The 137297-nt window shown below is 38.9% G+C and overlaps 19 protein-coding genes and 3 long non-coding RNA genes across 46 annotated transcripts in view; 10 read left to right on the plus strand and 12 right to left on the minus strand.

Moving 5' to 3' along the window:
- The window catches only part of LOC135584316 (phosphatidate phosphatase PAH2-like), an 11247-nt gene extending 10226 nt beyond the window's left edge, over positions 1-1021 (plus strand). For both annotated transcript variants that reach the window (XM_065170375.1, XM_065170376.1), the window contains 3 exons: positions 1-57; positions 237-281; positions 832-1021. The exon at positions 1-57 is cut by the window's left edge and continues 42 nt beyond it. In XM_065170375.1, the coding sequence (XP_065026447.1) occupies positions 1-57; positions 237-281; positions 832-855 (126 nt within the window). In that variant the 3' untranslated portion in view covers positions 856-1021. The remainder of the gene's footprint in view (positions 58-236; positions 282-831) is intronic.
- Positions 1022-3309: 2288 nt separating this feature from the next.
- On the minus strand, positions 3310-8070 carry LOC135651648 (protein WEAK CHLOROPLAST MOVEMENT UNDER BLUE LIGHT 1-like). The gene is made up of 3 exons (XM_065171905.1): positions 7813-8070; positions 5797-6636; positions 3310-5347 (listed from the first exon to the last, which is right to left on the minus strand). The coding sequence occupies exons 2-3, from the start codon at positions 6601-6603 to the stop codon at positions 3497-3499; spliced, it is 2658 nt and encodes an 885-aa protein (XP_065027977.1). The 5' UTR covers positions 6604-6636; positions 7813-8070; the 3' UTR covers positions 3310-3496.
- Positions 8071-8761: 691 nt separating this feature from the next.
- LOC103968679 (uncharacterized) lies at positions 8762-12149 on the minus strand. 4 transcript variants are annotated; one of them, XR_010501616.1, is made up of 6 exons: positions 11890-12146; positions 11614-11719; positions 11479-11540; positions 11372-11409; positions 9640-9784; positions 8762-9456 (listed from the first exon to the last, which is right to left on the minus strand). It is a non-coding gene; the product is annotated as an uncharacterized LOC103968679 (long non-coding RNA). The 4 variants fall into 4 exon arrangements; XR_010501615.1 differs by having other exon boundaries at positions 8765-8899; positions 8987-9784; positions 11890-12149; XR_670492.3 differs by having other exon boundaries at positions 8765-8899.
- Positions 12150-12512: 363 nt separating this feature from the next.
- LOC103968680 (glycoprotein 3-alpha-L-fucosyltransferase A) lies at positions 12513-20386 on the minus strand. Of its 2 annotated transcripts, XM_009381974.3 has the most exons (8): positions 19928-20386; positions 17634-17794; positions 16232-16280; positions 16039-16114; positions 15164-15268; positions 14791-14947; positions 13152-13379; positions 12513-12987 (listed from the first exon to the last, which is right to left on the minus strand). In XM_009381974.3, the coding sequence occupies exons 1-8, from the start codon at positions 20267-20269 to the stop codon at positions 12735-12737; spliced, it is 1371 nt and encodes a 456-aa protein (XP_009380249.2). In that variant the 5' UTR covers positions 20270-20386; the 3' UTR covers positions 12513-12734. The 2 variants fall into 2 exon arrangements, with proteins under 2 accessions (XP_009380249.2, XP_009380248.2); XM_009381973.3 differs by having other exon boundaries at positions 16039-16280; positions 19928-20385.
- A 1032-nt stretch (positions 20387-21418) lies between these two features.
- LOC135584326 (uncharacterized) lies at positions 21419-27165 on the minus strand. 3 transcript variants are annotated; one of them, XM_065169822.1, is made up of 6 exons: positions 27016-27156; positions 26325-26385; positions 23937-24140; positions 23578-23857; positions 22173-22288; positions 21419-22064 (listed from the first exon to the last, which is right to left on the minus strand). In XM_065169822.1, the coding sequence occupies exons 2-6, from the start codon at positions 26328-26330 to the stop codon at positions 21897-21899; spliced, it is 774 nt and encodes a 257-aa protein (XP_065025894.1). In that variant the 5' UTR covers positions 26331-26385; positions 27016-27156; the 3' UTR covers positions 21419-21896. The 3 variants fall into 3 exon arrangements, with proteins under 3 accessions (XP_065025894.1, XP_065025893.1, XP_065025892.1); XM_065169821.1 differs by lacking the exon at positions 26325-26385 and having other exon boundaries at positions 23578-23851; positions 27016-27165; XM_065169820.1 differs by lacking the exon at positions 26325-26385 and having other exon boundaries at positions 27016-27165.
- Positions 27166-28065: 900 nt separating this feature from the next.
- Positions 28066-34267, plus strand: LOC135651825 (uncharacterized). 2 transcript variants are annotated; one of them, XM_065172305.1, is made up of 10 exons: positions 28066-28384; positions 29495-29533; positions 29607-29755; positions 29919-29994; positions 31112-31406; positions 31485-31591; positions 31712-31759; positions 31836-32556; positions 33786-33866; positions 33947-34230. In XM_065172305.1, exons 1-8 carry the CDS (start codon positions 28188-28190, stop codon positions 32107-32109), a joined length of 1185 nt encoding a protein of 394 aa, XP_065028377.1. In that variant the 5' UTR covers positions 28066-28187; the 3' UTR covers positions 32110-32556; positions 33786-33866; positions 33947-34230. The 2 variants fall into 2 exon arrangements, with proteins under 2 accessions (XP_065028377.1, XP_065028378.1); XM_065172306.1 differs by lacking the exon at positions 31712-31759 and having other exon boundaries at positions 32399-32556; positions 33947-34267.
- Positions 34268-34386: 119 nt separating this feature from the next.
- LOC135651824 (pentatricopeptide repeat-containing protein At4g33990-like) lies at positions 34387-37144 on the minus strand. The gene has a single exon (XM_065172304.1). The coding sequence runs from the start codon at positions 36831-36833 to the stop codon at positions 34509-34511; it is 2325 nt and encodes a 774-aa protein (XP_065028376.1). The 5' UTR covers positions 36834-37144; the 3' UTR covers positions 34387-34508.
- Positions 37145-38907: 1763 nt separating this feature from the next.
- LOC135651649 (uncharacterized TPR repeat-containing protein At1g05150-like) lies at positions 38908-41761 on the plus strand. Its single transcript, XM_065171906.1, has one exon. The coding sequence runs from the start codon at positions 39017-39019 to the stop codon at positions 41543-41545; it is 2529 nt and encodes an 842-aa protein (XP_065027978.1). The 5' UTR covers positions 38908-39016; the 3' UTR covers positions 41546-41761.
- Positions 41762-45128: 3367 nt separating this feature from the next.
- LOC135651593 (probable BOI-related E3 ubiquitin-protein ligase 3) lies at positions 45129-49566 on the minus strand. Of its 2 annotated transcripts, none has more exons than XM_065171790.1 (4): positions 48940-49566; positions 48784-48866; positions 48392-48693; positions 45129-45879 (listed from the first exon to the last, which is right to left on the minus strand). In XM_065171790.1, exons 1-4 carry the CDS (start codon positions 49008-49010, stop codon positions 45355-45357), a joined length of 981 nt encoding a protein of 326 aa, XP_065027862.1. In that variant the 5' UTR covers positions 49011-49566; the 3' UTR covers positions 45129-45354. The 2 variants fall into 2 exon arrangements, with proteins under 2 accessions (XP_065027862.1, XP_065027863.1); XM_065171791.1 differs by having other exon boundaries at positions 48784-48860; positions 48940-49555.
- Positions 49567-49969: 403 nt separating this feature from the next.
- LOC135651594 (uncharacterized) lies at positions 49970-53075 on the minus strand. Of its 2 annotated transcripts, XM_065171794.1 has the most exons (5): positions 52921-52992; positions 51264-51329; positions 50543-50646; positions 50281-50449; positions 49970-50196 (listed from the first exon to the last, which is right to left on the minus strand). In XM_065171794.1, exons 3-5 carry the CDS (start codon positions 50549-50551, stop codon positions 50156-50158), a joined length of 219 nt encoding a protein of 72 aa, XP_065027866.1. In that variant the 5' UTR covers positions 50552-50646; positions 51264-51329; positions 52921-52992; the 3' UTR covers positions 49970-50155. The 2 variants fall into 2 exon arrangements, with proteins under 2 accessions (XP_065027866.1, XP_065027865.1); XM_065171793.1 differs by lacking the exon at positions 51264-51329 and having other exon boundaries at positions 52921-53075.
- Positions 53076-54333: 1258 nt separating this feature from the next.
- Positions 54334-57006, minus strand: LOC108951425 (ethylene-responsive transcription factor ERF014-like). Of its 4 annotated transcripts, XM_065170695.1 has the most exons (3): positions 56678-57006; positions 56487-56583; positions 54334-56298 (listed from the first exon to the last, which is right to left on the minus strand). In XM_065170695.1, exon 3 carries the CDS (start codon positions 55328-55330, stop codon positions 54695-54697), a length of 636 nt encoding a protein of 211 aa, XP_065026767.1. In that variant the 5' UTR covers positions 55331-56298; positions 56487-56583; positions 56678-57006; the 3' UTR covers positions 54334-54694. The 4 variants fall into 4 exon arrangements, 3 of the variants coding, with proteins under 3 accessions (XP_065026767.1, XP_065026769.1, XP_065026768.1); XR_010501684.1 differs by lacking the exons at positions 56487-56583; positions 56678-57006 and having other exon boundaries at positions 54334-54478; positions 54561-56364; XM_065170697.1 differs by lacking the exons at positions 56487-56583; positions 56678-57006 and having other exon boundaries at positions 54334-55565; positions 55801-56364.
- Positions 57007-61805: 4799 nt separating this feature from the next.
- LOC135650533 (transmembrane emp24 domain-containing protein p24delta4-like) lies at positions 61806-64783 on the minus strand. The gene is made up of 4 exons (XM_065169971.1): positions 63955-64783; positions 62372-62581; positions 62215-62291; positions 61806-62114 (listed from the first exon to the last, which is right to left on the minus strand). Exons 1-4 carry the CDS (start codon positions 64252-64254, stop codon positions 61970-61972), a joined length of 732 nt encoding a protein of 243 aa, XP_065026043.1. The 5' UTR covers positions 64255-64783; the 3' UTR covers positions 61806-61969.
- A 529-nt stretch (positions 64784-65312) lies between these two features.
- Positions 65313-67219, minus strand: LOC135650522 (WAT1-related protein At2g37460-like). Its single transcript, XM_065169936.1, has 5 exons — positions 66403-67219; positions 66237-66299; positions 66022-66138; positions 65734-65850; positions 65313-65659 (listed from the first exon to the last, which is right to left on the minus strand). The coding sequence occupies exons 1-5, from the start codon at positions 66573-66575 to the stop codon at positions 65581-65583; spliced, it is 549 nt and encodes a 182-aa protein (XP_065026008.1). The 5' UTR covers positions 66576-67219; the 3' UTR covers positions 65313-65580.
- Positions 67220-67274: 55 nt separating this feature from the next.
- On the minus strand, positions 67275-68315 carry LOC135586256 (uncharacterized). Its single transcript, XM_065169935.1, has one exon. It carries the CDS (start codon positions 68194-68196, stop codon positions 67444-67446), a length of 753 nt encoding a protein of 250 aa, XP_065026007.1. The 5' UTR covers positions 68197-68315; the 3' UTR covers positions 67275-67443.
- A 989-nt stretch (positions 68316-69304) lies between these two features.
- LOC135650446 (uncharacterized) lies at positions 69305-79938 on the minus strand. Of its 2 annotated transcripts, XM_065169783.1 has the most exons (10): positions 79674-79826; positions 79159-79301; positions 77125-77230; positions 74054-74340; positions 73747-73852; positions 73258-73635; positions 73090-73169; positions 72879-73003; positions 70385-70615; positions 69305-69614 (listed from the first exon to the last, which is right to left on the minus strand). In XM_065169783.1, exons 3-10 carry the CDS (start codon positions 77179-77181, stop codon positions 69592-69594), a joined length of 1287 nt encoding a protein of 428 aa, XP_065025855.1. In that variant the 5' UTR covers positions 77182-77230; positions 79159-79301; positions 79674-79826; the 3' UTR covers positions 69305-69591. The 2 variants fall into 2 exon arrangements, with proteins under 2 accessions (XP_065025855.1, XP_065025854.1); XM_065169782.1 differs by lacking the exon at positions 79159-79301 and having other exon boundaries at positions 79674-79938.
- Positions 79939-83433: 3495 nt separating this feature from the next.
- LOC135651909 (uncharacterized protein At1g10890-like) lies at positions 83434-90358 on the plus strand. Its single transcript, XM_065172537.1, has 6 exons — positions 83434-83536; positions 83644-83696; positions 83799-84016; positions 85983-86198; positions 89309-89528; positions 89901-90358. Exons 3-6 carry the CDS (start codon positions 83904-83906, stop codon positions 90165-90167), a joined length of 816 nt encoding a protein of 271 aa, XP_065028609.1. The 5' UTR covers positions 83434-83536; positions 83644-83696; positions 83799-83903; the 3' UTR covers positions 90168-90358.
- Positions 90359-99933: 9575 nt separating this feature from the next.
- LOC103968692 (eukaryotic peptide chain release factor subunit 1-3) lies at positions 99934-104481 on the plus strand. 3 transcript variants are annotated; one of them, XM_009381989.3, is made up of 2 exons: positions 99934-100041; positions 102743-104481. In XM_009381989.3, the coding sequence occupies exon 2, from the start codon at positions 102785-102787 to the stop codon at positions 104093-104095; it is 1311 nt and encodes a 436-aa protein (XP_009380264.2). In that variant the 5' UTR covers positions 99934-100041; positions 102743-102784; the 3' UTR covers positions 104096-104481. The 3 variants fall into 3 exon arrangements, with proteins under 3 accessions (XP_009380264.2, XP_009380263.2, XP_018675565.2); XM_009381988.3 differs by having other exon boundaries at positions 99963-100058; XM_018820020.2 differs by lacking the exon at positions 99934-100041 and adding an exon at positions 100067-100649.
- Positions 104482-106040: 1559 nt separating this feature from the next.
- On the plus strand, positions 106041-113973 carry LOC135651902 (uncharacterized). Of its 2 annotated transcripts, XM_065172524.1 has the most exons (6): positions 106041-106992; positions 107102-107811; positions 107893-107982; positions 112606-112758; positions 112837-113376; positions 113468-113973. In XM_065172524.1, exons 1-6 carry the CDS (start codon positions 106884-106886, stop codon positions 113516-113518), a joined length of 1653 nt encoding a protein of 550 aa, XP_065028596.1. In that variant the 5' UTR covers positions 106041-106883; the 3' UTR covers positions 113519-113973. The 2 variants fall into 2 exon arrangements, with proteins under 2 accessions (XP_065028596.1, XP_065028595.1); XM_065172523.1 differs by having other exon boundaries at positions 106043-106992; positions 112606-113376.
- Positions 113974-114685: 712 nt separating this feature from the next.
- LOC108951424 (uncharacterized) lies at positions 114686-119010 on the plus strand. Of its 3 annotated transcripts, none has more exons than XR_010501581.1 (3): positions 114686-115059; positions 116187-118439; positions 118532-119010. It is a non-coding gene; the product is annotated as an uncharacterized LOC108951424 (long non-coding RNA). The 3 variants fall into 3 exon arrangements; XR_010501580.1 differs by having other exon boundaries at positions 116241-118439; XR_010501582.1 differs by having other exon boundaries at positions 116276-118439.
- Positions 119011-119763: 753 nt separating this feature from the next.
- On the plus strand, positions 119764-124235 carry LOC135584353 (uncharacterized). 2 transcript variants are annotated; one of them, XM_065171658.1, is made up of 2 exons: positions 119764-119910; positions 123014-124235. In XM_065171658.1, the coding sequence occupies exon 2, from the start codon at positions 123026-123028 to the stop codon at positions 124061-124063; it is 1038 nt and encodes a 345-aa protein (XP_065027730.1). In that variant the 5' UTR covers positions 119764-119910; positions 123014-123025; the 3' UTR covers positions 124064-124235. The 2 variants fall into 2 exon arrangements, with proteins under 2 accessions (XP_065027730.1, XP_065027731.1); XM_065171659.1 differs by having other exon boundaries at positions 119809-120811.
- A 1118-nt stretch (positions 124236-125353) lies between these two features.
- LOC135651294 (uncharacterized) lies at positions 125354-126253 on the plus strand. The gene is made up of 3 exons (XR_010501830.1): positions 125354-125622; positions 125742-125876; positions 126004-126253. It is a non-coding gene; the product is annotated as an uncharacterized LOC135651294 (long non-coding RNA).
- Positions 126254-131363: 5110 nt separating this feature from the next.
- The window catches only part of LOC103968695 (oxysterol-binding protein-related protein 1C), a 12534-nt gene continuing 6600 nt past the window's right edge, over positions 131364-137297 (plus strand). For 3 of the 5 annotated variants that reach the window (XR_010501867.1, XR_001976048.2, XR_001976049.2), the window contains exons 1-6: positions 131366-131507; positions 132909-132973; positions 133070-133824; positions 133918-134274; positions 135767-135875; positions 136691-137139. Coding sequence is in view for 2 of the 5 variants with exons in the window: in XM_018819821.2 (XP_018675366.2) it covers positions 132913-132973; positions 133070-133824; positions 133918-134274; positions 135767-135875; positions 136691-137139 (1731 nt within the window). In the remaining 3 variants the exon portion in view is untranslated. Of the gene's footprint in view, positions 131508-132908; positions 132974-133069; positions 133825-133917; positions 134275-135766; positions 135876-136690; positions 137140-137297 lie in introns of all 5 variants that reach the window. The other 2 variants (XM_018819821.2, XM_065171734.1) reach the window with 2 other exon arrangements.

Consider the following 137297-nt stretch of genomic DNA (forward strand, 5'->3'; position numbering starts at 1 on the left):
ACTTCACTCCATGAGCTAGTAAATGGAATCTTTCCACCTATGTCTTCATTTGAACAGGTTAGACCATATAACTATTTGGACTTCCTCGGAACTCATTGCAACTCTGAAATACGATTCCTTATTTTGGTTACTATCTCTCTATTCAGATGATGTTCTTTATCTATGTCATCAATTTACCTAGGTTGTTTATATTAATTCTGTATCTGATAATATTTTTTTCTGCAATAATTGATCAGGAGGACTACAATTCATGGAACTACTGGAAATTGCCTCTTCCAGAAGTACACATTTGAACCTAAAATTGTTTCGTTTCTTTATTGGCATTAGAAATTTAATTAGCACGAATTCTCACATACCTGATTGAGAAAATCCAGTAGGATTTCTTTTGTTTTTGGATTCATGATTTTATCATGACACTGATAACCAACCAGTTAGATGTAGATCAAGTAGGTTGCTACTAATATTCCACGGAAGGGGAAAAAATCATGGTGCATTTGTTTGTTGGAATTTGAGCTTATTTCTAGTGATCCTCTGTTCAGTACTTATGGAGATATGACTAAGATGAAATTTCTAAATCTGTCTTCGATGCTCCAATATTTATTAATATAGAACAACTTTTTTCTCCGATGACCTTTTCAACTCCCTATCTGCTTAGAATATTTGTGTAATTTTCTTGTTTACATAAATGACGAATTTTTGCTGCCACTCACCACCTGGTTGTGGCAAATGGTGAAGCATGTTATCTGTACTAGAGCATCTCTTACTTTTGACTCATTTGTTCATCTGTTTAATCTTCATTCTCTTTGATTCTGAAACCCCTAACTCTTGCAGGCCAATTACCGGTTGGTCATGTGAAATGCATAGTGTATCCGGTGGTAGGACAATGTACATAAACATGAACTAGTGGAGGACCAGGAACTTTCCTACACTTTGAATTTGTATACTTTTACTTTGAGGTGTCTTCACCAATGTAATAATTTCTTTGAATCTATCACTTTATGAAAAAGGAATTTTTAATTCATGTGACAGATCATGTGATAAAATACCCCCAATTTGTTTTAGGTTCTTCATGACTCCAAGGTTTAGGGACCGTCGTATCGCCACAACATTCATGTGGTTCATTATATCATGTACTTCAATTTTCTGGACTACATCTTACACTAAATCCTTATTTGCCGATGGAGATGGTGGAATATTGCTGTGATAAGACCTATGAAACTGAGCAGCAGAGATTGTTAACCTGATATGCCTGTGTTATGATGATCTACAAATCCAAATTCTCTCTGCATTCAACTAAAATATAAATTCTGGGACGAGATGGATTGGAGAATCCAAAACTAAAACATGCAGATGGTGATGCTATTTAATTTCTTGTTTGCTTGAAATGCTGTACCGATAGCAACGGAGGGTTTACATTCACCATATTGCTCCTTATCAAGGTTTGTTCCTTTCTCTCTGTCGGTGCCTTGTGAACCCATTTGCTCAACGTTTAGAGTTGTTAATGGAGTTTGTAGTTGTATGATTGGGATATCGATTTGGAGTCAATTGAGGCCTTGTTTCATGCTTGGCTTAGACTGGTCAAAAAATTATGAACTTGCCTAATTCGAGAAACTTTGCAAAAGTTGTATCATGGTGTATCCTAACAGACCGCTCTGATACTTAAATTGATTTTGGTTATTGTATGTCGGCTCAATGTCGAACCCTTAGTCCCGAATGAATCAAAACTTAAAGAGTCCTGAAGAACACACTCGACGAGCTTTTTATAGTGAGGTTTTCATTACTCTTATGCTTGAAAATATTTGTTAGATGGTTATTTGCCTCATCTAATTTCAAGTGATCGAGTCGTACTAAATCCGAAGAATGTGCAACTATAATAGATGTAACTGTTTGTATCGGAAAAAAAGATACAATGTCAGTCACATGACATCGAGGTGTTGACTATATATATGATGCCAAGGGGTCCATCATGTGATGTCAAGGTATTAGACCTAGGGTGTCGATCACACGACTTATGTCAACATATCGACTACATCAGTATTCTCGTATCGAGTGGACTATAGTTGCCTATGGGAAGATGTAGTGTCATTGGTTATTGTTCATGCTTCACCAATAACTTATTGATCGAGAGCTATTCCATTATTAATTATACATGTCAGTTGCAGGTTGCCATCTGATGCAGCCATTAATCACTGGTTAGCCTCTTTGGAGAGATTTAACAAGCTTGACATAATAATCTAAGACTGAATCCACCATTAATCCACTTCTTTTTTTTTTTCATCAATGGGCTTATGAATATAAGAATGATGATAAAAAATTCATGTAATTGATCCAAAATAGTTGAGACTTATAAATCCAACACTTACTGTCCAAATAGCAAATGAAATATCATATTACTTAGTGTCACAAGAAGATGGCCAACAAAATTATAGAGTTTGTGGCTTCCTCAACTTGTTCTCGTCTTCTTCCTGGTCAACTGATGGTGGACTTAAAAAGGATGCTTAGTACTTACTATCATAAGTTGACATCATCTTCCTCACACGATAGATAGCCTCCACTTTGTGCTTAGTACTTACTACTGGTGTAGGTAGCAGAATAAGATTGAGATTGTGCATATGAATCTTCAAGCTTGTCTCACCATGATCTCTACAGCAATTCGGTATCATTGATGTTTGTACCATATCGATCACGAATGCCACTATATGTTTCCATGTTAATCTCACAAGGGAAGAAAACTACATTCTAAACACCATGAAATCAAGAAACAGACATCAGAGAAATGATCAAAATCCCACTATGCATGTAATGCAAGTTACACGTAACATTGCAAGGTCTCAAGGTTTTGTTTGGCAAAGGAATGCAGAAAAATGGCATCAATATTAGGGCAACACACAGCTCAGTAAGATCCAGCTCATCAAGCTACTGAAGAGATGGCAAGCAATCATGCAATGTGAACTTGGCCACTGACCAACTGTAAGTGAACATTTCAGCTGGTCCATTGATTCATACCATCAATCAACATGTTGGACAACCATGATTCATCCAAATGGAGTTCTTCAAACTTCTTTACATGATCACAAAATAGAAATCAGTGTCAAGATGCACGAAAAATTTCTGAAGGAAATCATCAGCATGTCTCTGGACTATAGTAAAATGATGTGAGCAACTAAGCCGTCGTTGCAAAATCTGAAGATTAACACTTCTACCAGTGGAAAAGCACAGATAGCTAGGGACAGTACTAACCTCAATTAGCTTCATGTTGGTGGCATTCTGTTTGTGGAGTGATTATGGTGATCAGTGGCTTATAGAAGCTCTTGTAACACCTTCAGATCATATTCTTATATCTTGTTTAGAATTTTCTCACATCGTACAGCATACAAAGGCATTCGTGTAATCAATAGCCTCAACCAATAGATTACAGCAAGTTTGAAGGAATTGGCTTAAGATACATACACAACAATAGCATTCTGATCAACAGCAGTTATATACTGAACATGTCCTACTTAACTGGTTGTGACTTTTTCCGTGCTAAGGACAAAACAATCTTTGGGACAAGTGATGTCTTCTTTTTCATTGTTTTAACCTTGGGCACATCATTTTCTGAGTTGTCTTCAGGCACGTATGACTTTGGATTGGTCATGGAATGGACAGCATCACTTTTTTCCTTAGTATAGCTTCCTGGTCCGCTAGGCTGCTCAAAAGTCTCTTGTGGGCGATCTATTAAATCCTTAGCTGTCTCACCAGCCCTTCTTCGCTGTTCATGCTCAGCTCTCCATTTCCTCAACCCCTGTTCCGCACCCAATTTCCCTTCCATGGCCTTCTCAGCTTTCTCTGTAGCAACTTTCAATGCTTCCTTTCGTGCCCTCATCTCTCCATATGCGTCATCAAGTCTCTCTAAGCTCTTCACCTCAGACTGCTTAGCCACATCAATCTGTGCAATTGCAGCTGCTATTCTTTCATGGGCAAGCTCCTCAGCTTCATGAGCTCTCTTATTGAGATTGTGGTATTCATCCAACGGAAGAGTCACACAGTGAGGAGAATCTGTACCACAGATGCTTGCAGCCTGCTCACTCTCTTGCAGTGCTTTAATTGCCACAAGCGCCATCCTCTCTGATGATCTAGCTGCTTCGATTTCCTTCAGAGCCGCATGTAATCTGATTTCTATTGTGCTTGTACTTGCCTTTGCTTCATCTGCTTCTTCCTTGGACTTTCTTAGTTCCTCTCGGGCTATCTGAGCAACAGACTTTGATTGATCTGCTTCCTGAGCTGCATGTTGCAACAACTTGGGCAGCTCCACCATCTTCTCTCTGGCTGTTTTTTCCTTTGCACGAACCACTTCTAAATCTTGTTTAGTCCTATCAAGCTCAGCTTCAAGAGAAGAAACTGCTATGGATGCCATCCCTTCCCTTTGTTGCAAGTTGGTAAGAGATGCCTTTTCTCTGTCCAGCTCAGACTTGAGTGAAGAAGATGCAACCTTCAAACAACCAACCTCATCCTGGGCTTTCTCAATACTGGCTTTTACTTCCTCCAGCTCCTTTCTGGTTAAAGCTAATGCATGAGTTATACTCTGCGTTTTCTCTGTTTCTTTGACATCATCTGATAATTTGTTCTCAATACTTTCAGATTCTTGATTCAATTTTGACTCCATATATGCAGTTAATTCAGCCTTGAGTTTGAGTAATAAAGCAGATGCTGTCTCCAGTTTTGATTTGAGATCTTTTGTCAACAAAAGCTGTTGATTAAGTTGTTCCAACTCCTCTTCAGCATGCTTCAGTTCCTTTTCCCATGCAAGACAATCTTGCTCTCTTGCCAATGCTGCACCAATTCGATGTTCTTCTGCTTCGAGATGTGCAGCATGGGCTGACTCCAGTGATTCCTTTCTTGTGATGAGTTCCAGAGTAAGTTCCTCAGCTGTCATCTCAATCTCCTTTAGTGCAGAAATAGCATCTTCAGCTTGTCTTGTTGCAAAATCTCTTTCGCTAACTAAGGACATGTACTCTCCTTGTAAAGTTTTTAACTCAGATTTAACCTTCTTCAGTTCTGCAACTGCTGCTTCATGCCTAGCTTTAGCAAGCTCAACTCGTGTTTTAGCAGCAACACTTGATTCAGTGGAAATTCCTTGCTCCATTTCTTTGACTCTCATTTGGGCCAGCTCTGAGTCCTGTTTTGCCTGAGCCTCTTCAGTTTGGACTTTCTCAAGGTTTAGCTTTAGCTCTTCTATGATTACATTAGTTCTATCCAGCTCCTTAAGTACCTGTGCTTTAATCTCTTGTGCTGCTTCAGATTGTTTTTTGCATTCAGGGATTTCTGCTTGCACTCTCTCAAGTTCCAATTGGAGTAGCTTACGTTTCTGCATATAGCGAAATCCAAAGTTCAATTTATTTACAGGTTCAAAATTTTAATCGTTTATTTGGAAATGTTACAGTAATGTATAATTGGGCTGACCAATTTTTCAGTACTATGAGATAAGAAGATTCCTTTTGAATTAGGAAGTTCAAAGAAAGTGTGTGTTAGCTAACTCCATGTATGGAACACAACTTTGTATTCAACAAAAGATAAGAGCACTGATATTCTATCCACTGCCTATTAAGTGTGCACAATGCAAATGATTTATTGTTTTCATCATCAAATATTAATAAACAAAAATACCATTGCTAGTAGAAAAATTAGTCCCTGAACCCTGAGATCAGAATGAAGGCACTGTTAATACAAAGAACATGCACAAGATGATTCCATCATGTTTGCCTAAGAAAGGAGTACAAGTAGTATGCTGAAAATCACCAAAGGAATCATCATTACCTCCAAAGAATTTTGCCTGTGAGCTTTCCAATCAACGATACCTCCAAACTTGGTAACTGCCTCCTTAACAGATTCAAAAGGTGCAGAAGTGTCAACAATGCCTCTATTTATATACACAGTCTTTATAGGTTCAGCAGTTGTTGCCAGTTCAGGCAAAGAAGGTGTGCTCTCCATAATCTTTCTATTTTCACATGAGGTAGTTGAATCAGTAACTCTCGGAGTCTCAACAAGGTTGATAGATGTGCCATTTTGAAGTTGGCTTGGAGTACTTTCCAACTCCATTTTCTGTAGCTCAAATGAATGAGAAATAGGATAAGTAATATCTCCATATGACAGAACTGCAACACCTGAAATAGAATCCCCCAATACATTTGAGATCTGAGGATCAGGTATATTATGGTCTTGTGATGAGATAGCAGAAAGACCTTGTTGAACCGGGCACACAGAATCCTCTAAAATCATTCCCTGCTGGTGATTAGTAACGACAATGTGATCAAGTGTATTTTGGCCCAATGACGGGACATCGGATACGATATGCTTAAGTGATAGCTCCGGCTCCTTAATGATAGCTTCCTTCTGGTTTTTGGTGTCCAGTCTGTCAACATATTCAGCATTATCAGCAATATACTGCTCAACTTTTTTCTCGGCATTTTTTGTAGCTCCTTCTTGATGGTGAATTGTGTCAATGTTTTCATCATGGCATGAAAATTTTGGAGGTCCTATGGTTGGCAGACATTCTGCTGAACAAGAAATAGTTAGCAGATGTTCTCCAGAGAATCGATCTTCGATGACCTTTGTATCTTCCATAAACCACAAAGAAGGGTATACTCGATTTCAATTCTGTGTTTCAAGTGAAATAATAAAACAGAAAAGTCAGAAAAGTAAGAGAACAAAAAATATAGCTAACTCTATTAACAAGTGTTTCACAATAGACCAAGCATCTTAACTTGGACGACCTTCACTATTTTCTTAACACTAACATAGTAAATAACCAGTTGGACAACCTCCATGTTCTGCACTTTTAGTTATGCAGCATAAAAACCATCATAAAGGGAATGATCCTAAGTAATTTTGTTATACATCTGCTGTAAGGCAAAACTAGGTAACGAGATGAAGTGTAGCAGATAATTAATAAGCCCTGATCTATCTGAGATTCAGAAGATGAATTGGCAAATCATAACATCCATGATACAAGTGTTGAGAATTGTTTCTGTGATTTTTAGTTTCATACTGAACCAATCAAGAAAGACTTTTCAAATAAACAAAATTAATTATGTTAATTACAATTTCCAACACATCATTATGATCAACACAACGAACTGAAAATTGGCTTAAAACCAGGACCATATTTGTATCACTTTGCTTTGTGGATCAGCTCAGTGAGACCTAACTGGCAGAGCTTATGAACAATATATCCAAAAGACGCACAAGGGTAACAGCCGAGGCACGATCTCTCCATTCAAGTTTCTATCTAAAATCATATCTGAAATCCTGCTCTCTTGGCTGCAAATAACGTTAGTATAGTGCAGCAAACGTTCTCCGATCACGAAAATGGAAAATAAGATGCAAGATTCCTGAGCTGTGAGCCCACTGCTGTCGAGAATTAAGCTGCAAGACACGCGTAAATCACATACCCAAGTACCCTTCGATGAAGTGTCTTCAAAACCAAATCTTGATCGAAACAAAGGGTTGCACGAATTTCCGACATCGCCCAACCTCAAAAGCATCCTTAAAGATCAATATCTAAATCCATGAACAGAAAACCAACCAAGATCCAGCTATTTGTCGCAAAAAATTCACAGATTCCAGAAAACAGAAGAATCGGCCTTCAATCCAGAGAGAAATCAAGAAACTCCGCACGAACAGTCTACTGCATATTTCACGATTTCTTGAGCAAAACTATCACTTGATCATGAATTTATGAGCTTCTAAACTACTAACTTGAATTCAAGAACCGTCACAAAATCTTGCATTTTCATATCAAGAAGCAAGAGGTACCGGGGAAAAAGAACTTACTCTGTTCGCTTGCGGCGACGAATGATTCAAGAGCAGCTTTTTCCGACACCAGAAGGAAAAGGAATCGAAAAGCGATGAAGAAAGGGAGGGGATCCAACAAAGAGAAGATGCAGGTCACGAGCGGGGGGAGGCGATCCGGTCGCACACCCACTCCATATCTCCTCACCACAACACACTCCACTCTCTTCTCCGCCGCTTCCTCTTCCTCTTCTTCTTCCGCTCGTCCTCTCCATCCGATCTCGTCTCCTTCCGGTCGGCAATAATTCACCATCCAAAGTAATATTTTCCTTTCGATCTTTATCAAAAACTAATTTGGTCACTCGATTCTCTTAGCTTGCCAGCCCACCTTGACAATTATTGGTGAAAAGTGGGACCGACGAAGACTCTGCTTCTGTCCATCCGCCGCTATCAGTAACTACGAGGCAACTAATTCACCGGGTAAAAAAGAGGGGTAGAGACCCTAGTGCCCTTTGTGTTTTTTATGGGCACCAGGTTGACACCGTGGAGGCGAGTGGTTGACGACAACGGCGCCACATCATCATCCGGGCCGCACAGAGTATGACAGAAAACAAAGGGAAACTGACACTTTATCCATTTAAAGAATTATGATGTTTATCATCGTTATGATTATAATTGCAACCATTATATAGACGAGTATTACACAAAAGGATTTTATTTATCTAATAAAATTTTGGTTTTTTTTAATATAAATAAATTAGTTTTAAAAATAATTAGTAATTATAACAGGTTGTGTCGGTGTCCGGGCCACACATGCTCCATGTCGGGAAACGTGGTGAGCCGGTTTGAGTGGACCACGAGATTCTGAACCGGATTCCCTCATTTTTTTGTTGTAATTACAAAAATGACCAACCCAAACCGTTCACCATTTATTCTTTACAAATATATATATATATATAATGAAAACTTTGTATCCAATATGATGGTGGCATTTTGGAAAGCTTCAATAAGGACTGAATCATTCAGATGATCATAAGGGGGGATTCAAAAACTATACAACAGGATAAATTCTAATGCCCACAGCTCCTCATAATCCTCATGAATTCCTCAGCATCAACATCTTCATCACCTGCATACCACAAGAACCAAAATCTCAAACTACTACATTATTTTGGACATATCTCATACTAAGAGCTGATACTAGTATACAGGATACCGGTATTCTAAAATTTTCGCCGATAGAAAGATAAGTTGATCTGTTTTTATGGGAGTTACTCTGTTGTAAGTTCCCCTTTCAAAAGGACCGCCTTTGACTTCTTAAACACTCTTTTTCTTGGTTCAACCTTTTACAATTATCCCTATATACTTCAACAAGACAAGGCTTATTAGTAAATAGCAATAAAGTTCCATTTTACACTGTCAGCAAGAATAGAAAGTTGAGCCTTAAAAGATAAGATAACATTCAAATAAAGGAAAGTGATTGATATCATCAGATAGAGAAAGATAAGAACAATAATTGTGATGAAATTTCATAACATTACTGCTATATTTCATAAAGGAGCATGTGCTCTCATTAATTTTTCCCTTTTTTGCAGCAAGCCCCTATGCATATGATGTACCGGCATAGAGAATGCACGATGGGTATGGTAGCATGCTGCAGTCCCAGACCTCGACTATATCTCCATCCTGGTTACAGAGGGTTGGTCAAAATCATCCTTTAATCAATCATTAGCAAAACTTCAATGAGAAGTGATTATATTATATCTTCCCCTCGACAGGTCCCAACAAGTTTTAGAATTATCTGAACAAAAGTTTATTACACACAAATAAGATTGCATATTGATAAAGCAGGTAGAATTTTTACATTACCATCCTGGTCAATAATGCGAAAAGCCCTCGTAAGTTTTTTGCTGTCCCTTTCTCCAATCTTGGCCTTCATCATGTAAAGAAATTCATCAAAATCAATTGCCCCACTCTTATCATTGTCTATTTCAGCCATCAAACAATTAATATCCTGCAATAATAGAGTAGTCTCTTAAGATTATGCATTTACAAGTCATATAAAGTAAAACTGAACCTTCAGGGAACATCCAGATGGGCATCCACCATAAGGTAAAGTATTTAGACAGTCCAAAATTTGACCCATCTTTTAATAAACATGGTGTCTAATCCAACAAGATGAAAGCAATGCTGGTATTCTTCACCAATCAATATAGTTAACCATTAACCAATACTATAAAATGCATGCTAAAAGATTCGCATGATCTTGAGGCCATTAGCACTGTCAATAATGACAAGAAATTTGAAAAAACTATGGGGCAATAATAATCAGATATTTAGATGCATGATAAAAATTTAAGAAAAGAACCCAGAATCAGTTCATTTACTCACCTACCATTATTCATATTGATTAATCATCCCATCACTAATAAAACAACCAACTAATATTCATAATCTTTGAATTTGAATTATAAAAGAGTTTCACCTTTCCGAAACCACTAACCAAATTCACTTAAGCATGTAATAGCCTGTCAGATGTTGTAAATATAATGATCTATACTCGTGCAATTATCATGGAACCTAGCATTGCACATCGGTTTAAAGTTGACATGTTATACCTGGTCAGATTCAATTTGGCTAGAAGGATAGATAGTCTAGTGAATTAAATATTGAGACTTCTTATTTGATTGGAATACTTGTTAGATGGGACTAGTATGGTTTTATTTGGGGTTAAGATAGATTGGATATCATCTTTCCAACCAAATGAATAGTATTTCCCCAAAGAAGCAAAACAATATGAGACAAGTCAAGCAAGAAATTGTGGAATGAGCACATAAGACAGAGAGATAAGAGAGATCACTGTTCTAGTTAGTAAGAATAGTGTGATCAAAGAGGCAGACACATGGTCATTGACTTGAGTTTTTCCAACCCACTCATAATCATATGAGCCTTCAAAACTTACAAACAGACTTGAGCGAAACTGAACCTTCATCAACCAAGGATATGGATATCCTGGTTAAAGGGGCAATTTGGTTAAGACACCTGCTATCAACCCATGGCATAGCTATAGCAGCCAACAGCTATAGTTGAAACTATGAACCCAAACCTCTTGACTGATGGCAACATCAGTAGTAAAGGGTGAACCTAGTACCTGAGCTCCCGCTGCCAATGGGGGATCTAGGATCGATATATGCATCCTTAAACTTTTTACATCAAGGCCGTTTCCAAGATGGCTACATGTATAGTGCAGAGCCTAAATAGAGGCTTCTACAATCATTATTTACATAATGGCGCTAAACAAAGAAACTTTAGGCAAATGCAAAGCCTCCTTGTTAGTCGTTCTTTTACTCGGTATCCAAAACTCTACTTCTCTCCAAGACTTTGTGATAATTTCAACAACATGTTCAGTTTTAGCTGAGGAAACGATGTCCATTATCATTTGGCACGTTCTTTGCATAATGAAACTAGTTAGTTATCTTAATTCTATTTGATAAAGATCCTATATGACGTACATGGTTGCCGGCAAAAGGAACAAACAAAAGTAAGCTATTAGCATTCTTGGATAAACAAGGAAAGCGCAGGGATGAAGAGGAAAACCAACCGTAGTCAACGTCTTCTGTCACTTCAAACCCCAGGGCCCTGCAGACACAGAACTAGGGTCACAATTTAGGGAAAGGAAGAAGCAGATAATAGAAAATCCATACATACCAGTTAAGCCACGTGATATTAGTACCTCATGGCGACATTCAGCTCCTTGGCGTCAAGGCTGCCTGCCAGACAGATTAAGAGGGTCAATGCGACAACGAAGAAAAAAGAAACCCAAAAGATTATCAGCGTCCATACCAGATTGATCGGTATCGATATCTCTTGCCGCTTCTGTTGGCTCAATCCATGATGGCGGCGCTCCGGGCCTTTCCTTCCTAGACCTCATCCTAGGGTTGACACTTGCCTACACGACCAAGAACATACGATTCTTTCAGTTACGATCCAACACAACATCACAATGCAAAGAGAAAGATCCGATTCCCATTGCCTTCTCAGGTTTTTCCTATCGGAAGAAGAGATCAGAGAAACGAGGAATTCGAGATCACGGAAGAGGAGGACGAGAAGGTGGAGTACCATTGGAGATGAGAAGATTTCGTGCTTGCTTCGTCCCGCGACGATGCCAAAGAACGGGATCTGGGAATTTGAAGGCGAGGAAGGTTTCGATTTGGATTAACGGGTCGGATTCAAAAACCTAATGCATTTCGATCCGCCACCACTGACTCGAGCCATGTAGATCGGGGCGGAGCCGTAACCAGTCCGGTCCAATGATTAGACCATGCTGACAGAACCAATTAGCCCGGCCCATGAACTGGCCTACTCTTATCTCCAAGACTCCATCAGCAAAAATTATTAATTGAAGGGATTATTTCCAAATAATTATAAGACATGCAAATTGGAGACAACAGGCTGCAATAAAAAATTAGTGAATTCTATTTAGCCTATTTTTATTTAATACACAACCAAGAAGAAATGGGTGAGATAAAAAATGTTATATAAATTTTTTTGACCAACAACATGATGTGAAAAAAATACATTTTGTAAAACCCTAGTTTAATTTCATACAGAGAATTAAATTGATTTATAAGTCTGTTATCAATAACTTTGTGCAAGCAAAGTATGCAACACTGTGAAAGCAAAGCGTGTAAGATTTAGCAAAACAGCATTGCACTTGGCAAAAGAGATCTACCACTACTAGATTGCTATCAACAAGGAAGAATGCTTCATCAACTTGTTCCTCTGGAACACACAAGAATGACTGTTTTAATTTTCAATTATTTTTTCGAAGGAAATATATACCATGGTCCCTCAAAATGTGGTACAAGAACATCTAACTGGATTTGCTTTGGCATGGACGATATTTTTTTCTTCTTCCAAATAAGAAATTGGAAACCATAGCGGTAGGGATGGAAGAGCATCCGTCACACAAAAATAACCTCAAATTTTGCGCAAGGATTGCTCTCAACATGTTTCCCTAAATCAGCATCAGTGTCAAATCTAAAGCTGTACAATGCTTGTCTTTGAGTGAGACCAACTGGATAAATCCTGTATATTTTTAAGTTATCTCCTCTTAAGCTTTCTGGTCTTTCCTTCTTCCATACAGGAGTATGATTTACGGACTGGAACTTGGAGAGAACTGCAGATTCCAATTCCCTGAGGGTTAACCTTCCAGATCTGTCACAATGTAAAAAGAAACAGCTTCAGCTGATCAAAGAGACTCTGGCAAGCTAAGAGAAATGAAATATACTGAGTTTGGTATCTTGACTGAAAGTGCTAAAGTTATTATACAGGGAAACCATCCTTAATACGTAAAATAATTTCAGAGGAGTTAAAAAGACCTGAGGAAGATGGATTCCATGTGAAATCTTCCTCTTTCTCTCACATATAGGTGGTACACAGTTCCTGATCCGGTGGTGCATTTGCAGGGGCGCTTCTGAAACTGCAAAGCCATCTCTTCCTTCTCTCTAATCTTTGTTGCAAGAAATATGCAGAGACGGCAAGATGAATGAACTGCAGCCATGTCCACAAGTGCCTTGAAAGCATCAGATGGACCATCATATTTCCAACTGAAAAACCATTAGCTATCAGTTGGATTCACTGACAAGTCAACCAAGAAATTGTACATAGCACCAAGTTCCATCAAGATCCAGTCTAATCAGCATCAAAATGGATGTGATCACTGAATCACTTAGGACAACTACTAGCAGAAAATCCTTTAGAGAAACTGTGCAAAGTAATTGAATGACCGAATTATAAAAGTCCTCTTTGAATAGTATTTGAACAATTAGGACAACATAAAAGCATTTCATCAAATGAAACTCTACATTGTAATTTTGATTACAAGATTATTCGAAAAACCTGATTTGACAGAAAAGACTTCAAACATATCAAATGGTCAATAAGTCTTCTTCCATCTGAGGCTCACTGGCTCACACTGGATAAAAGAATTGCTGCACGATAAAAGAGTTTGTAATGGGAAAAGAAACTCAAGCAACTGCACCAATATAGAAGGCCTGATTCGAATAGTAGAAGCTTTCAAAAGCTTGTGGTCAAAAGAAGTCCATGACTTGTAATCTGTTAAATCACATCTCATGTTTGGTTTTTCAAATTTTTTTGGTATTTTACAAGGTCAAATAGGTGAATTTGGTTCAGTTTGTTTGAATTAAATTTAAGTCATGAAAAAGGAAGCTTAACAAATTGGCACTATTACCAGTTTGGTCTCACAATATAACCTCTATTTCCTTTAAAGAGTTGTTTACTCCAGCAAGGAAAGAGGAAAGTTCATCAATAGTAAGTCATAGTGATCCAAGTCGCCCAACTATTTGAGGTCAGCTACATAAAGCTTTTGTCCTCTTTGAGCATTGGACAAAGTGATATCCTTCGTTTTTTTAAGCAATACACTTAGTTAATTTGCAAAAAAATTAAAACAATTTGTCAATTGTCATAGTAAAGGGAAAAAGTTCTTTAAAAAAAATCTTCAAAGCTCCTTATAATTATCCAACAATATTTGTGAGAGGATAAGTTGTCTCTTATCAGTCATCATTCACAAGATTAACTTTCATATACTACCAGTTGGAGTCCACTGCTAAAATACTGTTTCTATCTTCAATAAATATGATGAGTCTCAGCTGACTCTACACAAATTTCATAAAGATTTGATCAGTGACCATTTCTCCTAAACCAACGCTCTCCTTCTGTCCCATCTTCTCCCTCTTATACCCTTGATACTGTTTCTGTTTATTAACACCACAGAATTTGATTATGCAAAATTCTGTAAAGACCAAAATAAACTGATACCCACCATCTGATATTTTGATGCTAGCTTCACATGTCAACACCCAAAATGAAAGATTTTCCTTTTTGCCAATGGTAACTAGTGATGTGCTCCGAGATATAACTCAAACAGAATGGAAGGAACAGCAAAAGTCAACAATGAAGTGATAATTCCAACTGTGAGTAATTGAGAAGAGGTAGTACCTTACTGACTTGTTATAAGCATCCGGATTCGTTGCAAGGAACTTCATGGTTTTAGCTACTGATTCAACATCATCAAGCTCTTTAATATGCAAAACTGAACCAGGAGAAGGTGCAAAATCTTGGATATTTGGGGCACCAACCACAACAGGGATGGCTCCTGCAGAAGTTGGTGTCAACAACTATGTACAAGAATAGCAACAGAACGACAATCATGCTCCAATCAAGGACTCTTCGGTCTTCACATATGATGCCTAAAGAATTGTTCTGATGGCACATGTTGTCATGGGTCCAAATATACCATGCTAAGAAGATAATGGTGTGTCATGCCAATCAACATAAAAACTCCAACAACTAAACAAGGAAATAGCCATACCTGCAACAAGGGACTGAAAGAATTTTTCTGTAACATAGTCCTCCTCATTGGAATTCTCAAATGCAAAACTGAATTTGTAGCGCTTCAAAGCTTCTACTTTGTCCACTATAAGGAAAAAAAAAAAATGTATACAGACAATGCTTCTTAGAGGAAAAAAAATTGTGACAGAAACACTTCAAGAATGAACAGACTCTATAATTCACAACATTATTTATACTCACATTGTAATCTGTACCAAGATAAACTTCAAAAACAAGTACCACAAACAATAGAAACGCTTCAAGAATGAACAGGCTCTATAAGTCACAACATTATTTATACCAAAAAGAGGAAAACAACACAAGCTTTACAGGTTGGTTTCACGTTGAAAGCAAATGGTAAAATTTTGACAGTATAGATTGAGCCTTGCTCTCAGGATTTCAATATTATTCATAGCTGACAGCATATAGATGGGAGAAGGTTTGCAGTAGGAAGACAGAACATCGATTATATTCCAATTCAATTGTTTTTATTTTATGATAAATGTAATCTGGAAGAGTCTAAGCTTTGTTTGTAGAGTGTAAAGGAAGCAGGAGGAGGAGGTGGAGAAACGAACAAGGAGATGCAGAAGAAGGAAAAGAAGCATAAGAAAACACAGAAGTAGAAGAAACAGTGGGAGGAGAAGAGCATAAGGAGAAGCAGGAACATGAAAAGGTAATGCAGAATGAGAAGGTAGAAGAGAAGAAAAAGGAGAAGGAAAAGAAGAAGAAGGAGAATAATAGCAGAAGAATAAGGAGCAAAAGATGTTAGGACTCAAAACTTCTAAAAGTAGTCTAGCCTCGAAAAATAATATCCTAACATTAGCATTTCAATAAGGAGAAAAAATTTTAACATACCTTTACCATCTCGATTTTGGTGGCATACACCATAAGAATCAATTTTAATACCTAGCTTCTCAAGCATTTCAAGAGCCTGTAGACGGAAATTATGGGCAACACAGTTAGAAATAAAGGCAGCTGCAAGGGCAGTTTCATTCTTTGGTTGGATAGGAGCCATGATATCATATTCTGCCCACGAGAAGTACCCAACTGGAACATCTGACGAAAGACTAGTAGTCATTAGGATGTTGTACCCTCTCCTGTAGCAAAAGAAACAAGAAAATCAGTTTCACATTAAGAACTATAATCTAAAAAGTTCAAAATTCAAGGAAAGTCTAACTTTCAGTCTTATTATATCCAAACAATGTCAAATTATCAATTAACATAAAGATGTATCTGCATATGAAGCAAGAATTGGGACCTACCTCAAGCTCAAGCATATTGCAGAGCAACACTATTAACCAAAAAGATTTATGATGATAGGAAAAAGACAAAGATCAAATCAGAACTAAACCTTATTCTACATTTCCTAAATGCCTAAACGAGTACAATTAGCAATCAAGTCAGATGGGCTTTGACATTCACATATTCTCATAGGACCAAGATGCTAGGTTCAAGAAAAATTAGTAAGTTCCCAGCAAGAAATATCTGAACTTTGGCATATGATAAATATTTGATGAATTGTTCCTTTGTGATTCTAATGTTTACTTCCTCTACAATAGAGGATTTTTTGTAAGTAAAAAACTAGATCTATTCTATACAAAACAAAAGTAGCCCAAATTTTTGGTATAAAATTGAGACCAATAATTAAGCTCAATGTGGTGCTTGAGAAATCTTGTCCCCATTATCAAATTCTCTAACATTTAAATTTAGCTAAATCTAAACCAAATGGCTAAAACCTCATAAAATAACTCAGGCCCTAGAAATCAAAAACTGACAATGGATAAACCAAGTAAACAAATAGAAGCATATATGTCACAGAAGGAAGTTGGTGACCGGCTAAGATACACGCGAACAGATACATATTGCAGCATTCAATTCTCCACAGAAAGTACATAACATTTTAACCAAATTATGGATCTTGATTCAATAAAAATTTCATAACACTATGAATGAAAAACACTCTTGACTTCCATGGGCAAATGGCTACTGAAGATACACTAACAGCAACTTAAAGCTACAAGGGTAAGCCTTGGTGTCACAGTAAGATTGCTCCTCTTTGATTTAGGTGACCAGAATCAAGCTATGGAAATTGCCTTGCTACTTGTACAGGTAAGGATGTGCATGATGACATGCAGTGCAAACAATGGACCTCCAAAATGCTGTTGACATGGTAAAACCACTAAATGTTAAAGCATAATAACACTCGGTGTTCTGGTGACCATAATGTTTGTACGTTAAGCCTCACCAACAAAAAAGAAGCAAAATGAGAAACTTTGAGATTGATAGACACTAATTTACAACAATTTTAACCAAATAAACTGAATATATTTTGATAGATAAAGTTGAGTAATTCTTTTTCAAAGATCAACCAAGAAAAAGAATATATTAATTATTAAGCAACCCAAAACAGAAAAAGGAAGCTTATAGAAAAATGAATTATGCTTACCCACCGTCGTGCCACATTAATACTGTTTTCTATATAATATTTTGATGATTCCATCGACCGATGGACAACGGCAGTTGATGGTTGTTGAGGTAGGTTAAATGTAGCATCAGGTACCCTTTTCGCTACAGATCCAAATTTACAACCAACCGAGCACGTACTCCAATCCTGAGAAAAATTGAAAAGGAAAATGGAAATTATATACAGAAGAAAACTGAAAACACAGAAAGCATGTTTGTTCTTTTTCACCTTAGATGGACTGGTTAATCCTTCAACATAACCAAAAGTATATATATTGGATAAAAGGGTATTTTTCTAGAAATGTCAATTTAAACTTTACTTGCAAAGTAAAATATATAAAGAATGCTAATAGAGTATTAAAAACAAAAGTTGGCTATGATGTCCTTTATACATTTAAAAAGGATTATTCCACTTTCTCCCAAAGAAAAGAAAAATGAACTGCAATGACAATTAGAAATTGTGCCTATCCAAACAGGTTTTGTTTTCCATTTTTAGAAAACAGTTTTTCAGCATGATTATGGAAACAAGTCTGAGAACTGCTGAAAAAATTTAAAACATTATTTATTTACATTCTTGAGAACAGTTTTAAAGAACTGAATTTTTGTTCTCAAACTTAGAACTCATACCACAAGGGACTCAAGAGATCAGAGAAAAAAACAAGCAATATGTTTCTCGTAAAGGACATGAATAAGGGTACAATTCAGTTCAGAACTTGAAATTAAAAGAAGGAAAGCACTCAAGAAAGTGTATTTCAATGATTTCTTATTTATAAAAAGGTTAATAGGTAAGATGAACATTAATGAAATATTACTAAATAAATCCGACCTCGTGTCCTCCAGTACTTAGTATGTTTTCTATTCTAAGAAAATGATATTTAGAGCTATTACCCCAACATGTCAATTCTGAAACCTTTTTTTTTTTTTTGTTCTCATTCTTGAGAACAATTTTGAAGAAATAGTTAAAACACAACCAAACAACCTCCTAATTCCTCAAACTCGTAGGAAATAATATAACATATGTAGAAGGGGTTAAAAGGGATAACAGAAAAATAAGTCACATGTTTCCTCAAAACAAAGCAGTCAAAAAATAGTACTTCAATAACTTAGTTAAAAACTTTAATAGATAATATTATCAACAAAAGAAGATTACTATATAAAAAACAACAAAAAAAGAATTTAGACCTTCTGTCTTCTAGTATTTTTTTAATACTCATTCTTAGAAAACTGTTCTTGGACACAATTTCTCCAACAACTCAAGGAACCATTGAAACAATTTTGTTCTGGCTTTCCAGGACAGTATTACCAAAAACTGATTTTTTAAATGCAATCAAACAGGCTCTTAACTTTTTGAACTAAAAAGGACTCATATAACATACATAGAACGGATTGGAAAAGTAAAAGTGAACGACCATAGATAATTTACTGAATAAGTGAACAATGAAACAAAGATCAGAGCTTGTATCCTCTAATAAGCTCTGTGTTTTCTATTCTGAAAGAACAATCACAATCACCCTGACAAGTCTGAGAACTTCTGAACCAAAAAAAGAAAAAAAACACAGTGCTTTTGTTCTCATTCTTGAAAATAATCTTAAAGATTTGATTCAAGCGCAACCAAACCAGCTTTTATCTTCTCATATTCAAAAGAATTTGTATAACATATCTATAAGGGACTAAAGGGCATAAGAGAAAAAAGGCATGTCACATGTTTACATACGAGCACAAACAAGGACTGTGATTCAGTTGAGGCCACAAGATTTAAAGGAAAGCAGTCAAGAAATAATCCTCCAAAAACGAATGCAAGCTTGCTACATAGGTAAACAACAAAAAGAAATATCAGACTTTGTGTCCCCTAGTAATTTTTTTGCTCGTGTTCTTGAAAAACAGTTATTGGAGACGATAACCCACGAGTCTGGGAACTTCCGAAGCTATTTTGTTCTCATAGTTGAGAACAGTTCTCAAGAACTAAATTCTGGAACACAACTAAACAAATTCTTGAACACAAAAGAACTCAAATTACATATGTACAAAGGCTTAAAAGAGATGAGAGAAAAAACAAGTCACGTGTTTCCTCGAGAACACAAATGAGAACTTCACGTCAGTTGGGATCTTGAAATTAAAAGGAAGGCAGTCAAGAAACAATACATAATTAATCTTGTTAAAGAAATTTACTACGTAAGAATGAACAATGAAAGAAACCTTACTAGATAAGAAAACAACAAAAGAAAGATAAGGTTTTGTATCACTTAGAAAAGCCACGAAATTATAGGGAAAAAGAAAGCACCTGATTCTCGGCGCCGGAGACGATGATGGGATAGGCAGTGAAATCTCGAGAGTACCGGATGGCGTCCTCTCTCTCCAACCAATCCTCGCATCGGCTGTACTCCCCGCCATCGTCTTCTACGGCACCGTGGGAAGACGAGGAGACGGATGCGAAGGAGTCTTCCAAGGCAACGCTGGTAGAGGGGAAATGGAAGGTGGAGGCCCAGTGGTGGACCGTGGCGACGTTCTTGACCACGTCGAGGCGGCCGAGGAAGGCGATCTCAGCTACGACGACGAGGCCAACAAACAGAGGCATCAGATTCGGCCATCGCTTCCGCGGGGTCGACGGCTGCTGCGTCCCCATCCGATGTCTCTTGCTCGAACAAGGAGGAGGCGAGCGAGAACAGAGAGGAGAGGGTGTTTGCTTTCGATCGATCGATCTATTCGAACGTCCTCGGGCTTGCTCTTTGGCCGGTCCCCCTCGGTACATCAAATGGGTACCGTTTTTCGAAGTTCACTTACATTGACGGTTAAAATCTATTACATACAACGAACTATATAACCTTCAAGTAAGATGGAATTAAGAGACAAATGATTAGTAAATAAATACAAATAACATATAAAAACAAAAATATTCTAATAAATTATAAAAATAATTTATTATGTTTAAAAAATTACTAGAAATATAATAATAATAATAATAATATTATTAATAAATTTAACTAAACCAAATACATGAAAAAGACTGATGTGTATAAGAAGAATACTGTTTTCTTGTGTGGTGATGGAGGAAATAGTACTATTGTTTTATTTTCAATTTTTTTGTTAAAACTTAATTATTCTTTATTTATTTCAGCAATAATAGAGTAGCAAAACGGAGTTTGACAACACTGTATAGAGCCCACAAGTCTACTACTTAAACATATGAGTTGATTCAAAGGTCTTTCAATCAAAATAGTAGTGTCATTCATAATTGGCTTGATCAATTTCATTAGCTAAATCTTGTTTTCTATAGGATCACCTTTTGTTCTATTTTTATCAGTAGCTCAAATTACCTAAATCAGCTCGCAAAGGTTACCTAAATTAACCTTTTCGTGCTCACTAAAGTTGTTGCATGACCTCTTCAACTTGCATGCCCACCTAATTGGACAAGACTTAAGCATCCAATTCTTTTGTCTTAAAAGAAGCATTTGTAGCTACAAAGATGCAATTTGTTGAAGATGCAAAGAATCCAAGCAAATGAAGTGGTCGTATTCAATCTTGGTTGTGAGTAAAACCCACATCTTCTCAAGAGATGGAACACTCCTGCAACCATACAACTTGCATGTTTCCATGGAGAAGATCATCCTAGTCACTGAAGAAGTTTACACCTTATGCCTTCCAGATTGACTACCACAAACTACAGAACAATTTCTACATCTCAAGATGGAGGACATTGTTGCACCAATGAAGTTGGGCAACTGTAGTACATCAACTTTTTTGGTAAAATGGTGCTGCTTCTAGCTGCAAAAAATGAAATATATCTTCTTCCCATCATGCGCAGGAAGAAACTATCATAACTTCCTTTTGGATTATCTTTTCCAATGACATATAGATGAGAGTTCAATTTACAAAGGTAAGGCCATATTACTCAAACAACTGTCTTCTTGATACACTGAGATTGTTGTTTACTGAAAACACAAAAGATTGCTAAAGGTGCTCACAAGAAAACAAGGCTGAGACTGATATACATAATAACTAAAGGCTGATGGCTTATTATAGGTGAAACAGGAAACATGTTTCGTCAGCTGAACATTGTTCACGCACGAACTTCAGGTGTACTTGCTACTCTATGCTGACGAAGAAGCATCCAATTTGAAATCAGGATAAGCTTGTCCATCCCTATTCGACTTTGCATCTTCTTTCAGTGTAAAGAACAATCTCAAAAACAAGCATGCTTAACCTTGTGTCTACTACCATGTACCAGAAGCTTCATTCAGCATTCCCATAATTCAACTGTTCACCCGTTGATTGCCACACAGTGATGCTTCAGTCTCCACGGGCAGAAAGCCTGAACTCACCTCTGGTGTTCTGCCACTGGACCATGCATTCATTGCTTGTAGACAAGCATGTTTCTCATTAGAAGTTGATGCAAGAAGTGTTTCTCCAGATGGAACAACCTGAAAAATAACCAAAACAAAGATATCAGATGAAACTCACCTGGAGAACATCTCATTCCACCTTATACGAGAAAGAAGTCCTTGCAGTGAATGAGTTCAACGCATTACTTGATCAGTGATCGGTTCATGAACCACAGCATTCCCAAGTCTTCTTTTCCTGTGTATTCTAATCGACTTCTTCCCAGCCACAAGCTCGTCAGCAATGAAGTTCTGATCTGATACTTCTGTAGGATCAAGTTTCAGTTTTCAGGATACATATCCAAGTGGATAAAATATGACTAACAGTTAAAATTTCGTTTTATTATTGAAATAACGTGAGCTTGAGATTTGTAGAACTAAAACCATCATTCATTTTGCATATTTTTGTCAGGGTGTCCTCACTATAGAACTGGAATCAATAAGCATTTAGCAGACAATCTGCTTTATCTTTCTCAGATGCCTTGCGAATGCATCCTTCTTTCCAAGTGCATACAGAGGGTACAAATAGAGAAGAGGTAAAATGCTTGATGATTCCATCATACATGAACGAGTTGTGAAAACTTTTGGATAGGTAACCTACATCCGAACTGAACATTTTCTAGTGGATCCACAGGAAGCAGCAAAACAAGCATAAGTATATTATGTTTTCCTATGAGCAAACAAAAGTACTACAAGGTAAATTTATGAAGACTATAAGTGGTTGAACGAAATAAAAACTTTCTCAACACAACTTATATTAATTATTAATGAGGAGGGAAGAATAAATGCTCTTACCTTCAGCAATGGTTCCAACATCACCATCCATCTCATTAGGAGATCAATTATTTTCTACAAATTTTCTTTCCAAACTAGGGGGTCTTCTGAATATATATATATATATATGTTTCTTACCAGAAAGAAGTGAGTGTTCCTCAGAATAAATCTCCTACCATGGGGTAGACCAAAGCAGCCAAACATTAGATAATAATTGTCAAACTAAGGCATTTAATCAAAGTTGGTAAATAAGGTCCTTAGAAGTGTAAGCAAAGCATGTCTCACAGTGAAGGGTGAAAAAAAGCTGGTGGGATAAATTAAAACGTATTTATAAATACTAAATGAAAGATTTAGCTTTCTGAGGATGAAAGTCTGGTTGTCTTTTGGTAGTTTCCTTATTAAAAACAAGACAACAAGGACAGAATGGATAAAAGTTGAAATGCAACTTTTCTAGATCACTCACCTTTAACCTAAAGGCAAACAAATATGCCTCACCTTATGCAACTTCTTTATATGAAATTTCATCCATAATTAAAGAGAAAACACCTTGATTATTTTTATTATTCTGAAAATCTTTGCAGTTTACACTTCATTAAATGGATAATGATGATTGTCTTATCACATCAACACCAACAAACCATATAATGGTTGGTGGAGAACAAATTTAAAAATTCTGCCTTACTTGAAACAAGAACACAGAAAGAAATGGACTTGTAACAGATAGTGAACGAAAATCTAGGTGAAAAAGGAGTCGCATATCAAAAGAAGAAGATTAAAGAACCTGCACAGCTAGCAACAGAATCTTCACGACAGGTCCATTTTGAGCTTGTTGCTTCTCCATCATGCCTCACATTTGCTAGCTGAACTGATGGTCTGATGAACTCAATATTGTCAACCCTATCAGAAGACCTAACATGCCTTTTCTTCATAATGGAAGGTGACCGAAAATGTTGAATCCAAGGATTTGCATAAAAAGATAGAAAACCACTCTCGATATCTGCAGGGTTATTATCCCCATCAAATCTGCGACTCTCATGACAACTCCTACACAAGGCCTTAAACTGCAAAGTTAGATGTTATATGTCATGCCAAAAGATGAAGGGTACCATTGGGGTAAAGGAAGAAAGAGGAATCTCTTACCGTCTGACCAAATTTCAAATCATTTTCATATGGCTCACAGAATCCCTTGTGCTTTTTTATCCTTGACAACCAACCCACAAATGACTTAGAATGGTATTCTCCATTATATAACTCATTAACAAAAGATTCTTCAATGGAGTTGAGAAATAGTGTGTGTTTTTCATCTGTCCATTTATTCGATAGAGAATCCACCAAATGAGTATCCTGAAAGATTAGAACAATGCCACATTCTTAGAATATAGGAAGATACAACAATTTACAGAATGAACATTTAAATCAGCTAATGAACATGCAATGCAAGAAGGTGAATAAAACATGCAATGATGAAAATAAAGTGCATAACCTGACTGCAAGCGAATAATCAAAGCAACAAAAATAAAAGTTGCAACCTCACAGTGGAATCAATAGTCGAAAATGTCATAGTAGAAGAAGGTCAAGAAGTAATCCAAGTACTATAAGTATTGCCACCAAAAATGTATACCAGGACTCCAGGGACAGATTGAGAAAATTTCACAAACATTCATGATCTGATCTCAACAAAAATCATTTTCCTAACTGGCTATTTGGAAAAGAACAAAAGCTCTTGGTTTTAGTGACCTTAGTGAAGTGTAGCAGAGATTTAAGTTGCAAGTTAAGATTGATAATGATGGCCTTTTCTTGGAAAATGGTGAACATGTGGTTGTCAAAGTCTCTAGTTGCGGCAGACATGATGATTGTTGTATTTGTGGAGTTCAAAAACGTAGAGTTCCACTGATATAGATAAAAAATGTAGAGTTAAAATTGTACCATCTGATAAGTTCTAATATTGATCATTGTTAGGGCATGCAGAGCAGGGGTATAGGGGCTTATAAGTATAATTTTCATACAAAAAAGGTTTTCAGTTTTGCGTGATTACCAGTGGCACAAAAAGGATTGTTCATCTGTAGACGAGGCATATTAGGCCAGGTCTATGGCTGGACAAAAATGGGGATTGAGCGATGAGGGTGTGAGAGCAAGCCAAAGATGGGTGTAGAGTTCCACTAAAGTATTTGGTCATTCTAACAATTTGCAGATACAAAGCAAACCAAATAAATGAAACCATTAAAGAAAAGAAAACATATAATTAGGTACTTGATACTAGTAGAATTTCCATGTGTCAAAAACAAGGGAATGAGTTGTATATGTTGTTCTAAAAACTAATAGAACATGGAGAAATAAGAGTCAATAGAAAAGGCTGTTCTGTTTCACGCGTACATGCAGTGTGCTAGTAAGATTGCAACTAGTGTATTAGGTTGAAATTACTGTTTGTATTATAAATAACAATAATAAAAGAGCTATAAGCTAATAGCATATATCCATGATCTTGGTCAGAGACATAAAAGAGAGTGAGTCAACAAGTCTTGTTGCCTTAACACCAAGTGAAAAATGCTATGGTGTGGTAGCAGCCATGTCACTAACCATGGGGCTTGAACCTCTAACAGGGCACCATTTAGGACTGAAGTGTTTGGAGTCTGGACCATGGATCAAGTTCCGAGAACTACTTGCAAAATGGACGAGGACAAGGGGGAAGTGAACAGCAAGATGTTTTCTCAAGAGCTGCACTACCTGTCAGATGCAGACCTTCCACTCATATGAGGTGTTGCCATCATTGTCCATGACCCTTCACAGATTGCAAGCGATGTGAAGGTCATGGAGGGAACCGACAGTCAGAAGTTGCCCATGAATGCAGTCTGTGGGTCATCCCCTGATGCCTACTGGTTCATTGCTGGTGGACCACCCTCTACTTAAAACATGGCCACCACCATTGGGCAAAAGCTCTTGCCTAAGACAACTTCCAGTTGTCCAAGGTATGCAACAAAACCCTTACCCACCCCATGTGTTGCTCTCTTAGCTTTCATCTCCCCTTGACCGACTTAGGCCTTGAAGGGACCTGCTGAAGTCCTCTCCGATAACCTGTTAGGTTTTTTGCCCCGTCTTGTAAAGCATCCACCAGCTTCCTCCAACCTTTCTTAATAAGGTCCTGGTCAGCTAAAGTATGAACATAATCTAGGAGTTCAACACCCATCGATCATAAAAAAAGAATGTACACTTACGAAAACTGATCACAATAAAACAGAGGATGATCACAATAAAACAGAGGATGAAATAATGGGTAAAAGTCAGAAAGGAGCAAACAAGTGCACTATATTGTATTACTGGCAAGCTCCAGCATTACTGGCAAATTTATGGAGTTGAATACGTTATATTGTACTTATCCAGCAACACTGACAAAGTTTAATTTCTATTCCACTTTTGGGAGGATCAGAAGACTTCCTACTGAGAGAATCCTGTTAAGAGAACAATTTTACTTGTAGAGGTTACCTACTATAGTTTTCTACCTAATATATGGAGTAAAGATTCTCCCGTCACCTTCATTTTTGTTCTATAGAAACATCCTTACAGATCTTGGACGTGATCTCACCAGAACATCCTGCAGAATTTAAGAATTGGTTCAGATAAAAAATTCTAAGATATTAACAAAACCAGACACAATGTAAACTTAATCTGATTAGATGACATCTATCTCAAGTAAACGAACCCATAAGATCACAAACAAAACCACCTTTTTTTTTACATAGTTAGCTTTCTCATTAGCAAAATCCATTTAAGCCAGCAACGCCGACGTTCGTATCACAAAGTGACCAAATTTAAACAATTACTAAAGACTCTGTCCTCTCTAAGAAACTTATCTTCTTCCAAAAATTCACAATTCCAAAATTTCTTGGAAAGGAGATTGCATACACCTTTTTAACCCAAAATAGAATATCTCCTCCGCATTTTCTTATGCTTAATTATCAAAAAACCTCCTTGATACCCAAGATTCCCCTCCTCTCCAACAATGATATATAAACACTAAAGAGAAGAAATAACACACAAATTAGCACTGCTGTTCAAGAAATACCCATACGATAAACCTAAAATTAACACAATCCAAAGTAATTCACACAAGCATCCACCGAGATTCGTCTTTAAAGACCCTAATCCTCGGGCCGATCAAATTAGACCAAAAGGGAACCAAGAACCACAGGTACATCGTAAGCGAGAGGAAATCATCATTTACCTTGTTCGGGCCCTCTATGGTCGACATCTCTGCCGTGCTCGGCCGATTCGAAAGATCATCACCCATGAATACGGAGATCTCTTCCCAGGACGGTTTTCTTCAGCATCAAACGTGAAGAAGATAAATCTTCCTCGACCTATGCCGCCTCCCCACCGAACGGAAGAACTGAACGGCGAGTGACAGAGATTTATTTATTGCGGTTATTCTCGGTGGGGTCCGGTGGGCTTGTCCGTCGTGGCGACTGTTTGCCATGTGGAAAGGCCGTTGTCGGTCCCAATACATGGTGGGGCCTTGCGGTATCTCTCCAGCCAGATATTTTTGCAACGGCAAAAGATCTGCCTGCCGGATCGATGACGTGGCAAGAACGGACATAAAGGGACTCTTTTACCCCCCAACAAGACAGTGTTCGGTATTCCAATACTTACACCCAAACGTTTATCCGACCCACGTGGCTCTCTTCGCGGAACCAACGTGTGATGAGTCTGCCACGCGAGCACTCGATGAAGAACCGTGGGTAGGCATCCTTCGTGGCGATACTTTTCCTACCTTTCTTTCCCTCGCCAGCTCACGTATCTGCCCGAAGGCCCATTTCGGGCCCACGTGACCCCTTTCCAATCGTAAAGCAGGTAGTCACAGTGGCTAACAAAGTCGGGTAAGAAAACATTATTGGCCAACGGCTTTTTGTCACTTACAAGCGCAATGCTTTGAAAATTTAAAAGGGCATTGTGTTCAATTATTATTGCAGCAACGAAGCCACAAATTTAAAATAGTAATTATAATTTTGTTAACGTGAATCATAAATTAGTCCTTTAGAATCACGGGAAAACATAATTTTATGTAAATATTATCATTATTAGATATCATCTTTTGGATCTTGTTTTCCTTATAGAAAGAGGGAAGATATGGGACGGGGCACGCGGTCGGGGTCAAATGTGGGCTATTTGAGTCCGTAATTAATGTGAATGTGGCTAACTCGAGCTCAATGTGTAGTTGACCTGTTGAAGCCCACCGTACGGCCGTTTCTTAACGAACTAGCGTCGTCGTGAGACAGAGACCCAAACCGAAACAAGACCTGTCGGTCGAAGTTTCTAGGGCTAGTGGTCGAGTACGCTACGCTCTCCTGTGATCGTGGAGAGAAACGGAGGGAGGACGGGGAAGAAGGGAAGGGAAGGATGTGGCACGAGGCGCGGAGGTCAGAGAGGAAGGTCCACGACATGATGGACGCGGCCCGGAAGCGGGCGCAGCGGCGCGCCGTGTACCTTGCCAAGCGCCGTGGCGACCCCCAGCAGTTGGTCCAGGTCACCGGTGCCCGCTGCCGCGTCTACCGCGACGACGGATTGTACCAGGCCGCCCAGGACCAGCAGGGATTGTGCGTAATCCGCCCTTTTCTCCATGACCGCTGCTTCTTATTCTAATTTATCCTTTGGTGTTTAAGTCTTGTAGGTTTTACACTTTCGTCGTTGAAGGTTAGATTATTACGTGATTTCTTATCTATTTGGCGTTTAAAGGTTCATCTTGACGACGTGAGCTTGGGAGACGTATGTCCGAATGATTAGGCTTGCTGTTAAGCAAGTTCTTTTGGTTGATAATGCTATTCATATCCTAAGAGGACAAGTTTCGTAGCATCTGATGTCTTTAATTGTACCGCTTTGCATTCGTCAGGAATTAGAATTTCTCCAAATCAGAAACGGTTAAAACCAATGATGTTGACATCATATTATTAATAAGTACCTTGGTGATGCTATTAGCTCTTCCTGAAAAGTGGACCCTAAATATTAGGGAGTTATGTCTTGGTGGAGTTACAGCTCATTTTGGATGTATTTTTCTTCATTGGTAATGGACACTATATGACCTACATTAATAATAGTGTCTCCTAGCACTTCCAGGATAGCTTTGTAACTTTATTCTCATATATATTGAAGATACTTTGGATCCAATCATTCTTTGATATGGTTTTATCTTTGCTAAGTGATCTTTGGCATCTATGCCGATTTTCACCTCCATGCTTACTCTTGTTTTCAACTTTAGCTGCATAATTTTATTTTTATCCTCCATGTCCGGTGAGGACGAATCACGGAGTTGTAAAGTCTACACTGTAAGGAACAAAAAGTGATAGCAAAACCTTCTTGGTGTTTGCCTGGTTGGAATTTCAGTGAATTGCTAAATGAAGGTTGACGTTTTCAGCTTATCGTATTGAATGGAAGAGGTGCTTATGTCTAGGCAGATTCTTATAGGAAGTCAAACTAATCTAATACTGTTCACAGTGCAAAACATCGTGACCAGTCAAGTGTCAACTGCTTTACAGGTCTCAGATAATTGGATGCTTGTTATACTTGCTGGTCTTAGTAGTTCTGTGCCACTGTCTCTTGTAGATTGGTTGCTTTAATCTTTTCTGGGCCTAGATTCCCATTTGAAATATTCTGAATCTTGTAGTTATCTTTAATCTTTCTGGTAATCTGCATCATTGTTCTTATTGCAGGATACCATGGAATGGAAAGCAAGATATCTTGATTGACAGGTTGATTTTTGGATCTTATGCAAATCATAAAATCAATGCAGCCATTACAGAAATTTTACGTTTTGCTTGGCAGATTTGATGGCCGCGCTCTTCTTGATTTTATTCGAGATTCTAGTTCTCATGCTTATCGAGTTCAGCAGAAAACTGAGGAAGAAGAAGAATTAGAAGAGTTTGTTAATTTTGAGCATTACCGGGATTTAATTAAGCTTCGACGTAGAGGATGTCGGTAGTTTGACTTTTTCTTCCATCTCAGTGTTTTAGGATAATTATTTTTTTCTTATTTTTTAAAATTTCTGATATCAGATATGTTTTTGGACATGTTATGTAACATGACTAGCTAAATTATACAATATATGCTTTTGTGTAATAAAATATATGTCCACAGTTACTGATGATGAGGGATTGCAACATGTTCACCAACAGCTTGAGGCAAAGAATTCACTTCCATTTGCATTTGAAAGGTATGAGTACATTTGTTTTTCCTCTTGAAGGTGTTGGTTAAGTGAGATGCTCTTGAAGTGTTTGACTTAATAGCTTGCAAAAATTATCAGTTTGTTATGCACGTGAAGGCTGCAAAATTTGAAGAGAATATGGAGCATGCTAACATATAAAGCAAAAAGAAATTTCTTGTTTGTGTCAGCTTGTTAGTGCCTTGTGTTACACCTTGTAAGGTATCTTTTTTTTTGTGTGTGTAATCCCGCCTATCAAGTTAGGCACTTGGAGATCTATAATGAATTGTTGGAATGAAATATTGTTGCCAGGAAACCTAAAATTTTGACTCCTCTCCATCTATATCTGAATTTTTTGCATAATCTCTATTGCTCTTATCAGGTTGCATACCTATTTATATAATTAATTATCAATTCTGTCTCTTATTGCATGATAAAACCACTTCAGTGGTGGACATGTCCTCGTGTTTTATCCTTAAGTTTCCTATGTTGGATTCTCTTAGAAATATTAGTTTTTCTCCTTTCAGTGTGACCAAGTATTTCTAACCATCACAGTGATTTCTTGGGATGTTGTGGTAGTCTTTTGAAAGCATAACGAGTAAATGAAGGCCACATTTGTGAAACTTTTCTTGATAATATATGAGGCTTCTGAGGTAATGAACTAAGAACCAACTTCATGAGTGTTTTAGTTACAGTACATGAAAACTTAAGGTCGATAGTTTTTTCCAATGAAGCCATGCATAATCGAGGATGTATACCAAGATAATTTGTTTAGTTTGCTGAAACAAGTTCTCAGAAATGTTTTTTATTCTTCTGAGTCACAAGTCGCATGTGTTTGCTCTTGTTCAACTGATTAATTATTTGACAAAAGAGATTCTGTCTGTACAATCATACAAATTGTTTCATGTCCATGTTTTTCCCTCTCCATGAGGCTAGCAGCTCAAGTAATCCAGTTTTGGGACCAACTCCTTCATTTCTGCTGCAAACCATCTAAGTCACCTAGTTTTAGCACTTCAGCATGGAGGAATCGGATGAGTGCTTACCATGTTGCATATTCTCACTTGACAGATTTTTTGAGAATATGTTTAAATTGATCTGCTTATTGTAGTTTAGTTTTATTTGCACACAGGCCACGATCCACACAGCTTCCAGTGAGCAAAGGTTCATACTCACAGGTCAGATTCTCCTACAAAGGAGAAGGTCATGAAGAATCTCACAATTTGGACAGTGAAAGTGAGGATGAAGATAATGATGAGGATGATGACGAAAAAGATTTCAGTAGTGATGATAGTAATGATGAGAGGATGGAAACTATTGCTGAAGAGTTTGGCATCAAGAGATACAACTGGCTTGTTTATATGGATAAAAAGGCCAAGGAGGAAGAGAAAAGGCAAAAGGAAATAATTAGAGGAGATCCTGCTATTGTAAATTCATGTTTATTTTATTGATGTGTATATCTATACATGTAGTACCAATTGAACTCATTATCTTTAATTTGCTAGAGAAAATTGAGTCGCAAGGAAAGAAGGAAGGCTTCTCAGATGGAAAGGGAAAAAGAAAGGGAAGCAGCACATCTGACAGGAAGGGCACCTCATCATGATCCTTACAGGTAAAATCATGGTATTTACATTTTTCTTTTTTCACTTTACATGGTCATTGACAGATCTGCCTCAAAGTATTGTCAGTGTTATGTTATCTTTGATGATGGTTAACGTCCATGAACATACAGGGAGTCGCGTCAAAGTCCCACATATGAAGCTTATCCCAGGAGCAGAATGTATGCTTTAAATGGCTTATTTGTTAGAAGTTATTCCTTGGTTCTAGATTTTTTTCCTTAAACTTTATTTCAACAGATCAAGATCCAGGTCCCGGTCATTTTCACCTTCACATTCAAGATGGCATGAACACAGTTCTCATGCTGATAATGGGCATCGAAGCAAGTCGAAGCCTCCAAAAATTGAATATATTACAGAGTTTGGTGGTACAAACGACTTGGATCAAAAATTTGGAGGAGTCTCCCCACCATCATCTCCATTGCAAGCTGATCTATCAAACCAGTCGGGGCACTCGACCTTTAATACTTGCAAAGATAGATTGGGAACTTTTCTCTGCTGCAGCTTATTCTGATGGTCATTCTGGTTTCCTAAAGCTGCGTATATGGGGTTCAGGGTTTGGTGGAACTTTTAATTAACAGTCATTACTTAAGGGTGGGGGTCAGTATTTGGTCAGGTTTGGGTGTTCTTTAGGTTGGGGATCTGGAGCTAAAGTTGCATTCTGGATCCGTTTTATAGCTTTTATTAACACACACGACCTATGTGTAAAACTGACTGACATGATCGCTTCAAGAGTTCCTGTTCTGGATGGATGTTAACACTTTGTTACCTGCAATGTCACTCGTTGTTTTGTATGCTTGCAGGGCATCAGGTGGTCGAATTCTTGAGGCACTTCATGTTGATCCTGCATCTGCTATGTCTCTTGAACAGGAAAAGAATGCTAAAAGGTTGCTGAAGCAACGAGGATAAATCACTATAGCCATCGTTGTCGTAGTAGAAGTTACAGTCCTTCTCCACCAAGGTACACAGAACTTGTTTGTGTAGTATGAATATCACATTGGAAGGTTTCATGTTTGCATTTTCTGCTGCTATGTTTGCCAATTTGCTCAGTAAGTAAAAGGGTTTTAAACTGGTGGGCTCAGAGTTCAGTCTTGCTTCTGATTTTCATTGATGATAAAACCAGAGAGGCATATTTTTAGTTACTTCTAGTTTTGAATATCCTTTATGACAACCTGTCATTGAATTTGACATGGGAAAAGGAACATTCTCAACCTATAGCAAGTTCTCTCTGTCTGTCTCTCTCTCTCTCTCTCTCTCTCTCTCTCTCTCTCTCTCTACGTAAATTTGTCATGCACTTTGAACATCCCATGCTAAATAGTTCTGTGTTGTTTTCTCACTGTTTCAGTTCAATACTGAACTTATTGTTTTATACGTTCAACTCGGTGCCCTGCAGATTTTATTACATGTTCATCTTTTAAGGTATGTGTGGTTTAATGCACTTATAACCATATATATCTAATATAATTTTAGAATTCATTTTCTGAAACTGATGGTTTCTTTACTTGTTTGTTCAATACAACCACCCTTAGTGTGCTTTAATACCCGGTGTGCTTACCTCTACTTACTCCAACTCCTTTTTTTAGCACCATATATCACTTAATCCTCAGCCATTTTTTCAAGTCCCTTTCACTTGTCTATTTAGCCATTGGAAAGACTCCATGGCCATCGTTGATCTCTGCTTTGGGTAATATTGCACTTCCTCTGCATATTCCATAAATGCCTCATCTTCGCCAATTTCGCTGCCACATCATGACTTTGATTTCAATTTAGATTCTTGTTCTTGACATTTGTTCTTGGCAATGAGTTAAGAAGATACTTTGGAGAAATTTGGAGTCCTCATCAGTGACTTCTCTAAACAACTTGATATGTGTGTGTTTGCAAATGATATATGGGTTTTCTGAGCTCCTTTACTGCCATTCCGGCAGCCTTCTACTTGAAACTTCGGCCAACTTATATAATATTTTTTTGAAATATCAGTGGTGTTTTCATTCTTTTGTCGCTGCAATTCAAGACACTTGACGATTTTCTGTCCTCTATTATTGTCTAGTGATCAAGAGGCTCTTTTACCAATTTTGTAAATTTAAAGCTGTTCTTTCTCCATACTTCATTCACATTGTTTCTTGATGTTTTCTGGTCTTTTAAGTTATATATATCTCTTGATCTCCTGATTTTTGTGCATGTTTTCCACAGAAGACGTCGCCACAGCAGAAGCCACAGTAGAAGCAGGAGCCCCAGAGGATACTATTCTCGATCGCGGTCTCATTCCCCACAGTTATGAGCCTCACACCCTATGGTTTTTGTACCAATAAGTTAGCAAACGTCGGGGTTCTTGAGCAGTTTTGTTGTTGCAGGTCAAGAAGCAGGACCAGGTACTGAAGGATTTCTGACAATGGTCAGTTGAGGTCGGCTGAAATTGCCAATAAGTTATCCATGGAGTGTCGTCACTTAGTTCAACATATGATAGCCTTGGATGACAATCTGGTTTACAGTGCTTTGATTGATGTCTGTTAGTCTTAGTGGTTGTAGATGCAGAATTAGTTACTGTTTAGCTAGTTTCAGTACACCTCAATTCCTGTTTTGGGTAATTTTGCTGTGCTATGTAGCTCAAGTCTTGGAAGTTTTACTTACACATCAATTTACAGGCTAAATTATTTACTTGCCTTTTGGCTCAATTCTTGTTATTTTCACTAGATCTGTAGAGGTGCAAAGCATGTTTTAATCAATGATAAGGAATAACAAAACTTAACACGGTACACATTGCAGCATTCAAGTTGAGCCCGGAATTAGTACATGACTGTAGAGAAGTAATATAAATTATTTTGAGAAGAATTACATAGTAGCTTCCTAACATTTATCTGTTTAACTAATGACTCTTGTTTTACATATTAGCAGGAAGAGAGTACACAGCGTGGATTACCAGTAATCACCGCAAGAGCATTCCCCATCTCGAAAGAGATGGAAACGGTTCGAATCTCTCACCACGATCTCCCGCTCAGTAATCTTCGATATGAACTTGGTCGCGTTGTGGCAATCTCCACAGACCCGCAGGTTCTTGTAGATGCAGATGGGCGTTCCAGGCGAGGTGCTCATGATCCCGAAAGCTATCGCTAGCCTCTCGCTGTGGCTCGACAGTATGTGCTCCTTCTCGTCCTCCTCCACGTCCTGCAACACAAAGCTGTAGTCCGGAACGTACCCGATGCTCTTCATCTTGGCCAGCAATGCCCGCAGCTCCCCCTGTATCTCCTCGTAACGAGGATGCGACTGGCCCCCGGTAAAGAACACGTTCACCTTCTTGTTCACCTCCACCGAACTCCACCCCGGCGTTTTCTGCAGTCGTCTATGTCTGGCCAGCGATCTCACCTCGTCCACTCCATCCCATTCCCCGGCTTTGGCGTACATGTTGGAGAGCAGTACGTAGTAGCCCACGTTCTCTGCGTCGATCTCGAACAGGTGACTTGAAGCCAGCTTCCCCAGCTCGACATTGCCATGGATCCTGCAAGCACCGAGGAGAGCACCCCAAACTCCAGAGTCTGGCTTCACCGGCATGGTCGCGATCAGTTCGTAGGCAGCGTCCAGTCGCCCGGCTCGGCCGAGCATATCCACCATGCACGCGTAATGCTTTAGGCAAGGCGAGAGGCCGTGAACTGTCTGCATTTGCTCGAAGCATCGTCGTCCGAGATCCACCAACCCGGCATGGCTGCAAGCAGACAGCAGTGAGACGAACGTAACCTGGTCGGGTTTGACTCCCTCTTCTTGCATCTCGGAGAAGAGTGACACTGCTCTTTGTCCATGCCCATGAACTCCGAGGCCGGCTATGACGGCGTTCCAGGGACCGGTGTGCCTTCTGGGGACCTGCTCGAACAAATGCGTCGCCTCCTCCAGCCTCCCGCACTTGGCGTACATGTCTATGAGACAAGTCGCCACGAAGACGTCCGACTGCAGTCCGGTTCGGACTGCTCGCCCGTGGATCTTCATCCCCTGTTGCAGCGCCCCGACGTGCGCACATGCAGGCAGAACGCTCGCCAGCGTTCCTTGAATTGGCGCGATCCCTTCGCGACTCTGCATCGACTCGTAGATCTGGATGGCCTCATTGGCGAGTCCATTCTGCGAATAGCTCGTGATCAGGGTGTTCCAAGAGATAACGTCTCTGACCAGCATCCTGTCGAACACCTTACGAGCAGCCTCCGCCTTCGACAACTTCCCGTACATATCAACGATGGCATTGCCGACGACGATGCCGCGCGAATCCCATCCCCTTCTCAAGATGTAGCCATGCACTGTCCTACCGGTGCGATCATCCCCACACTGAGCGACCGCAGAAGCCAGGGTTACGAGGGTTAACCGATCGGGTCGAACACCGCTTTCTTTCATTCCGTCAAATAGCTTGAGCGCAGTGCTAAACTCGCCGGCTTGCTCGTAACCTGAGATGATGGAGTTCCAAGTGACCAAATCCATATCTGTCATCCCGTCGAAAACTTTCTGTGCTTCTTCCAGACGACCAGACTTGGCGTACATGTCGATGAACGCATTTGACACGAACAAATCCGAGTCCAAGCCGTGCTTGATACAATAAACGTGGATGGCAGCGCCCAGCAGAAGGCTATCCAAGGGGGCACATACCGGAAGAATGCTCGACACGGTGACCTTGTTCATGGGCAGCCCCCGTATCATCATCTCCTCAAACACCTCCGCCGCCTCCGCCGCCTTCCCGTTCTGACAGAGCCCCGAAAGCATGGCATTCCAAGAACCCTGGTCCTTGTAAGGCATTTCTTCGAACGCCTTCCTCGCGTCGTCGATGGAGCCGAGCCTGGAGTACATATGGACCAAGGAAGCGGACACGAAGACGTTCCAAACGAAGCCGAACCTGAAGGCCAGAGAGTGGATCCTCTTCCCCCACTCCAGATCCCAGCAGGCCTTGATGGTGACGGGGAAGGTGAAGCCGTCGGGGCAGGCGGAGGAGGTAAGGAGGAGGCGGTGGAAGCAGGCAAGGGCATCGGGGAGGAGACCATGGCGGCCGTAGCAGGCGATCATGGAGTTCCATGTGATGACGGACTTGGTGGGTGCGTGGCGGAAGGTGAGGGCGGCGGATGGGAGGTCGCCGAGGCGGGAGTAGAGGTTGAGGAGCTTGGTGGAGAGGAAGACGTCGTCGAAGCGGCCGGAGACCAGGAGGAGGGCGTGGAGCGGCCGGGCGAGGCGGAGAGTGGCGCACGAGAGGAGGCGGAGCCCGAAGTCCACCATGTGGGCCGCATGGTACGCAGTCGAGGGGGAGGGAAAGGCGAGGGCAGTTTGAAGCAGCCGTTATGCATCCGGATTCGTACGGTGAATTAATCGACACCTTTCCGAACGAAGCGTAAGACCTATCAACGGTGGGATTTCCGCCCCCACGTAGCGTTACAGCATCCAACACTATCAATTGAGTCTCCTAATTGCAATTGCAAATCATCGTTACGTTGTGTGACGGAGAGACAGAACCAAATTAAGTGTTTTATGTTCCAAAATCAAGCATAGAAATATAACATCATATATTATCATATATTGACCTATGAGAACTTCGCTCCAACTTAATTCTTATATAGTGTTTATCTTTTCGTAAATAATAAATTTATTCTTGATTTAGGCAAACTTGCTTTTGCATTGTCTTTCATTATCTCCATCAAATCCACTGTCTTGCTCTCATCGTCTTTGCCAATGGACTATAAGGAATTGTCACTTTCATGCCCCCTTCTTTCTCACACGAGGGCAAGATGGATCCGATGGGATCATGGCTAAAATTCTTTTCACTCAACAACAAATAATTTATAGGGATTTCTCAATAATAATAATTTTTTGATATTAAGGTTCTTATATGCTTTTATCCTGAATCATTCTCATGTATTTCGAAACCTATAAAATTATCTCGAGAGCATTCAAACTCCTTGGTAACTTAAATTAGTCGACAATTCGAAGGTTTGGTATTAAGAAACATACCTAAAATATATTTTTATAGTTAATCTCGGATGTTTTTACCTTGGCGATATCTGCAAATCATAAAGATGATAGTACGTTTCTTCACTAAAATCGATTCAATCGCTATATATCTGACTCGAAATTGCTATGCCTGACCGAGTCTTCTTCCTCCGCAATCCCACACCGAGAGATGCTATCACACAGCACGCACGTGAAAGCACGGAATCAACAGTTCCGATCGCATCCGATGACCTCGAAGCCATATCCACTTTGGCCGTACACTTGCTCACATGATGCTGCTGCCACAATTAATATCATGACCTCCCATGTTCTGAGCAGATACAAGGCCACGTCTCGCTTCCAAACAATCACCTCTTCCATGATCCAACGGACCGTCCCGATCAAATTAATGACCGTTATCGTCACCCTAAACTTACTCATTCTCAAGACACACACACACACACACACACATTATCCAAAAATAACAATAAAAGAAATACGCGCTTCGCGTATATTCTGCGAGCCCAAACGACGGGAGCGCAAGCGGCGAAACCACAGCTGTCTATCACGACTCCCATGCATAGGTCCGCAGTCCATTTCTTATGCGCTTCGATCGGGAGCCGTTCATTTCCACCCCCACAACGGTCCGCACGAACGGGTTGGTGCGGGAACGCAGCGCTGTTTCGAGAGTCGCGCGTGTCATCACAGGCTGTCATCCGTGGCGGGATGCCACCTTGTTGATCCAACGTTACAATCCCAAAAATATACGATTAATCCCACAAATATAATTACAAGTAAGAAATACACAGCGAGAAAGAAAAAATGAAAAGGGGAAAAGAAAACGTACCACACGACTCACATCATCCTTGTTGGCGCACACAGATAGCCCCTCTTCCTTTTTTTCTTTTTCTTTATTCCATTTACTTTTTCTTCTTTCGATTGAATTAAAAGATATAAGAATGTACACATAGCCGTCCACCCGCAAAGGAAACCCAGTCGCTGGTTTGATCTCGCTATGGGGCCACCATCGGCCTGTGTTCTCTTCGTCACTCTTTTTCGGCTTCAATTATTAGGTATGATTTGTGGTTGTCGTCTTTAATTATGACCATCATCATTCCTATCATTCGCATCCTCGCTGCTCCCTGTACGAGTTAACTACCCACGGTTTACCCGGTTTGCCAACTTACCTCACACACGGACGGCTGATAGGGTCCGATTAGAAGCTGGTGAGAAGGGCGGGTGGAACGCCGGCGGGGATGTATAGTTATTCAGTGAAAAATATAAATTGTGGAAAATGATTTAAGAAACGGAAAAAAGGAATTTTCGATGTAATTAATTAAAACCAGTCCTCATCATCAACCCCCTCTTCTCTCCTTCACTTTCTCATCTTCCTTCCTTCCTTCCTTCTTCGGGGGAGAAGAGAGAGAGAGAGAGACAGAGACAGAGAGAGAGAGAGGTTTGGGATCGGGAAACGAATGATGGCGGCGGCGGGCGGGGCGAGCGGGCGAGGGGCGCGAGCCGAGAAGGTGCAGCGGATCTTCGAGCGGTTCGATGCTAATGGGGACGGCGGGTTGAACCGGGAGGAGATGGCGGCGTTGGTGGTCGCCGTCAATCCCCGCGTTAAGTTTAGCGATGAACAGATCTCCGCCATCCTCGACGAGGTCTTCCGCACCTACGCCGACTTCATCGCCTCCCCCCACGTTGGGCTCACCCTCGCCGGCCTCCTCCGCACATATGATGACGGCGCCGGCGACGTCGACCGCGACTTCGACGCCCTCGGCCTCCGCCTGTCCACCGATGCCGGCGAGGGAGACGACTCCGCCGCTGGTGCGGTGTCCTCCGACGCCGGCGTTGTCGCGGAGTCGTCGTCGTCCGCTGGCGCCACCGGCATCGGCATTCTTGATGACCGCTTGCTCGCCTCCGCTTCCGCTCCCAGGTCCCAGCCGCCCCGTGCCGCCGCCCCTCCGTGGGCCGTCTCCCCTAACAACGGCATCATCTTCGAATCCTCCTGGTCCCTTCTGGACGACCTCGAGATCCTCGTTAAGCGCCTACGTTCCAAGCAGCTCCAAAGGTCCGCCACCGCCGGCGCCGGCGTCGGTGACAATAACAACAACAGCCACTTCGACTCCTTTTCCGAGGCTGGGTGGTCGCGGGAGATCGGCGGACCCTCCGATTCCTCCGAGAGGCGGGTGCCCTGGGACGAAACCAGCCGTGATTACCTCTCGTTCGTTAAGGAGGTCGCCGTTCTCCGGGGACGCGCCGACGGCGCCCGGTCCAGGGAGGAGGCCTTCGACAATCACATGGTCCTCGGTCGGGGCCTCTACGAGCACCAGCTTTTCCGCGAATCCCTTATCAGCTTCCGCCGCTCCTGTGAGCTTCAGCCCACCGACGCCCGCTCTCATTTCCGTACCGGCAACTCCCTCTATGCCATCGGCCGCCATGCCGAAGCCAAAGAAGAGTTCCTACTCGCCCTTGAGGCCGCCGAGGCCGGAGGGGCCCAATCCTCTGACATCCTTCCCCAGATCCACGTCAACCTTGGCATTGCCATGGAAGCAGAAGGCATGATCCTGGGCGCCTGCGAGCACTACCGAGAGGCTGCCATCCTCTGTCCCACCCATTTCAGGGCCCTGAAGCTCCTCGGGAGCGCACTGTTTGGCGTCGGGGAGTACCGTGCTGCCGAGAAGGCATTGGAGGAGGCCATTTTCTTGCGGCAGGATTATGCTGATGCGCACTGCGATCTTGGCTCTACCCTTCATGCCATGGGGGAAGATGAGCGGGCGATTCAGGAGTTTCAGAAGGCCATTGATCTGAGGCCCGGGCATGTGGACGCTCTGTACAACCTCGGTGGCCTGTTCATGGATGCCGGAAGGTTCCCAAGGGCATCAGAGATGTTCACCAGAGTTTTGAGTGTTCGGCCGAACCACTGGCGGGCACAATTGAACAAGGCGGTGGCTTTACTGGGGGCCGGGGAGTCGGATGAGGCCAAGCGGGCGCTAAAAGAAGCATTCAAGATGACACGAAGGGTTGAGGTGTACGATGCAATTGCACATCTCAAGATTCTGCAGAAGAAGAAGAAGCCCAAAAGGAGCGGTACCGTAGGCGAGGGGGCTTACCTTGTCATTGAGCCATCCAAGTTCAAGAGGGCAGGGAAAAAGACTACATTAAGGCAGGATTTGGCTGTTGCATTGGATATTAGGGCTTTTCAGAGGGTCGCAAGGCTTAGCCGCTGTGATGTGGATCTCTTGAAGAAGGAGATGAATGAGACTGATGTTCCCATATCCTACTCGGGTGGTGGAGAACCTGAGAAATCTATCAGGAAGGCTGCACTGGAGGTGATTCTTCGAAGGTTGCTTCGGTTCCTCAAACCCGAAACATTTCAGGGGGCTGTGAAAGCTATCAATGAGAAGGTTCTTTCTGTATTGGATGCCACTGGATCCGGTAGGGTGGACTTGGGAATGTTCTTTGCCGTCCTTGCTCCCATTTGCTCTGGTCCTACTGACAAACGCAAGAGAGCAGTTTTTGACTCACTGATATGGAGACCTAACAATGAAGGTGGGGTGAACATCAGGAGGAGTGACGCGATTACATATATTAAGCTGCTGCGGGCTGTTTACATCCCTTCTCATGGAGTCAGTGATATGTTGGAGGTGCATGGAGAATCAGATCCCTCGATGGTATCATACGCAGAGTTTCTTGAGATGTTCAATGATCCAGACTGGGGTTTTGGGATCTTAGGAACGCTGGTTAAACTTGAAGCTGGTGACCGAATACGACATGGCCGGCACACCTGTTCGATATGCCAATATCCTGTAATAGGATCAAGATTTACAGAGATAAAGCTTCGTTTCAGCTTGTGTAACCGTTGCTACAGTGAAGGGAAGGTGCCGTCAGCTTTCAAGAAAGAAGAGTATACATTTAAAGAGTATGGAAGTGAATCTGAAGCCTTGAAAGATAAGTGCACATGCTTTACTTTGCATTCTACGAGCTTGCAGGTTGATACTTAAAAAGTTCTGTATAATCTCCACTCGGAGTTTCTCTCATGTGCCTGCATCTTTTGTATTAAGTTGTGAACATGTATAATTGGCAACTCCTGTTCTTGTAAATTAAATTTCTGTTAGGGTAGGTTGTTTGTTTTTCTTATTTTTTCAGTGGATAATTGTAGTAATTCATTGTTTGCTAATGTTCGACGGTAGTTCATCAGGGCTATTATTGTTTGTATCTCTTCGTATGTTTCCAGTATCGATCTTGTTGGCATTCATGCTTGTCATAACTTTTTCTTTTACATATTTCTAGTGTCCTAACACATTGTTTGTTGATGTCTTGATGCCGCCATCACTTTGTGGGCTCTAGATCCTAGGTAACTGAACAATTAAAACCAATAAAGGCTACTAAACTGTGACAACTTATTTCCCTTCTTGAAGTATTTACGGCCACACAATGATAACATGGCAGAAGTCTGTACCTTTACAGTTTGAAGTGCTAATTCCACCTCATGATAGGGTGTTAAGTGTCTCAAGGTCGTGTATTGTCCCTCCCCACTGGACTTCCATCAAACATATAAAGGCCTTCAAATTTGTCATGTTAATTGAATGCATGTAGCAATATTATTGTTTTTCGATGCTTTGATAGTTAGGTCAAGATCAAGTTGCTTTTTAAAACTCTAAGATCCTAAATAATAGTTTAGGCTCCTCATTTTAGTTGAAATATACTTGATACCATGATCAGTCTCCAAGAACTAGATGTTATCTGTATGTAGTTATTTGCAACTTGGAATTCACAGAGAAACTGTGATGTATGACTTTCAAAACTAGTAATTTGGTGCATGAGACTCATACCAAAACAGAATATACAGCCTCACCTTTATAATTTAAAGAATAGTTTCCTGTGATTTGAACTTTGGTATCCCACGCACGATTTCATCTTGGAAACTGAATTTGTTAATTCGCGGATATCATGTGGCATATTGACAAAGCAGATACTGAAACTTCGTAGTGTCAGATTGACAAAATAGTGTTCGTCGAGGATGCTCATTTCAGCTACTGCATGAAATTTACCTGTGACTCTATGAATGTTTTTTTTATTGGATCGAGTTGCAATACATCTGGTCCAACCGATAGAAAGTATCATGTACAACTCTTATGTTATTTATGCTGTAAAAATTATCCATTTGTCTTTTCTTTTTTGGAGTTGACCATGCAAGTAAATAGACTAAATATCTTAGCATTAATCATATTGTGGGTGTTTGACATTAATATGGAATAAGAGTGTATTACTATGTTGTTACGGTGTTTGAGCAGTAGCCCATTTTTAAGAATGTAGATCGAGCAATCTGGGATACTGTTAGATGGATGGTACTGTTTGTGTTATTGTCTTTTTTTTCCTCAGAATCTAGTCATTCATGTGTGATTATGTGGGCAGAAGGAAGAAGTTTAAGAAAAGGATGATGCCGAGACTTTTAAGAATTGCCTGGAATTAAACTATCTGCGAGTTGATTCTGTTATAAACTAAGCATGCCTAATTAGAAATGTAGATTACTAGTTGTAGCGTGTTGCAGATGTCGAGATGTAAAGGATAATAGGTTTAAAACTGATTAAGAAACCGCAGTGTATATGTAGATAATCACTTTGTAAAAAATTAAGAGCTTGGAAAACAATTGTGGTGATAATCATCAAAGTGGGAAAAGTGCCAGTTGGTGGTAAGTGGGTAGCTAATAACTATCCTTGTAGATCAAGTTTTTATGTTTTCTTTTCATCAGATGTATTCCCTTTAAGACAAAGGCTCGATGGTAGGTAATAGATTGTTTTCTTGTTTGGTAGAGGTGAAATTTAATGATTCATGTTGTTTGTGATACTTGTGGGCATTCTTATGATTTCTTTCTGAAACTTTTTCTGGTATGAATATGTCTTTTTGAGTGTTAACTAATAGAAGAAATACCAGCATCAAAGCTATAGAATGCTGGGTTTGCTCATGTTCTTTTCTTTAATATGTTGGCATTGGCATTCCCATGGAAGTATATCTAAATTTGGTTTTACATCCTAAATATTGGTCTGATGATGATTTGCCAAACTAATTAATTTATGAGGGTTCAAAATCTCATCTAATTTGTTTTAATAGTTTGCCATTTATCCAAATAAGATATAATGTTTTGCCACATTAAAACTAATGTTATGTTAAATCTGCATGGGTCATATAATAACCAAATCACATCTTGCATGTTTCCGTATATTTGTTCATTTCTTAATCTTTTTCATGCTTTGGTTGAATTCAACATCATACATGCTACTTGCTTTTAGTCCTTTTGCAACTAACAGTTTTGATTAGTCCATGAAAAGAATAAATGACATGCTTTTGTTCTTTGTTTTTGTGTGGGATGATAATGCTGGAGAATTGCATAGTCCTTTCATGTTTTGATTCTACAATTCTTTTCTTTTTAGGTAAGGATGACAGTTTGTTTTTTCAGCATATTATTGTTGTACTGAGCATTATTTTAATTGATAATTATTTAAATGTAAATATTGAATAAATCTTCTGATTTGCTTTGTTAACATGAGAATTAATCGAACTGCTTCTGCACTTGTCTGATTCTAATGGATCAACGTAGAGTTACCCAACCTGTGATGGGAAGAAACAACAAATGGACATTTAGTATGATGTCTGTTCTGGGCATCATTGATGTCCTCACTGCATCAACATTTAGTAAACAGGCTGTCCTTCCAACCCCTTACTTTTTTTGAACTTGTGTGGGTTGTCTTTATTTGTTCAACAATTACTTGGGAACTTTTTACTGCATTGAATGAATGGGTATTCATTCAAACAGGATGTGCGAAATTTAAGCGACTTGGGGCTCGATAATGTGTCACATTATCTATGGAATCTCAATAGAAATTTAAGTTAGGTATATACTTAGCATCCTCTCCATTCTGTAATATAGCTTAGTAAAGTTGGTATTTGTCTGCCATTAAATTTGATGTCCTCCTCAAAACCCAACGTAACTAAGAATCTAAAACCTAAATAATAATAATAACTTAATGATTAACTCATGTAGCCCTTTTCTACTAAAACCTCTCACTATAACTCAATCTAAATAATAATAATAATAATAAAATCAATCTAAATCTTGACCACCAACATGAGGCTACATTACAATATTACAATCCCTATGATGTGGGACATGTGAATATATCATATGACTAGTGACTAGTTATAATATACATCATTGGACACTTTAGATATTCAATGATAAAAAAACCTCCAAGCATCCTTTTCCAAATGATAATGAGAGAAAAGAAATAGACATGATTCCAGATATCTCAACTAGGCATATGTGAATAGATTTCCTTCTCAAATTATTCCCATCAATAAATACTCAAAAATCCTCTTTAAATAATGAATCAGGTTTTGCAACAAAAATAAAATTGTTTAGCGTAATTTCACAAAGAAAAGACAAGGAGCAGGGCTGAGCAAAATTCTTTCCCTACGAACAGAAAGACTGGAATTACAACTATCGAAAACATGAAATAAGTATATCAATTATGTTAAAAGATAGCCACACAAAAAAATATAAAGGTGCAGAAGAGGATACCACGGTTAAATCCAGAAGAACATTAGTTTCTGCAAGAAGATTAACATCAAGAAACCATCCAACTCTAATGGTACATATAAAGCCCAATAAAACATTAAGCAGAATCCACACTACAGATCGTAAATCTACGACATATTAAACCCTTTTAGTTTATGCAGTGTAGAAGATATCACAAGTAGGCCACGATAACTAGAGAAGACATGGTGCATGACATCTTTAGGGCAACAAGTTTCATGGCATATAAATCTCCATGCCGATGAACTTCGAGGAGTGACACAATGGGCAGAAACTAAGCTTGCTCTCGCACTCTTTGCACAGGCATAGATGTCGGCAGGGCAGCAAAAGCATGCAAGTCTCGTTCACCCTGCAAACCTTACAAGCCATGGACTCGATATCCTTATTCTGCTTGAACGTAAGCTGTAAATCAGTGTCCCCGTTGCAGCAAGAGGTAGTGTCATCTACCCCGTTATCACCACACCCTTCTTTGTTGTCCTTGCTCTGAGCATAGAGTTGTTCGAGATTGTACTTGAGGGAATTAATCATGCTCTCATTGTACTTTGCCCGTTGCTGCCACGTACTCACTTCCGTGGCTAACTGTTTCATTTGTTCCTCAAGTTCCAGGTTCTTCTTATTTATGCCCTCAACTTCTGATTCTTTCTCTCGTATCTTTCTGAAGATTTTCTCCTCTACAGAAGCTAATGTTTGGAATTGTTTCATCTGAACCTTCTCCAATATTGATTTCCTCATACGCTCACCCTATGTGATTTGAGGAGTATGCAAGTAATCCTTATAAGTGCATTGTTCATAGAGCAAAGTCAGTCGATATTTCAAATTAAAAAAAAAGAAAGATCTAGTGCATGGTTCAACGGGTACTTGTCCTAGCCCCGAATTTCTCTTAGAGATGAGTAATGACCGCAAAAAAAAAAAATCTAAATCATATGCACAGAAGCAATATGAAAATATAAATGCATACACTATAACTAATTCTCACTGTACAAATGAAAATGCCTCAAAAAAATAATTTCATATCTTATGGAGATTCTTCAGAACATCAATATAAGAGATGAATAAATGGAATGAAAAAAAATTCAAACATCCCATAGAAAACAGAATCTTTAATTAAGTTTATCCACATGGGCCATAAAGTTCCTATTCTTTTGGCAACTAGAATTCCAAAATCATCTTGCACTTACATAAGACAAAAGTTTAACTCCTTCCTGAGGAAGATGGTGTGTCGGCACTTATCTGAGGTTAGAACTCAACACACGAAACATCAACTAGAACTTTGCTATGTCTGGCCATATGAAGATATGAAGCCAAAAGTTTTAACGTTTTCCTAAAGAAGATGGTGTGTTGGTGCTTATTTGAGGTTAGAACTCAACACACGAGACATCAACTCGAACTTTGCTATCTCTGTCCATATGAAGATACAAGACCAACTGCGATCCAAACCCTAGAATACATTTTGTTGTTTAGATGTTCTTGGTGTTTGCATACTTTTCCTTCAGCATCAGGAAGCACTAGAGAAAGGAACTAAAGACTTTTTCATCATGGAGAGAAAATAAAAAAAAGAAGAGAGAAAAACAAAAGTAAAGAAAGAAAAACAGGTAAACAATGAGAAGAAAAGAGATAACAGAGAGAAAGAGAGAAGATCTAAAAAGGATAATAACGATAATCTCAATTGTGCTAAATTAAGAGGTTCATAATGAATTTTATTATAGGGTCTCTTCACCCTCTCTTATTTCTAAACAACGTAGGACAAAGTAGGTTGCTCACAATCATTGAAATTGAAGGGACTATAGAACTCTCTAAAATAAATTCTACACAGATAATTAATTAGTCTGACATGTATTATACCCATATTAAGGATTATGGAAACCAATTAGACTCAACCGTATAGGCTTTCCAAAATTACCTTTGAAAATAATGACAAAAATGCAAAGCAGAATTCCTAAATTTTAGAATTTGGACACTGGGAGATAGGTCAACTCCCTACTTAAGGTCAGGCCTCTTTAGAACAGAAATAAACTCAAACAGGTCTAGAGACTCTAGACTCAAGTTTCATCTGGTTTCCTGGCTTGATCTAGATGTGATTCGGTGCCAGCCACCCAGTTAGGAAATATGTAATCTCGGATTTCATCTAGAATTTGGCGCATTGTCACCTCCAATGGGGTTTAATTGCTATCAAATCAGAAGCATAGCGAATGACAGGTCATGTCATAAGGTGTTGATTGTGCAACTGAACCTATTGGTGGGCCCATGTAATTGCAATGGGCCTAGTAAGGATCAAGCCTCGCCAATTATGAGCATTACTCCTAGGCTAACTTGTGATGTTTGAACCAATTATTCACTGAACTAACCCCTCCATGATTTTCAAGATCGTCCAACTACAGTGTCAGAATAAACATAGACCTGAGCTGATCTGACCAAGGCTGGTCAGGAATTACATCGATAACATAAGATTTTTGGGGAACAAAGACATAAATTTTAGATTTTTTACAAACCAAACTTTCAAGTGATTCAACTATCAAGGTGGCATAGCATGTGACTCTAGCAACAAATTCCAAGATAGTCACACTTTTGAAACAAATTTATCCTTACAGACAATGAAACTGAAATAAGGGATTAACATCTAAAAAAGTCTAAATATAACACACATACTGGTGATGTCAGGGAGCATTACGTGATTTCCAATGAAGAGATATCTTGGTACTTCAAAAGATGGAAAACAAGAATTAAGCCATCAAGAAGGTTATGTCATACCAGTTCTCAAGAGCCAAGCGATTCTGATGGTGAGAGATCAGACACTCACTGAGTAGGATATGATTCCTTGAACAGTCATCATTTGGAATCAGTTATATAATTAATTAGCTCACAGCATATCTTCCAGACAGGCATAGTTCCTCAGAAGTGTATTACAAACTAAATTGTTGCAAAATCTCGAATGGGGACGGTAAGAGTTTCTAGGTTGATCAAACAAATAATTCATAATTACTTAAATAACGTGCTAATTCTAGTCTCTCATTTCTCCACAGTATCGATGTAATAAATCCTGCTTAGGAAGGGAAGTGACGATGGGTTGCTGGAAGAGGCACTATCTTGAGTTTCTTGCACAAAATCCCAATAAAAGAGTAAACTTCCTAGTAAATCAGTATCAGTCGAGAATCAGATAATAAAGCAAGGAGAGGAAACAATGACACAAGGAAATCGACCACCAGATTAGAAATCAGAACTAAACTTAAAGCACGGATTAGCAAAACACACAGACCTCAAGCTTGATGAACCGATCCATCTCTGCGTCCATCCTCTGCACCTCGCAATCAATGTCCTCGCCGACCGTAGGGAGGAGGACAAGCGGCGACTCCCCAGGTGAAGCCGCAACCCTCCGGTCGTCCAAGGAGAGTCCCAGCCCAGTGGAAACCGACCCGGCATGGAGGAAATCGATGGAGGAGATCTGGGAGTTCTCCAGGAGGTCCTGCTCCTTGAGCCGCTTCCTTCTCGGCTCCCAACCGCTCGATCCGCCGTCCGCCGCCGGCACGGCGCCGGGTGTGAGGCCCATGACACGAACGACTACCGACCAAAACCAAACAAAGATGGGGTTTCAGCACCACGCAAATCGAGATGAAACACCTGGAAATCGGGCGGGGGAAGGTGGATTACAGGAAGGATCCGGGGCGGCGGCGGCGGCGGCGAGGTCGATCGGGGCGGAGATTTGGCCATCGATAGGCACGAAATTCCTGCAGCTATTTGGTCGATCCATGAGACGGATTGGAATTGGAGTGAGGAAGAAAGGAAAAAAAAAAGAGGGACGGGAACCTGAATGAAATCGCCTGCTGCTGTTGCTGTGGCTGTTGGAGGTGGTGGTGGTGCTGAGGGAAGAAGGCCATTTGCCTTGGACTGAAATGATTGGAGAGGAAGTAGAGCCGAGTAGGACGACGCCGAGAGAGAGAGAGAGAGAGTGAAGCGAGAACACGAACAAAAAGGTAGGGAGGGGAGGAAGTCTGTGAGTGAGGGACGGGAACCGGGGTGGGGGAAGCTGTCTGGTTTTGGGCAGCAAACACGATTCAGCAGCAGTTGACGTGTTTATCTACCAAGTCGTTCGGGGGCTCAGCTGCACGCCACTTACGGGTTAGCACATCGAGCTTCGTGCAGCGCTCGTCTCTGTATGATTCCAGTCATGGTCGCGGATTTCGCCGAAACCCGCCCAAACCATGCAAAACGTTTTCCGGAGAAAAAGTTGTCGGAGTAAATAATCCCGAAACCGGTGGGCAGCTCTGGCCACTGCAAACGATCTTGGATAACAATTGATAATCGAGGCATAATACGTCATATTTCTATTACTCTCGTTCGCTAATTTGCCGCCCTCCTACTATTTCCGAACAATAATTGATTGCAACTACAAATTAAACGCCCCACATAGCATCAGGCCGGGCTCGTTCCAGCGATATACCGAACAGAAATGTAGGCAAGAATCGGTTGATCCTTGAATGTTTCATATGGCCTGTCATGGTCATATTCGTAAATCTAAGATATCCCCAGTACACACTAAAGATGAATGGGGGTGAATAGCGTTTTCGCAAGCTTAATCAAAAATAGCCACGAATACTAAGATGAAAGAGGCGGCGCTATTCATCAATCTTCCATGTATCTCAAGTGTGGCTTGAGCCTTCACTATTAATATTTAGGGAATCATATCCCTGCCTGCTATGGAGAACGTTTACCCACAGAAATAAAATTTCGGTCTAAGAATGAAGACACGAAATTAGCTAAACTGCAGTGTCTGAGAATATCACTCGGTGACCAATACTTTCAACCGCAATCCATGGCTGGCAATCAACATTAGATCTCAAGGGAACAAAGGAAGTGTGTGATTAAAACAGTGATCTTAAGGAAGAAAAACATTTACATACGATGTTTTTTTTTTATTGTAGACTGACTAGGTTGATGAGAACTTATTACCATTCAAACAGTGTCTTCAACTATAAGAACACAAAGTTGTTCAATTGAGATCCAAAGTTGCACCTATCGTGCTTTAGCCACCACCACAGCAGGAACCACAAGCAGGAAAAGAACCTGAAATTTTCAGTTCATGACAATGGTTTCGAATTGTAAACACAAGAATCATAAGAGGTGTAAAATTTGTGAGTTGCTACTTACTATGGTCATTAGACCGAAGATCGCTCAATGTCCGTGGCCCACGGCGACCACCAGGTCCACCACCATATGGACCACTTCCAGAACTGCCTCCGGGGCCTCCACCACCAGGACCACCATCCCATTTCTTGCTCGAGCCCGATCCCTTTTTATACTGATCCGATTTTTCCATCTGTATAAAGATTTATTTATTGTAGGTATTTCAAAGCATTCTGTATCAACTTTAACGATTTGAAAACACCAAGGGTTATCATGAAGTGCATACCGAAAACATTGTTATAAAGAACAATCCTATAGAGTTCACAATGGCCCAGAAGAAATCAGATATTATACTCAACCGCCATATCGTCCGCTTTGGCTGCACAACACCTGCAGTCATTATTCAAAGTTCCATGCAATTATTAATAGAAGCTTAATAATGTATCACAGTCACCTATTTTAATGTATTGCAAAGTTCATATAGTTGGCACTAGTTAACTATTAGAAGTAAGCAGTATAATAGCTCACAGATCACATCTTTGATAAAAATCACATTTTAAGGACAAACACTCTTTAGGTTGTGACATCGACCTAGCATTGCTGCAAAAAGGAAATCTTTAATGGACATCATTTAAGAAACATAAGCATTTAGTGATCAGTACACAGAAACAAATATTTCAAAGAATCACCGAAGATAATGGGTGTGTTGAGTAGGCAAAGTCAGCACATGGACTTCCAACAAAGAAGCTTGCCTGAGTACAAAAGTACGTGTGAAATGTTCTATATACTGTAGAAATTAAAAAATGCTAGGGGTAAAATGCTCGAGGATCATGCTCAGATCAATCAAGTTCCTGCAACAACTGCTGCTACAATGAAATTTTTAGTTGGATATCATAAAACATAAGCATTTAAGCATTCAACAATCAATATCCAGCAATATATAGTTTCAAAATTATGGACACCCAAAAGCTAATACGACATTGTGGTCTGTAACAATATCTCCTAACTTGTTTTGGCACACAATATCCACGATTCTTCTATTCATCCTTATAAGCAGCAGCCTAAATCACAACCTACAACAACAACAACACAAAAAGGGGTCAGCTTTATGGATCTTTCTCCGTCATTGAGATCCTAAATCACGACCTCTAACATCATATCTACTAAAGCTTTTGGACCATCAGACATTTCAAATTATAAAGATCGTAGGACACACAGCGTCAAATGTTATCAGACATTCCAAATTATAAAGATTGTACTACATACAACATCAAGTGTGCCCTCCTTATTTTCCAAAAACTTGTACAAATTAAAACTGTTTACACAAATCACCAAATACTCGTGTGCATTTCGGCCTTGTGCAACCTTGAAAATGAGCTTAAATGAAGTGCATGTTCGCTGATCACAGCTTTAAAAGTAGAGAAACAAAATAGTAAGAGATTTAATATCTTCGAAGGAAAAATAAAGAGTTATTGATTCGTAAATGTTGACATAAACACCTTGGAGTTAAACATATATAGATATATGCCCTTGTGCAGATGCAAATATATAAGCCATCGGTGTGGTCTATGCTTCTAGCTCTTATTCGACACAAAAAGGAGGCAAAACACAATGATCCAAAAATTAAAAAACGAAAACAGTTTAAACAAGCATGACCTAGAACTGAGAAAATGAGATATCCAGCTTCACCAAGTTATCCACTGTGAACCACAGAGAACAAAAGCTATTTGAACAGTTCAAGCAATAAATAAGCTCCTCAGCTCTAAATTCTCCAAAATTCTATCTAGTACACTCTGATTGATAATGGATTCTCATCAAAACCTTCAAGTAATTAATTCTGAACCACTAAATATAAATTTGAGTTGTCTACTTTAAATGATAACAAACTGCTGACTACTACAAATCTAGATGTGGGATTGAAATAACCATGTTATCGAAGTTGATTTCCTTAGAATCATACTTCAGCAATCCGAGGAAGGTTTTCAATCTGAATCAATAAAATTATTACCTCCTTCCATGTTTCTTCAAAGTTGTGTTCGAAGGTTAGAGTATGACCACAGAAATTGGGAAACAACATAACATGATGTGGATTTAAAAGGGGATCAATTCACGTTTAATTGAGCCTAGTAAAAAGGCCACATTCATGATTCAAATGATCCCCCCCTCCCCCACAGCCCTCCTTTCTCCTTCCTAAAAGTGGCTCCGTCACCCGGTATCTTGCATAGGGGGAAAATAGCAAGATGGACGCCTCATGATCAAGGAAGTACGTTAGCATAAACAAAAATTGGCACAAGATTTCTCAAAATACACGCACGATCTGTTAGAAGACTGATAAACAAACTGAACCAGAATGAACTCCTACATCGAACGACAATTTAATGCGATACCACGACTAAAACACCGACAATAAACTGGCTCATGAAAAGTCGGAAGATATACAGATTAACCCTAACCAGCACAATCGAATACGAAAGCAGGATGCTAGAAGCCCCCCAAGAGATCTGGGCACATAGAGCATACGTCGCCTAAGTAAACAATATCCAGAACAAATAAACCCTAATTTCTACACTAGAAATCGAGATTCATGCATAACCCACGGCTGATCAACCGTTCGAATCGATCTCCAAATTAAATCCACCAAAAGAATTGGGAGGGAATCGATACCATTCTCGACGTACGCCATCCGTCGTCGTCGTCGTCGTCGTCTCCCCGAAGTCGCCGATCCGTTCGCTTCCGCTTTCAAGGAAACGAAAAGATCGCGGCCCCCTTTTGTAGCGCCTCGTTCTCGCGAAGCTTCCGAGTTGACCGGGTTACGACACCTCGTTTGAGTATGGGCCCCGCCGCATCAGCCAATCCAGAGCACTCCCTCTCGTTACGTCTTAATCGTCCGTTGGTGAAGCCCAATCATCAGTGGACGGTAGCGATGATAGATGGGGAGAGACGGACCCAACAGTGACTTGATTGGGTTAAATCGAATACTTCTTGAACTCAAGTTCGAGTCCGTCTATATAACACATTTATCATTTTGCATATTATATATATATATATATATATATATATATATATATATATATATATATATATATATATATATATAAACTAGTGTAATTCTCTACCTTGAAAGATGTTTTTTTGGGTTTACACTCATGTGTGATCGTATTGATCATCTTTTTATAATAGATTAATTATTTTATCTATAAAATATATTTTATAATATATTTTAAAAATTATTAAATGATTATCCAGCCTTAGAATTTATATATAAACATCTCTGTCATCAGAAGAAAAGAATAGTGCTATGTATCCCCAAATTATGATAGCATATAATAAATACTAGCATCTTCTCATAAGTTAAATAATTGAATCAATTACTATTGATTATTATTTAAAAAATAGAGAAAAATATATTTGTTACAATAGACAAAGATGTGATATTCGAAGTCCTGTTGCATATTTGTATTTATTGTTAGCATCATGCTTATCTACTATCATTTCATCTCGGACAAGATCCAGTCTTATAGGGTTTTTGTCCATCAGTTCCTTACCTTATCTTAATATTTGAGTTGGAAGATGACCCACTTTTTAGCTGTCTTCTTGAGCTGGCTCAGTGCATAGGATACAATGCTGAAAGCGATTGTCTCTATTTTGCATATTTACTTGGATGTTTGTTCTGAAACTAAACTTCATGATCAAGCAAATGGAGTTTATGTGATGCTCATGAGGCACACTGCCAAGAGTTAAAGATGAGAGAGAGTTGAAGTGTGCAAATTGTTCAAGAACACAGATTATACTTGGTCAACTGCAAACAGCATTAGACATGGTCATCATCTTTGATGTTTAATGGTTGGGAACTAAACTTTGTACAACATATTAACATGTGAAGTGCTCTCTCTCTCTCTCTCTCTCTCTCTCTCTCTAATCAGAACCCCCACTGTAGCAAGTTTATATACAAAATATGAATGTAAGCCAAGCACAAGTCATCATATTACACTGCTCTGCAATCTAATCGCCTAAATCTTTGTCTAAGTGGCTAATGAATGCAGAGCATAGAACTGGAGCTTATTTAAATCTAGGATATGAGAAAACAACACAACTTTCATTTATGTCCTCTTCTTCTTTTTTATGTCCAATCCATAGCATCAAACCAGTTCTTGACAAGGAAGAGAACTGCTTCCAAATCTCTCACTCAGGTCTCATTGTACATAAAGAATTCCTCCAAACTCTGTTATTGTTCAATTAAATGTCTCATCAGAAAAATTTCCATATGCTGAGTACATAACTCTAATACTCCCTTTATTTATTACCTTACAACATTACTGTGACTGGAACGCAATCGTATGCATTTATCTCCACGCTGCTCATACTCGAGTCTCAGCTTTCCCTGATCTCAGCTGCAGTGGATGAGACAAGCAACAAGCAATGAACCTATCTCCATCTTCTAGAAGAAGCTCCATAGGTTTATGTCTCCCATCTCCTCGCACTCCTGCCAAGAGGAGATCAGTGGGTTGATCATATGATCCATGCACCGTGGCGACTGGAAGGCTCCGAGATCGATCCACGGCTCATCTATCTCTCCGCTCCTCGTCGAAGTGGCCGAGCTCGTCATCGTGGACCGGTGGTCCTCGTTGGTGGCGTCCAGCGACGGAGAAGGAGGAGGGGGAGGAGACGGTGACCGGCTGGTGGTCGTGCTAGCCGTAGGGGAGGTGACGACGACGGCGGCAGCGGCGGCGGCGACTCTTTGGATGGACTTGGGAGACATGGCACTGGCCGGAAGGTGGCTGGGGAGGGAGGCGGGGAAGTTGAAGGAGGCGGAGGAGCCCTTGAGGCAGAGGAGGGCGGCGTCGTAGGCCCTGGCGGCTGCCTCGGGCGTGGAGTAGGATCCCAGCCATATCCTCGTCTTCTGATGCGGCGCTCTGATCTCGGAGACCCAGGAGCCCCAGCTTCTCCTCCTCACCCCCTTGTACGGCCTCTTCCCACCGCTCCCCATACTTTGACAGGGCGAGGAGGAGGAGCACCTAAGGAGTGGATCGATGGAGGAGTTTGGAGGGCGAAGGACTCTGCTGCTCTTCCCCATGGATGAACGATGGAGAAAGGTTGCGACTTCCTTCAGTCGTCTTCCTCACCACCCTCTTTATACGGCAAAAGGGTAGAGGGTCTCACTCACCCTACAAAAGGTCAGAAAAGGTGAATAGAAAAGGCCATCATGCATGGGAAGCTGGCATTCATGATCCACTGAGCACGAAATTTGAGGAGCTCATCCTTGCGGTCACAGCTACCAATGGTTTTGACCGGAAGAACAATTAATCCCACTGGTTCAATAACACAAGTCAGACAGCAGCAAAAGACACCTGATATCGTGCAACACTTGTGGCCTTAGCAAGAGAGGATTTGTTAGTAACATGTCAAAGAGGAAAAATATAATGCGCATGAGGTTTCTACGAATGAAGAATCTAAAACTGTTTCCTTGATTGTTTTCAATGCATGGTATTCTAATCAAGAATTAAATGCAGTGAGTGCATCAATGGGTTTTGACCAACCCTTTACCTTGGAAAACAAGTCTTTGATCCCAAAGGAACTGGGTGCTGTCAAAAAATAATTGTACTTCAGCAGCTTATTCTGAAAGAAAGAGATGGCAAGAAGAAGAAGAGAGAGAGAGAGAGAGAGAGAGAGAGAGAGAGAGAGAGAGAGCCCTGCATGCTTTGGAAGAAGTAGCCCACCTCTCCTTCCCTGTCATTAAACCACACCCAACCCCCAGAAGAAAGCAGTCGATGAAGGGGTTCTTTCCAACTGTAGGGCCCGAGTTCTTTCCAACTCTGCACAACACGGTCCTCACACCCATGCATCAATGAAACACCATCATTCACCAAAGACAAGAATAAAGAAAGGAAGGAGAGTGAGGGAGGCAGAAACCAGCTTACAGATTTCACACTGGGGCATAGGATTCTGTCAGGGTGTGGAGCCCAGCTGGGCCAGCCAATGTCGAAAGTTGTGATGCAGTGCAACAATCCAACAACAGACCTAGCTGGTAACCGCGTTGATGTCCTGTGTCCCAAGATGGAACCGAGTCACAAGTGGCCCTACCAGGTGAGCTAGCATGCAATGCCATGATGCATGATGCTCTCAACGATGATGGGACCATATCAGGAACAACCTGGGAATCTTACAAGTCTGATCCGGAGGAACACCACAAACCAGGTTGGGAAGCAGATAGAGATCCAAGAAAAACTCACTCGGTAGGTTAAAACTTGGATCGAGAGCACCTCCATCTTCCACGCTCAGGTCTTGATCCGGACAAAGCCATGAAGCTCTTCCACTCTCCAGAATCCACTGTTGACACAACACTGTCAACGTCAGATGCATACTTAAGAGGATTTAATATGACAACAGTATAAAATTGTAAGAACTCGTGCCATATGCATACTGTTGTTCTGAGGTTGCTGCTTTAGCTTTGCCTTTCTCATGAAGGGATTCTCTTTGTACCACAGGCGACCTGCTCAAAGCTGCATCACATGAACTGATTAGTTTTCTTTTCTCCTTTTGCTAGATCTGAGGCCACACCGAGGAGCATTGTTTATTCCTCCACCCCCAAGGCTCATGTCATGCAAGAGCCTTTCTTCCCACTTGGGTGTCTGAGATCAGTGTCTTCAACCAAGACTGCTCTTGGTACAATGCCTTTACTCTTGGTGCATCTCCGTTCATGTGAAAACAAGACATTGCAGCATCTGAGAAGCTCAACTGGGCAATTAACTTCCTTTTGTTTCTCATTTTTCAGAGGAAATATCAGTGCTGCAGAAATAATATAAAGAGCTGTTAAGAGGGCTCAATGTCTGACTAAAAAAACTCTCCACATTAACATGCCTTGTTTGATGAACCCATGGGTGCAGCTAAAAGAAAACAAAAACAGATGCAGCAGTTGTGTAAGTTGAAGCACTAAATTAAAATTTGTGAGAAAAATTGTTCACTGGACCATGTTCGTCATGTCAGTCATGAACATCACTAATCAATATATATTGGAAGTTAGCTGCTGATTGCAGATATTGAAGAAGAAAAAGACTCACCAATTTGATATGCCATCTTTTGATTGGACAGATCATCCACTGAGCATCCTAACACCAATGTAAATTATGTAATGTTCAGGTGCAACTCTTCTGCAACCATAGCCGTATAAAATGTGCATACTTGCAAAGATAGTACCCTAATTACTTGTGACTGAGTATTGATAAACAATCAACAAACTATAGATTGTGCTCAGACTGTAAATCACCTCCCCAAACAAACATCTGAAGAATCTCAAGATAAAGTGACTATAATATACTGTAATTCAATTCCAAACATCGGGGTTAAGCGCTGCCATAAAACACCCAAAGTGCAGCTCCATGCTAGGAGGCCATATTCATCATTCATGGAAAGATGTGTGGGGCAATGTAATTCAGTAGGCTAAGAAGTAAGAAGTTCACAAGGCCATACTGTTTTTTATCTAAATAAACTACTACTTTTGATCCTGATCATAACCAAGCTAATCTACTGGACAAATGATTCCTGCAGCAGCTGCAGGACTTTTTTCCATAGTTTGAAGCATGACACAAAATAGTTGTGCTATAATATGTCTGTTAGGTAAGTGCTATTTAAAGAGTGTCCCAGACAATTATATAGAATAATGAAAATCTTGAGAAAGATAGCAAGCAAAGCAAAAGCTAGCGAGTTAGTAGCACCAGAAATACAAATAAACTTCATTAAAATGTATAATCAAACTTGTAGACCTTATTATTTGCTAAAAGTACTAATAGTTTTCAGACCTTTAATAACAAATCCGAAAATGAGCTAATATTTGATTTTTTTATTATTTTCAGTCAAAATATACATCTTTTGACTACATGCTATCATCATATTATCATTTAGTTACAACTGCTAATGTCCACAAGGGTTCTATGCAACCAATTTACTGAGAGCCACCAACAGAATCCAACTAAAAGTACAGGATTAGTCATCATAGAGTTGTGAGACATAGTCCATCAGGAGATGGAGAGAGCCTTTGGTATTAACTGTAGTACCTTAAAAAGTGTTTCTTAATCTTTGAACAATGCCGGGCACAATTCTTCATGTTCATGCTAATCACATGACAGCTTCACAGAAGATGGACAATATTTAGTTCACATGACCATGTTGGCTTCATCGAGAGAAGGTGCAAGCCAATCTTATGCCCCCATGTGAACCACAGCAAAAGAAACTATGATGCACCATGGTATTACAGTTGTCATGCAATGCAATAAGATTTAGTCTTCCACAACATGGATAAAAATGAGAATTGAGATATCCAAAGAAGGTGAAAGTCCATGGAATTTAAGTAGAATAATGATTAAGTACAGGAGTTAAGCAAGCTATTTTAAAAATATTGCTTGCTGTCACCCAATGTCATAACGGATGCCCATCAAGAAAGCTTTAAGAAAACTATATTAGCGTTTGCTGTGATAAAAATACCAAAACATACGGCATTTTCGGTCATTCTTCAATTACATCATATTTTTTATCACCATCAGATTCACAAACAGTTGATCATGCTCACACCTAGAAGAAACCCTTTTGCCAGACATGGCAGTAGGAAGATAACTAAATATTGTCACTAACTTGCAAGTAAACTAATCAATTATCAAGTGGCCAATGTTTGCGATCACAGAAATTATTCCAGAGTTTTTGGTACAATAAAAAATATTATGGTTTACAAATCTAACTTATCAAAACAACTGAAAATAAATTCATAAGACTACATTACTAATGCAACTAGAAAGAACCCACAGATTTTTTCCTAACAACATGCCATCATAACCATAAAGTGATCCACCATCTCTTTTGCCTGTTTTCTTTAAATGACAAATATTTCAATCAGAGCAATAACAAGTCACACAGGGTCAATCAAGTAAGCAAAGGCAGAGCAATCAGGTTGCATATTTTGGAATATAATGTGACAACATGATGTATCATTACACACGATGTTATGTCCAGTATATAGAATAAGCCCAACAGAGGACAAAGATAAATCTCACTTGTTCATGGTTCCAAACCCATTTCAAGCATATGGAATCCACCTTACAAGCTTCATTGATTTGGAGGTCACCACTCACAATGGAATTGCATATAAATTTTATTATATGCACAACACATGTGAAGAACTGATCCATGCTCAGGTTTTGCAGTCAAGATCATGAAGCTGTTTAAAAGAAGTTATTCTCCATGAATTGCTGAGTGTGGGCTCTGACCAAGCATGTTATTGATAGATTGACAGGTTGTGAAGCAAGGGAAGCCAGAACAGCAACTTCAGCTAAATCTATCATTGAAAACACTACATAACTAAATAAGTGCTCTCTGTTCTCTAACTCACTTCTCAGACAGTGCACTATTATGAGAAGTTAAAAAAGAAAACCGCATACCTTCACTTCAAAGAAGCTGATCTCCCAACTGAATCATACATGCCAAATATTCACATGCTTCATCACTTAAAAAATAAGATAAGATAAAATTCAAAACTAAGGGTGAATCCTCAATTACTAAATGCTAAAGTTCACCTGTGGACACATTCGCCTAGAGGAAAGAAAAAGGGGTGTGAAAGTCATATTGATTCATTTATTTTGTCTTTTCAGATGCTGAAAATGGATTACAAGTACAATAATCTAAGGTTTACAGCACCACCACAATTTGCAAGATATATTCGCCATGTGTATCAACGCCCTCACCAACACCATTGTCACTGTCCAACCTCAGAATGTACTTGTCAATATGGATCAAACATGCACTGATATGTGACTACAAGAAACAATATGTGCTTCTTCTATGGTTTACTTCTCCTCAACTGGCTGCAGAGCATGTAGCTTAAGAAGTGACTTCCAAAGAAGCCAATTTCCTCTTAAAACTACTCTGTGCAAATAACCGATGAGATCTTAATACTAGCAAAGAAGTATGAGAATATAAAAACGATTCGAAACAGAGCTCCAATTCTGTTCATATAATTGCCAAAACTTTCAACCTTGACACATCAAAACCTGAACGACCAAATAAAACCACGTCCCTCAGCATAAATTTAGGAACGTGCAAACGCCATGATAAGAAACAAGAAGAATGTGCCACCTTTGAGATCTTAAACCATCAGAAGCAGCAGGAACAGTAGACGGGGCAAAGAGGCGTGCCGCCCGCGTCCGGGTTCCCCCAACCGAGCTCCGCGGCGGAGTAGACGGTGAGCCCGTCCGCGGTCCGCCGTCTCCGCCTAGGACTCGGGCCCCTCGTCCAAAGCCACTTCCTTCCTCTTCTTCCTCTTATCTTTCATATTCTTACCGCTACCACCCTCCCCTGTTCCCTGAGCCTGATTCTTTCCTGTCTTCTGTGGTTTTTCTTCTTCTCGGCCGGCGGCGATAGTCATGCTCTTCTTAGCCTTCTTTCCTTGGAAAATCTCATAAATCTGGTCGCCGGGCGTCTGCTTCCCCGTCGTGGCGATGGATTCTTCTTCGTGCGGCTGCGGCTGCGGCTGCGGCTTCCTCTTCTTCGTAGACGATGCGGTCGCAATTGCAACCGGAGGCGAGACTTCGATGCGACGAGGGATTTGGACCGCTGTGATTTGATTGATTTCCATTCGCATGGGAAGATGTCTCGTGTATACAACAAAGCGAAGATACTTCCGTGTACCCACCAACAAGTTTACCCGTACTGATTACCTGCCTTTTGATTGAAGGAGCTACCGCCACAGACGAAAATTAGCAATTGGTTGGGGTCGGGTTTGGAATGGGTTGAACTATCTTTCTTATTAACGGGTCGGATCTTTTTTTATACAACTTATTAGGTTTCAATTACTTTTAATTTATGATTAAAATAAAAATTCATGAAGAATCATAAAGTGCAACATAATAATGCAAGCATCAAAATGTTTACTTTCCTAATTAAAAAGGTGATGTTAATTGTGAAAAAGGATTATTGAGAAAAAGTATTGAGCATTGAGAACTAAAATTACTTGTATTTAATTACAATTCTAGTTTAATTTGCACTTCAGGTTGAATCATTGAGAAAGACTTAATGCGCAGGGGATTATCAGGGAAAATCTTTCTAATTCAAAATATTACTCATTGCTCATGAATTTAACTCAGTTTTTTCTCCTAGATAAATCAGGTTCTTACTCATACTAGATTAATTATAATCCTTTTCATGTCAGACCTCCTCTTTGGAAACTCTCCAGCACAGGGAAAACTTAGACCACCATGTCCACAACATGATGAACTCAAAGATAAAGACTGGTAATTATGCACATTGCTAACCTCAACAATGGTGATCTTAGCCAAATTCCATATCCCCATTGCAATTCTACACAACCAAAATCCTATTACAACCATTAGGTTTAAAGCACATTTAGTGTCAGGTATTCTTCTCTCTTTTTTTCTCTCCACTTGAACCCATGTAACTTTTCTCTCCATTGACTGCAGAATTTGCATTCAGCTTTGTTTGCTTAAATTCCGGAAAGCATTAAGGATATAAGCTACTAGAATTCTAGAACATTTAGCACACAAGTACCAGAGAGAAAACAAGATAACATTTGTTAGAAGCATAAAAGAAATTACAGTGAATGATAGATTGTTTTAACACCAGCTCCCAAAATGGGGTGTTACAACCCATGTTCAATAAAAAATGAATGGATTAATCGGCATGTTGAGATGTTATAGATCATATATCTATAAATCTAGATTAGCTTCTTCTTGTGAAAGTAACCTTTTAGGTGCCACAACTGCACGACAGAAGCCAAAATGCATACGGTAAGGGACATGAAACTGAACATTGCCACACGGGAATTCGTCTTCTCACTTACATCTCTCATGCCGGCTTCCCTGGTTTCAGAAAACAAAATGGATGATTCATGAGTTGTATTCAACCACACAGAATTTTCGCAACAACATAATTTATGTGCTCGAGAGCAACAAGACTTACCTGTTCCTGAGATACAACAAATTTTCATGGATCACCTCAACAGCCTCTTCTAGTTTCCTCAGCTCAAGCTCAACACCCTTTGCAGATTCAAAGAAGAAACTGTTAGAAAGAGGTATTTACATCGGAACATATGGGTTACTTATAACCAAGATGCCACCTCAATTTTTTCCTTTTTCGCAATGGATTCCCAGTCCTTTGCAGCAATCCCAATCTTCCAGCTGATGCCAACACTTGTTCCGGCACCTCTGTTAGCACCATCCAGCCAGAAACATGCCAGATAGGTCCCTGGTTCATTGGAAGTGAATGCAAACTGGCCAATCGTAATATTTCCTTTATGATGAAGTGTGTCACCGTTTGGTGCTGTCACCTGAAAATGAACAGATCAATCTTTGACACTATCTTCTACCGAACATCATCTCTATCACCTTTGATATTCCAGTGAAAAGTTCATTGCTACATCCATGTAAGTCCAATAAGTTTTCGGATCATACACAAAGGGGGTGGAAAAAAAAAAAAAACTTTAACGGAAGTATAACAACTATGTCATCCAATGCACACAGTGTACAGTGCCTCAGAGGTGCATAACCTACACTGTGCATAATGATTTCAAATATAATCATGCATTTTGTGCTATCTCATTCTAAGCCTTTGACCATTAGATTGAAGATGAGGTTAAACAATGCAAATATGTTTCTGACTCTCTTTAATAGTTACTCATGAAGCAACTTCTTTACAGTTGTTTACAGAGCAGGTTTGCAGAACAATTTGACTGGCTGTGAGCAAGTTTCACTAAGTGTTCTATGGTAACCCATTTTTCCTGAATCTCAAGATGTAAAATGTGTTTGTTGTTTGAGAAAATAGAGACTGAAGTGCTTATCAAATTAAAAAAACATATACAATGTTTAAAATTCTATATCAATCTTCAGACGGTAATGACTTCTTAAAATTCACATGGCCATTCACAATTGTTAGATATTTTATAATACCATCTTGCATTAGTTAATTGGTTGATTTGTTTATGGAAATTCAAACCACCTTTTTTATTACACCCACAGTTGTGAACCAATTTGTCGATCAACTCAACATAAACCACATGTTTCCTAAAAGGATAAGAATAACACAATTTATACTGTTGTTCAATCATAATCATGCAAATGACATGGTGAAACATATATCGTAAGAAAAGATAAACAAACATATGTGACACCACAAAATCAGATCGACAACCAATTCCAGAAATCTTTATTATTGCAATCCCTTCGACATATAATTGACTCTCATTAATTTATTTACCAAAACAATGGCGCTCAAAATCTTTATCAAAAGAGAACCACATGCATGATTCTGGTGATATGTGACTTTGGACATATCTCCTAACATCTCAAAAAATCTCCACCTAAATATTAACCTCTCATCCAATTGACATAGAATTAATTGTGGAGTACATGTCATGATTCTATCGACGTAAACCAGATCAACCATATTGTGAGATTTCGATGTTTCGTAAAGAAAACGAAAAGACCTAAACGAACGATTGATCCAAGATTTCAGCTTTTCCTTTCATATAGGTATACCCTATCAGAGGTGAAATCGCCGTCAAAGTTCTTGATCCAATGTATCCACCCGCCACTCCTGGAGGTTCATGGTTAACCAAACTAACAACCGAAGGATACCTCTTCTATGTGCAGATTTCGAACAAGAAGCCACAATTATGCATCAAAGTCATAGCTTTTCAGGCACCTTGACGGAGATCGTGGGCGTGTTGCGGGGATCGTCGTCGTGGATGACGGCGTAGTCGGCCATGGCGACGACACCGGCGTGAATCTCCTCCGACACGCACTTCGTTCCCGACGTCGGCAGGCTGAGCCACAGCGCCGCCGCGGTAGGCATCCATGCAGCGAGGAGCCCGACGGAGCATAGAAACACCGCCTCGGCCCGCAAGATCACCGTCTCGTCCCTCGTCCTCATTCCTTCTTCTCTCGTTCCTCTTTCTCCAGAAGTTTCAGTTGCCGAATGCTCCCTCTCCCTCTCCGTCTCCATACATACGCATCTAAATTGAATCGAACGCGAACGCAATTGGACGAATGAGTCAGCTCAGATCAAGTCACGAGCGAGCCAATTAAGATCAAAACAACGGATTGGGCTCGCACTCGAATTGCATTGGAAAGGAAATAATATGCAGAAACCCCCTTGTATTAGCTGTTTTTCCAAATAAGTCCCTACTGGGAATTGGATTTACGTGTAATTATCCCTTCTCCAATATGTTTCTTATTTTCTTTATCAATGTATTTTTTATATTTTTAATATTTCACTTCAAATATTTGGTGACAAATGTCTAAACCATAATAATACTTCAAATATTTTTTAATATTTCTAAGTTAATGATGAGGGTAATTGATGAGGGTAATAAATGGTGACAAGACCCGGCCTGACATCAGCTGTCTCAGACAACGCCTCACGCCTCAACCGACCCGGCGGAACCTGGTCAAACGAGGTAGAATGCAAACCGAGGCCCATTAATGATCTGCTCAAACTCGATCCTTCACGCCACGCTGACGCTAGTGTCAGACGCTACCGACTCCTTGCAAGCAGACATATCAGACACAGTAAATCACCCTATAAAAACCCCGCTCCTGAGAGGGGCAAAAACAGACAAGAACATATCACTTCGCATCACTAACTTGATCATCGGAGGGGTCGGGCCGAGCTTCCGACCCGACCTGTGTGTAGGTGAGAAGACGAGGTTAGCACCCCCGGAAGACAAAGCAAGGGAGGCCTTCCCTACGAAACACCCCGACAAACCCCGACGCGGCCTGATCCGCGCCGCCGGCCACTTCAGTAACGACGAGATCACCCGCCATTCGGACTCGACACAAGCCGCATCGACCCCGAGGCCACGACATAAAGTTGTTTACACTTAGTGTTCTTATTTTCAGAAATCTCTAATAATATTTTTTTTAATATAATACATATGATACTCTAATCATCCACCTTTTTTAGGGCAATCTAAAAATATAATGAACCGATTAGTATTTTTCATATTATATTATAATATTTTCAGCAATATCAATTTAAAAATATTAGAACATAGTGTTTTATACAAATATTATAAAAATTATTGTGCTTATCATGTTTTTATATTATGTTATAGTATTTTAAATAATATTTAAAAATTGTAATATAATATATTTGTGCTGCATTATAATATTTTCTTGATCGATTGATCATATGAAATATCATATAAAATAATAGTCTTTATATAAAATAATATATTATATTTTAGAAGAATTATTGATGACCAGTTCAAATATAGTACAAGGTAAAGCTGTTCATCGACTCCTCAAGGTTTCTTCATGGATGCAACGTCTATAGTGGTATCATTTCACTGCTCATCCCCCGTGCAAGAGCATACAGACCAATCACTATGATGACTGCACCAATCACCCTACAAATCTCCAAGAGAAATGGAATGAGCTCGAGATCTCTGCAACAGCTGAAATGATGAGAGAGAAATCTTACCTCCCCAAAGAGATCTCCTCCGCGAGAATGATAGACCCCATCACAGCCACAATGACCATGCAGAGTGGGTTGAAGGCCGTCACGAACACAGGGCCTCTCTCCTTCATCACCACCCCCCTGCAAGTAATACGCAACCACCGAGCACATCAGTCCCGAGTAGACCGCCGGTGAAGAGTCTGGCGTCGAATCCTATACCCTCTCCATTCTACTCATGGATGCATGCAGTTCATATAGCAGTGGAGATCAAACACATCAAAGCGTGAAAACTACGGCGATTCGAGCTTTTACCTTAACACGATGGCGCTTACGAAGGTGACCGCAGGCAGTTTGTTGTAAAGAGCAGAGGAGAAGCTTGCAGAGGTGTACTTGGTGCCCATGTAGTAGAAGTTTTGGTCAAGCACTGGCCTGGATGAGAAGATTCGGACAATTCCATTACAAATAACGACTGATTTGATGACCCAGGTATTGCAGAGATGGTAAATGGAAGATGAATGAATCAGTACTCCAGTAGTGCTAAAGCCATGATCTTGAGGAAGATGGGGAGTGTCATCTTGGGCCTCACTTTCCTGTTATGAGATAGAAAACAGAAATAAATGCCTTGTCTGTTTGTTTGTGCGTGTGTGTGTGTGTGTGTGTGTGAGAGAGAGAGAGAGAGAGAGAGAGGCGAACCCTTCAAACCACAGAGCAGCGACGGCGTTCCGGTACACAACGAGCACGTAGTGGCTCATGCCACGCTTGAGCGAGGCGACGGAGACGACGAACATGCCTGCATACCCGAGCTGCAAGAAGACCATGACCAAGTACGGCTTCACGCTCCTCCATGCCTCACCGATGATACCCATCCTCTTCTCACTCCCCCATACTCACAGAAACCTGACTGAAGCCTTGTATCGCCAAAAGAAACATCTCCTGTATGTACTCCGCTGACCACACAACTCCGACTCAGTGGTCTCAACGAAGGAAGAAGGGAGGCCATTAGATGTGCTCAAAGGAGACATGGCTCAATAAGAGAAGGTTGTTTAAGGAGCTGATGCTTTCTCCATTGAGATGAACACGCCAATGGAGGTAAAGAGTCAGTGAAGTCTGATGAGGCCTCGGTGGTGGGTGCGCTCACCGTAGGATTGCAAATGCTGGAGCTTATCCAAGACAGGGGGGGGGCTTTACCACCCCTGGTTTTGGATTTGTGGCTATTAATCCTTGGGTAAGGGATGTTGACGAAGGATGAAACCTTTGGAAAGCATTGGGAATGGAACGATTTGTGTCATCACCATTGATGACAGCAATGATGAATGCCTGTAGAGAATAGAGATCATCTTCTTTGATGTAAGCTACTTGGGGCACAATCCTCCTGAGTGCACCTGTTTGAAACAAGCCTTTTCCGAGTCATGGAAATCAACATGGGAAACAAAAGTCAGAGAAACCAAATCATCAGTTCCAACTCCAAGATCTTAGTCGTTGAACTATGTAATATGGTAACATTCTTAATTGAATTTAGAATGTTTAAACCCAAATTTTAGCCTTCCCTTCTATTGCAATCGAGCTTGAAAACCATAAGATCAAACTCATGAGCATAATAAAGAGCTCAATTCCTGAAGATCATACAGAGAAATAACAGGACGAGCAACCAAAGTATGGAAACCATTCCATATCCAAAACTTTGTTCATTCAAAGGGAAATAAAAGGATCCTCCATGGAAGCATCCAACCTGATCTACGAGTTCATACCCTGATGCGACTGATTCAGCAATGCGAAGATGTCCCTGCACGCCATGAACCAATCCGCCTGGAACTTCATCTCATCTTCCACCAGCTTCTTCCACCTATCCTCTAAAGCTTTCGCCTTTAATGGATTCAGCAGCTTGAGACCCGCCTCCAGTGATGAATTCGATAAGCTGTGAGCTTTCCAGTGCTCGGCTGCGGCGTGGACCAGATATGGGTAGGATTCAGGTCCACCGCGCTGTTCGTCCCCATTGCGGCCTTGCTTCTTGTCGAGGTCATCATCTCCTTCCGTCTCCGCATCCTTACTCTCCTCCTCCACCTCATTGTCCTTCTGTTTCTTATTATCTTCTTTCTCGTACTTCTCTTCCACGCCCGCGGACCAGAGCTCCGCGGCGAGCTCATGGAGGAGGTCATCGTGGGAACCGTGACCGCTGGCGACGGGATGGCTGAGCCTGTGACGGAGGTGGCGGAGCTTGTTGTAGGCCTGGTCCTGGGAGACGGGAGAGCGAAGCGAGCCTCTCACGGATTCGTACAAGGCGGGCATATTCGACGGCCTCGGCAGCAGGCCCGTCCGTCGCCGAAACTCGAGAGCTCCCCGGAGGAGCACCACGGCGTCGTCGACGGCCGCCCGGCGCTGGGAACTGGATGCTACGGCTCCGCCGCCGGGGGAATCCACGGCAGCCGGGCGCCCCGCCTTGCGCTTCCGGCGGCCGTTAGGACCGTCGGGGGAGGGATCGCCGGCCATCGGTTCGGAGGATTGGCTGGGCGTAGCGGGGGATGTGGGGGTCTGCCGAGTGCCAGGTTTAGGGTTTTGGTGACTGGGATTCCAATTACGAGTCCGGAAAGAAATAACTGCACCACCATCGAGAAGTCACTTGACCCGTTCAACCATGGCATTTAGTGTGGTAATTGGTGTCATAACCGTGGCATTTAGCTGTTTTGCAAATATAATTATTTTAGAACTTTTTTTTTCTAGCTTAATTTCACTAGTAATTTTTTTAGCAAAAGAAAAAGATTGTATTAAGACCTTAAATTTGAATTAATTATTTCACAATTTTATTATTTAATTTAAAATATTAACTAATTCTATTGAACTGTGTGTTTGACAGAAATCGTTATATGAATGTTTCTTTTATTTTAAAATATTTCCTAATATCTAATTGTTTTGCGTTATTTTTACATCAACATGTTAATCTTTAATAATTTAAAGATATAATAACTTAAATACTGTTATTTTTGTTACCTTACTTATATGACTCAAATATATCAGTTATCTTGTGATATTTTAATCAACATCGATCATTTACTATTTGACACGTTAACATAGTCAAATTGCTTTTGATAACCGTTTAAATTTCACGGATTAATCTCATAATTTTATTATTTTATTCGAGTGTTATTTTACATGTTATCATATTTTTATAATATGTTTATCTTTTAATTTTTATTAATTCAAACATATAGTTTAAATACTCTTCATTTTATTAGCATTATAATATCAATTTCAATCAGTTTCGATTAATGAGTGAAACGGATTGCATATTTGCGGTCGAAATGATTTTCTTCTATTTAAAAAAAAAAGGTTCGCAACATTTAAGAGGATTTTCTTCTTTTTCAAAAAAAAAAAAACACTGTAGAAAACACTCAAAATAAATAAGTCCATGAGGCTACCCTTACCGCCGAACCATATCGATTGCGAGACAGTCGGTGAAGTGCCGACAAGTTTTGTGGGTGAAAACTGCTGAAGCTGGTGCACTCAACTACGGCAGTGCCATTAAATGCTTCGAAACACCTGCAAATAATTCTCTGACAGCTACAATCTTCTCGCAGGCGATTGATCTATATAGACGGCATAGTCCAAATTATGGTCCCATCCAATAAATAATCCAAATCACCCGGAAGAGATGTAAACTAAACGAAGATTACAAATGCCAGCCGAACAAAATTAGCTACATATCTTTGACAGCAAAGACTACTTTTCTAATCACGCGGGAAGGGGTGACTACCCACACTCGGTCAGGATCACCAACTCAATTCAGAAAATACATCTCCACGCTAAATTCATCGAGAAGAAGGTGAGTGTGCCTATATATTAAACTAGACTTGTAGAAAGCATTTGAACAACGCTTAAAAGAGAACCTCAATCACTTTCATCCTCATCACCTGTGAAAAAAACAGCATATGATGTCAGCTATAACAAAGGACTATAACAAAATATTTGCATGTGATAACGCAGCACATATAACCTTCTCAGAAGAAAACATGCATGTACCAATTTACTGTTAACAAAATTTTGATCAAGCTTACTACAAAGTTTTGTGAGAAAATGTTGAGAAAAAAAACAGCAACAGGACCTCAAAAGTTCAACATGTAAAACCAGGATATCAAGCTTTCAGCAAAAATAATACTATGCATAGACTTGTTTTCAATTTGGCTGTTTATCCTCACATTCTTAACTACAGTTACATGAGCAAGTAAAACAGTCAGACAACAGTAGGTGGGGCCAGAGAGGAGTCTGCACAGGCGAGAGTGAACCAGTGACCCACTTCTGTTAGAAGCAGCACCAGAATTTATATTCACAAGTAGCAAGAAGAATCACTGGAACCATTTTTATAGTGTTCATAATGTTACAATGGCATCTAATTTAAACAATTGTGTTGCTTCAACTGCGCAGTCTACTTCCAACAAGTGGACCATCCCTAGAGAGGCAGTGCTCATACCACCAGAGCTTCAGCCCCAGAATACCATAGGCAAGACCAGAGAGAACCAACATAAGAGAGATTTAGATCATGACTACACAAACTTAAAAAAGGTCGGTTTCTCCCTTTTCCAGTGCACCAGAAAAAGAACTTCATAAATTTCCTCAGATCCACACATCAATTCAAATTGTTCGTTATGAAAAAGAAATGTCAGTCATAATGAGAAACCCATACCTTCATCAGATTCTCCACCCGAACCTGAAACATCATCCTCATTGTCATCATCAGTGTCTTCCTCATTTTCCTCATCTTCGTCATCTTCATCACTATCAACTTCTATTTTAGGCTTTGGTAGAGGAATATAACTTGATGATGTTCTCCGACGAGAACTTGAGACTATGTTACTCATGTCAATGCCTTCAAGTTCCTTTGCCCTTTCCTTTTTCTTTCTTACTACTTTCATTTCTGAGTGAGACATGTAAACAAAGATACCAAGAGTGAGCTAGTACTTGACATGGATAAAATTTTATTCATAACCGAGTATATTGATGCAATAATTACTTTTAAGCAAAATACAATTGCTAGCTTGACAAGATACAGAACTGTAATATTGACCACTATGCCTATCTGAACCAGTGTCAATTTTAGTGCAAACAGTGTAATTATTTGTTTCAATAAGCAATAAAGCTACAACATTAAAGAATGTCAACTAAACAAGCTGCAGTTTCTGTCGTTATGGTAATAAAATGAAGCAAGCACCGGCCACCCATATGCATTGACATGGAAGAGATGTAGAGTGATAAATGGGACTACTGGTAATAGGATATATTGCTGCATTCAAACTGAAAACTCAAAAAGTGATTTCATAAAATCTTTGAGGTCCTGCACAGTATTATTGTTATTGAACATGGGGTAGCTGTCAAGGAAAAGACCATGGAGTATTTGGTCAAAACAAGGAGTTTGCAGTATGATCAGATTCTCAGGATTCCATCTACAGAACAATTTCACAAAGCAGTACCAACACATATTCCAGGCCTACAACAACAAATTTTCTCAAGTACCTATGACTAGGATGGATAAAAAAAGGTGCATGTTCCATAAAATAAGTCACCTACTATGCTTACTCTCTAGCATAGAAGTGTCCACCGTTAAATGTGCAGAGAACACTGTTTGCCACACTAAATTGTACCAATTATCTCGTATGTTGAATTGCATATATAGATAAACCATGGTTAACTAGGCTGGTCTCATGTCAGGCTCTAATTAAGTTGACATTTTTACTGTTCTCAGATGATTTTGTCAATGCTTAAAGCGGAGATTTAAAAAAACAAAGAGGACTCATCCAGAAATGACTCATCATACAAAAAGAGAAAAAGCCTGCTTAAACAGGACATGGAAAAGAACTCTATGACAGGTTAATTTGGCTAAGGAATCCTTCCATTCTTGGTTCTACTAAAAGCATCCTTTCGGGAAAGACTGACCATCTGACAAATTGGGCTAACTTTCATGTATGAACAAAAATAGAAATATAGAAGTTTTTAAATTACAGTTAAACTGAAATAAACCAAATCCTAAATAATTGAGACTCTCCTCAAATCTTCCTCGGTTTAGGATTTCCAACAAAGATGGAGATCAAATTTCAACTACCGAGCACTTGGCCTCTGACAATGTAGTACCACTATTAGCCTCGTGTTCTTGCGCACCAAAACATGTAAGATGATCCCCATTAATCTCTTCATTGATATCCTCAACATATATTATAATTATAGCTAATCCAAGATTATTGGTAGCATATTTGTTCTGTATTTTTTTGGTGTTATTGAATAGTAATTTTAACTTGACACATCTTTTGTAAAAAAATTGAAACAGATAATATCAAGGTATGCAATTTCAAATAATATCGAACGGTACAGGTGGTACGTACCGGTCCGTCAGGCGTCAGCTGACTGGTACATGGACCGCCTGTTATCGGACGAAACGATATATATATATATATAAGACGACGTCGCATCGTCTTTTTCGGCAACATCGCCCTACATGGGAGAAGGAAAAGGCAACGTCGCCGAGGCGATGCGGCATCATGGTATATACTAAACGGTATACCATTCGATATACCGCTCGGTATACAATATCGTACCGTACCAAACTAACGTCGAAACTCCGGTACCATACGAAATTGCGAACCTTGGATAATACAAGGCTACTAGTAGTAATCAGTTTGTGATACTCATAAAGTCTGTTGTCGTATACTTGTCATAGAATTCCAATTTCATATGATCCTAGTCTACGATGGCAGATGGCAGAAGCCTCAGGCACTATGTTTCCTCTTCCACTGCCTCCTCTTCTTCCTTCTGATCCACCACCTCCCTTTTTTCTCCCACTTTCTCAATAGTCCAAGTAATACTAGCCTGTACTGAGTGTCAATGTATTAATTTGTACCAGTCTAATTGCTGACTGATATCGGCACTGGACTGAGATTTCCATCCACAACTCCAACCTTCACTTGACCATCATAAAAACAGATGTCATAACTAACTTTACACAAAATAAACTACATCATGATGTACCAATCAGGCCCTGCAACAAGAATATTCTAACTTAAGTATCTAGCTCCTAAAAGCTATAACCAGGTATTGTCACATATCTGAATAGTATACATATCATGCTCAAAAAGGAGATCATAAAACTATAGGCATAAAATGAATCTAAAAATAAGCCAATATTGTACGTTTTTCAGAAGGATTAGTTGATAATCCTTCCTTTTTAAGAATTCCCTCCAACTCCTTTATCAAATAAGCTTCACGTTTGCTTTCAGCCACCTGTTTAGCCCTCTTATAAACAGATGGAGGGACACTGGAAAACAAAAAAGATAAAAATAATCACTAGAACAGTATGGACAATAAAAAAATCTGGTCAAAGAAAAAAGACAAATGATATACCCCATTCCACAGGACTTAATTATTGACTTTAGGTGCTCTACTCGTTTACCATATACCTGAGTTGGCTTCTCTTGTTTCTTCTGCAGTTCATGAAATCAAATCAAATCACCATAATAACTCTGATGATTAAACCAGAAGAGACTATGATGAAACATTATGTAGCAAAACCTTGACATCTCCTTTGGATGAATGAGGACTATCTGCAGAGGAATTGCCACCATCATCTTCAGAAGTGTTCTCTGAAGCTTGCTCCACCATCTTTTTTTCACTAGAACTAGATGACTCATTTTTATCTTGAGACTTTTTCTGCCTTTTTGGTGCTCTTGCAACTGATTTAGTTTTTTCATTTGTCTTTTTTTTTTGCCTTATATCTTCATCAACTTCCTCATCCTCAGTAACGGAATCGTTGGTGTCTGAAGAATCTGACTCCTTACGAGCCCTTCTAGTGTTTTTTCCAGGTTTTTTCACATCCACATTTTGAGAAACTTTTTTAAGCTGCTTCTTAACTCCATTTGATGCTTTGACAACTTCAGGTATCTGTAAGACCTGGTAAATGAAAGACCGTCTATGAATTATGTTTTAAGCACTAATGCTTTCAGTAGATATCCTACAAAGCTTAAATACTCAGAACTAACAAATTGTCAACTAGGAACTAACCTTATCTAACTCTTCAGTAACAAAACTTTTATAGGCATCCAATGCTTTCTTCTCAAGTTTAAGATCTTCTTCCAACAGTCGGCGAACTTCTGCTAAAGAAATAGACCTGAATCATCCATAACAAGAAAGCCTCATCAACTGGAGCACATAAAAAGCATGATAAAACCCCAAACTTTTAGCAGTTAACTAGAAGAAGCTACATTACAGTGTTTTGTAATGCAAAAGATATTACAAGGCAAAGATGTCAGTATTCCCAATGACTATTGAATGGAGTGAAAAAAGCAGAGAATGATTTCATTTTACTTACGCAGAATTTGCTCTAAAATAGTCAGCTCTACTTTCTATTGCTTTCCTTATTTTGTCTTCATTTATATCACTATCATCTTGAGGACCTTGATTGTTTACAGTCTCATCATTTGAAGCTGACTTTCCACCTGATGCTGGAGAACCTTCTATTTCATCAGAATTACTCTTTCTAAAATCAACTGATTGCTGATAGTCTTCAGCCTGTCTTGACTTTTCTTCTTTTGCCGACTGAGAAGCACTCACTCCCGAGAGTTTGGGGACATTCTCATCGTCAGCACCATAAAAGCACTAGCTCCAATCAAATTAGAGTAATCAAGCATAATTCAAGATAGGTATATAAGAAAAAATAAAGGTGGCCTTTAATGTAAAACAATATAAAGGAAAAATAGCTTCTATCAATATCTCAGTTACATGACCGTAGAGAAAAGTACCAAGAAAGCGGACAAAACATGACAGAACTTATTCTTCAACCATTTATTAACAAAAGAATAGGCCCAGAACAGGACAGTTCATATTATTGCGAGAAATATAAAATATTACATGGGGAATAATTTGCAACTAAAATGAAGAAACATGCATTGGAGCTGTCTGTAGGTTGTTTACCAAAGTTTATCTATGAATTTTTATTGCAAAGTATCATTATCTCAGCTCTGAATTGCGGAGATTCCTTCAAATAAAAGAAATGAACAAAAAAAATGCTGAAAAGAATATGTTAGTCCTCAGATGAAGTTCATCAGATATCCTCCCTTCATCAGCATTGCTTCACTTTATATTTCCCCATCTCTATTTACAAGATCCACGCCCAGACCAACAAAAAATTCCCAGTATGATTTTCTAAAGCACAAATTATGAAATATTTTCCATGTAGGATCCAGAGCTACAAGAAAAGGACAGTGAAAAAGCAGCTAAAATACCGCAGGTAAAAGGTCAACCAAATTGGCATGCTTATACCCTTTATCAACCTTCTAAATCTAAAGTATAAAAATCTGGGCACCCATTGTATTCCAAAACACATTATGGAATATATAAAATGACATGGGACAAACTAAATTCCACATATCTCTCTACTTGGAACATCTAAAAGATCTAATTGCACTGATGTCAGTTAGTTCTTGAGCTTCAAATACTCCAGGCTTCCGAGCCTCCAACAAATCCTTGGTTAAGTTTTGCAAATATTGGATCTTCCAACATCTAAAGCTTCATGCACAATCTAAAGTAAATTTATGAATCACTTTAAAACCTTGATATTCTCCCCTCATCAAACCAGAGCTTTCCAACTGTAAACAGTTAGGAAAAAAGAAGCCCTTGCAACAAACACATAACATACCAGCAATATAAAAGAAAAGGGGAAAAAACTAGCCTACATCAGTGTTCCCAGGATGGTCATATGCCTCACTTGTGCATGGTTATCTGCATAGCATAATATCCATTAGGATTTCGATGACTAAACACCATATTTCAGTCTTCTTCCTACAGCATACCAACTCTTCACAATCTTAATTCTCAATCATGCAAAGAACCTAACCAATGCAATCTTTGAAAAGCAAAAGTTTAGAAGCATTCATTTAAAGCATAAGAAGTGGATATCAACTTTCTATAAGATAAAATGTTCACCCAATCAATGCTAAAGTCTGGAATGTTGAGAAACATCTTTCTTCTTATCCATATTAAATATTTCATTTCCACTTCACAACAACTGACATTTACAGTTACATGGGGAGAAAAACCAACTGGCACAAATTGGGCATATGGCATTGATGTTGTAAGCTTGTGTTATAAAGCTCATCTCAATTTTAATAGGGGATATCATTCCCAGATGAAGATCATATACAGCTCCCCATATATGATCAGACTTGACCTTCACCAATCAGAATTCCAAGTGACTTAAGTTTTTCATGACAAACAGTACGAGAAGTTACAGAGCTTTAACATTCAAATATTGCCTCTGGAATGTTTAATCAGCTGGCCCTTCTCTGGTCAACTCAACTAGCAGTCATGTTGTTTCCCATCACTGGGGAGCTATTCCTCTTGGGAATATTTTTTCAACAGTCTTCTATGTTCTTTTTTTATCGTGTTTAAATAAAATCTTTTTGTTTCAGAAAAAATTGCCTCAACCACAGTTTATTTATCAGCCCAGCCTTAAATCTTGACTCAGATTTACCTTCATTCCTGATAGAGTCTAAACTTACAACATTGAGGTTTATTCTAAGCTAACTGCAAGCAACTCAGATCATCTATAGCACTGAATAAAGTAATGCTTTCAAGAAAAAATTACCTGAAGATAATAGATATTCTAGTAGTAAAAGCAAGAGAACAAATGTGTTACTAAAAGAGGATAAAGTTTCACAGATTTGATGTCTATGTAGAGGGATAGAAGCCCAGCATATTCTCTACGCTATACTTAGCTTGCTAGCATCTAGCACATACTAAAACCTAAAATTTGGATATATGCTTCTTGTAAGAACTTTTAATCAGCATAAGGATCATAATGTACACACCTAGTCTAAATAGTAGATCCTTAACGATTAATGATTGAATCAGTAAATAGGTATATATTCCTAGATTTTAATAGATCATTGTTGCTGTGAATTCTCCTAAACTAACTTTCACGAGCAGATCAAACAAAAGAGAGTAATACTAAAGAAAAGCTTTCATGCAAGGCATTTGGAGTTGTACAACATAGTAAACGAACAAGTTCTCAGTGAACCCAGATTTTACACAACATAGTAAATCAACTGACTTGTAGCAAGTTTTCAGTGAACCTAAATGACCACAAAATATTACCATAGTGTGCATACAAAGGCACTTCACACATTAGAAAGTCATTAAGTATGACTATGTTCAGATTTCTCTTCATGAATTGACTTATCAAATTAGGATGTATCCAACTGAATAAAAGATAATGAAAGGTAACGCATCTCCAGATCAACAAGAAGCAGAAGATATCTAAACTTACATAAAGCAGTCATGGGTGAAAAGAGTGTACAAAACATGAATACCAATTCAAGCATACCTCTTAAGTGAAAGCACACATAAAAAATCATAGAAGCATCATTTAAGTAAAAGCAATACCTCTTCCAAACATTGCTTAATAAACCTCTTATAAGCATCCAATGAAAACATATTCATCCCCAAGTCCTTTTCTAGTGCTCTTCGAACACCTTCAAGTGTCAAAGTGCTGAAACAAAAAACAAATATCAGGAGCTTTACAACATCCACCAACTGAAAACAGTCTCAACAGGATAAATCACATATACGGAAAATAAGTTATATGCCGCATAAGCAGAAGCATTTCACTGAAATTAAAAAACTATTGATATGTATCCCGATCTACAATAGAAAAGAAACAGCAATGAATAGACCGACTAATAAAAAGGAAGCAATAGTAAGACAAAACCCCATGAGTACAAGTGAATCATGATAACATTAACTGCAGCATAACCAGAAGTAACATAGGTTAAATTTACATATCCACATATCTTTGATAGAATTGTTGCAAAACATCATAGTATAGTCAAACAAGGTAAAATATTTGTCTGGCAGATGTACCAAAACCCTATCTGAAAGGTATTCAATACTGATACTGTTCAGTATGCTCAAAAAAATACTAAATCTTCAATTTATATGAAATTTAACCAGTATCATGCACTTAGTATGCCAGCCCTTGGTTGGTATATATCAGACAATACATCCGGATATGGTGGTACTTTAAAGTTTGAACTTTGTAATTAAAACGTGACTAAGATAAGAAATCAATAAGAACATATTGATACCAATAAAATCATATAGCCACAATAGATTGTTAATCACAAGATACAAAAACGAAACTTGTAACGAAAAGCAGCCACAAAAGGTGTTTAAATGCAACTTTCCAGAGATTAGGTTGCTAATGATAAGATAGAGAAAAGAAGAAAACACAAACTTGCACTGACAATCAAAAATAAGAAAGTGTTTAAGTGTAGCTTTATTTTCAACCTATATTTGAACCATTCTTCAAAAAATAAATTGTAAATTAATGCCCCTTATAGAGGTAAAAGGATGGATAATTACACAGATCTCCCACCATTAAGGTGGGGTAAAGGCTAATGTCCACAAACTACTAGAGTGCCCCCTTGGGACTTGTGCTGTTATATAGTTAAGTAACAAACTCTTGAATTATCAAGTCCAAAACTGAGTAGTCTGAAATAATTACCATCATGATTCGCATACCATATTATGACTTTTGGCTTCATTAGCATCAAAAATGCTAAGATGCCACCTGGAACAAGGATGATCTTATTGCAAAAATGTAACATGTGGAAAGGCAAAAATGTAGCTAAAGGAGCTATACTGTGGGCAATCCTACTTGGGCAATGACAGCAAGGAGGCTATCCATCATGCTGTTTACCAGCTTGGTTCAGCTTATGGTTGATTATGCCACGGATAAAGGATGTTCATCCTGTCACCGTCCGTGTTTGAGAGACATAAGGAAATACTTTCCAAACTAAAAGTCGGAAGTCATATGCATTGACTTTACATATGGGAATCTAGTGATCTACTCGATGTGAGCTTTGATACAATATCTGGTAAATCCTTCTCAAGTCTTGTATCTGTAGATATCTGACTTCACTTTATCTAGAAGCTTAAAGAAGTCTTGAAGCCACCACATGTATGCTATAAGTGCGTCATGCTTGAACCGAGAAACAGATACTAAGCCGAGAAATTTCTAATGCAGCAGAGAAGGACCGATACTATTTTGAGTAAGCATGTACATGATTCTTAAAAACACCATTGATTTATTCATCTTCCTAGTCACAATTCCCTCATTGTCTAACTTAAGATTGTCCATGTATTTAATTCTGCAGTTGATTTGTTCATCAACTTTCTCACCCATGTTCAGTATTTCATTTCACAGATACATGTGAGAATAAGCTGATTTAATCAAATGTCTCACTGAGTCTGATGTTATAACGAGGAAAAAGAAGAGAGATAATCAAGTAAATCAAACCGAATCGAGGTAAAAGGCCAGCTCCAAAAGTTCCATTTAGCAGACTCAAAATATAAAGCAAAGAAAGCAACCAAACAACTACGAAGTAATATAACACAAGAACAAATGTCAGAATGGACCACTCATTTTAAGCAGGTGACAAAATGCCCCAGAAAGCATAAGCAACTTCGATATGTAGCATCTAAAACTGCCTCTGCATGGAAAATTCCACTGCAACTAGTCCCTTATCTCCAAGCAAAAAGAATCCGATCCCTTCCCTCACCTAGTAAAATTAAAAGAAAGGAGTAAAAAAAAAAAAATCCATTCGCACTAACCAAAATAAGCTCACCTCCGACTCGCGCCACTCTGAACCCTCTAACCCAAGTTGAAAACGAAAAGAGCAGCAAAATCTAACACAAAATCAATCCCTCGAGAACAAGAAACACGTCTTTATTTTCACACCCGCTAAACAAAACCAAAAAAATCCCCACAAAACTTCCCCGATAATAGAGTAAACCATGAATTCTTGTAATATCTCCAATTCTAGGATACTCAAAAGGCGCGAAGAAAAAGGCAAAAAAAAGCGAAACTCAGGATCTGACCGCACGATAAATCAAGATGGGGGGAGAGGAAAAAGGAAGGGATGATGTCTCACTCGGCTCGCTCCTTGAAGTCGCTAACGCGTGCGCGCATCGCTCGGGATATCTCCGCCTCGATCTCCTCCTTCGTCTTCGCCGCCCCCACGTCTGCCTCCATGGTCGCTCCCACTTGCCGGCTCGCCCGCCGTCGCAAGGCAGAACGAGAGCGGAGAACGAAAGGCAGAACAACGATGAAAGAGAGATTGCAGTGGGGAAGGTCGCACTGAATCCGATCCCGAGCGCAACCCTAAAAACCCGTTTGCGATCGGGCGGGACTCGTGTCAAAAAATTCGGAGCACACGATTCCATCGACTTAGGGGATTAATGGTAGGGGGGGGCAGCGCTCTGTGATTGGAGGCAGAGAGCGGGCCCGCCTATGGGACACACTTATGGCAACGCGGCTGGCGTCCAACGAAAAGGCCGTGTAGGTGAGTCTGGTGATACGCAGAGGGGTAAGAATGGAATTTTCCCTATAAAATATTTGATAGTCTGACAGCAAATCTGAGATGTACGGCCGAGAATGATTTGATGATGGCAATAATAAAAATTTTAATTTTGATTTTTTTTTTCTTTGAAAAAATATCCAAACAAGATTATTAAGCTATTTTACTGATTTATCTCTGGACAATTAAGTTACTATCTTTTAACCCAAAAACAATGACCTTTGGATCATCGATTCAGTAAAGTGCTATTGATCAATTAGAATTGAGATGGTTTTCTTGATGAGATTTTTTTTTTTTTTTTGATAATATTGATAAATAAACTTTAGGTGAGACATCAAGTTTGGATGAATATTAATTAGACATCAAGTAGTCTATTTTCTTAAAACTTGAATTACCCATTTTATTATGATAAAGATGGTCATGAATAATATTATAATTATTTTATTATATTTTTAATGTCTTTGGTGTTTCGAGATATGATTAAATTTTAAAAAGCCTTTAAAGACTTTGTCATTCGAAAAAATTTTGATATTAAATATATTATAACTATAAGTTATAAGATAAATTTAAAATGTAAATTTTTCGATCTAGTTTTCAAATTATCAAATTTCATATATAGCAAATTACATTCTTTCGTTGTAGATCAAATTAAAGATCAAGTTATAACAAATGTTGATTATACTCCAAAGATAATTATTATTGATATTAAAAAAATTCATACAAGAGGATTTATCTTAGATAGCATGGGAGATTATACTTAATAATATTGATAGTGCTTTGACCACTTATACACTAATATAATTTTATTTTTAAAGAAATTAAAACTATATGAAGACTCATGTCTAAAGAACGTTTTCATCGTAAAATTATTTTCAAATAATATTTTAGACTTTTGGAGTTTGCTTTACAAGTCTCGTCATAAATAATTAATAATTTAAAATTAATTTCCACAAGTATCATCTAAGATCAACTTATCAAAGCGAATGACAAAAGTCAATACTACATCGTTTTAAGATAGTTACGATAGATTTTGAGAATTTAATATTTTCATGCTATAGCTTCTATTGGGTATAGGAATGGTAATTCATTTTTTTTATGAAGATTATTATAAAGTTGATACGTACAAGAATATATATAATGATAAAATATTTTCTACAAGAAACAAAAAATATTAGATACAACGAGAACATGATCCTATTATATTGCCTTGGAGAAGCATGGTGTAGGTTGATAGAAAAAAAAGGGCAAAAAATGGTAAAAAAATGAATCAATATATAATGAAAAAAAAAAAAAGTATTCAAGGTATCAGTATTGATATTTAGATAGGCATTTTGGTTGCAACAGCTCATTAAAAATTGAATTATAATTTTGAAGTGGCTTAGTGAAAACTAACTTTCGATGACTTATACATTTGAAATATAATTGCTTTTCATTTGTTTAAACTATTCGATCGGACAAAATTAATGTAAGTTATATTGAAATTGTAAGTTTTAGTAGATTCACTGTCTTACAACACATGCATTATTTTATATATTGAAATAATACAACAAATTTGAGATTGATTTTTGGGGTTGAGTTCTCAAGGTAAAATTTTTATGGGATATTTCGGATCAATTTAGAAGCTCAAATATCAAAAAACATATAATGAATCTATAATATTTGTGTGAAAATAAAAAAATTAGATAAAAATAAAAATGATACATAATTCATAATTTAAATAATTCATAAAAAATTAAAAATAGAAAACCAGTGATATGTGTCAGCTACGTCTAATGCAATTTTTTTAGAAAAAAAAAATCAAATCAATTAGAAAAGTCTGATACACTATTTTTTATATTTTGGACAAAAATAGTGCGTTGCATATTAGAAAATATTTTCTCCCTTCCAAATTTTTACTAGGTGTTTTGTATCAATTTAGAACCTCAAATGTCAAGAAAAAAAGAAACATTTCATAGATTCATGATATTTATGTGAAAATAAAAGAATGACCAAAAATTAAAAAAAAATGACACATAATTCACTAGCTGAATAATTAATTAAACATCAAATAAATTTTTAAAATAGAAAACTAGTCATATATGTCCATTTGGGTCTAATTAAATTACTTTCTAAAAAATTTAAGTCACATGGACTGATCATTTTAATTAAATAGGAATTATTTTCTTTGACCCTAATTTTTATCAGGTGTTTTTGGACAAATTTGAAAGTTCAAATGTCAAAAAACAATACATAGATTCATGATATTTATGTGAAAATAAAAAAAGTGCTATAAAAAAAAAACACACTATTCATAAGTTATATATTTTATAAAAAAAACAAATAAAATTTCTAAAATAGAAAACTAATGACATATATCCATCTAAGTCATATGCAAACATTTTCTTAAAAAAAATACATTACATTGGTACAATATGTTTACACAATAGAATACGCATTACAAAAGGGCATAAGTATAGAATAGCTCTTTACTATCTCAAAACATAATATATACATGGTTTATATAATTATGTCTATCCAGTAGGTATACACATTATAGAAATACTTTTATTACATTCTATAATAATCTTTAATAATTTCAAAGTATCAAAAATTTTTGGATTATAGATTTGGTAATGAATTGACACTCCGATTCACAATAGTTTGGTAATGAATTAAGATTTAAAGTGACCAAAGGGATTATAGATTTTAATTTAATGATTTAGAATTGGATAAATTAGCGTGTCAATTATCTCATTAGATCTTACTTATAACCTCTTACTTAAAAAGGTGCAATCTCTTAATCAACCGTATGGATCTTGATATTAACTCCTAATCCTAATTCAAAAATATATTTCGATTAAGTATGTGATTGAAACTTTGGACCATATATTTACCTTAAGTTTCGTGCTCAGTGTGATCCTGATGTCAATTCCTCACAAGCACCGAAAGAACTCCACGATTCAAGTAACGGGCCGTCCATTAAGATACATCTTCCTTAAAAATTGTGCAGTATCTTGATCAACGGTGTGGATCTTGATGTCAGCTCCTAACCCTAGTACAAAAATATATAATTTAAATAAGTCATATAATTAAAATTCTGGGCCGTGCTTTAAAATATGCGTTCCTTAAGAGACGTGCATCGCTTGATCTATGGTGTGGATCTTCGAGTCAAGTGCATCAACTAGGTTTGAGTATATCTATATATATATATATATATATATATATATATATACCCTTTTAATGACGCAACCAAAGTCAATGTTGAACTCGGTGACTCAGTCCGCATGGCGAGTGAACTCGGAGTCATCACCGTGCCGGACCCTATCCCAACTCATCGCATTATAAGTTCGTTTCTCCGCCCCACTTGTACCCTTATCGGACACCAACCCAATCGCCCTCCGGGAGAGCGGCGATCTCCCTCCACTCTGTTGCCCGTCATATCGCCTCGTCTTGCCGTGGTAATCCCTTCTCCACCCTACCCCGATCGCTTCTGTTTTCCCTCTTTCTCTCCTCTTTGATGTCCCCTTTTTTGGGACGCTGATGATGCTCTTCTTTCTTCGTTCAGGTCTTTTCTTCCGGTTATTCGACGAAATCTCGAGAGCCCGAGGCCTATTCTTGGTAAAAAGATATGTTTGTTTTGTTTTCTTTCATGCCAAGGGTTTAATCGTTCATTATCTCTTGTTTTTTTAATCTCTTGTTTTTGTCGCTTTGATCGTGTAGGAAATCCTGAGACGAGGAAGAGGACTTGTTTTCGTTGTTCGATTTGTTACAATTTGGATCTTTTCTTCGCTAGCTTGAGTGGTCGATCTTCTGGCCCGGCGAGAGATGCCTCGGACGGTCTCCCGGTCCCCTTCTTATAGGAGAAGACGGTCTCCTTCTCCTAGATACAGCAGCCGGAGAAGCAGAAGGGATCGCAGCCGCTCCCCTTATTCTTATAGGTGACGTCGCATGCTATTATGAGAAGCTAAGAAAATATTCACCTGGCCTTCTTGATTCCTGAGTTCTAATGTTTCTCGTTTCAAAGATCCCAGATTGTGAACTGCATCTATGTCTGCCTTACTGCTTCCTCATAGGAATACGTTGCGTTGTTAACGATCAGAGACTGAATTGATAAGAGCTTTTTATTTTCTCCTGCTGGAGCATCAACCAAAGAGTAATTCGATCTTATCTTGTTAAACACTTCTGGTGGCTAAAAGTGTTAGCTTGTTAAGGTTCTTTTCTAGGTGGATCAAGATTTATTTTAATGCTGTAGACAGATGCGGCTGTAACTTTCTTAGATTATAGCACTGGATGGTAAGTGAAATGAAGACATAGTTGAAGGATCGTCTACGATTACATTGTTGTTTTTGTAAACTTGTTTTTCATCTTTAGTGCTGCTGGTTTGGTTACTGTACTCATATGAGATGATGGAGATCTGAATATGACAAATGCACTCATATGATGAGATGACAGAAATCTGAATATGATGCATAATTTGGACCTATACTTGTTGATGACATGAGGATTTAGTTAATGACTATCTGAGACTGATTTCTGCTGGGTTCAGGTCAACTTTCTTTCTCTTGTGTGCTGATATTTTACACAAATTGTTGCTCTTTTTTACTTCATGGCCTTGTATAGCACCATGCGTTTTTTTAAATTTAGTCTGTTATATTGAATTTTGAAATACCATTTTTCTAAACAAGATACATCTATTTGCCTGCATTACGGTGGAGTCATTTCTCAGTTGTGACTGTTGCAGTATATATTTTGAAGAACTTTGCAAGAAAACACCTTGTCAAAAAATTAGAAACTATGCAAGTTGATGCGTATACCATTACATTGTGAATTAGCATACTACCTGCTCAGAATGGCGTTATGAATATGAGTCATTTTGATTTGTTTTGGAATTCCTGTGAATCAGCATTGAACTATCTAATCTCGCATTCAGAATTTGGCATGCAAAAAAATTTTGAGAGTCCCCTTTTTAGAATTTTCTCTTGTTATTTTCATCCCCATCACGAACAGTAGACCATCACCTATTGTATAATAAAAAAGACTTCTATTTTGTTTTTGAATAGAATAATACTGTCAATATTCTTGTAGCTGTCCTTTTTTGTTTAATCATTTGCCTCCTGATGAGGTTGGTTCATCAGCTTATAGACAGTTAAAATACTGAAATAGTGTTGGAAATAGTTGAGTATAAGGGGTAATGGAATCTATTGGCTACCCCTAGGCCATTAATGCAATCAATTGATGGTATATTCTTTAGAAAATAAGGCCGGAGCATAATAGCTATCAGTGGTTTTGCTGAAACTAATGCAACAGTTATTTTGAATCCAGGTGGATACTGGATGATTATTTTAATATGTATTCTTGCTTCACTAAGAAAATGAGTAGTTTCAAGTATGTTTTTTGTGAACTGGATATCTGTCAAATCTGCTGATAGATGCTGCTCAATAATATCACAAATTGATTTGAGCATTTGTAATCTATACTTATGTTGATATTCCTGTAGATGGTTGTAAACATTTGTAATCCAGGTGGATACTGTTGATGCTCAATAGTAAACATGATTTTGAGAATCTTTATAATTTTGTATGGATGCAAACTCTTAATCTCTATGATATTCAGTGGAAATTGAAATCTTGTTACATTTAATATTTGATGTTGTAGAACAGAAAAGGGAAAAGTATTGTATAAACAGCTAATGACTGTTCATTGTTATGTTGGTTGCCTGATTTGCATCTTTTGGGTATAAGTCAAGCGGTGAAGATTATTCCTAACAATATTTAAGGTAACTGCATGTGTTATATTTGAGTCCCAGTTGTTGGTAATATTGAATGAGTAAACTAAGTCTTTGCCTTCATAAATTTGTCTATATGGTATGAATGTCAGTGTCTGAAATTATTTTTAATCTTGAAGGAGGAAAAGTCGTTCTCCTTCTCCAAGATGGCGTAAAAGCCGTTCTCCGAGCCTTCGGAGACGTATTAGTCGTTCTCCATCGCCAAGGCGACACAAGAGACGAAGGAGTAGGAGCATGTCAACTTCGCCTGTAAACAAGTCTGAAAGCCCTAGTCTTGTGTCCATTGAGCAAAAAAATGCTCTTGAGAGACAAAGACAAGAAGAAGAAAAGAAACGGTAAAAACATAATCCTATACTTTGGTGAGCATTTTCATCTTAAGGCTTATGATACTTATTCTACATTCAAATTACTAGTGCATCTTCTTAATTTTACTAATACAAAACATGTGTGGGAAAAGTTACTTCATGAGATTGTAGCAGGCCCTCAATCTTCTCCATTCATATGCATTCTTCTTAATGCATGAAAAATTGAGATCACATACCAGAAATTGCTGCTTAAGCTTTGAAGGTTCACATATTTTAGGAGTTTACAAGAACAATATGGCATTTTTATTTAAAACTGAAGTTTCAATGCCGAAGATGAATTTCAGTAATTCTTGCGGGCAATGATCCTTCAACAGGATAAGACTCTCTAGCCTGGTTATTGTTATTGATTACCAACCAGTATGAAGGTTGTGGTTGAAACCTGATGTTCGTTATGACAGGTGATCTTGATTTTTGAGCTTTATATACCTCATTAGATTGTTCAAGATAATACCTCTTCAAGAGTTATTTCAAATATGTGATCTTGTGAAATTGCATTTAATTGTGTTCTTATTAGGTTATTGTGTTTAAATTAACAAACTGCACTTGTACCATTGAACCTCCTAATTACAGAAGACTTATCTATTAGAGATGATATAACTAAAGGATAGTTATCAAACCGGCCATCTACATGGCTAATCCTTGGGTCACTGGTCAGATCAATGATCAACTAACAATTAGTTCATTAGATAGTTTGTACTTCTTTATTTGGTTATCTTGTTATGCTTGAATTGGTTAAGGCTCTAAGGCATGCCTTCATCTTCCCGTGAAGGATGATTATGTTTCATAAGTTATTTTTATTCTTTTTCCTGATCTTAAACTTTCCATAAATTTTAGAATAGAACCTGCATATGTGTTTACATACCATGGTGCACTATCCAGCGACATGACTCTCTGAAATTGTGCATACTTCTTGTGTTTGCTGAAACTTTGGATATTGAAGCATGTAGCTCAATATGTTATTTTCTTTTTCCAAATTTACCTTACAAGAATTTAGTTTATCGACCACTGTGGATGTTTGAATGTTGCTTTTTGCATGATGCAAATTGTTTTGCTTTTCTTTCATTATTTTTTCATGTATATCTTCTCCATTTTGTTTAGTCTATTTATGTTCTCAAGTTCTTCATGTTTCTATTAATATGTAAAGATAGATTAATATGCTTTCTAACTTTTAACCAGCTGAGGATTTTGTGGAAGCTTGAATAAATAAGCCATTTGAAAGATATTAAGGAGGCTTAGCTAATTCTTTGTCAAGTAACTATTTTGCTATTTGAATTCTGCTGGAAGCTTTTGATCATTCATCTGATATTTGTAAATCATATGCTGATCTAACAATACTAGTATCTCTTTCTTCATAAAACCCAACACTTTGAGATATGCGGTTTTAGACTAAGGCACTTTGAGAAAGGTCAAGTAATTTGTATTGACAAAAGGGATGGATTTCCTGCAAGAAGTTCTCATATAAAAATTTCCAATTTCAAACACTTGGTTCATGCTAAAGTTTCTTGGTAAGTGAAAGCTAAGTTTATTTGAGGAAGTAACTGACAGTGCGATGTGAATTCTACACTCAAATGGAATGGATGTGTTGGGCTGGACCCTTGTGTTTACTAATATTCCACAAGAAGTTTAGCTGCAGTGCAGAGATCTAAAATTTTCTTTTGGTTCATTATAGAGGTGACGTGTCCTTGGTGCATATAGCATGATTCTTCTTTTCTTTTACTTGATTTAGAATTACAATATTCTTAAACTATGTGAAAGCATTTGGTAAAAATAGAACTTTCGGTGATATCTACTTTGGGAAGTTTACTGAAGTTGTTCAGGTTTGCTTCACGGAGTGCAGAATCCTAAAAATGTCATGGTTACTTAACTTCTTTTTGCTCCATGGGTAGAACATTATTAGTGAAAATTTCTCTGGTACTTGGATATTCTTCTTCCTTTTTCAGATGCATATATAGTTGGTGGAAGTTCAATATTTTTCTTTACTGGAATGATATCAGCAAGTTTTGGTGTCTTCTTGTTGTCATTTATGTTGATCCAATAGCTCCCTCCCTCTCACCTATCACCAAATTTTTAGGGATCATGATTAATGTCTGTTCAAACGAAATAACCGAAAGAATTGGAAGCTTGGTGTTCAGAAACATGAGAGGTTATCTTTGGATAAGGTTGTAGATCTACATCGAAGATTTTTTATTTAAAAAATCTTCAGAGAGAGAGAGAGAGAGAGAGAGAGAGAGAGAGAGAGAGAGTTATGTTCATTATGACCCCTCCCACTCTCTCTTTTGGTTTTACAAATCTACCAAGAACTTCTCTATCATTTCACTGACCACGTGTTTGCACTATCAAGTTACACATTACCTGCAAACAAGAAAGATGATCTCGGTGAGGTTTGGTTTTTGGTCAAATATACATAATATAAAAATAAGAGTGACTGTTGAAAAAACAAATGCTTCATTCTCTGGCATTTAAATTTGAGTTGTGATGACACTTAAGATTTTGCTGAGATCTCAAGAGTTGGATAGTAAGATCTATTTACTGTTAGCTGCACGATGTTTTTCATTTGTTTATCATGTTTTAATAATAGGAAATAGTTCTCAGCATTTTTTGTAACGCAAGGAAGCAAATGGAACATCCCGTAGTCTTTGCTTTGCATTGACACAGAAATTTATGGTGCGAGGACTGTGCTTTAATGGAGAAATTGAAGTATTTAAGTGATTACTTTTGAACCTGCCACAGGTTACTTGACATTTTTCTCCACAGGCTTTTCTGAAGGGAGCTACTGGTATAGTTCCACTTGTTATGTTTGATGATGCAATTGGTGCCTGCTTTATCTAGTGTTCACCAGTATGAAAACTCATTTGTTTGGATCTGGATTCTTTAGAGGTATGCCTAAAAAGCACAATCTCATGTTTAATATGTCATGATGGATGAAAAGGATGGGTTAGTAAGTTACCACAAATGTTACTTATATGCTGTTTGCTTATCTATTTTAAGGCTCTTCTTCTGGCTTCTGAGAACATCTCTCAACTTCTGTTGTTTTTTACTTAAGAACAGTTCTTTTTTTTTACATCTAATTTCACTAACAGGCGACAAAAGGAAGCAGAACTTAGAATTCTGGAAGAAGAAACTGCTCGAAGAATTGAAGAAGCCATAAGGAAGAAAGTCGAGGAGTCTTTGAACTCTGAGGAGATCAAGCTTGAAATACAAAGACGAATTGAAGAAGGTCATAAGAAACTACTTGATGAGGTTGCTGCCCAACTTGAAAAAGAAAAGGAAGCAGCTCTTATAGAGGCAAGGCAGAAAGCGGTATGGTTCCTATATAAGCGTACTTTGTTTGTGTGTTTTCTTTTTATTTCCATGCTTTACATAGAGATCACATCTTGTCCAATTTTGTGATTGAGCTCTCAGATGTTTATTGTCTGTCACTTTTGGCACCCAATGTGCAAATGTCAGCTGTACACAGGTTCCTGACTAAGTGCAGTCTGGTGGCATATGCACTCTTGTCAAATTGCTGTTCTTCACTGACTGGCCTGCCATGGAACTAAGTACTTTGCAATATGTGCTTTTGTTTTCATAGATGTACAAATTTTTGTGTTGATTATTGGATAAGTTGATTTTTGAGAAATGTTATTTTCTTTCCTCTACTTTTTCTGATGCCAGTTTGATCTGGGCTTGTAGGAACAAGAACGGAAGGAGAGGGAGGAGTTGGATAAGATGCTCGAGGAGAATCAAAGAAGAGTCGAGGAGTCTCAGAGAAGAGAAGCTTTAGAGCAGCAGCAAAAGGAGCTGGAGCGTTGTCTAGAGCTGGAACGTATGCAGAAAGAAAAGGAGGAAGCAATGCGAAGAAAGAAAATGTGGGAGGAAGAAGAAAAGGCGAATCAGATGAAGCTATTGGGAAAGAACAAATCTCGCCCCAAGTTGTCATTTGCTATAGGTTTGAAGTGAGAGACTCCCCAGTTAGTTTGGCTTTTACATTCTAGATGAGTTGCAATGTTCTAGTACTGGTGTTTTCCGCACTGTTGCCAGTTAATTTACCTAGCGAGGGGGACTCTCTTACGTCCTGCCTTCACTCTATGAAGGAGGGAGGGATGCTTATTGGTCTTGTGTATAAATCACGGACATCAACTTGCTTTTCACATCTTTTTCTTTCCCCGTGTTCTGCCTGCTTGTTGCATATGGTGAAAATTTTAGCTTGCTTATTATTTTGGTGAACTTGGACTATGGGGAAAATTGAAGTTTATCATATAATTTCCAATAAAATGTATTTTTTTAAAAAAATATCATTGTAGTTTTTCTAATACCACCGTAACTTATAACATTAATATTTTAAAAAAATACAATGTATTTATATACTTTTCGTGGTAAGTTGTAAGCATAAATAAGATAAAGAGGAAATCTCATGAGAGGATGAAGGAGAATTTCTTCTGAAGCCAAAAAGAAAATGATAGCTATTTTTATTTTTTAGTATATTTAAAATTATATTGATATTCTTTAGTATTTTTAAATGTAAGAACTTCATTTTTACTATTAACAATCTTTTTATTATTGATAATCTTTTTAAAAATATAATAAAATATTATTATATTATTTATAGCCATAATATTATCGATTTTATTTTTTCCCCGCCAAACACCGACGCTCCCCCGTGCTCCTTGCCACGTGACACCTTGCTGGCCTTCCATGTCATCGTGCCGCGCTTCTCCAACCGGGGGCGCTCGCCGCCGCTCCAACAGGTACCTCATCGACAGCCTCAGGGGCGACGACAAGCTCTACTACGCCACCTTGGGGGATTGCAAGTACTCTTCTACCACTGCAAGAGGAGGATGAGGAAGAAGAAGAAGAATAGGAGGAGGAGGAGAAGGCGAAGGCAAGGTGACGTTGGAGGTTCGCCCAGGCGACGCTGTTTGGTTTCACACGGCTACGTTAACGGAGGGGACGTAGGCGTCGGCATCGTCGTTTAGGCCATCGGCTCCGGTGGTGATCAAGCTCCGCCACTCTTTTATGCGCTTCTTCCAAGAGGTAGTCGTGGTGCAGCCGCCCTCCCCCGACCGCTCCTACGTGTTCGATCTCGACGAATTCCTCCACCAAGAATCTCGCTGCCACGTCATCTCATTTACGACATAGACGCCTACGATGGGAATTTCTCCGCCGCTATGCGCATGGAGGCGGATCTCGTCACCTTCTTCAACTTCCCGGTGGAGATCGCTTTTCGCTCGGGCAGAGGGATCGAGGTGGAGGTCGGCATAGTCTCCATCAGCGAATGGAGTGACGTGGAGGGCTCTTTGGATGACGGCCTCGGTGGGGGTGGAGACGCAGCTGCTGGTGATGAAGAAGAAGAAGGGGAGGAGAGAGAAAAAAAAAAAAAGAAGAGGAGGAAGAAGGAGAATAAGAGGAAGGTGAAGAAGAGGAGGAAGGAGAAAGGCGGGACAAGAAGAGGATCATCAATTTATGAAGGGATAGTTTAGTAATATTAAATATTTTTTAAATAAAGTTCTAAATAGTAATCTTATAAAGTTATATTTATTCTAAGGTAAATCTTTTTTAAAATCTTATTATTTTCTTAAATAATAAATTTTATTTTTTAAAAGATAAGATTATCTATTACTTTCATCGCATCAACCATCACATTTGTCCCATTATGATATCAACACAATCATCATACTATTTTCGTCCTCGTTCATGGCCTCTAATCTATTAAAGGTTCGATGCTAAGCATTGATGTGCATGAACAAAAGGCAACTAGTAGTTCGTGAAAATTCTTATTAGCGTTCTCTATCTCAACGAAATGAACGATAGTGACCAAAGGGAGAGTCACTTTGTAGAGGACATTGATCTTAACGATAAGTCTACGGTTGAATAGATTGAAAGCAAGATTTTTGAATAGAACATCGACATCGCTCTGCATCTATGACTTATCAACGAAAGCGCTAATGTCGTCATGACATCGGTTGATCAATTCGATGATCTCAGAGAGGGTGATAATAACAAACTAGAAGAGTTTCTGATAGAGATAAGGATGACTTAAGAGATCGAAGAGGTATTCCACAGCAGAAATCAGAGGGAGAGACTGGATGATTAGACCGACGCAAGTCTCAATCCCCATGCAACCTGCTGAGCTCAGGAGTAGGAACCTAATTGACGGAAGGATTTCGATCAGTTTTGATAATTATAAAGCAGCATCGACATCCAGCAGAATCCACTATAACACTGTGGATGATGAAACATTCAGTGATGAAGAAGAAATACGAAGCCACACAATAGCTGTCAATATTCAATTATTAAGTAGTAGTGATGATGAAGCAGAAGAACTACGCGAAGGCCTGAATTCCTATTTTCAAGATACCCATATCTCAGAGAAAGAAGTAGAGATGCCGTATCCTCGAAAGCCTCAGAGGGAATTAATTGCAGCAGGACTGGAAGAAGAACTAGTAATGGAATACCCCCAGTTAGCAAAATTATCTCATCAGGTATATTCATCATCTGTTGTGTCAAATTACAGGCCACCGGCGGACTCAACCATGGGACCAGTAAATTACCCTCCGGCTGTGAATATAGAATCCATAAGCCAAAGGCCAGAATATGAAGGGCATTCAAGACAACCAAGGTTCAAGGCAAAGAACTTTTCAGAAGCCTGGAACCCCCCTTCAGCCTTTCAGCAGCAGGGAGCAATATTTATAATCCCATCCCAATTGGGAATGTTTGATGAAGTATTTATGAGGTGGGAATCAATAACGAAGAACTTGGTATCTTCACAAGGATTTACAGATCCTCTAGCAAAAATGGAGTTTATTGAAAATTTGCTCGGGGAAGCTGAAAAATTGGCATGGATCCAATGGCGAATGGCTTATCCAGAAGAATACCAATTACTTCTAGTCAATGGAGACGGAACGGGAGGAACACAAAATATCCTCTCACAACTAAGGACGATCTTCATACTAGAAGATCCATTCCAGGGATCCACAACAGCGCAAGAAGAAGCCTACAGAGACCTTGAAAGGTTATCCTGTACTAACCTCAAATATATTATTCAATTCTTAAATGATTATATGAGGTTGGCATCCAAAACAGGAAGGATGTTCTTGGGCCCTGAATTATCTGAAAAGCTATGGTCCAAAATGCCAGGGGAGCTAGGAAAGAGAATCAAAGAGGCATTTGAAGCAAAGTATAGGGGAAACACTATAGAAGTGATCCCGAGAATACTCTTCTCCTATAAATACTTAGAAGCTGAATGCAAAGATGCTGCATTTAGAAGAGCATTAAAGGACCTGTCCTTTTGCAGTGAAATTCCTATCCCAGGATACTACAACAAACCTGAAAGAAAATATGGGGTAAGAAGATCAACGACCTATAAAGGTAAACCTCACTCATCCCACGCAAGGATTGAGAAGAGAAAGCACTTGATAAGAAATAAGAAATGTAAGTGTTACCTTTGTGGAGAAGAAGGGCATTTTGCAAGAGAGTGCCCCAATGACCGAAAGAATATCAAAAGAGTTGCTATATTTGAACAGTTGGATATTCCAGATGAATACGAAATACTATCTGTACAAGAAGGAGAAAACCAAAGCGACGCAATTTATTCAATTTCTGAAGGAGAGGACATAGAAGATCTACAGCATGGTATTCACTCCTTCACCCATAAAATTTTCGCTCTAATAGAAGATAGTAGAACTTGGTGGATAGGACCTAAAACAGGATACAGAGCAAGAATACAAGTTTCCCAAGAACAAGCTGAATGCAGACACATATGGGAAATCAACACAGAACTACCGCCAGGATTGGAAGAGTGCAAATGCTGCAAGAGAACGTCGCAAAGAAGGCATAGGAGACATTGTCCCTTATGCAAGATCACTTCGTGTGGAATGTGTAGCATATATTACTTTGACAAAAGGACCCCCGTCATGATGGAGGAACCCCCAAGGTATGAACCTAGAAACTTGCTTCAAACACAACAAGACTTTATTAATCATTGCGAAGCAGAAATAAGGAGGCTCAAAATGGCGATTGAATTTGAACGACAAAAGGCCAAGGAGCTAGAAGAAATGCATATTCAATCTATAGCCATAGCTCAGGAAAACCTCCGTTTACAAAACAAAGTGGTAGAGCTAAAGGAAAAATATGACAAATTGGAAGGGGAAGTACTGGAAGTAGATCGGTTAAGGCTAGAGAAGGCCGATCTCCTGAAAGAAATACAAAGGCTTGGAAAAAGAAAAACTGAAGAAAGCGAAGAAGAAGAAGAAAATGAAGAGGCCCTTGTTCTCTTGGAGGAAGAAACTCAGAAAATCCTCTCTATGGAAACAAAGGAAACGGGAGGATCAAGAAGATCTAAGAATATGCTCTTCAACTTAAAGGTGCATATGGAAATTCTGAATATTCCCCCTTTTGAAGTTAATGCTATACTAGATACAGGTGCTACCACTTGTTGCATAGACGAGAAGGCTGTACCAAAAGCTACAATAGAAGAAAACCCTTATGTAGTGCATTTCAGTGGGATCACCTCCAAAACGACAGCGAACAAAAAATTAAGGGGAGGCAAAATGACTATTGGGAACAACACTTTCAGGATTCCTTACACCTATGTGTTCTCAATGAAGCTTGGGGATGATATTCAAATGATAATATGATGTAATTTTATAAGGGCAATGCAAGGAGGAGTTAGGATTGAAGGTAACACGGTTACGTTTTACAAAAACTTAACGACTATTAATACTTTGCCCTATATCTCAACAGTTGCAGCAATAGAAGAACTAGATTTGGAAGAAGATGACTATATCCAAATCCAGGAGGCAGTATTTTATTCTACAGAAGCTCAGCAAAGCAATGAAGATATAAGGGCCAAGTTTGGAAGCCTACTAGACCAGTTAAAGGCCCAAGGCTATATTGGAGAAGATCCCCTCAAACATTGGGAAAAGAACAAGATAACCTGCAGGTTGGAGATTAAGAATCAAGACTTCGTGGTGGAGGACAAACCCCTTAGACATTTAACACCACAAGCAAAGGAAGCCTTCTCAAGGCATGTAAAAGCACTACTGGAAATAGGGGTTATCAGACCAAGCAAAAGTAAGCACCGTACTACTGCTATAATTGTTAATTCAGGAACCACGGTGGACCCCATAACAGGAGTTGAAAGAAAGGGGAAGGAAAGGATGGTTTTTAATTACAAAAGGCTCAACGACATCACCGAAAAGGATCAATATAGCCTTCCTGGTATCAATACCATCCTTAAAAAGGTCAGCAATAGCAAAATCTACTCAAAGTTTGACCTAAAATCGGGCTTTCACCAAGTTGCCATGCACCCTGATTCCATTGAATGGACTGCATTCTGGGTTCCTGAAGGACTATATGAATGGCTTGCAATGCCATTTGGTCTCAAAAATGCCCCTGCTATATTCCAAAGAAAAATGGATAGCTGCTTCAAAGGTACTGAACAATTCATTGCAGTATACATTGATGATATTCTTGTCTTCTCAGAAAACGAAAAGGAGCATGGGCAACACCTCACTAAAATGTTAGAAATATGCCAAGAAAACGGCCTTGTCTTAAGCCCAACGAAAATGAAAATTGCAGTAAAGGAGATTGAATTTCTTGGAGCAGTCTTGGGGAACTCCAAAATCAAGTTACAGCCCCATATTATTAAAAGAATCACAGAATATCAGGAAGAAGACCTTACTACCAAGAAAGGCCTCAGATCATGGCTGAGAATTCTAAACTATGCAAGAAGCTATATACCCAACCTGGGCAGGCTTCTAGGCCCATTATATTCAAAAACAAGCCCCACTGGCGAGAAAAGGCTGAATGAGCAAGATTGGAAATTAATCAGAAAGATTAAGAGCCTGGTACAAAATCTCCCTGATCTAGAGGTACCTCCTGAAGACTGTTTTATAATACTTGAAACAGACGGATGCATGGAAGGATGGGGAGGTATTTGCAAATGGAAAAAACAAAAATACGATCCCAGAAAAACTGAGAAGGTATGTGCCTACGCCAGCGGAAAGTACAACCCAATCAAGTCCACTATAGACGCTGAGATGCATGCAGTCATGAAAACCCTAGAGGCATTGAAGATTTACTTTCTTGATAAAAAGGAAATTATGATCAGAACTGACTGTCAAGCAATAATAAGCTTTTTCAACAAGTCCACTCAGAACAAACCATCTAGAGTCCAATGGATGGCCTTTGTAGACTACATCACTGGAAGCGGCGTTGAAATCAAATTTGAGCACATCGAAGGAGATAGTAACATTCTAGCCGACTCTTTATCTCGACTAATAAATATTTTGGTTGCAGGATGGCCGAACGAATCATTACTCCTTCTTCTAGAAGCCACTCAGGAGGTTCAAGCCAAACCAAACCTCAGGGCCACTGCACACCTGAATCAACTAATAAACCAGGCGACCTCCTCCTGCAATACCAACAAGAAATGGATAAGCTCAGAGCCAAGACACGTGAAGGACTCACATTTGATGAAATGGGACTATCTGAAAGAAGACTTGGAGCAATTCAAAAGGAAGCCTCCCTACAAGCATGTGAAGCATTACAGCAATTCATGGACATCCACCTAATCAAGACTAAAGAATATCAAAGAAGGAGCGGTGGAAAAGACAACTGGTACAAGGACTGGTTACCAGTTGTCCTCCAGCAGCAACAACAACTAGAGAAGGCTCTATCTCTGGCAAAAGACGTCTCACAAAGGACAACTAGCTTTAGCCTTTAGAGGTCCTGCAACAGCTGGAGCATCTACTTTTCTTAGCCGCCAAGTAAAAACAAGTTGCGTGGGGTAGAGCACCTGTTTTTCTTAGCTGTCAAACGAGTTGAGCCCCGGGGAGCCGCTCGTAGTGTCATCAATAATTGTACTAAGGAATATCCTTTCCTTCAGTAGGAAGTCTAGAAATATATTAGAAGAAGAGATAAGAATGCGATGGGGCCCAATGAGTACCCGGTTCTATCCTCTTCCTCTATATATTCTCTAGCTTAGTCTCTTGCAAGGCATCGGTCGAAAAACCAGAGTCTTACTTGAGAAGAAGTCTAAGTCCAATCCTTTGTAAGCATTTTAAGCTTTCTATAGTTCTTTGTGCTTATCATTTCTTACAAATCATTGGTCGTTTGCCGCTTCCGTTTCTTTTGGTATCAGACTGTTCAAATATAGCAACTCAAAAAAGGTCTCCTATGCCTTCTTTCGGTCAATTCCCCAATGACCAGAGTCTACTTTTGGTATCATCATTGCTATAATTATCAAAACTGATCGAAATCCTTCCGTCAATTAGGTTCCTACTCCTGAGCTCAGCAGGTTGCATGGGGATTGAGACTTGCGTCGGTCTAATCATCCAGTCTCTCCCTCTGATTTCTGCTGTGGAATAACTTCTACCTGGTAGAGCCCTTATGCGAATCTGTATACCACTTTTGAATAGCTTCTTCCCAAAGTTTAGACATATACTAAATATGCATTGTTTTGGATCTACTTACGTTCTTAACCCTGAGGGCTTGCGTCAAAGGTCTTACTGAGGTTCCCTGACCAGATTGCCTTTCTCGGGCTCCTCACAGGTTTAGATTGTAAGAGATATCATTATCAAGCATATTTTAGCATAAATGCCATGATAGTTTGGTGGGAAACTATATCAAAATAGCATACAAACTAGCTCTGATACCAAAAGAAACGGAAGCGGCAAACGACCAATGATTTGTAAGAAATGATAAGCACAAAGAACTATAGAAAGCTTAAAATGCTTAGAAAGGATTGGACTTAGACTTCTTCTCAAGTAAGACTCTGGTTTTTTCGACCGATACCTTGCAAGAGACTAAGCTATAGAATATATAGAGGAAGAGGATAGAACCGGGTACTCATTGGGCCCCATCGCATTCTTATCTCTTCTTCTAATATATTTCTAGACTTCCTACTAAAGGAAAGGATATTCCTTAGTACAATTATTGATGACACTACGAGCGGCTCCCCGGGGCTCAACTCGTTTGACAGCTAAGAAAAACAGGTGCTCTACCAATTCTTATCTCTTCTTCTAATATATTTCTAGACTTCCTACTGAAGGAAAGGATATTCCTTAGTACAATTATTGATGACACTACGAGCGGCTCCCCGGGGCTCAACTCGTTTGACAGCTAAGAAAAACAGGTGCTCTACCCCACGCAACTTGTTTTTACTTGGCGGCTAAGAAAAGTAGATGCTCCAGCTGTTGCAGGACCTCTAAAGGCTAAAGCTAGTTGTCCTTTGTGAGACGTCTTTTGCCAGAGATAAAGCCTTCTCCAGTTGTTGTTGCTGCTGGAGGACAACTGGTAACCAGTCCTTGTACCAGTTGTCTTTTCCACCGCTCCTTCTTTGATATTCTTTAGTCTTGATTAGGTGGATGTCCATGAATTGCTGTAATGCTTCACATGCTTGTAGGGAGGCTTCCTTTTGAATTGCTCCAAGTCTTCTTTCAGATAGTCCCATTTCATCAAATGTGAGTCCTTCACGTGTCTTGGCTTTGAGCTTATCCATTTCTTGTTGGTATTGCAGGAGGAGGTCGCCTGGTTTATTAGTTGATTCAGGTGTGCAGTGGCCCTGAGGTTTGGTTTGGCTTGAACCTCCTGAGTGGCTTCTAGGAGAAGGAGTAATGATTCGTTCGGCCATCCTGCAACCAAAATATTTATTAGTCGAGATAAAGAGTCGGCTAGAATGTTACTATCTCCTTCGATGTGCTCAAATTTGATTTCAACGCCGCTTCCAATGATGTAGTCTACAAAGGCCATCCATCGGACTCTAGATGGTTTGTTCTGAGTGGACTTGTTTACACGCATCACTCAAGGAGGGACGATGCACACCACAGGGTTTACACGCATCGATCGGAAGAAGCTATGTTGGTCACCAATAACCAAGAAGACAGGGCCTTCATACAAGAACAAATCTTTGACCAACTAATTAGGAGCGGGATGAGATATATTCATCTTGGAATCCTACAAACAAGGATTCAGACACTCCAAAGGCAGGAAGAAGGGACACTAGCACTATTAGTGTTCCGGGACAACAGATGGGCCGATGATAGGTCCATCATTGCTACCATGGAAGTAGACTTGACCAGAGGAAGTCAACTGGTCTATGTTGTACCAGATACTATGATGACGGTAGGAGATTTTTACCGCAATATACAACTCTCTATACTAACCCGTGGATATGACACATGACAGAATGGAGAAGCAAATCTATTAATTACCAGAGGAATGGTAGGGCGGCTTTCAAATACCCCGAATGTCGCCTTTGCTTATGAAATCTCAGGGGTGGTGGATTATGACGACACGTGTTTAAGCTTAGAAACGATAAACATCCATCATTCGTTGAATCTCGTGACACATCTAGCATTTTTAAAAATGGGAGGGTCAGGATATGACCCTAGGGTAGTAAGGTGGGTCGACTTGACGGGAGCTAGGGTAATTATTTAAAAAAAAAAATAGGGAGAAATAGGCATGCTACGTGGGAAAAAAAAAGGAAAAATAAGATTTTTTTTGTTTGACGAATTTGTCCTTTAATTCATGGGGGGATGCCAAGGAGAATGACATACAGGTGCAAGGGATTAAACAGGGAGAGGAGAGGCAAATATGCAAGTTCTCAACTGTGAAAGGATATATACGTAAAAGACGCTACAATAGGTGGATGTTATTATATTGTCAAGCTCCAGGGGTATTTTGGAAAATTCGATGTCCCAGTAGGCGCTAAAAGACGCGGCGGAAAGGGGAGAAGAACGAGACAAGATACGCTTTTTCTCATCCTCTTGTCGGATCCGGCGGCGTGAGAGGAGAGGAGGGAAAGGGAAACCCTCGCTTAGTCAGCGGTCAAGTAAGCATCTCCCTCCGGTAATAGTCTCCTCGGCAACCTGTTCTTCGGTGTCTTCTCTTTAATTTCGATTTATTCCCTTTTTCTTCTTTCAATTTCGATTCAATCTTTGTCGACATGTGTAACTCGTTCTTTTTGGAGAAGTTTTGTTGGTTGTTGGATTATGTTTATAGCCGACAGAAGCTTGGATTTGTGGAACTTGACTTTAGAGGCGATGTTGTGGCCTGAATCTCCCCTATTTCGTCTTCTAGGGTTTTGGTTGCTCTTTGCAATTCTTTATGGCAACAAGGATAGAAAAAACTGACGTCGACAAATACGGATCTTTTTAGTTGTGATGGTTATTTGGTTTGTGGGGTTTGGGATTGTTTTATTATCCGCGGCGCTGAATGGTCCAACTTTTTTTGTGGATTTTGCCGTGAAAAATGAGGACTTTTTTTTTTCTCTAGATTTGCGTCAGTCGCAGGCTTTACCTTAGGGGCATGAAGTTTGGTGTTTTAAGATAAAACGTCTTGTTTGTGGTATGTTATTATCCTTATGATTCGCTAAGTACTTATGGACATCGTTGTTATGAGAACTTGCTGTCTCTGGTCCTGTTTTCTCCTATCTTTGCGGTGAGATTTATTTATTTTTCTTGTTTGCTCTGATATGTATGTCTTAAGCAACTGTTTTTTTGAACTGCTAGAGGAAATCATTTTGAACCTTTGGCCTGGTGATATCTCATGGATCCAAGATGTTTCACCCAATTAAAATTCTGATCATGAAGATAAGTGACGTTGAATGTTTGTGAATGCTAGCCCGATGATAGCTTGACATGTCGGCAAATTTTGTTATCAGTCTATGTTAATTACTCCTTGAAGCATCATGGGTTGTATGTTTCCTGTTGTCATTGCCTTCGACGCACAATGACTGCTGGCTTAATTGTCATTTACCCACTTGTAATGTGGATCTCTCCAGCGTAAGGGTTTGATGTCATTGTTCAAGCTCAAGTATAACCCATAATCAAACACCAGTATGGTGCATGAAAGGTCCAGTCCAATGGTGGTTTCACTTTGTGATGTACCTTTAGTCCTATTCATGAGTCTCTCTTTTCTACTAGGACCTCTCATCATATCAATACTGGTCACTCGATGACCCTTGACCTGTTTACCTATTATCCTATAACCAATCTGTTAACTTGATGAACCTATTATCCTTAACCAATCTGTTAACTTGATGAGCTTATTTAATTATTCTCCAACTTTCAGTGTCAGACTAAACTGGAGGTGTTACACTAATTATATAAATCTATCGTTGAAGTTTTGAAGAGCAACTAAGAAGGAAATACTGTTTCTAGCATTAGAATGTGCTTATCAAAAGAAAGAAACATTTTATGAAAAGTGTGATTGTCTGGAACGACAAAACATTTCCTTGGTGATGTTTTTTAAGAACAATGGTTTAGTGACTTTCATGGTGGTGATTCTCTTGAGATATACTAAATCCGTTTTGAATGTGACCTTTGTCAATCCTAATATAGATTGGTTCATTGTTTACCACTTTAATTTTTAAAAACAAATGGGCACAACTTCTTGGGTTAAGCATACTTTAACAATATCATGAAGATCAGGCGAACATGCCCTTTCTCTGCCATGAATTTGCACCTGATTTCAGCTTGCTCTTACATCGTTTATCATTTGGGAAATAGTTATGAAACCGGTGAGTGGTCGTTGGGGTTATGAATATATTGTCTCAACACAGACAATGGTATGATTCGATGGTTTGCGATATAAATAATGTTTTATTTTATGTTTGGGATTAAGGTAGTGACAATCTTCTTAGCAAGTTATTGGTATGCCTCTCCTGAATCTTTATATCTTACTATGGTACCTACGGTAGCTATTGGCCAGTGAATCATTCATCATAGTTTCAGATATCATAATATAACAATCATACTGTAGTACGATTTCATTCTAGTGTACCTGCTGTACTGGTCGGTATTGACATTAATTCTAGTGACTGTTTTTTGGTGTATCCAGGCATAGCATTTTGTGCTGGTCAATATATATGTTGGTCTAATAACGCTCTGTTATGGGTAACATTTGCAATATTTGGAACTTCCTTGGCTTTTTACAGATCTCAATGACGGCAAAAGATCTAAGTAGCCAACCCTAAATAGTTGAGACTTATAACTTTGTTGTTGTTGTGGAACCTCCTTATATGTACTGTCGACCATGAAGGTTAAAGCTGCTAACACAATCTAATTACACTGTATATCACCAATTTAAATATCTACAGTGTCATTTTAAAAACAGCATTTTGTCATGAGAGAAAGAGAGAGAGAGAGAGAGAGTTTAATGCTTAGTTGGTCTATTAGTGTGTTAGACTCCGGTTTGAAATCTTTCATAGAAATGTGCAGAATCTCCTGTGCTGTTTGAACTGTTTTCTTGAACATAATGATTAAGAGATCAGATATATCACCATGGGTATGATCATGACCCTTCCAGATATTGTTATGTTTGTGGGTGAGTTTCTTTTACCATATTTTGTGATATGTTGCCACTAATTCCGTTGTTTGTGCAGTGTTCTTATTCTTCATGGTAATTTGTTTATCAGTTAATTGTTCAGACTTCACTTTGAATTCATACTAATTACTTTTTTGTTTCGTTCGTTCTCTAATAGTCTTCATTTATTTCTTCATTCTTATTGTATGTTTAATTGATTCTGACAGGTATTCAGTCCATCACTCTGGTTTTCTGGACGCTTAATCAAAATGGCAGATGGTCATGAAACTGATAAGAATATTGAGATATGGAAGATTAAGAAACTAATCAAGGCCTTGGAATCTGCTAGAGGTAATGGCACAAGCATGATATCTCTCATAATGCCACCTCGTGATCAAGTTTCTCGAGTTGCTAAAATGTTGGGTGATGAATACGGAACTGCTTCAAACATCAAAAGTAGAGTCAATCGGCAGTCTGTGTTAGCAGCCATAACATCTGCTCAGCAGAGGCTGAAGCTATATAACAAGGTTCCTCCAAATGGTCTGGTTCTTTACACTGGAACCATTGTCACCGAGGATGGAAAAGAAAAGAAGGTGACCATTGATTTCGAGCCTTTCAAGCCGATTAATGCATCACTTTATCTTTGTGATAACAAGTTCCATACTGAGGCTTTGAATGAACTTCTGGAATCTGATGACAAGTTTGGTTTCATAGTGATGGACGGAAATGGAGCACTTTTTGGCACATTAAGTGGCAATACACGTGAGGTACTTCACAAATTTACTGTTGATCTTCCAAAAAAGCATGGTCGAGGAGGACAATCGGCACTTCGATTTGCTCGGCTTCGGATGGAGAAACGTCACAATTATGTTCGTAAGACAGCTGAACTTGCCACCCAATTCTTCATAAATCCTACCACAAGTCAGCCAAATGTAGCTGGATTGATTCTGGCTGGTTCTGCTGATTTTAAAACTGAGTTGAGTCAGTCTGACATGTTTGATCAGCGACTCCAGGCCAAGATACTCAATGTAGTTGATGTTTCCTATGGAGGTGAGAATGGCTTCAATCAGGCAATTGAGTTGTCAGCGGAAATTTTGTCTAATGTGAAGTTCATACAGGAAAAACGATTAATAGGGAAGTACTTTGAGGAAATAAGCCAAGACACGGGGAAATATGTCTTCAGTGTTGATGACACTTTAAAAGCTCTTGAGATGGGTGCTGTGGAGACCTTAATTGTTTGGGAAAATCTGGATATTAATAGATATGTGCTTAAGAACAGTGTTAATGGGGAAATCATCATAAAACATTTGAACAAGGACCAAGAAACTGATCAGAATCATTTCCGCGATGCAGCTAACAATGCCGAACTGGAGGTGCAGGAGAAAATATCTCTGCTGGAGTGGTTTGCTACCGAATACAAACGATTTGGTTGCACGCTCGAGTTTGTTACCAACAAATCTCAAGAGGGTTCACAGTTCTGCAGAGGTTTCGGTGGCATTGGTGGCATATTGCGCTATCAACTTGATATGAGATCTCTGGATGAGTTTTCTGATAATGAAGTGTATGAAGATTCAGATTAGAAGCTGGTCTCGCACGGAACAGCTGGCTCAGATGCTTTCTGGTTTCCGACTCATTTCTTGTATTTTCTCATTTAGAGCTATCAAGGGTGCTCTGTAAGTCATCAAGTGTTTGGCCTTTTTTCTTTTTGGATTTTAGCGTATAGTGTAGTGGCATAGCAATGAAATACACTTTTGCATAAGTTTTATCATTTGGTAAAAGAGATGATCCAAAGGGCATCTAGTTGGTGAGTCAGTAGAGTGCAAATGTCCAGCAGAGAATTACTGCTTTGTTTGTGCTGGTTGTGGTACTCGATGCATTTTAGGAACTTTTGTGTTGTATTTTATCTTTTACTACCAGAATAGTTTCTCAGTTGTTCCTTCACTTTAAAGTCAATATTCTTTATCTACCTTTGTTCTTCTATGCTGAATCATGATGTGTCAATTGTTTCCAGCTCTGATCTACAGAGTTTTTTTCTTTCATACCAGTATTCCTATAATATACTCAAATGGATGCTTATTATTACATATTCTGCTTCAGTACGATTTTTTCAACAAATGATAAATGATGAAAATAAGTTTTGAGTTCAGAATTTTATGAGCCAAATTAATTGATACATTTTTTTATGTTGGATGAAAATTTGAATCCTCTGAATTCTCCAACTTTTGGTAAGAGGGTTGGTATATTACTATGAGACTAATCATAATATATTTCATTATCAGACTATTCATAATATATTTTATTATTAATATTATGTTGGATAAGGTTTCGAACTTTTATTCTTTATAAGTTAGTTTGATACATCTATCATTGTTTGTTTAATGTGTGAAATGTATCAGTTAAGATTTTAAACCCCTAGTAAGTGAATCTAGTAAATTATCACCAAATCAATATTTAAATTACTTGTGGTGATCTAACAATTGTCAAAATGCCACCTTTAAAGATTACTTGTAGCGATCTCACGATTACCACAGATTGAACCACTCTAGAGATGTATGGTTTCTGAATTCATCGACTCTGTAACAGATGCTTGTATATGATAGGTGGCCTGTTGGGAGTTTCTCCACCGATGCCTGGAAGGTTACTTGGGGAGTGTTCGAGTGCTCGTGAATAAGCTTACAATTTTCTTGACAGATATGTTGTTGACTTTGAACAATTCTACATCTTTTGTTCAACTCGTTCGATTCAAATCCTTAATCTTCAAGGAAGGATTAGCTTCAGGTCAACTTCAATTTTAACCCCAACCTTGATTCTTAATTTGGCAATATTATTATCTTGATTTGGGATAAGACGAAGCTTGAATTTGGTTGTATCAGAAAAATATAAAAAATAAAATCATTATCCATTTTGACATTTTCATTTCTTATTTTCATGCGAGAGAAAATATATAATAATAATAATTATTATTATTTGATTCAGTGGAAAAATCTTATGTATCCATCCTAAAAGTCCCAAAGAATTAGTCCCCCTTCCCCTTGTAGCTATGGATATTGATTTTGATGGGTACATAAATCATAAATAGCAAGAAATCAGAATCTCCTCAACTTCCTTTTTTTATTACTTGTTTTTTTTTTTCTCCAGCTGACTTTTCCATTTTGACTAAACAAAACAATAATCTAATAATGGCTATTATATATTATATAATAAGTTATAAGAAAACCTCATAAATTATTTTTTTTAAGATAATTATATATATATATATATATATATATATATATATATATATATATACATTTGAAAGAAAAAAAAAACATGAAAATCGATCTCATAGATTTCTTTTCAGAAAAACAAAACTAATATGATCAGTGACTCTATCAAAATTCAATCTCGTAAAAAAATTGAGATAAGAAATTATCAACCATTTATAACCGAAAAGAAAATTCTGGAAGAGTCTCGAATATCTCCCACCTCAGAAGGAGAAAAAGAAAAAAAGCATTCCTCGATTTCGTGATCGAATTTGGAAGGATAAGTGAACACATCAAATAAACTCTCCCCTTTGACGATTTCCCCAATTCTCCCCAATTTCATCCCTTCCCCTATAATTTCACGTCCATTTCTTCTCGGATAGAACAAAACACAGAGAGGAGTCTCCTCCTCTCTCTCCCTCTATTTCCCTCCACACACAGGAAGCAGAACCGTCCCCAACTGAACTCCCAATAGAAAAGAAATAGCAACCAAAATATATCACATAACCGCAATAGATAGAGATAAAGATTACGGGAGGAGAGAGAGAGAGAGAGAGAGAGAGAGAGAGAAGAGAGAAGAGGAGGAGGAGGAAGAGAAGAAGGAGAATTGGAGCAGGAGACGGACTCCGTTCCCCCTCGCCGTAAGGACACTTCGAATCTCCTCAATTTGTGCTCTAGGGTTTGATGTAGATAAATAGATTGCATTACTTGGTTGGATCTCTCGCTCCCTCCCTCCGCCGAACCGATTCTAGGGTTCTGATCTTGGGTTCGGCCTCGCGGGAATCCTTGCCTTCCGACGCGCATTGGCTCCTCCCTTCGCTTCCTGGCGTCTGGGGATTGCTTTTTGGCGGTTTCTTGATCGCTTGCTGCTTGCCCTCCTGCCGCTTTGTTCGACTGGCGGACTGATTTTGGTTCTGTCGCTTGGATGATTGGTTGATGTCGTGATTCACTCGGTTGTGTGTCGGAGATAGATATCGAAGGGCTTCGGCGTCCCGAGTGAATGCCGGGTTCTGTCATCCTTGAAACAACCTGTTTGTTCTCGATTCAGTAGGGTTTGATGGCATAGGAAGGATTGGGAAGATGGGTTCTGTGGCTTTTTGTCATCAGAGCATGGCCTGACTCGACGATGGAGCGAGGCGAGCCCACGCTTGCGCCTGAATGGTATAAAGGCTCTACCGGCAGCGCAAGTGCAAGTGGCAATTCGAACCACAGAAGTCGATCTTCATTGCATTCGGGTAATTATCAAGTGCTCTTGACATCCATTTACTTTCTTGTAGATTTGTCATTGTTTTCTACATGACTAGTCTTGTAAATTCAACATGGGTGATATCTTTGTTGTTTTAGACGAGCGTGGAGCTAGGCATCCATCAAGAAACAGATCTTCGCTAAGTGCTTGTGACCTTGATGCTTCCCGTTCTTCGGCATTTTCAGATGGAAGCTTATCTTCCTTTCGCAGGAGCGTGAGCAGCAATAGTTCCTCGACTCATGATAGAGTGAACACTTCTAGTTTACGGTCATATAATAGTTTTGGTAGGAATCATCGTGATAAAGATCGAGAAAAGGAACGTGATCAGCGTGAAAGAAATAGGTCATATTTGGTAGAAAATGGATCCTCTAATTATACTGATGCAAAAAATGAAAGAGACACTCTAAGACGCAACCCCTCATTCTATGGAAGGAAGAGTGAGGCTTCGTCTAAAAACTCAAGTAGCAATTTGAGTAATGGTATAATACCCGGGACAATCACTATGCACGTCAATACACAGTCCTTTGAAAAAGAATTTCCAATTCTTGGAGCCGATGACAGACAGTCGGATGTTGCCAGGGTGTCTTCTCTTGGTCTTACTACAGCATTAAATAATCTTTCTCGAACCACATCAGCGGGTATCAGGGGTGATGGTTGGACATCAGCCTTGGCAGAAGTTCCTGTCAGAGTTGGAGGCAATGGACCTGCAACCTCATCTGCCACATCTACTGCTCTAAGCAGCAGTACCAGGTTAAACATGGCTGAGGCACTGGTTCAAGCACCGTCGAATGCTCGTACTCCATCACAGGTAATTATTAGTGTCATTCTTTGCTTACTTTAAGAAAACATGGACAAAATTGATGTATCTTTCTTGATCTTTTTGCTGCAGGCATCTGTTGGTACCCAGAAGGTGGAGGAGTTCACTCGTTTACAGTACACCAAGCTAATACCCATAACACCTTCGACGCCTAAAAGCTCGGTATATTCTGTTAGCCTCTTATTAGCACATGCAACACATGGCTTATTTAAATGCTCATGGGGACAATATATGTAGCTTATTTCAGTCATTATACATCCTTCTAAACAATATTTAAGCATTTTGATGTATCATCTAGACACACACACACACACACACACACACACACTAATATAAGTGCTTAGTTTTTGTCGATCTCATCATGATCTCATCCAACTTACTATTTCTTTATTAGGTGGCATGAGTAGGGCTTAAAGGTTATTCACATTTTTTAAAATTAATTTAGTAATTAAGTTTCAACTTGTTAGCAACTAAATAATCTTTTTTAAAAATGACTATCTATATATATAATACCAAGCAACTGATATTGCTCTGAAAAGCATGAGAGATGATTAATGTCAATTAGAATCCCAGACGTCCTGCTTGTCAAGCCTTTGCTAAGTTAAGAAACATTATATTCACTGCAACTATTTTGTATATTGGGATATGAAAGCCATACTCCTCTGTCAGGTTCAGTCTGCTTGATGTATATATGGTGTATGTATTTGAGTGATAAAAGGTTTTTTTTTTTGTTCATATTAAAGGCATCATGTATTATGTATAGTCATTTGTTTACATAATCCTGGTTTGAATTTGAATGGCTTATGCATTTGAATGAAAAAAAAAACTGTTTAGACTATATTGATTAGTTTGATAGCTCCTGTTTGTCTCTTCTTTTCATTGGATGGGGGTACTCTATTTTGAAACACGTCATCTGTCACCCTGTTGTTTTCAAACGAGGCAATACTGCTAACTGTATATTGCATTTGAATGTTGGTCTTAGGATGATCAGAAACAAGAGAGACTATTGTTGAAGGATTACATTTGATCACTTAAAAGTGTGTTATTGCTGTAATAAGCAAACAGCAAAAGATGGCCTCTATATTGAGAGAGGAGGAAAACGTTCTAGATGGTTACTAAAGGGTGAACAAGGAAAAAAAGATAAGAAAAACATGAATCAAGAGGGAAAATGTGTGAACTGCAAGTCTTTGTTCCTTGCAGGGATAGTGGGATAATGATGTACACCGATACACCTCCTTATCTTATACTCAACCGATCCCCTTTTTACTTACCCTAGGGCTTAACTGGGAAAAAAGGAGAACATTATGATGGTGTCACTGCTCCAATGTTTATGCTGCAGTAACTTATCTGGCAACAGCCCAAATTTGACCTGTTAAATAATATAAACCTAAATTGCGGAGCCAGATGATGCATCTAGAACTGGAATTGGAAGGACCCATAACTGGATAAAGATCTTCAGCTGATAGAGATTAGACTGGAATTGACTTTCACTTATATCCAAATGATCGGTCATCTACTAAACTGATTCTTGTCTCAGTTTGGTCATCCACAGATCTGTATCAGCTGATATTTATTTTTCTTATTTACAAAAAAATATATGGATACCATGTTCTTGATTCTTTCTTTTTGGTAATATACTCAAAAAAATTGCTCATCAAATTATTTTTTTCTTTGTATTTCTGTGCTTGGTAAATTCTGTGGATGTACAGGAATTTCTGTTTGTCTAGATTCATCTAAACCTGTTTTACTGTAAATATTCACATTCTGCGCCTGTTAGTCCCAAGCTCCCAATATGACTTATTGAGCTTCTTGTAGGAGCAACATTCCTCTTAGGACAGTTTCTTTTCCATGCTTATAATATTATTTTCTGATTTGATTTTAGTATTTCCTTATGGAGAATATACATTATAAATGTCTATCAAATGGTAGGAATTTTGTGTAATAAAATATTTACTAGTGATCTTCCAGAAGGCATAACTTTTTTGCATAGATCTCATAGTTCAATGATCCTAGAAGTTAGAACAATTCATATCTCATGGCATTTCTTAGCTTCCAATTTTTTAAGGTTCAAAATGTTGTTTTTGTAGTTTAGCAGAATAAATATTATGTTTTTCATTTATTTTGGGTTGTACCTGAGTGAGATAGGAGTATTATATCAGTTTAGTATTAGGAAATATTCTTAGTAAGCTTGGTCTTATTTTGACATGAAAATGATTTATGAATTAATTTTAGCCAAATAGTGTAATGGAGATTAGGAGTCAATTATAGACTTCTTGCCTCTTGGAAGCCCTTTTGTGATTAGGCAGTACTGTTATGGAGTTGGTTTGTGGTTATTAGCCTATTAGGTTCAAAAGCTATGATTTAATGGATATCTTTTTTTCATTTTTGATTCAAATACTCTCCCCACATTGGATCGATGTATTTTCTTCTCTAATAACTTATTTTCGTATCTTTTATCTTCCAATATTATTTTACTTTACGTAACATATTTCGTATCCTCTATGTACCACTCTTTCATTGATTCATCCTGCATCGATATAGGAGACACATAATGGTGACATTAATTGCTCAAGTATTTGTTGAACCAAATCAAGAAAATGAACAATTTAAACAATTGTTGGTAGGATATAGATGGAGGATGACTCAGTTGATGCTGATAGGTTATAGACTTGATTACTAAACTTTTCCAAATTATGGCATTGTTTTTTTTTTTTTTTGAAAAAGCTCTTGGTATTATTATTCTTCACCTTCGGCGACTCTTGCTGAAATGCTTGGTGGGGGTGGTGAAGGGTTTCCAAGAGAGATTAAATCATCAGTGCAGAATATGAGACAACGAGATAAACGGTCAAATCATAACCCAGTTAGTATGTCAAAGTATTATTTTCTACTTTTTTAAACAGGGAATGAGTCTGCATGTGCATTTGGCCTTTTCCATCAACAAGGTCTTAGTTAGATCACACAAAGAAGGTAGATTGCCAAAATCTTAGTTGGCAATCCATCTGATGTCAACCTTATAAAGATGTTCTTAACCAAGTCAAGCTTAGGCTAAAGAGGGACTTGCCTAAGAAGCTAAAAGCTAATTGGATGATTGAATTCTTCTTTTGATTGAACTAAAGCTCCTACAAATATGGAGCTTTTTTGTAGGTCCAGGACGAGTTTAGGAGGATGGCTCAAACTTTCCTATTAGCACCATATCGCATCCAGTATTTTGGAGGAGCATGATAGTCAGTGAGCTAATGAGATCAAAATTACAAAAAGTCTAGAAGTACCTCCTTGTTGCATTTCTTCGCAACTTTATCTCGTGTTAATGTCAATGTCCATCAACACATAAAGTCTTGGAATGAACTAGCAGCCCTCTGGCCCAGCATAGCCTAGCAACCTAGTGGCTCAGTGGCGCGATGTGACGTATTGGCCCAGTGCAGCTTGGCTGTTGCAACCCAACGGGCCACAGCTCAATGCGGCCATCCCAATATGTGCAGGCTTACCAATCTAGCATTATCAGAACTATGTTGGTTCTGGCCGGTTGAAGGCGGTCTAGGGTGCTTCTCGATTGGTTCTGGCCATGTTAGGACCATTTCATATTTTCTCCAAACTGATTCATGTTGGCTCAAGCTGGATTTGTATGATTTCAGTCCAGTTTATACCAGATTTTTAATGGTTCTGGTTCAAGTTGGTTACTAAGAATTAAGTTGGCTCAGCTCAGGTTCAGGCCAATCCTGGGGGTAGTGGGCTCAGTACCCCTCCATCTCTTGCTCTAGTGAATTTAAGGGGTTTTATTTGATGTTGTGAATTTTGTGATTAATCAATCAATCTTAGATGTAATTAATATGATATTTTTGGTGCCAGTCATTAACTAAGTTTAATCATCCGCTATTGTGAGTATAATATGCATCCTCTCTATGTTGTTGGGGGATATAGGATCTATCCGATGAAATAATGTATCTTCATCCGCTGTTCGGCATGCACCATTGGATGTCCGACCATTACTGGATTTCACTTGGTATTTGTGCATGTTTGAGCTATGTTGCATAAGACTGTTGTTTAATGATTTTACATATCTCATAAGAATTGTTATCATGAATTAGAATGATTCATTAGTTTATATTTCATACATGGTTTTCTTGAAGAAAATACTTATGTTATTTTACAAGTATCCATGGCATATGAAGTGTTTAATGTAAAGTGATTGAAAATGCTTTATGATGAGTACTAAGATTGTTTCTTTGATGTTGAGGTTTCTGGGAGATTCCTATTTAGTATGATTGTTGAATTGTTTTTTTTTCCAATAGAGGAAAATTAGGAGATCAAGTTTTGAATGTTGTTCTTGCATGAATTAAAATGTTTCAAGGAGTTTTTACTTCATTCATACATAGATGAATTGGTTTGATTTGATTTATGTTTAAATAAGTATATAAGTGATCGAGAAATATTGACATTGATTTTTTTAAGAGATATTGACACACCATATGGATTTTCTTGGTGTAAAGTTGTTTCAGAGTGTAACAATAGGCAACTTGCTCCAGATCAAGAATTTCACTGGTTTATGTCATCAGCTAATTTAAAATTCTTTGAATTTTGCATGATTGCTCTGTTAGCTTGATGAAAATTCTTAGTAGGACATGAAGATAAGTGTTGTCTGTTATGTGTATATCTTGTTAAGCTGTAAGCAATGAGTGATAATTGGAAACATGTAATGGAATGTTCCATTGGAACCTAATATAAAGTGATCAGCTACCAATTTGGTTCTGCTTGTGCACATAAGTTTCTGATGATTTTTTTGTTCAGGCTCACAATTCGTTGGAGAAATCTAAAGTTAGAGGAACAAGAAGTGGGGAATCCTGTGTTTCATCGAAGACCGGGCTCCAGTCATCATCCCAAACTGTCCATGCACCTGCTAGGTCAGATATTGTGAAAACATCTCAGGCAGGCAATCTTCAGGTTATAACCTTTTCACCAAAAAGCACTGTCAATCCAAAGCAAAAACTTGACAACAAAGGTGTTTCACCCTCTACTCAGACTTGCTATGGAGAAAAAAGACCCAACACTCAAGCTCAGAATCGTAATGATTTTTTCAATATTATACGACAGAAATCTTCACTGGATCCACCTGAGCTTAGTCAGAAAAGGTTAACAGTGAAGATGAGCGACAGTGATGCCACTGGAGATAAAAATGTTGCCTCTGAGGGGCCCAACAAGTATCTTCTTAACAGTGAAAATGAGACTGCATCTTCAGACCCTGTTATTGCCGGATCTCTTAGTTTGTCTTCTGACCATGTTCTTCTAAAGTGCGTTAATGATGGTGGAGATGAGAATTTATCGTTGGGCCCTACTGCAGCTGTCTCCATGACTGCATCTCCTGCCGTCGGTGGAGAAGTTGGTTCATCTCCAGATTCTGTTATGACAGCATCGGTTCCAAAAAATGTTGACGAGATAATTTCAGATTTTGTTCCTTCTCCATGCGAGGAGGAAGCTACCTTTTTGGAAAGTCTTGGGTGGGATATAAATGCAGATGAAGAACCACTGACACCCGAGGAAATTGCTGAATTTTACCAGAAGGTGACTGAACTTGTTTGGATTAGTTTCTGTTTGTTAGTTTGTTTTTGGTGTGGAATTAACAGTTAACTATGGTTTCCATTTCCTTGTGTAGCATCCAGAGCGGAAGGCATTTTCGTGGCCTGGCCACCACATGAGCGAGTGAGAATGATGATGATGCTGGTTTCAGGCCACCTGTTGATGGAAGGCGACATGGATGCATAATCTTAATGAGTCACCGTTAACTGTGGCTGAGATCTCTCATTTTGTTTGGGGGGGGGAATGGGGGGGGGGGAGGGGAGTTTTAGATTGGCATGGTGGATTTGAAAAGGTGATGAAGAGTCCAGTTGCATTCTTCCATCTTGCTTCGAAAAGAAATGTCGACCGCAAATAAGATGCATTGTTTCAAGTCCTTGAACATGTGTATCCTGCTATGGTTAGGGTGCTTCTCAGGATTCTTTTTTGGTTTCCTTTTTGATAGATTGGTTAGAGGTTAGAGATAAAAGTTGAATAGGGGGCTGTCTGATATGAGAAAGTTGCATAGTTTAAAAGCTTAGGGGTTGTCTTCTTTTTGTCCTATCTATATCATCAAAGTTGGGAAATTTCTGGTCCTCTCTTATATATCATCACCTTGCAACAGCATATATTTTCTTTTTACGTCTCTCCCGACTAAGCTTAATATTATCGCAGTGGAGTCGGTGATGCTTCACTTGTTTCTCCGATGGCTAATCGCTTTCAGAAAGAGTTGTACACACATAATGCACATATTTTTATTTTAAGATAATGGCATATATGAGCACCAACATAAATGTTTCAGATATTGAAGTATCACTAAGGATAAGTCTGCAAATATATTTATATTTTTAATATACAGTAGGCGAAGGAGATTTGAGTGAATTTGTGAAATGCTTTAAGTGTGTGATAAAGATTATATATTAAATGCATTATTTGATAAAATTATATTTTTTAAAAATTATTATATTTTGATATAAATAAATCGAATATATTGAATCCTATAAAAAAATTTATATGGTTCAAATATATAAATAAATAATAATATAATCATATAAATAAAATAAAATTAATTTCTAAAAAACAAATAAGATTTTATCATATAGAAAATATAAATTATATTGATTTTTATTAATCTTATAATTTGAAATAAAATTATAGATAATTTTCGAAATTAAAAAAAAAAAACATCAGCTTCATATAAAATCTTATAATTTTAGATAAAAATATAGATGATGCTTTCGAAATTAAAAAAAATTACATCAGCATCAGATAAATGCTGAAATGCGGATAGCGAGACACTTTGAAGGCTCCTGTTTTGCGGACCGACGCGGAGAAACGAAAGAAGTGGAGGGTGCGGACCCTTTTGCGAGCGGCGGAGAAAATATCCGGGTATGTAAGAAAGGATTTTATTTTTTCTTGAGGTGTTTGGGTTTGGAAACTGTCGCTTGCTGTTCCTGACACGGAAACTTCTGGGACTGGGGGCTGAGAGGGAGGACGACGATGCCGATAGGTAGATCGTAGAAAGGAGCTGTCTTGCTTAGTTACTGCTGCTCTCTTTCTCGATCTTTTTTTGGGTTCTGGCGGGAAAGCGGTATGAGGTGGGCGGCGAGGCCGGACACGCCGGAGGTGGTGAGGGTGAGCGAAGCCTTGCCCGAGTCCAGCTTCCGCGTGCTCGACTATGTCTTCTCGCAGGTACTCTGTTCGAACTTTGCCTCTTTGTTGCTCCAAAAATAAATATATCTTCTCTTCAAAAATGCGATCTTTTTTTGTTTTTTGTTTTTTTTTGCTTGTTATATGGGGAGGGGGAATTGTACAGATGCGTAAAAAGTACAGTAAGTTTCGACTTTGATTTGGATTTGGTCCTCTTTTGCGCACTGCAACATGTTTTTTCCTCGCTTCTTGTGAAGCTCAGAATTAGTGAATGGAGAAAAGAGGAGAAGAACATACGATCCACAGTTATGGTTTACTAGATAAGGGGCGCTTAATAAGATGTGAGTTAATCTTGTTAATCTTCTCAACCATCAATGTGAGTGAGAGAGAGAGAGAGAGAGAGAGAGAGAGAGAGTCACTATTAGAAAGACTACGAGAGAAACCACCGCTTTGTATATAATTTCTACGAACAAATTATTCCTTGGTTCTTCGATCCCCACATTCCTCTCTCTCTCTCTCTCTCTCGCTTCGTGTACGAACTGATCAAGGTCGAAGAAAGAAGGTTTGGTCCATAAACAAATCAGCACAACTTATTGAAGACTGAAGTTCAACATCAGAATGGAAATTATGGTATGCACATGAGACAGCATCCATAGTCAACTATTCAATGGAAATAACTTTGGTCAACTTAGTGGGTAGTAAACCAGATTTTGTTTATGGTTGAGTTGTGAACCTTTAAGTACTGAATTGTCTATCTTTTCTATAAATAGTGTTTTCTGAAATTGGTCCATTCAATTTGTTTCTCTTTAGACCCAGGCAAGAATATGGCTCGGAGAAGTTCTGCATATTAGATTTGAGTAGGAGACTCATATTGCCGACTTGCTTGCTGATGTAGAATTGCTGTACGCCTGACCTTTTTTCCTTTCATCTTATTTCTCACACCAATGATATCCATAAAATCTGATATAGGGAAATCATGGTTACAAGGTAGTATCTATTCATTTATATTCTTAACATGGAACTTGAATTGATTACACATGTTTTCTTTTAAATGCATGATTTACATAAGATTTGGACACGAGACTTTTTTCTCTAAGAACATCTTAAATTTTTCGTCATTGTCATTTCATCTAAAAGCTTAATCTAGTAGATGGGCTTCGGCCTTTAAGGTGGAGTAGTTTTGGAGAAGAAGTTTGGAATTCTGATATTGAATGTTGCGGTAGATGTTCTTCATGTGCAAAATCTCTATATGAAGCAGAGTTTCAAATTGGAGGAAAGGAAAACCAATCTTTTGTGTATCCAATCCTGGGACATTGCTCGCCAAAATCTTCAACTTTGTTACTCTTGTTGGTGGTCCCTTTAAAAGGTGCAGCAGCATAAAAGACCAATATGATAATGTGGAATTTGAGTGCATAACTCAGCATGAAGAAAACCTAAATGGTAGTGCTGTGTTAGTGTATAAATTTCATGATGGAGAGTCCAGATCGAAAAATATGACATGGCGCCTGCATGAAAAAGATGGCAATGTATCTCTTCTAGCATATAATAATTTTGAAGGGACAGAAAAAACAGTTTTCATGACAACTTGAATACGAATGCTGCCAGTTCTGATAATGAATATGCATTGCCAGATTATTCTATTGAAGCTGAATGGGTTTCTTGAGATTTGACCTACCAAAACATTCATGATGCTGATATGGTTCTTCTTGATTCAGAGCTACCGGGTGCCTTATTGAGCTTGCTCACCAGAAGTGAAGATTCACTATGGAAAGGTGGTAAATATAAACATGAAATTATAACTTTTGGTCAGGCTTTAGATTCTGGAGAATCGTCTATACCTACTTTGGAAGTTGTCTTGGATGAAGCAGCAGACATCCGAAGTGTTGATTAACCTCATCATGACAATATCAGTGCTGAAAATTTCTTGTTCCCAGCTGTTAATTCATCCAAAGATAACACAAAGTTGAGTCTCATATCAGAGATAACTTCAGATGAACATGGCACAAACAAAAATTGGGAAAATGGGGATATTTCCCAGAATTACAGTTTGTGTACTGAATTTAAAGATGTAGGTTCAGCTTTTAGAACTAGTGAATGGATTCTACCAAGGCAGTTTGTTGAGCTTGATGATACTCAGATAACAGTCTCTGAGGGTCAAGATTTTACAGGAATATTATATACTTTCTTGATGACTACATGCTCTGCACCTTGTTATAAAATTTTAGAGGCAGAAAGAACAATGCTTTTGGGCACAGCAATGCCGGAAAAGGCATATGTTTATAATGATGATCTACCAAGGGATACAAACCAGCAACTTAATGATTTAGAAGTGCGTAGAGATGAAGATGCCGTAATTGATAGTGTATCAACTGTAAATTGAGCTTGTACCAACTTGATCAGTGCTTGGAGTGAATTAAGACCAGACAACCCTGTCACAGAAAATGAACCTGAGATGGCAATGGACATGGATGGACAAAGTAATAGTTTATATCATGATCCACAAGAAGCAAACAGAGATTTAATGGTTGAAGTTGGATCAAACCTCTTCAGGAAAAAGATTGGACAAAATAGATCCAACCATCATAAGGAGCACGAGAATACCTTCGAATCTTTCAGAGAAAGCAGTTCAGATTTGATTGGATTGGATACTAATTATGAGCATTCAATGTCTGCTTCTACCACAGATGATTCATGCTTGTCAACCGATTGTGACTATACAGTGAACAAACTCTTCTTATGGAAGAAAAAAATAATGAACATTTACATTCATCAGTAACCACTGCAGTGTTTTCTGTTCACGACTCTAGTCCTGTGTGCCTGCAGCATTCAGATAAAATTGTTCCAAACAATGCATACAAGACCTCCCCACAAATGATGAACAATATTGGAGGGAGAAATATCAATAATAACCTTGATCAGAAATCAAAATGAGATTTGTTGGTTGGTGACTGGAGGAGTTGAAGTGACTAAGAACTTTCAAGTACCCTGCAGCTGTTTCTCAAAAGATGTTCCTTGTATGGAATATATGGGCTACATCACCTGAACCCTTTGTACTTCTGAACCAGCTGATTGTTCTGCTACTGTTCATACTGGTGCTCCAGCAAACTTTTAGCGATGACCACACTAGGACTCAAGCAAGTTCGCCGTGCTCAAATCCTGGAATTCTAGCTGAAGAGAAAGGTGATGTCTATGTTGAGACAAACTTGCAGGTTAGGTATCAAGCTCATCGTCTCATGCATGATGTTAGCATGAGTATAAACCACACAGTTCCAGATTCTACTGAAGAAAGAGACGAGGTGAAGCTGTGGTAAAAGCAATGAGGGAACTGTAGCTGCAACAAGAAACCCGAGAAAGAAGGTGCACAAGTCGATCTCTGGTAGCGTCACATTGATCGGTGCACTGCTTGTTCTCCTTCATCTGAGGTATGATAACGTTGTCGTGCGAGAAATAGGAGGCTGTAAATTTCTAAGCATTCATCATGGTTCTTTCTAAATCTCGGATTTCTTTTGTCTAGGAGAAACAGAGAGAAAGAGAAAGTTTGCTGCACAATTGTTTCTCTACAAAATAAAGAAACATGTCAAGAACTTTACACACAAGACAAGATGGAGATCGGAAGAAGCTTAAGCTTTAAGGCCAGAATAGACTCCACTTGAAGCAGGAGTTGGTCTTCAACGTCTTGCTGTAAATTAGAAATAACATGGAGAATGAAATAGCTGCACATCTAATAGAATCTACATTGTCTGATGACCATATTTCAAGTGCTCCAACAAGTTTTTGAGACACCACTTGCACTGTGTTTGATAATCCACAACGTCGCCATGGAAAGCTGCTGTGTTTGACAATCTACAAGTTATTGGTCATTTTTTCAATTGATAGGTTTCTCTGTAGTGACAAACTTGATGATATCAATTACCAGAACTATTATTTTGACTACCACCAACAATGTTCCGGATTGCATTGAAAGATATCAAAGATTGGCTGGAATTCTCATCATGGGGTTTGATACCACTATTTACACCTAAGCTCATCTCTCTTCAAAACTTTCTAATGATCATGTTTGAGTACTGTGTATGCCACCACTTTATCTGATGAGTCCCTTTAATTTTGTCCAGTATAGCTCAAGTTAATTAGAGTATATCTGTTAGACTAATGTGTTTTTCAAGGAACTAAATCAATAGGTTTGTTTACATGGCAGTAGTTATGTCATGTTGACTAATTCATGATCTTATTAAATGTCTATAAATTAATGTTAACCTTATTGTGGTTAATGAATTAGCATATGTGAAGAACCCTAGTATTTGGAGGGATATGCCCCTGCACTCTTTAATTGGTGTGTGTTGTGTGTGTATATATATATATATATATATATATACTGAAAAAAGGCAATGGTTGATTAAACGGATTAGAAAATATGCTCAGAATATTTCACGAATCTGTTGGAAGGTCTAAAACTCTCCATGCTGAGAAGAACGCTTTCCCATTGGCCCGAGGTCATGGGTCCCACAAACGATCCACTGACACGTTGGGAGGGAGTTCTTTTGCCTACTCGGGGGACGCGGGATCCGACGCGTGGGTCAGTGAAGGGGATCTGATCTTTGAGTGGGCCCTGGCACGTTGTGTCCGTTTGTGAGAGGTCGCGCAGGAGGAGAACGTTTTGGGGACGTTTCGGTGGTGGTAGTAATAAAGTGTCTGTCGTCGGGCTTGCGTGACGAGCGATCTCTCTCTGTCTCTCTCTCTCTCTCCGAAAGCGACGCTATAAAACGAAGGAAGTGGGAGCCACCCCATCATCGCTCTGAAGAGCCGCACCTCAGAAACGCCATCGCCGTCGGAAGGGCCATATCTGCCCGCCCTTGCCCTCCATCACCACCGCCTCCCACGTTCTCCGCATTCTAGGTACGAATCCCCTCTCCCCTCTCTTCCTTCCTCCATCGCTTTCCATATCTGTCGCTCCCTCCTCTTTTCCCTCCCTGCCACGCCCGTTTGATTTCTAGGGCTTGACGCTGTTTCTGCACATTCCTCCGCCTCCGGGACTGAATCTTGCACCACTGCTCGCATCAAGATTTCGTCTTTCGTTTTCTGGCGCCTGGAAAGATTCACCGTCACTCTTCTTATGATTAAACGTTGTCTGTTGGAGACGTTTTCCGATTGATTGCCGCGAGATCTTATGTTTGTGATTCTTTTGAGGTCATACTTGTTTAGGTTCAAGAACTTGTTGATGCTCTTTCCTTTATCCACTAATTTAGGCGCACCTTTTGCTTTTCTTTCTGGTGTTATTTGATTCACATGACCGCAATTTTTTTTGCTTTCAATACGTTACCGGTGAACCTTCTTCCTAGCCTTGCCATTTTTCGTATATGGCTCTTGCAGCTTTGCCCCTGCTTTTCATAAATATCACCAGTCCTTGCTCTGGGTTGGTGTCTTTTTTTGTTTCTTTTCTTCTTTATTGGGAAAGTTTGAACTGACAATCGAGTTGTAACCATTAATGTGGTTTTTGAGCATTTCTTAATTCTTCTTCTGCTTGAAGCAATCTTTGTAGTGTATTGTTATCTGAATTGTTGATTGTCATGTTACCGAACCTTTATGAGTTTTATGGAATCACGAAATGTTTCCTTGTAGCAGGATTTAGAATATTGATATTCCATGTTGACTTTGTGTTACCTCTGCCAAGATATCTATCGACCACCTGGTTGACCAACGGACTTATGGTCTCGATTTTGTCTTAGATTACAGAAAGAAACTGTATGGTTTATGCTTGTGACAGTCATGATTCTATATGACCAAGTGGGCAAGGCTTGTAAGTTCAAGACATTTCCATTTTTATTTTATGACTTGTTTTAATAAGTTCAACAAGGATTTTAAAATCTTACTTTGTGCTCAAATAGATAATTCTCTCATTATATATAGAACATGTTGACTTATTATTATTTTTCTCTCATTTTATCCTCTATTGGGATGATTCGTAATTGTCTACAAATGAAAACACAATTTATTCTATCTTTTCTGGAAACTCTATGCATCCATTTCAATGTTCTCATCTTATCTATGGTAAGCTTTTTGGACATGCTATTTTTAATTATCCAACAATATCATGTTATCTCTTTTCTTGTCTCAAGTAATTTCAGACTATTGTTCCTTGGCTCATGGCACTTGAATTTACCAAAAGGGTATATCTTCACTCCCATGAATGTCTTTTAGATTCATCACAATTTCTCACCTCAGTTTTTCTTGGCTAGGACGACTTGACACCAATTTTAATAGTTTGCTGTTAGGTTGATAGATGTACATAAAATCCTGTCAGATCCTTCATGAAGCCTTTTTGATTTTGTGTTATCTATTATTGACCAGACATTGATGTGCTGCTTTCTTTTTTTTATTTCATGGCATCATATACTTAATCTGAAGGTACATAATTTTTCTGCCTTTATTTTTTGTTTTTTGTACTCTGAATTTTCCTTAGATTCTAGAAATTTGAGGAGAGGTCCAGTTCTTTACAGGATTGTTGGTTTTCAAGACTCATGGAGCTGCCACTAAGAATACCAGAACAAGTCTCGAAAAAGCTTCGAACTCCACACTTTACTATATGTACAGTTAGTTATGTAACATATATACATCAGAAGATCAGTCATATTCTAACATTTGACTTCATTAATCAAAACAATACTATACTTGGATGTGTGTATACATCGAAAGATCAGTTATATTGAGACATTCAACATCATTGACCAATTATATGAAAATGATAAATGGGAAGAATTATTACCTTTTCGGTTTTGGTTGGTTCTGCAAATCTGAATGATTTCTTAAATGAAGTTGGGTTTGAAAAAAATAGGCAACCATATTATTGACTCCAGGAGTATTTCACTGCCCTAGATAAATCTGTTGTAAGAAAATAGCTTTTAAGTGTTAGGGTGGAACATGATAATTGAACTATAGTGAAACAATTAACCTTAGTTCTTTTTGCATAGTTTCGAAGGCCTCTTTCAGCATTGAGTCTATGTTAGTGGATTTCGTGTTATAGGAACAACAAATGATTAAAAATGCATTTGATGATCACATTGTGAGGGGGTTCTTCCCATTGGCTAAGAAGATTCTAGATCACAGAGGTCAAGGTTGGCTTACATCTCTTATTATTGTTTGTTGTTTATATTTCTGATAATTTTTGAAGAAGTCTTTGCTTTCTGAATTTTAGAAGAAACAATTGTCACCATTCATGTTAAGTGCATAGTTTTAGATATTTTTTTTCTTTTTTCAATATGACACAAAATGGGAGCAGTGTCAAAGGATTCTTTGATTAATTTGCGATGGTGATTCTTTGGTCATAATTTTGAAGCGCCAACATAAAAAAAATGTAGTTGAATTTGCTTGTGCCTGGAGGACAATCAATGGTGTCAATGCTGTATCGTCCATAAGTAGCATTACTTCCTTTCTGCCCATGCTGGTCGTCACAACTTTGTTCGTATATAAAGTGTTTTAAAGTGGGATCTTTGAAAGGAAAAGAAAAATCCATTGTGATCTTTCTTAGACAACTGGTTGCTTCTTCTTTAGGGAACATTGGAAACTTCTTTTACTTTGTCATTAGTCTCTCTGGAGATAATAACAGTATGAATCTCTTGTTACTTTATCAAGGAATTTTGTATGCTCCATTATTTGATGTTTTTTATTTTTTTCGGTTGCACTTTCTTTAACTTGATGAGGTATGTATATGTTGATGGGTTGTGCGTATTAACAAAATGACTTGGATTCCTGTTTTATGTTCCAGTATTTTCTTTTTTGTTGCCTAGCCTTTAATTGGATCAGGTACGTATGAGATATTTTTCCTTTTTCTAAAACCATGTGATGATTTGTTCATTATGAATGACATACACGCGTGGATGCCTATTTTCTGCCCCATACCTATGGTGACCGATCTCTTTATTATTCTTTTGATGTCATCTTTATCAACGCAATCTGGTTGCTGTGGTCCTAAATTTCCAGAAATTCACTTCTTTTTTATTAGATTTTGTAAGAAATGGCAAGAAGAATCAAAAGCTATCACAGAAATTCATCTCGGAAGTTTCGGTCCACTCCATATCCGGTGCCTTCATATCAACGACCTATTTCAGCAGAAAGGTCTTCAAAGAAGACATCTTTTACCTTGGAGAGGAAGGATTGGAAGGGTGCTACTTGCCCTGTGTGCATGGAATTTCCACACAATGCTGTACTCCTCCTTTGTTCATCTCATGACAAGGGCTGTCGCCCCTACATGTGTGCAACCAGCTGCCGTTTTTCTAACTGTCTTGAACAATTCAAGAAGGCATATGCTAAAACAACTTCATTGGTGGAAAGTCGGATCCATGATTTGCCTGCATGGAAGAAATGTGAGGTGGTGGAGCTAGCATGCCCTCTATGCCGAGGGCAGGTGAAAGGATGGACTGTGGTGGAACCAGCACGTAAATATCTCAACAAAAAGAGGCGAAGCTGCATGCAGGATGACTGCTCATTCATCGGTAGCTACAAAGAGCTTCGTAAGCACATGAGGTCTGAGCACCCTTGTGCGAAGCCCCATGTAGTGGATCCTGTTCTGGAACAGAAATGGAGAAATCTCGAGTACCAGAGTGAGCGGGCGGATGTGATCAGCACAATAAGATCTTCAATGCCTAGGGCAGTTATATTGGGAGATTATGTGATAGACATGGACGACAGTGACTCTGATACCGACTTTGATGACGACAGTGACTCTGGTACCGATTTCGATGACTACAATGATGATTTTTTCGATAACGCAAATGGTATCTTTGGACGGAGGAATGGTCGGAGTATCTTTACCGCACTCATGAGGGAGGCTGCCCGTAATAGGAGGTTTAGAAGAAGCCGTGTAGGTAATGCTAGAGAAGGGAGCAATGGTCATCTTCCAACCATCGTTGATCGTGCTTCGCGTGATGCAGCATTTAGTTATCGCTTGGAGGAACATGATGATGACGGGAGTGCTGTAGGCATAACCCGTTCTGAAAGACAGCATAGGAGGAGCCTGGGAAGATCATCGGTACATGGTACAAGATTGTTGTGATGGTGTGGTGTATGTTCAAATTCAAATTATTTCTTTCTTTTTGTTCTTTCTTTTGTCTTCATAAATATGTACTGATATAGCAAACATTAAAGCTTGTTCCTCCTGCAAGTCCCCTTATATTTCATCAACATCAAAATTTAATCTGGAGATCAAAACTTTGAATTTGCGATGAGTAGAGGGGTATGTGATGTGGGTCTGCCAGTTAATTTGTCTTCCTCATATGTAACACAGCGAGCATTTAATTCCACTGCCTTCTGTTGATGTATAGCCGATGACAGCAGGTGGAATATCTAGTTTTATTGTTGTGGAAATATGTAACTCTGATGATGATGATGATAAAATTGTGTGGAAAGTTGATATTAAAAGACAGCTATCATCCAAATTAGCGTACGGGTATATATAAGGTATGATCTGTGTCATGTCCCTGCAATCTGTACAGTGATTTTATTTTGCTGGAACCATTGGTGTTATGGAATTGCATTGCTGATGAAGTTGACGATTAGCTAACATATGTGTTTTTAACTGTTCCTTCTCTAAAAGAGTCCGGCCATTATTCTATGAGCTTGTTGAGTTCTTGGCTTGTAGAGGCTTGTTGAGCTCTTATTGCATTTCCAATGGTGTTGGACTCCATGGATTCCCACGAGTCTCGAGGATTTAGGGGTCGGTTTTCCTTTGCGTACGGTCACGAAGTGTGTGTGTTTCTCGTCCGGCTACAAGTGAATCTTGGATGGGAGCAGTAGATGCAATGAATCGACGATACCGTATCTGATGGGGCGAAGCACACTTGTTGGTGCATTTAATGCCTTGAAATTGAATCTGACGATGCGGATTCGGTGAAAGCTTTCGAACGGGGGAGGACGGACGCACCTCCACGAAGATCTTTTTGGCTGGCTAATAAGAATCCTACCTGTTTACAGGGATGTTTGCATTGAACAGCTCAAATCCACCATAAATTCTCCTAATTGATACCACCTCGATGGAGGACGTCTCGATGGAGGTCGAGGACAGGTAACTTCCATGCGAACTCGAACTCGAACTCGCTGCGTGTTCCATCAACTAAATCTTCCTTCTCGAAAGGGCGGAGAAAACTGCGAGGCTGACCTGTTCAAATGCTTGCTATTGCCTTGGGCAGCCGGCCACAGGCGGAAGAGAACGAAGCGGTCAACGACATTACCGGGCCTCCGATCTTAACCCATCTTATCGACGATCGATCCTGTCAAACCAGCCGCTTACACCGCATCGGAGGAGATCGAATAATGGAAGCTGGGAAGGCGAAGCAGCAGCAGCAGCAGCAGCAGCGAGAACGACGTACCAGCAACGGAATCATCATCAAAGTGTACGAGGAAGCACCGCCGAGACCCGGTGCTAATCGTCCGATTCAGCGCCGGAGTCGACTCGGTGCACCGTCGTCGCTCGCTTACGACCGTAGGAAGATGCTGCTTGCCTACTCTCAGCAGCTGCGACAGTGCCACGAGCAGCCAACCCAAGGCTGCTGCAAGATCGTACACAGGCCGAGTTGGGGCCAATGGAAGGCAGCCTTTCTGCGGAATCATGGTGGTGTAAGTTAGACGACTAACCTCCTTTAGCTGATACTGGTGAGATGAGAAGCTTGTGTACTAACGAGTAGGGTTAGGATGGGGACTGAGACCGGCTTTTGTTTTGAGTTGGAATGTCTTAGATGAAGAAGAGGAATTCTTTGCGACGGCGAACTCGGGCGTGGATTCGTCGAATTATGACCAGAATCAGAAGGCGACTAAGGGAGTACAGCGCTATCGTGCCTGCTGCCGAACACTCTCCTTCATGTTCTTGCCGAGTGAGTGAACGTTTCACACGAAGCTGCCGTGATTTCTTCTTCTTCTTCTTCTTCTTCTTCTTCTTCTTCTTCTTCTTCTTCTTCTTCTTCTTTCTTCCTCTCTAATGGTGCTTTTTTGTGCGTTCAGGGAATGTGGAGGTGCCTACTGGGAAGGCTTTCGTGGTTGTGGAGGCGTCGCAATGGTGATAGGCGGTTCTCCGGTTGCCGCAAGGCGCTGAGTTGTTCCTAGTTCTCGTCATGCATGCATGAATGTTTGGGAGTAATAAAGAAAGCTTCTCCTTCTTCAATAATGCTTCCTTATAATCGATCGATCGTCTGTGTCAGTGCCTCAGAATGATGTCCCGTTCGTTATCATCAACGTCACATAAACTTACATAGTGGGTGAGCTGCTCACGAAGGATCGGATTGTGTGTGTGATCAGTCGATCGAGCTTTGGGCTTCACTATACACGAGTTTGTGTTTTGGGTTTGGAATTTGATAGGAACTCGGTGAAGTTGAAATGAGTCTATCATTCTCGATACCATCGAGTCGATCCAATTATGTTAGTGATATGATTAGATACGATAATTAATCGAAACTAAAAATAAAATGTCAAATCGAATCATAGATAATCAATCAAAGTCTTTACATATGTAGCCCAACGGAAACTTCGATCTATCCATGACATGACAACACGTAATCGATATGATGATGACTTGACACAATCGATATGACGATAGTATAAGTCGTGTTTGGGAACATATTTTTATTTTTAATATATAGTTAAAGAAAGAGATTTGAGTGAATATGTTAATGTGGAATGTTTTGATTGTATCTTAAAAGTTTCATTATAATTTTTTTTATTTAAATTAATAAGTAAATAAAAAATAATATAGCCGAAATATAAAATAAATAAAAAATATATAAATACAAATGTAATTGATCACATGATCTATCAAAGAAAAATCCTCTGTTTTGAAAATTAAATATTAATCATCTTATAATAATAGCTAAATTTTGAGTTGGTTCTAATTGAAGTTGAGCTTGTTGCACTCGAAATTGAATTAAGTTATACACTTGATAATACAATTTATCTAAAATATTTTTTTATTTTATAATTAAAAATTTTAAAAATAGAATGAATAGTATTGATTTTTATTTTCATATAATTATGGTCAGGTAGTTTGGTAGAAATTTGAATTAGTTTGGTTTGGTTGAAATCGATCCGATTACACTCGATTACATAACACATCAAACATATTTCTTATTTTAATAATTAAATAGTATAATTTTTTATAAAAAATAAAAAATGATACTAATTAACTTATAATGATGCCTAAGTTGTTTGGTGGAAGTTTGTGTTAGTATAGTTGAAATTAAGTTAGTAACTTTTGAAATTGAATTAAGTTATACTCCATCATAAAACTTATTTTTTAAAATTTAATAATATATTTTAAAATTTTATTTAGATGATTTTAGGATAATTAAATATAAAATTATTTAAAAATCTACTAGAAGATGATTCTAACAAGAATTGTGTTAGTTCTTAATTTATGATAAATTAAGGATAATTTTATATAAAAATTAATATATGTTTTAATAGTATATATGAATGAGCGTAACTCGAGAAGGAAGAGGAGATGAGGGTTTTTTTTTGGGTAAACTGCGAGAAAGAGACGAAGAAGAAGAGAAGAGATGGAGTAGAAGAAAACAAAGAAAATAAAAAAAGAGGAGTCAACGAAAGGGAGGTAAAGTACAAGGAGGTAGACGAGGAGACCGAGGAAGAAAACAAGGAAGTGAAGAGGGAGATGTTGGAGGAGAACGAGATGAATCGAATTAAACGGATTAAAAAATAATAAAAAATATATTATCAGCTAATCGTCATGCAACTGATATGTAGTGTCACTTGAAATTGAACTATGTTATATACTTGATCATACAACCTACCTAAAATATATTTTTTTTTATAATTAAAAAATATGAAATTATATAAAAAATAATAATGAATATAATTAATTATAATCATAGCTAGATATTTGGGTGAAATTTTGAGTTGGTTCTGGTTGAAGTTGAGCTTGTTACGTTTGAAATTGAACCAAGTTAAATGCTTGATGATTGAACTTACATAAAATATATTTTTTGTTTTGATAATTAAAATATTATAAATTATAAAAAAGGAATGAATAGTATTAATTATCTTATAATTATGATTCAAGGTAGGTAGTTACATGCTGCCCTCTCTCCCCCCCAATTGCCCACATGCATAAGAGGTCAAGATGTGACTGTTTGAGACGACAAGAGGTTTTCTCTCCACATAATATTTCATAAAATATTTTATCTATTTATGATCAGGTATATAAGCTTACCTTCAGCACATGTAAAAGGGAGTTGGACCTTTTTTATCACTCGCATCTACACTTTTAGACTTCGAGTTACTAGCTTAAGCATCAGAGGGATCAGATCTAAAAACCTCTCTCGACTTTAGTCTTAGTACAGTTGATACCTCAGGTGCTCAGCATTTTCATCTTGGAGGTACTTTGAGCAATCCTATGCATATAGGTCGGAACTATATTGGACTGATAAGGACATTAACGATTTTTTTTCCTATTATTTTTTGTGATAAAACAAGGAACCGATATCGATGCTCTTAATGAATGCTTAAGTGAAGAAGCTCTATCTCCGACTCATAATACTTTTAAGGGGAGCAACAATGTAACACCCCTGATTAGAGTCTAATGAATTTACTATTATCAATTTTAGCTTAAGCATTTTGATTAATAGTTTGGGCCAAACAAAGTTGATAAGTTAATTCGCCTATTAAGCTTGAGTTGTGACAACCTTGGGCAGAGACGAGCCCCCACTGCTCGAGGTGGGTCTCTCATAGATGAGAAAAAGAGGAAGTCACCTTCGTAGCCCGCCTTGACTCCTCTCGCAACTCGCTTCGATAGTGAGTAGGAGAAGAGGGGTAGATCGACGATGAGGCTTTGCAGCTTACTAACTATGGACTTGTTGCTCGATGTGAGTCCCACCTTTGCACCACCTACAGCTCGCTTAAGCTCCTCTTGTAGCCCGTCTCGATAGCGAGCATAAGTGGAGGCATAGGGCAACGATGGATTGCGATCAATAATGATCTTTTCATCGCTTTCGACATATGAAAAATGAGGATTAAACCTTTTTTGACCGCTTGCAACTGTATAATCAAACTTTAAGTTATTAATTTAAATATTGAAGGGATCAAATAAAAAAATATCTTTTAATATTAATTTTCGTGTGGGTGACACATCGAGAACTCAATATTTCCATCAGATACCTTAGAATATATGGGTTCGGAATAAATTGGATTGATAAGGACGACATTCTTTTTTTTTTTTCCCTAACACATTAGAGCAATTTATATAAACGCAGGGGGTTTCGATTTCTAAGTACCGTCAAATCTCGTCGTTACAAGTGGAAGAAGAAAAGTTGTCTACGCCACTCGTGCACTGTTTTGGGTTGGCGTATGGGGATTAGGGATTGGGGGTGCAGCCACCAATACTCGTGCAGATTTCCAAGGAATATTCCTGTAAAAAAGTGGTATATTCGGTAGCTGATTTGATGCGATCATCATTTCTTGGCAGAATTTTTGTATTCTTTTTTCCTTTTATTATCAGGTCTACGGTCACAATCACCAGTTTCACTTCGACAAAATGAACGGTCCTGTTCACTTCTTTTCTTTCACGCATCTTGACGCGGGAACCTGATGAAACCACGGCGCGGCTTTCCGCCCGTTTTTGAAATCTCTTCATTTCCCGTAGTCGAAGACGATGCGATTCGTGGGAGAAGAGGAGATTTCCTGAGCACCGATCCCAGCCGACGCCAACCTCATCCTCCTCTTTCTCTTTCTCTTCCCCCCGATTTCCTTCGCCGGGCCCATGCCGTCGTCGGGCGCCACATATCTCTAGTTGAGTTCCACTTCCGCTTCTCTCTTTTTTTCTTTTGTCGTCTGCCCTAAATCGGTTCATTTCGTAGCGTCCGATGACATTGACGGTTTTCTTCTTCTAATTTTCCGAACCACATTGCTTCTTGTTTGTAGAAGATCTTGGCTCGACGGGGGATTCTTGTTGTTCTGAGAAAGTTAAAGAGTTTGGGGCTTTGTGCCTCGGGATCTCTCTGCGTTGTCGGTGAACGCAGGTCCGACGTTTCGGTCTACGCGTGCCCAGCATGCTGCCAGATTTCCCTTCTAGCTCAGGTATCTTCTTCCTCCACGGAGGTGTCAAGGATCGTGCTCTTCCCAACGGAACAAGGGCTCTGTTGATCGTCAACACAACCGTCATTTTGTGGTCGATCTCAAATTCCACCGACAAACAATTCATCGCTAAATATCGATGAATTATGATCCAGTTGCTTTTCATAGAAAGAATGATAATATAGGAAGTGGAGGAAGCAGGAAAGTTTGAAGTTATTATCACTATATTGTTCTATCTGTGCCCTAAAGAGGATGAAACCGCAAGGATTTAACCACCCAATGACTAGGGATTGTGCAGTAGATTATCTGAGCAAGTCGAAGGGGAAGAGCAACATTGCCGGGCTTCTTGACTCTGAGGTAAACCCTTGCAAAATAATCTTCATGTTCATATGAATTCGAGGAATAAAACTTCACTTGCACTACATAATGAATCATATGTCAAACCGACAAGAAAATTTCTTCTTTAAGTCCTGAGTACGGTTGCATTTATCTTCTACACAAGCATCCTGCTTTTTAGCTTGTGCTGCCACTCCTTTGATCGCACCTGCTCCTGCATCATGTGACATCCTTGGTTTTGCAGTTGGATTATGTCAAATTTTCTGCTAAATCAGCATAAAAAGCAACAAGGAACATATCAAGTTATCAACTTTAGGTATTTATGCTTGAGTGGTAGTGTTTGTGTTTGGCCAATTCAAAGTGGCACCACTCTGGTTCGACTTGGTCGAAACTATTAAATGCAGTTCAAACTGTAATACCCCGGTTTAGTTCTATATCGGAAGTGGACTAAGACTAAGTCTGATCTATGAAGATCTGATGAATGATGTATTGTTGTTAACCTTAGCTCTAGCATTTTAGGCCAGCCATTCAGGCTCGAGAAAGTTACAGGAGCTTGAGTAACTGCAAGCATGACTCTTTAAGTCTAATGGACTAAGACTAAAAGTTCAGCATTTTTGGCAACTTTAATTTGTGGTGGCTTCAAGTCCAGATCATGCTAATGTGCGCATCAGGTATGAATTAATATCCTCTTGCTCAAGCTATTTTTCTTGACTAGGTAAAACATTGTGGTCCACAGAGACAGCTTCATCAATGCGACTAAAACCAGAGAGTTTCTTGTGATTACTACGCCACCTGTTGATACAACAAAACGCCCGTTCTTGACCACAGGTTATGATGAAGATATAGATGAAACTTTTTTGACTTCGATATGGTCTTCAGGCTTTAAGATTACGTAGATGAACTGATCCACTAGTGACAGAGACAAGAAAATTTTATTGTGGTTAAGAATCTTGTAGTTTCCAAACAACCGTTGACTGTGAACAATTGGATTGCAGGGTCGGTGCTTCCGTGCTTCCACGTTCGACTCTCTACATTTTGGGTGAGTTCGGGCATCCGTGCTTCCACGTTGTGATCCGTGCAACAACAGTAAGGTAAATTTCATATACTGGAAGGAATCCAAGTCGCTTATGTTTTTATATTTAAATTTCATCCATTTAATTTTGGTATATGGTTATTTTAATTTAAGTTCTATCCAAAGGGGAAGAGAAAGATCAGTGGATGCTAACGTGCATCCCATGCCCTTCCTTTTTATCCTATTAGGATGGTTTGGTGCAAGAGCCTTCAATTAATGTGACTTGTTTCGGTGACTTGAAGCTTTACACGGAAAAAGAACAAAGCTTCGTTTGCTCTCTTTTGACCAAACTCTAGCAGCCGTCGCACCAGTAGGGCCGTCATACTCGGTCTGTGAGAGGAGGGGGTTTCCTACGCGTCTTGACCTAATCCACCTAAAATTACTAGAGAGAGAGAGAGATGAGCTGGTGATCCAATTTGTTAACTGACCCACTTGGACCGGTCGGGTTACTTATCGACTTTTTTTTTCCGATCCGATCCGAGCCCGGACAGCCACGTCTCCTCTTTCGTGCCGTGCAGGCACTTCCTTGGCATCACCTCTTCCAGAAATCTCACCCGTGCAGCCGGTCATGATGGTGTTTCTAGATTAATAACTAGTCCTTTAATTCTTATTTAACCTACTTGGTTCTATAATGAAGTTTAATCTCCTGCGTCTAAAACAATACACAAATTTGATACAATGCTCTGTTTTTTTTATCTCTCGTCGATGATATAGATATATTCCCTTTAAATGCTTAGCTCTTCTGTACGAGTGTTCCTTCATTTAATATAACACAAAAAGTACCATTTCTTCTTGGTTCTCCTTAAATGATACGCCTTTTAGTGCTGGACTGTTTTAATATATGGATGTAAAAAGTTATGCACTCTGACTCTCCTGGCTCAACAACTCAGAAACGATGCGCCTCAAAAGCTCAGCTTTTTCGCGTGGGTATTTCTTAGAGTGTAATATCTTAGAAAGCGACAACCACGCATAGAAAGCAGTGTATTAAAAGACCAGGCCAGGAACCCTACCTAAATTTCACCAAAATTCTTTTTGAATCACTGGGAACGACAACAGGCTATTTAATTTGGAATCGGAAATTTTAATCTAATCATATATATGGTGGACTTTTACAGATTCCTTTCAAGTATGACAGTAGCATATTTACCCTTCGAAATATTGATACCGCATTTGTCCGTAGCATATACCTCTCCTGACCGCATCCATTCTATACCATTCGGGTTAATCTTTATGAAATATGATCAATATTAGTCAGTCTGAATTAACATGTCTAAATACCTGAAATACTGTTAATGTTCTTATAATCATAGTTAGTTTTTGAATGATTTTGTCAACAGTCAAATGATAATTAACACAGATATTAATCATAACAATATATGTTTATTTAAATTAAAAGGAATAAGTATTTTGTTTTTTGCAGGAAAATGAAAATGCAGGGAACTGTGCATGTGCGGATGCGAGTGAGAGGCGATCTAAAAGGGAAATGTAAGTAACTTACTGTTTACAAGAGCATCTATTTATGCAACGTCGTCCCTACATGATATTGATTTGTTTACCACGAAATAACCGAACCACGCATAGGGGAGCGACGAGCGCAGCCGGAGTGCTCGCACGTGGCCGCCGCGATCTCCGTCTCCCTCGCCATCTCCACCGCCTCCGTTTCTTCACCCTCCTCCTCTCTCGGTTCGTCTCAATTCTTTTCTCATAGAATACATCGACAGATGAATCCATTCTGCTGCGCCTCCCCCGTCCCCGTCTCTCCCGTCGCCGCGGCCGCCTCCGCTTTCTCCTCTTCCGCAGCTACTCATTCCCTCCCAGCCCTGCCCCCTCCTCCGCCTCCCCCTCCCCCGCCGCCCTCCTCCTCGGCGGCCGCCGGCCGCAGCCGCGACTCCTTTCCGCACCAGAACCATATCAACAACGGCGGCTCCTGCCGGCCATCGGGCCCCGCCGGCGCCGCTGCCAGCGACCACGGCCGCCACCACCGCGCATCTGGCCCAGCGCCGGAGATCTTGGCCTCTGCCTCCCTTCGCTCTTCCTTCCATGACGCTCCCCTCGAGCACCGCGAGGTCCGTCTCAACAACATCGTGGGCAACGGGATCGCTGGGATTCTTCACAAGTGGGTCAATTACGGCAAGGGCTGGCGGCCGCGCTGGTTCGTGCTCCAGGACGGCGTCCTCTCCTACTACAAGATCCACGGCCCGGACCGCATCGAGGTCAGCCAGGAATCCGAGAAGGGCTCCAAGGTCATTGGCGAGGAGTCTATCCGCCGGATCTCCCGCCGCAAGAACGGCCGTACCCACCTCCCCCGCAAGCCCATCGGCGAAGTCCACCTCAAGGCCAGAGTCGCACCCACATCGATTATCCAATTGCAAGATAACCTAATCTGGTTTCTTTCAAAAATTAGAATTTTCTTCTCTTTCTGTCTTTAGGTTTCATCGATTCGGGAGAGTAGATCAGATGATAAGAGGTTCTCCATCTTTACCGGGACCAGGAGACTTCATCTGAGGGCAGAGACGCGGGAGGATCGGGTGGCATGGATGGAGTCGCTGCAGGCGGTAAAGGATATGTTTCCGAGGAATTCAAACGGTGAGTTCACGGGATCGGTGGACAAAGTGGTGGTGTCTACGGATAAATTGCGGCAGAGGCTGCAGGAGGAAGGGGTGGGCGAGGCAACGATTCAGGAATGTGAGCAGATCATGAGAAGCGAATTTGCTGCGCTGCAGAACCAGTTGATGCTTCTTAAACAGAATCAAAACCTCCTGGTTGACCATCTTGGCCAATTAGAGGTATAAAAAGGATGTCTTTGTTATCACGGATTCTTCTTCTGATTCTTGGATGTGTGAATATTTGTTATATCTATTGACGTTATTCTCTTGTCGTCCTAAAATACACAAATTCCAATTCCAAAAAATTGATTCTGTAATTTCATCTTAGATTTACATTTATTATTTTTGCGTTAAGCACTAATTAGCTTGTTTTTAGCAAGCCAGCTTTGTGGTATTCAGGGCTCTTGAGTTTTCGTCAACGTTAGTACAGTTGACCTAATCTTTCTTTTTCCTTGTTATGATGTTTTCCACAAGCTTTTGGTGAGACATCCCCTGTAAGCATTTTGGTAGTTGTCATTTATCAAAAAAAATTTAGTGTAGCCACCTGCAGAGACCATAAAAAGCAATCTCTATTTGGCTAGAAATAATAACATTGCAATTGAGCAAGTACGCTATGTGTGGACTCCTGATAAGCATGTTACTGAAAGCATATCTTGAGTTTGGTGTTCTTGTAACTGGAAACCTTATTGATTTTTCAAAGTAAGAACAAAAATCAAACCGTCTTTAGGAATGGGGTTCTTAATCAGGGCATGGAGCAATCCTGTCATTCATCAGTGAGTTTTGACATGGTATGGGCGCACTGCTGTGCTCATGCTGCCCACAACTATATTTTGGCACATTCCTCTACATGTGCACATGCCCAACTGAGTCTGTAGATTGACCACATGGGAGCAATAGGGCTGTGATGCAATTTATGGTCCCAAGTTTGTTAGGGGAGTTGGAGTAGTTCCTAGTAACAATAAAATAATTCCTTTATTGCGACCTAGAACCAAATGTAATCCTCTTATTTCTTCATGTTTATTTAACACAGCTTGTAATTAGGTGCAGTGGATTTAAATTGGACAATTATAGCTTTTCTAGAATAATAATGAACTTGTTAGGGAATTTAGGCATTGATTAGAAATGGGCAAATTACCATGCCTTTGGAATCTACTTCATGTTGATTTATTTTGAGCTAAACTAAGTTGTTTCATGTGGAGACTTGACAGATAAAAAGTAACAGTGTCCAAGCAGTATCAGAATAAGTTGTTTCTTTCCCTTCTTTGTCTTAGTTCACCGGGGTGGTTTGTAAGTCCTCAGGAACAAACAAAAGCATCATTAATTTCATCATATAAAAAACCCTCATTCATGCGATCAAGATCCCCATTGGTTTAGTTACATGTCTATTCATCTCAACACTATCTTCATTCCCTAGAAATATTACATTCATCAGATTTGTCATTTATGCTAGTAATGGCTGAAGTCTGTTTAATGAAGCTGCGTATTAGCTCTGAATCATTCTCACATGTACCATCATTGTTGATGACTATTGATGGACCCTACTACTCTTCCGCAAGTTTTAAAGATGCCGTTAAATCTTGCCTACGTTTGTTTAATCATTCTAGATGATTTGATTTGCAAACCAGCTATTTTCCTTATAGTGTAACATACATTTACTTGTTTTGTTATGTAGACAGAAAAGGTTGACTTAGAGAATACTGTCGTTGATGAGGGTCAAAGACAATCAAGACAATCAAAAGAGTATGGATCGGCTGCTAGATCAAGACAAGAGAAGTATAGTGGTATGATGTATGGCAGATGCCTTGTAAAATGTTGATGTAACCCCCTAATTGCTACTGGATGATTTCTCTAGAGGATTGCTTCTGATTTTTGAACTTTAACCTCACCTATGCTTTTCTCACAACGAAACAGTTCAATTTGAAGCTTGTCGTATCTCAATCTCCTTGACCTTTAGATGAAATGGAATGTAAATTAACGAGCAAAGATCAAGGTCTACTATCACTTTCCTTTTGATTGAATGTTTAACTTTTCTTGACTGAGAATCAATTCGCCCAAAAATATAAATGAGAACCACCAAGCATTTTTTGGATAGGATAATTTTGGCACAATAATGCTGTTGATGTGAACGATAATTTTTTTCACTTCTCAAGCCTATCTTCTGATCTGTTCTCTACTGGTCAAACGTATGAACCAATAGAAACTTAGTTAGGACAGTTTCCATTTGGTTTTACTTTTACCAGTTCTTACCCTTGACCCTTCATCAATTCATTATTGGTCTTGCTATAATGCTACCTACATTAAATATGTTTATTCAATTTTGCTGACTAGCATCACAGATTTTATATTTTATAAGGAATCTTTCTGCACCATAAGCTGGCCTAAGCTATTGCTTGTTGTAAGAAGATTACTCTTGCCTTAGTATTGGTATGTTTTGAAAATTACGAACATGACTCGATACAACTGTTTTCTTTTCACTTGAGTCGTCTATCTTGTTTATGTCGGTAATATGAGTAACATTTTGTCTTCTTATCTTTGATGATAATTGCCCAAACATAAGTTGTTTATAGTCTTATTCATCTGTTACATATTTCTCCAGAAGAGAGTGCAAGTGAATCTGATTATGACAATGAAAAGCCTGATGCTGCTGAGGAAGAGACTGATGAAGAAGATAATACATTTTTTGATACACGTGATTTTCTCTCATCAAGTTCTTTTAAGAGCACTGAATCTGACTTCCACAGATCTGAATTTGATTCTGATGATGAGAATGATCACGGTGTTGAGTATGTTGGTTCTAGTGATTCTTCCATGCAGTATGTGGGATATAACTATCCCTATGTCAAAAGACGAAAAAAGTTGCCTGATCCAATTGAAAAGGAAAAAGGAGTGAGCCTCTGGTCGATGATTAAGGACAACATTGGAAAGGATCTTACCAAAGTTTGCCTTCCTGTGTATTTCAATGAACCACTTTCATCCCTGCAAAAATGTTTTGAGGACTTGGAATATTCTTACCTTGTTGATCGAGCTTACGAGTATGGCAAAAAGGTAGGCCGTTGGATGTACAAATATTGGATAAAAGCGATCTAAATTGTTTATAATTATTAGTAACTTGAGAAGCTTTCATTTCGGTTTATTTTATCTGGGATTGATTTATCTGTAAATTCCATTCACTTCATCAACAAATTTTCATTGCAATATATTTT

Source organism: Musa acuminata, chromosome BXJ3-10 (genome assembly GCF_036884655.1).
Source record: "Musa acuminata AAA Group cultivar baxijiao chromosome BXJ3-10, Cavendish_Baxijiao_AAA, whole genome shotgun sequence".
In the NCBI taxonomy this organism is placed as follows: domain Eukaryota; kingdom Viridiplantae; phylum Streptophyta; class Magnoliopsida; order Zingiberales; family Musaceae; genus Musa; species Musa acuminata.

Excerpts from the sequence above, each read along its gene's own strand:
- LOC135651648 (XM_065171905.1), bottom strand. The coding sequence starts at position 6,603 with ATGGAAGATACAAAGGTCATCGAAGATCGATTCTCTGGAGAACATCTG. Across the intron at positions 5,348-5,796 it reads ACAGGCAAAATTCTTTGGAG|AAACGTAAGCTACTCCAATT; the intron begins GTAATGATGATT and ends CGCTATATGCAG.
- LOC103968680 (XM_009381973.3), bottom strand. The coding sequence starts at position 20,269 with ATGGGGACGCAGCAGCCGTCGACCCCGCGGAAGCGATGGCCGAATCTG. Across the intron at positions 17,795-19,927 it reads TCTCCGGCGCCGAGAATCAG|GATTGGAGTACGTGCTCGGT; the intron begins GTGCTTTCTTTT and ends AATTTTTCTCAG. Across the intron at positions 16,281-17,633 it reads AGTATTAATGTGGCACGACG|GAGAGGGTACAACATCCTAA; the intron begins GTGGGTAAGCAT and ends CTTTTGCTACAG.
- LOC135584326 (XM_065169820.1), bottom strand. The coding sequence starts at position 27,081 with ATGGGTGATGATCTTTCGAATCGGCCGAGCACGGCAGAGATGTCGACC. Across the intron at positions 24,141-27,015 it reads CCATAGAGGGCCCGAACAAG|GATACTCATTTGGTGGATTC; the intron begins GTAAATGATGAT and ends CTAATCTTTCAG. Across the intron at positions 22,065-22,172 it reads ATGAACCGATCACTGATCAA|GTTGTTCCATCTGGAGAAAC; the intron begins GTAATGCGTTGA and ends GTTATTTTTCAG.
- LOC135651825 (XM_065172305.1), top strand. The coding sequence starts at position 28,188 with ATGTGGCACGAGGCGCGGAGGTCAGAGAGGAAGGTCCACGACATGATG. Across the intron at positions 29,995-31,111 it reads CTTCCATTTGCATTTGAAAG|GCCACGATCCACACAGCTTC; the intron begins GTATGAGTACAT and ends ATTTGCACACAG. Across the intron at positions 31,592-31,711 it reads CCTCATCATGATCCTTACAG|GGAGTCGCGTCAAAGTCCCA; the intron begins GTAAAATCATGG and ends ATGAACATACAG.
- LOC135651824 (XM_065172304.1), bottom strand. The coding sequence starts at position 36,833 with ATGGTGGACTTCGGGCTCCGCCTCCTCTCGTGCGCCACTCTCCGCCTC.
- LOC135651649 (XM_065171906.1), top strand. The coding sequence starts at position 39,017 with ATGATGGCGGCGGCGGGCGGGGCGAGCGGGCGAGGGGCGCGAGCCGAG.
- LOC135651593 (XM_065171790.1), bottom strand. The coding sequence starts at position 49,010 with ATGGCCTTCTTCCCTCAGCACCACCACCACCTCCAACAGCCACAGCAA. Across the intron at positions 48,694-48,783 it reads CGCCGCCCCGGATCCTTCCT|TCGTTCGTGTCATGGGCCTC; the intron begins GTAATCCACCTT and ends TTTGGTCGGTAG. Across the intron at positions 45,880-48,391 it reads ATCGGTTCATCAAGCTTGAG|GGTGAGCGTATGAGGAAATC; the intron begins GTCTGTGTGTTT and ends CAAATCACATAG.
- LOC135651594 (XM_065171793.1), bottom strand. Across the intron at positions 50,450-50,542 it reads TCTTTATAACAATGTTTTCG|ATGGAAAAATCGGATCAGTA; the intron begins GTATGCACTTCA and ends ATCTTTATACAG. Across the intron at positions 50,197-50,280 it reads TCTTCGGTCTAATGACCATA|GTTCTTTTCCTGCTTGTGGT; the intron begins GTAAGTAGCAAC and ends TGAAAATTTCAG.
- LOC108951425 (XM_065170695.1), bottom strand. The coding sequence starts at position 55,330 with ATGGGGAAGAGCAGCAGAGTCCTTCGCCCTCCAAACTCCTCCATCGAT.
- LOC135650533 (XM_065169971.1), bottom strand. The coding sequence starts at position 64,254 with ATGGAGACGGAGAGGGAGAGGGAGCATTCGGCAACTGAAACTTCTGGA. Across the intron at positions 62,582-63,954 it reads CGCCCACGATCTCCGTCAAG|GTGACAGCACCAAACGGTGA; the intron begins GTGCCTGAAAAG and ends GTTCATTTTCAG. Across the intron at positions 62,292-62,371 it reads CGAAAAAGGAAAAAATTGAG|GGTGTTGAGCTTGAGCTGAG; the intron begins GTGGCATCTTGG and ends GAATCTGCAAAG.
- LOC135650522 (XM_065169936.1), bottom strand. The coding sequence starts at position 66,575 with ATGGGTATCATCGGTGAGGCATGGAGGAGCGTGAAGCCGTACTTGGTC. Across the intron at positions 66,139-66,236 it reads ATGGCTTTAGCACTACTGGA|GCCAGTGCTTGACCAAAACT; the intron begins GTACTGATTCAT and ends CTTCTCATCCAG. Across the intron at positions 65,851-66,021 it reads GTAAGCGCCATCGTGTTAAG|GGGGGTGGTGATGAAGGAGA; the intron begins GTAAAAGCTCGA and ends TATTACTTGCAG.
- LOC135586256 (XM_065169935.1), bottom strand. The coding sequence starts at position 68,196 with ATGGCCGGCGATCCCTCCCCCGACGGTCCTAACGGCCGCCGGAAGCGC.
- LOC135650446 (XM_065169782.1), bottom strand. The coding sequence starts at position 79,774 with ATGGAGGCAGACGTGGGGGCGGCGAAGACGAAGGAGGAGATCGAGGCG. Across the intron at positions 73,853-74,053 it reads TATTTTAGAGCAAATTCTGC|GTCTATTTCTTTAGCAGAAG; the intron begins GTAAGTAAAATG and ends TGGATGATTCAG. Across the intron at positions 73,636-73,746 it reads TTACTGAAGAGTTAGATAAG|GTCTTACAGATACCTGAAGT; the intron begins GTTAGTTCCTAG and ends TTCATTTACCAG.
- LOC135651909 (XM_065172537.1), top strand. The coding sequence starts at position 83,904 with ATGCCTCGGACGGTCTCCCGGTCCCCTTCTTATAGGAGAAGACGGTCT. Across the intron at positions 84,017-85,982 it reads CGCTCCCCTTATTCTTATAG|GAGGAAAAGTCGTTCTCCTT; the intron begins GTGACGTCGCAT and ends TTAATCTTGAAG. Across the intron at positions 89,529-89,900 it reads TAGAGGCAAGGCAGAAAGCG|GAACAAGAACGGAAGGAGAG; the intron begins GTATGGTTCCTA and ends CTGGGCTTGTAG.
- LOC103968692 (XM_009381989.3), top strand. The coding sequence starts at position 102,785 with ATGGCAGATGGTCATGAAACTGATAAGAATATTGAGATATGGAAGATT.
- LOC135651902 (XM_065172523.1), top strand. The coding sequence starts at position 106,884 with ATGGAGCGAGGCGAGCCCACGCTTGCGCCTGAATGGTATAAAGGCTCT. Across the intron at positions 107,812-107,892 it reads ATGCTCGTACTCCATCACAG|GCATCTGTTGGTACCCAGAA; the intron begins GTAATTATTAGT and ends TTTTTGCTGCAG. Across the intron at positions 113,377-113,467 it reads TTGCTGAATTTTACCAGAAG|CATCCAGAGCGGAAGGCATT; the intron begins GTGACTGAACTT and ends TTCCTTGTGTAG.
- LOC135584353 (XM_065171658.1), top strand. The coding sequence starts at position 123,026 with ATGGCAAGAAGAATCAAAAGCTATCACAGAAATTCATCTCGGAAGTTT.